This window comes from Syngnathus acus, chromosome 4 (genome assembly GCF_901709675.1).
Source record: "Syngnathus acus chromosome 4, fSynAcu1.2, whole genome shotgun sequence".
In the NCBI taxonomy this organism is placed as follows: Eukaryota; Metazoa; Chordata; class Actinopteri; order Syngnathiformes; family Syngnathidae; genus Syngnathus; species Syngnathus acus.
Window position 1 is genome coordinate 11,830,183 of NC_051090.1, and position 133,223 is coordinate 11,963,405.

Here is a 133,223-nt window from a genome sequence, read left to right on the forward strand (position 1 = left end):
CTCCGGAGCGACTTGTATATGTTTTTTTTTTCACTTTGTGAATTTTATGGCTAATGCGACGTATATTCCGGCGCAACTTTTAGTCCGAAAAATACGGTATGTTGTAATTGCAATCTTCAATCTGGTTTGAATATATTTATGTATGCTTAGCTTCTGTCGAGCGTATGCAAAAAGTGTCGTAATTGCAATCTTCAATATGGAACTTGCATTTATGACTTTCAAATGTAAAAGTGCAAAATAAAACCCAGGTTTACCATGTACATTTTCATCATTTGGATAACAACTTGTAGAACAAGCAATTTTATCAGTACCATTTTAAAATAACGTGATTGGATATGTACAACAGCCAAATTAAATTGCACCACATTCAAAGGCACAGACAAATTGCCATCTTTTTTTTTTTCAAACAGGGCAAAGTTTATCATTGGGAAATGGTTCATTTGAATCTTTAACAGCTAGGAAGTGAGTGAAACGCCCATCACAGGGAAAAGTAAGAGGTTTTTTTTGTAGGCATTAGTCATTTAAAAAGAGGTCATAGCTGCAGTAATTTGAGTATTTTATTTCTATTTCTCTACATTCTCAGAGTTTCTGAAGGTCATCATGGAGCCCCTTCTGGCAATCCATGGGCTGAGGAGCCTCAACTCTCATTCATAATGTGATGCGGAGAGTGGACGGTTGTAGAGACCTGGAGACCTTTGACTTGATGTTCAAGGAAATAAATGACAAACTGGATGCAAGAATGAATGACAGAATGATTACGCTTGGAATTGGTTAGTCAAAATTTTGGATGTTGTGATCCCCCCTTCACTCTTGATAGCTTACAAATGGAACCTGTAGGGTTCCGTTTGGTTTAATTGCTGTACTGTCAAAATTACTGACTTTTCAGTTATTTTTTGCTTGATTTACAAGAGAATAAGTCAATTCTGTCTAGTCTTAATTCCACTCTTCTGAGACATAAAGCAGTCTTGTGTTGGGAGGGGCTGATTTGAAGACTTGCATGTTTCCAAGACCATAGACAGGTATTATTAGTTTGACATCTGTACTGTAGATTAGAAAAGACAACAGTGAAGGCTTACGATGTGGTGGATGCTCTCAATGGTGACATTTCTTTCTGTTGTAGATTTTACACAAATGACAATATGCGTGGTGGTGAAACTTGTGCAAAGAGGGTGCACAAGAAGACTGCTCTGATAGCGCTGGTAAATAAAATAAAAACTTGTCTGTTCGTTCCTGTGCGATTGCTTTATGTTCGAAATGTGCGACTGACATGACATACATTAAGGAAAAACTATTTCACAGGTAGTTTTTTTTTTTTTTTTCCATATTCATATTTCTTTTACAGAGTAATCCCAAGGTCTACAATGGGTGGTGCCTAATGTCCATCGAGTTCAACTTTGTGGAAGCTGTTGGCGACACGCACAGAGGCCACGGATGATGAAACAAGGACCGCAATGGCTTAAAAATTAAAACGGGCTCCAGCGCTGAGTAGCAAAGGGGGCTATCAAAACCCCACAAGAGTGATGTTTATATTGTTTCCCCCTTGTGTTTCGCTGAGCTGGTTGTTTTGTTTATTTGATATATCCTACATAATATATGTATATATTTAGTATATTGTAACTTAGTAGTTTTGTTCTATTAAAATAGCCCCCATTTTTTAATATTGTATGTATATTTTTACATATGATTTAAAAACATTGCACATTTATATTTGTGATGGTTGAATGTTTGAAATTGTTTTTTTTTTAGGTTCAATTATCATTTTGGTTAATTTTAACATCAAAAGGTGTATTTATATATGCAGCTAACTATGACTGAAACCTATTTTTATATTAAAAAATGTAAATTTTCACACCCTGGACCATCACTAATAAAATGCATTTTCACAACATCCTGGAACTACCTACACAAAGGTAAGGATCACAGGTTAAATGTATTGAAGAAAACTTCGATAGGTGAAGACGTCTAGATGTTCAGACTCTAATAGCTATTAGCCATCATTCGAACGTCTACTAAATAAACGTCTAAAAAAACCTTCACATATAGAGGTCTATCCCGTAGACGTCTAAAATTTTTAACATATAGACGTCTATATTTATTACCCTTTTAGACCATTTTTAGACGTGTTATAGCCGAGATGTCTGGTCTATTTGATGTCAAAATGCTCGCAGGAATCTTATGTTCAGTGTTTGTTTGCTCGCGTGGCAAGCAAATGTATTGCTGCTTGTCATTTGTAGTTGTCAACTGCTCATTGTTTTTCTTTCTCATAAACAAAAAACACGCTGGCTTGGGAACGCCTTGGGATGAGCTGGACTAAGTGACTTGGGAGAGGGAAGTGTGGACTTCCCTGCTGAAGCTGCTGCCCCTGCGATCCGAGTTCGGGTAATCGGTTGAAAATGGAAAATAACACTAAACAAAAAATATGCACTTGCAAAATAAAACAAAAATATCATGTCTCTATGTGTTGAAGATTGGCGTGTGCAGACCTTCCTTGAGAGATCTGAACCAGGATGGACAGCCTTTCCTTCTGTGTTGTGAGCAGAAGAACATCCAACAGTTTGTCATTGTTGACCCATTGATGGGATGTGTTATTGTCAAGTCAATGCATTGTTGCTGTGGAAATGTTAAAATGGGAGAAATTGACTGCAGTGACTTTTTTGCTCTTTGCGTAAGTATTTACCAACTCGTTTTGAGGCTCCTGCAGAATGTGAGGCTGAACCAAGAGTGTTTAAAGAAGGAAACTTGGAAAACATGTAGGAATGCAGCCCCCGAGGACTGGAGTTTGACACCCTTGGCATATAGGTTCATTTCTCGAGGCATTATGTGCACACAAACCCTCCTGCTGGTCAACAGGAGTATGAGAGTTACCGTATTGGCCCGAATATAAGACGACCCCCTCTTCTTCAAGACTCAAGTTTGAAAAAAGACTTTTTGAACACCATATTTATTTCTTATACAGAAAATAATTACAGTACATCTGAAACAAAGGGTTATAACAATATATTCGAGAGAAAAAGCATGTTATTTTGCCTCATTCAAATCATGCAAAAACTGTATCACATCTTAATGTCTGAACATTTAAATATGTAAACTAAAGTGCAATCACATTTGTAAATGAATGGCTTCTGGTTTTTGAAATGTAAATCAACCAATCTACTGTGATAAAACAACAAAATTGCAATAACTGCATTAACCATCAAAGTGAAGTCTAACTGTGACTGTAGTCTTGAAACAAATCTGAATAAGGAAAAACATTGCAATAAAATAATGCAAACTGCTACCGCTATTGTTGGGGAGCCTGAGGACTGTATAGGGCAGGGGCGGCAAACTCTTTGAGTGGCGGGCCGAATTTGGTTATGAATTTTGACCGGGGGGCCGAACCAGGAGCAGATGGATGTAGTGTTTGTGGGAAGTAATAGAAATGACATGTAAAGGTCATTGCATAAAAGGTTTGTACTTTTAGTAGGTAGTAAAGCATGGATATTCAAAAAAAAGCTTTTTGAAAACAAATGCATTTATTAACAGCATTAAAAAAAATATTTCACCAAATACCGTGTTTTCCAAGCATAATGCGCCCCCGTGCATAATACGCACCCTAAAAATGGCATGTCTATGCTGGAAAAAAGCCGGTACCCATGTATAATACGCACCCAAATTTTGACTCTTAAGTCCATAAACGTAAAATTATTTCAGAAAAAAGATCATCTTTGGGAACAACCGGATGTTATTCTGCCGGTCAGTATCACTGCGCATGCGCTAGCAAACTCGATAGCGAAGAAATGTTTCGGATTTGTGTAGGGTACATTGTGACAGCAAACGAGCAGGTGATCGAGCAAGCGTCTGATACGAGAGCATTGTGTTCGTATGGAGCGTGTTTGAAGTGAACAGCAGAGAAGAAAGGAACAAGGCAAAGTGTTGTGAAATAAAATATTACCTGTAATACGCATTTTGTTATTTGCTGATTGAAACTGTTAATTAAACTGTGAATTGAGACTAATAGGTAGAGAACTGAACTCTCGCTCTTTATATAGCTGACGTGTCTTGCGCTTGCGCATCCGTTCTGCGCATACTGTAATGGCGGCCTCCATATGATATCCGGTCTGTGATGGAGATTAAAAAACAAACAATATTTGACAATAACACACCATCAAGGATTGCACCATCGCATCAAACGATGTGTCGTCAATTATGAATTTTACTGACTAAGTGTGTTGGGCAGGATGGCTGAATGCGATGCGCGATTGAGAACAAACAAGAAGAAAGGTGTGATTTCAAGTTTTATTTCGAGGGAGATTTTCTTCAAAAATTGTTGTATCCATGATAATGCGCACCCCAGATTTTAGGACAATAAATTAGTTAAATTTTGCGCATTATGCATGGAAAACACGGTAAATACTATCAGTGATTCTCATTAAATACGACACTGTTATTATGAATAATAGTTTCCATCACTTCAGCACTAGCAGGTCAGATTTATGAAATATGTTTATCTAATGAGGCGAAATCACATCAAACGGGAAACATTCTGACTAAATACATCATCTTGAAAAATCAGTGAAAGAATACATCTAAATAAAGTAATAAAGAAATCAATAGTATTGTTGGTCTCGCTTTTTTGCCAGTGCATCATGGTCTGGAGTAAAATTTGTTGTGGTAAGTCTTAGGATAGAGCAGAGGTGTCGGTCCGTTAACCTAGAACTGTGTCGGGCGTTGTTGATGTTCATGTGGCTTAACGTCTGCTCGCACACGGAGGTCGAGCCAAATTGTCCACTCCTTTTTTTTAAACACTCGGCACTCAGTGTCCACCTTTCTTTTCCTCGGGCCACTCATTTTAATGGAAGGATTCCAGGGAAAGGTTTGTGGGTGGCATTAGCGTAAAACTATCTGAGATCTCAGCGCGCGAATTACGAGAATGCTGACGTCACAGCCCACACTCGAAATTCGGCAATGATGGAAATCGAGCGCGGAGTGCGCCGGGTCCGTACTACTTAGTACGTACACGCACTTGTGAGTGTGCACCGAGCTGTCTGACATGGCTTCCGGGAGTAAATGCGCGGGCGGGCGCTTCCCCATCTATTGGGGAAACATAGTGATTGCAGGGAAAATGACCCAAAAAAAAGTTTAATAATACAATTTATTCAGGTTTGGCGGGCCGGATTAAACGGCCCCGTGGGCCGAATGTGGCCCACGGGCCGTAGTTTGCCCATTGCTAGTATAGGGGGTTGGCTCGGATGGCAAAAGGGTATAGGCACATGTTTGGTCGTAAGGATGTGAGAGCAGGTGTGTGTAGTGTACATGGGTGAGTCTTTGGGTGTGTGAATGTGATTCTTGTGTGTGATTATTGTATGAAAAGTGTAAAGGGTGTGTGGGGTGTGTGTGTGTGCGCGGTGTATGGTTCTGCAACAGACAGAAATACAGCACGTAAGTCAACGCTCAACTTCTGACGTCACACAACACTAGTAGACGACACATTACATAACTGCGCGTAACGGTTCCGCTATACTAAATAACCATAAATAAAATACTCTTGGCAACACACCAAACATAAGTTAAAGTTAAAGTTAAGTTAAAGTCCCAATGATCGTCACACACACACCTGGGTGTGGTGAAATTTGTCCTCTGCATTTAACCCATCCCCGTGTGATTTTAATCCATCCCCTGGGGGAGAGGGGAGCAGTGAGCAGCAGCGGTGCCGCGCTCGGGAATCAGTTGGTGATCTAACCCCCCAATTCCAACCCTTAATGCTGAGTGCCAAGCAGGGAGGCAATGGGTCCCATTTTTATAGTCTTTGGCATGACCCGGCCGGGGTTTGAACCCACAACCTTCCAGTCTCAGGGCGGACACTCTACCACTAAGCCACTGAGCTGGTAAGTCATCGAGACAACAAAATACATTTGCTGGCAACCCTTAGTCGCCATGCCGCTGCGTAATGGCTACTCGTACGATGCGAGGCAAACTTAAAGGAGTGCGCCGAAGCTATCAATCAAACGGCGCACAGACGAAACTAACCGCGGTCAGACAAACGGCACAACAGTAGACAGTCGTAACAATGAAATGTACATACTCACTTTGTGTCAAAGACGCACACGATCACAGCAACATACTCAGTCGATACCAGCAACCTTTAACTTACTGCTGTGCACAAGCTCCAACAATCGCGATAAGCTGAGGTAACTTACGCGAGACTTAAGGTGTGGTGACGTAGCTTTTTTAACATCAACATAGGAACCCTTCTAACAGCTATTTTTATTTTTATTCTTTGTGACAGGGGTTCGCTTTGGCCTGGGGAGTGTAGTGAAATTTGGATTCTACGCGTCTTTGTATGTTCCCTTAGGTGATAAACTAGCAGCAGTGAGACTACCATAAGCTATTTTTGCGGTACAGAGAAGCTCTAGTTTCAGTAATGTGTAGGTACTTAGAATATGGAAGGGCCATTCGTCCGTGACCAGGAAGACCCTTGTCCATGCCCTTTTAGGGGCATCGGAAGTAACCAATAGAGTGAGACTCGAACCGCAGCTGTCGTCTTACGAGGTACAAATAATGTGGGGACACAAGAACAGGGAGAACAGGGAGGAAGAGCGAGAGGGAGAGAAGGAAAAAGGGGGCTGCGAACATCCTTGCTTTTGGGGCCACTCGAATTTTTGGAGAGACATCACTCTGACATCGGTTGAATAAAATATTTTCCCAATCAGCCATGTGTCACTGGAGTGCTTCCTTCCCTGGGCCAGCCATCGTCCACCGAGTTTTTTTTGTAGACCAGCGAAGTAACAAAGACCATTCACCACAGGAGCTAAGTTCAGCATTTGCGTTAAAGATATCTGGCATATCTTGTGAATGGGTATAATGTCTAGACCCCGAATGTAAGACGACCCCCACTTTTTCAGTCTTATTTCAATGCAAAAAACACCGTCTTATATTCGGGCCAATACGGTACTTTCACCTTTATATTTTGGTTCATGTAGCCTGATCAAAATGAATAAAATTTCTCTCTGCATGTGCATTCATATGTAACATTGAAAGAAGTGGAATATTGTGTTTCAATATGTAAATACCATCAATGTCTATTAAGATACTAAAAGTTGACGGAACACTTTTTGTTTTGAAGGGCTGCTGTGTTTTAACAAGGAAAGACTGATGTGCTTATGGATGAAGATGACTTGTACTTGTGAACATTGAACTTGGAAAAGAATGCATTACATAAATGCACACTTCAATGAAATAGGGCAGTGGTCCCCAACCTTTTTTGCACCACGGACCGGTTACGTGTCAGAAATATTTTCGCGGACCGGCCTTTATATAAATAAATATATTTATATATTTATTATTTAAATATTTATATATATAAATAGGATGAAATAAAATGATACGACTGGCATAAAAACAAATATAAACCGCATAAAAATAAAACGTTGAATTAGTGGGAGCACCGAGCTCTTTTCTCAGAAATGAGCCGTTCCCATCTAGGTGTAATCGGAGACAATGACACCCGAAGTGGTTAAGGTTTGTCTTTAAATGCAGGATGCTTGGTCTCCATGTGCCGAAGCAGGTTTGAAGGCTTCATTGCCTCGTTAGCTAGCCTTTCGCCACATATGCGGAGTGCACTTGGCGTCAGAGTCACCTGTGGCGATAAATCCATATTTTAAGTAGGACTCCAGAAATGTTCTTTTAAATGCAGCTTTCCTTTTCTTAGAAGTCGTAGCCTCTTCTTCTTCAGTGTCCTCATTGGACGTTTTTTCCCTTTCCGAAGAAGCTTTCCAAACTTCTCTGTTTCTTGCTCATTTTTGCTTGCCTCGCGGGCTTGACTGTGGTGACATGTCACGTGACCGAGACGAGCGCCCTGTGTCAAGAGTCCTTATTTTTCAGATGCACAGACAGATGTAATTCAAGATTCAAGAGTTTTTATTCGCAATGTTTGAGCGTGCCAAACAAGGAATTTGACTTCGGTAAAACACACCCTCTGTTCAACATATAGGTGACTAACAATACTCATGTGAATAATGGCAAAAACAGTGTAGACAAATTCAAAAGGTGTGAAGAGCAGGATGTTATTGCACAGTAATGCCTCTGAGACTCTATGAGTGGAGTGAGTTCATCAGAGCAACAGCCTGGGGGAAGAAGCTGTCTCGGTGTCTGCTGGTTTTGGCGTACCGAGCTCTATAACGCCGTCCGGAGGGGAGTAGTTCAAACAGACTGCAACCTGGGTGAGAAGGGTCTGTAGAGATGTTCCTTGCACGTTTCCTGGTCCTGGACAGGTACAAGTCTTGGATAGATGGGAGGTTGATTCCAATGATCTTTTCTGCAGTCCTGATTGTCCGTTGCAGTCTGTGCTTGTCTTGTTTGGAGGCTGATCCAAACCAGACAGTGATGGAGGTGCAGAGGACAGACTGGATGATGGCAGTGTAGAAGGTCTTCAGTAGCTCTCGCGGCAGGTTGAACTTCTTGAGCTGTCTCAGGAAGTACAGCCTCTGCTGGGCCTTCTTCCGGACAGAGTCTATGTGGCCGGTCCATTTCAGGTCCCGAGAGACTGGGAGAGATTCGCCCAAATTTTTATATTTTTCAAAATCAATTCTTACTCATTTTTGCTAGCTTTGCGGGCTCGACTGGGGAAACATGTCACGTGACCGGGACGAGCGTCTTAACCTGAATGAATTGATCGTCAATGAAGAAAAAAAAAAAAAAAAATTTCTTTTTTTTTTTTTTTCCTGTGCGGCTCCGCAGCCCGGTACCAAGTGACCCACGGACCGGTACCGGTCCGCGGCCCGGTGGTTGGGGACCACTGAAATAGGGCACCTGTCAGTGTCCGGGGTGGCATACTTCCTTTGTCCACAGGGAGCAACCGTGAGCAGAGTGCAGTGCACAGGTGCGGCTCATCAGGCTCGTTAAAGGAGGGCTCTTAAGGAGCATGCTGTCAACTGCTCGTCGCCTGAGTGTCTCTTCAGTGTGATCACCTCCACGGTTGTGATCACCTCCACGGTTGTGATCACCTCCACGGTTGTGCCTCTAGCTCCTCGCTCATAGATCTCGCCTTGTTCATCAACGCCACGTTGTTCAGATCCTCTGGTCTGCAGTAAGATCACCGCCACAGCCACGTTGAATTCTCTGACCAAGTCTTGTGTATCCTGCTCGTAGATTACCTCCACCGATCACCGCCAAGATCCACCCCGTTCTGGCTGAACTCCACACGCTCCGCCACTGATGCTCCCGCTCCGTGCTCCTGGCTCCGATCATCCTGCTCTACCTCCACCGCAGCTCCTCCAATAAACAATTGTAGTGTAAATGCGTCTCTGTATGTCACCTTAGATGGCGGCCTAGCCGCAGTGAGGAGACCATAAGCTATTTTTGCTGGCCAGAGATGCTTCAGTTTCAGCAATGTATAGCAACTTAGAATATGGAATGTCGCAGCTGCTGTTATTCAGGGGAAGAGTCTTCTACATGTCCTTTTTAGGACATTTGAGAGCAACAAGTAGACTAAAATACGAACGGCAGCTGTTACTCCAAGCCATGACATCAACGGTTTGGGCAGGTATAAGATAGGCTTGTCTGTCAGGAAGGGGGGCTGCGAACATCTTTGCTTTTGGGGCCACTCGAACCTTTGGAGAGACATCACTCTGACATCGGTTGAATAAAATCTTTTCCCAATCAGCCGTGTGTCACTGGAGTGCTTCCTTCCCTGGGCCAGCCATCGTCCACCGAGTTTTTTTTGTAGACCAGCGAAGCAACAAAGACCATTCACCACACACTCCTCACTCATTCTGGACGTCTGAGTTGGTTTTTCTGCATGTAGATCAAATCAATCGCTAAAACGATGACAGCACCATACAAAAGAACACTTACCTTATTTGGGGAAATGAGATCAAAATACTCCCACACTGGTGAATGTTTCCGTTTTCTCGCAGGCTCCATGAAAACTGTTCGATTGCAAAGAATCTCGTACTGTAGCACAGAAATTTGAATTGCATGGGTAGGACACGGGACGTGTTGCCGCTTTTATGTCAGCCAATTACGGCAGCCGACGAAGTCTCGTCTGTCATCGATGACGTCACCGCTCCATAATGTGAAGGGGGCATGTTCTTTTTTTTTTTTTTTACACATTTTTAACACTGTTAGTGTTTTCTTCACGGCAGTTGTTAGCTGTGTGTCCAGATCTCAACCTGGAGAAGTGGATTGCACTCTGTCAGGCCTCTACACTAAAACCTGTCCAGCTTGGGTGTCCCACATGAAGATTAAAGCTTCTGCTGGTATTGCTCTTTGGGTCACTGAGGCACGCAAACCCCCTGACCACAATAAGGTGGCAATCTCTCAGGGGGGGGGGAACATATAATATGAATGTTATATTAACTATTATTTGAGTTGTCGTTAATCATTAGTTATATATATCACGGGTCATTACGACGAGTTTGGTGGAGTTTTTACTGCTTCTTCCAACTCCTACCACGCTGACTGTAACTTGACACTCTCTGGCTGCTTCTTGCCTCATTTGCATACTCACAGTGATTGGATGTTTACGGAGGGGCGCGGAGTGCTGACAGCAGGCTGTGTGAGGACACACACTGCACCGACATGAGAGAAGAGAGGGGGCTGATTAACGTGTGTTTCTATCAGCGGATTTTTCACTTCTAAAAGTTTGATTCGAGGGGGCAGGACATCTGTTTGAGGGGGCGTTGCCCCCTCTTGCCCTTGCGTAGAGCCGGCACTGCTAGCGATAAGCAGGGCTCCTTTGCACAGGCAAAATGTTCTTTGTTTAGTTCAAAGGAACTTCTTTCCTTTTTGTTGACTGTAGCTTTGATTCATAGATTGTTGTTGATCGGAACTGTTTTTCTTTGTGTTATATACCTATATCTAAGTGTTATATACAGTTTGAAGTAGTTGCATATGAGTTATCCCATATTTACTCAATGTTTGTTTAAGGAACTGCATACCAGTTACCCCACATTTACTTAATGTGTGTTGAAGTGTTTAGGGCTAGTTACTCATTATTATTGTGTGTTGTGTTAGTTTACCAAGAAGATAAACTTAGCAAAGGTTTAGTTGCATTGTTCCACAGGAAAGCGGCATTCAACGTGCTTCAAGTTATCTGATCACAGTCGAGGATGAGTCAGCCAACCATGGAGAAGACAGCCGGTTGAGGAAACAGGACAGACTCTGCAATTCCAGTGCTGGGGTCACGGGCCGACAATTAAATGCTGAATCACACCACACTACATTCCTTAGATAGGCAGGGCTGCTACAGTTCCAAACCCCCTCCCTTTAGTGTAGCAACGCTTCTGTAACCAGGGCAACCAAAACATTAAAAAGAGTACGCAGAGTAAGGACTCAGAATTGATGGAGATTGTAACTGAGCTACCTTTCTTTATTGTTCTCCTCGCGAATAAACCTATCCTGGTTGTCTTCTCTTTGTTACGGTACTTAGACCTGACACTTCCCCCCGATTGCCGTGACGCCAGCTTGACGCCTCGGGTGTCATGGAGACCCCCTGTCGCTCCACTCTGCCTGTCGCCCACCCAGGACCCTGTCCTTGACAGCCAGTGCTCCATGAACACTCCTCCCACCCAGCCAGGCGGGTCTGAACCTATGGAGATAGGACGCACCTCGTTCTTCCCAGAGGAGTGTTGGAGACACCTCAGAGCTCGGCTATGCCTATACTGCGGGGGGTGAGGGCCACAGGGTGGCCTCTTGCCAGAGGAGAGCCAGGAGCACCCGCCTAGCAGGGATCCGGTTGGGATCTGTTTGCTTGCCCCCTCACACCTGTCGCACACCTGTCACACCTCAGACCCGCTCTTCGCTTCCAGCCAGTCCCCTTCTCTCGGTCCTCTGCTTCATCACCCTGTAGGCTGCAGCCGCGGGCCCGGTCTCGTCGTCAGCCGCAGTCTCTGGTCCAGTCTCCTCCTCGGCTGCTGTTGCCACGTCCGCAGCCTGCCTTCACTCCGACAGGTATTGCGTTGCAGCCTGACCGGCCTCGCATTTGAAGAGGTCGTCCAATAGAGAGACATTTGGTCCCTGTGCTGGCCCTCAGGCCGGCGCCTCCTGATTCCGCGGCTGAGGATGGGGAATTGTCAGTGGTGCCACCTGATGACTGCGCTTGGGAGACGTGTTCATCAGATGACTCTAACTTGTCGGACTGGTATTGACGCGCGTCAGAGTTCCCCTTTGTCCCGGTCATTCACCGGTTCCCGGTCGGCTGCCCAGCCACACCAGCCAAGCCGGCAGTCCAGCGTTCCACTTCCCCTTTCCCCTTTTCAATAAAGATTCGTGCTGCATTTGGACGACCTGTTTCCGTTCATGACAATAACACTAAATAGTAGGGGTGTAAATCGCGGGTTTTGTCACGATACGATATCATATCGATACAAAGATCCACGATACGATATTTGCCGATATCTTAAAACCTGCTGTGATTCATTCACGATACATCACGATATAGTGCTCTACGATCGATATAGAACAATATCCTGATTTATAACCATTCATACGCAAAATCAACAAGGTACTGCAAACTCTTTATTTAAGAAATTACAAGAGTATTGTAGGATACAAAGTGCTTATTTTAACACTGAACTTTATCAAATTCCTATATTTTTTCTCATATAAGTAAGTAAAGAAAAATTGATATTCTTTCTTTTTTTGTAATACCATTAACTTTAAAGTGCATTACTGAACTATTTAATTACAAAACAAAAATAAGTTCTTTATAATGAATGTAGTAAACATTACACCTTGACCATATGTTCTAATCCAAATGCAAAAAAAAAAAAGTGCTTCCAAACGAATGACTTGAAGCCCAAAGGGGAGCGAATTTCCTCGTCTTCTTGGACACTAGCCATAGCACCAGCCCAGGAGCCGCGTAGTTGTCGGCTCCCCTTTCACGTGCCTACTCTGCTCACAACACAACACGCCGCGCACTGCTCCCGGAAAGAGGAAGCAAGCAACAATGAACTGGATTTCAAAATAAAGTCGCGTCTAATGTCCGAGGTCAAAAACGGGCGATATAGATCGATGTTTACGTTTAGCATCGATGCCAACAAATCGTAGAGCATTATATCGATTAATCGATGTGTATCGATGAATCGTTACACCCCTACTAAATAGTGTAATTTAACACTACCCACTAGTGTAATGTAAAATCAACACTGACCAGTTGTAGTGTTAAATGTCAAATACCACCCGAGTCGTTTTAACTCCCACTTAAATAACACTTTTAAAAGTTTTGTTTTTACTAGATTTAGGTAGACACTTTTGAAGTGTTAAATTCAACTCTATAGGTGTTGAAATATCCCTGATGGTTTTGCTGTGTTGTCATAAGTGTGTTGTACTTGCTGAAATAAACAAACTCAAATAAAAAAAAACGAAGCCAGGCGAGCAAGATGGAAGGAAGGAAAATCTTCGTTCTGGAAGCGAGGCGGCACAGCACAGGCGGGATGTGGCGAGGTCGCTGTTGCCAAAGCGGGGGTTGCTCGGGGTCGGGTGTTTACCCGGGATGCCGCTCCGCTCCGCAAAATGTTCCCGTGCGCGGCCGCGTGCGCGTTCCTTCTGTCGCGTCGTGTCGGTTGCGGGTCAACGACGGCGGAGAATGAATTCCAGGCTGACAGGGGCTCGCGGGTATCCGAGCGGGCGCGGCGCCAAGCCAACGCGGGCGCGGCGCCAAGCGGCGCAGTGGCCACGCGAAGGCCAACAGTCACAAGGCATCGCGGCGCGCACGCCACACCGGAGGCAGAGGAGAGGGACCGACGACGCGCTTCCAAAGCGAGAGAGACACTTTGACCTCGCCTGCCGCCGCATCAACGAGCGGTACCCACATCATTTGTGTTATCGCGTTAGCGCACCCTCCACAGTTTGGAAAGGGACTCAACTGGACCAAAGTCAACCTCCAACAACTCTCCTTTTTCCAAGCATGCAAGCAGATTGAAACTGTGGGCAAAGAAAGATTTTTTTTAGCTCAGTATGTGTTAGCTTGTGAGCATGATTTTGGACGTGACAGAAGCAGGAAGGTTTTCTTTGGTCGTGCCCAAGTTTGAAGACGACTTCTTGGCCCTTGTGGCAGTCTGCCCCTGTTCACATGTTAGCGTGGCCAATTTGCAAACTTGATTCCACCAAACAAAACTTGACAAAAACATGAGAAAAGATGAGTTGAAACAGGTTTTTCATAGCAAATGAAACCTACGTTGGCATGTTGCATGAGCATTTTTACTGCCCTCGCGTGAAGTTGGACGGGGCGGCTCCCTCCCACAATGGGGGGTGGTTAAGCCATGACAGGCAGAAATGTTTTCACGGCAATTACAGCCCTTTGTTTTTTGGAAGGTCTTTCGACACAAGTTTAGTTGACACATTCAAACACAATTCATGTTTTGAATTTGACCGAACGAGAAAGGACAAAAATGTTGCACAGTGTACGGATCCCTCCGCGTGCGTGCCTGAACTTAATTTCACATTTCGTTTGACTTGTCGAAAGGGGAAGCAGGAAGCAATTCTCCCGTCCAGGTTACAACCAAGGGTTTCACTGCCAGACACGTGCACAATCTACATTGCTACAGTACTACCTATAATACTACCATAAGAAAACAGAAATTTGACCAGGATAACATGTTTTTAATACAGCAATAACAAATGTTGGATTGTGTCCACAATTTAGGGAGCGCGCTATCTGCGCCTCACGGCAAAAGCCATAGCCAATCACCTGTTATCCAATTTACTCACCGCGTGCTCGTTTTATTTCTTCAGTTTTAGGAAAAGGCTAAGACACCGAAACAAAATTTAGACTTACACAGGTTGGTTGAGTTCAATCACAATTCTTGTTAAGAAAGCTCTGTTTTCAGGAAAGTACAATACAGCGCTGGGCCTTTCGTGCGACCATGCTCAAGAGCAGAAAGTCTCCATTCCGAAAAGGCAACGTTCAAGGTTCTTTGGTCAGCTTATATTCAGTTGCACATGCCGGTGTGGGCCGAGTTTGATGGGTGATGAGTCTTTGGGGTGGGGCAACTTCGCAGGAGATTTTGATTTCATTGGAGTGGGTGCTGGTTCGGTGAGAGCTGGTTCCGTGGGGGTGGGTGCTGATTATGGGCGATTCGGTGTGTGTGGGGGCTGTTGTCTTCCATCCCGTCTTTCGGCCTTGGCGATCATCTTTGGCCGGGTTGTTGGCTGTCTCCCTCTGGCACCTGCTGGTTTTATCTCCAAGTGACCTTCCTGTAAACATTCTGCTCCATTCTTGCACATACACCGTCGCACCTCATCCATTCGTCATTCTTTCAATTTTGTCATTTTGTACGGAATTATGTGAGCTTTTGGCTGTGACATCATCAATTTATTAATGTTCCCTGACTATGCATAGTTTGTACTCACCACTTACCATGTTTTTGTTTGTTTGTTCTTTTGATACTCCATGTACTTGCTTACGTCATCATATTCTTAGTTTAATCATGCTTCCAACCATATCTTTTCTTTGTTAGGCAAAATATTTCCCTCTGTCCAGAACGTTCAGTAGTAATCGAAAACTGGCGTCTAGCATTAGTCAAAACATAAGATACAATCAAGTACTGAACATTTTTAGACGCCCTTGGCAGTGTCCGTGATTTAGAGAATCATCAGGCATGCATTAAACAGTTCCTTAAGGGTCATTAAGCTATTCAGGCAATATATCAAAAAACATTTTTTATTTCAAAGTGCTCAGAAAAATATATCAGATCATAAAGTTATAAAAACCTTTGTCATTACCACCTATCAAAAATGTCTAGTTATGTCTTCTTTATTGATTTGGTGTGTAGGTATAATTATATGCTTAAAATATTTCTTTTATTGCTTTAATATGTGAATATACTTGTCTGCTTATGTACTTTATTCAATGAGGTTTGAGCATATCTGTTTTTGTAGCTAGGCAGGACTTTTTGTATTTCGACCCCATTCCTTCACAAATAAAGTGGAAATTTGAATATTATTTGAATACGGCAATGATTTGAATACAGCAATAACAAACAAACTGGACATTTGAATTTGATTTGAATACAGCAATAACAAATAAAATGGAAGTTTGCATAACAATTTATATCATTTTTTTAATACAGCAAGGTCAAGTTGATTTAGTTATATGTTTTAACAGTTTGAATACAACAGTGACAGTTTAATCAATTTCAAGAGAGTTGGAGTCACAATCCCGAAGGCACACCGGGCAATGTCCCCAGCAAAAGGTGGCACTTGCACCGACTGACAGCTAATCTTCTCCCATGCTGGCCTCCTGTAGCTTAACAATTTTCTTATTGAGTTCAGACATCTCAAGATGAAGCATTGTCATCATCCGGCCTCTTTGCTCTCAGCCCTCAGGTTGCTTTTCAAGGCGGGAAGTCCATTTCCAAGGGCGCCAGACTTAACTTATTTTACAGGTGCAACCCCATGAGGGTCAATGTCGAGTGGAGATAGTCTGGTCGATTACACCAGTGTTTCCCCGTGAGAGCTGTTCAGCTGTGCCGTGGGAAATTGTCCAATATTAATTACGGAGAGCATTGTAAACAGGATCGCCAAACCACTGGTTAGTTCGCGCAAAACCTGGTCAGCCACTTACTAATCGCATGTGCGTGGGGAATCGGGGAATCTTGAGATTTCATGTTGTGTGGGTCTGATTTTGCAGCATTGGCACATATTCAGCTTATTTGTGTGGTGCTGTATGCTTTTGATAGCAGTGATGCTCTGACAGCCACGCCATGCATGCATTTTGACCGGAGAACCTTGATTGTGCATTTTTCACCAACATAAAGTACACAGTCAAGTCGTGATACCTTCACTGTGATAACCACTCAGCTGCTGCCAGAACAACAGGGTGTCTTTAAACATGACTTTGTTCTTATTGTCGCAAATAGCGCTAGTCTAAAACAATAAACGCAGTCATGCTGATTCTTTTAGATTTTAATCACAATCACAATACCTTACACTGTCAAAACTGTCACTGTTATTAAAAAAAAGAAATACAATTAAAAAACAATACATTTCTTTTTTTATTCAATTAATCAGCTCTGTCTGTCCGCACGTGCGTGGGGAATCGTGGAATCTTGAGATTTCATGTTGTGTGGGTCTGATTTTGCAGCATTGGCACATATTCAGCTTATTTGTCTGCTGCTGTATGCTTTTGATAGCAGTGACGCTCCGACGGCCACGATGCATTTGCGAACTGACGGAAATCCATGCATGCATTTCGACCGGAGAACCTTGATTGTGCATTTTTCACCAATATAAATAAAGTACACAGTCTAGTCGTGATACCTTCACTATGATAACCACTCAGCTGCTGCCAGAACAGCAGGGTGTCTTTAAACATGACTTTGTTCTTATTGTCGCAAATAGGACTAGTCTAAAACAGTAAACGCAGATTTTAATCACAATCACAATACCTCACACTGTCAAAACTGTCACTGTTGTTAGAAAAAAAGAAATACAATTAAAAAACAATACATTTTTCTTTTTTTATTCAATTATTCAGCTCTGTCAGTCCGCCACCCCCTCCTGCCTTGAACAAGTAAAGCTGTTTTATGTTAAAGGACACACATCATGAAAAATTGAGTTTTCTTGCTTTTAAAATCATTTTTTTGTGTATCTGGAGTATCCGGGAGTGTAGAAAATCGTAATATATCCCTCCACGTGCTGCAGAGATACTGTTGTGATCGTTTTGCTATTTTTTACTCTGTTCAAATTTCTCCGTTTTCTATTACGTTTATTGACGTCTGTTACATCACATCCGTTGGGGTGAGACAAACCAAACAAGGTAATGGGTGTCGCCAAAGGGAATCCGAGTATAAGAAGAATCCGCCTTGTTTATTACTCGGTGAGACTTTTGCAGTCCAAACAACTCAAGGATGCCGAAATGGAGAGATCAAAATGTTCCGTTGTTGGATGAACTCGTTGTTGGCCGGGTTCTTGGTTGTTTTCCTCCTGCCGCTCTTCCTCTGGCACCTCTATTGGTTTTATCTCCAAGTGTCCTTCCTGTAAACCATTCTTGTACACACCTACATCCACTTCGCCCACTGTCGCACACCGCCCATTCATCATTCTTTCAATTTTGTCATTTTGTACGAAATTATGTGAGCTTTTGGCTGTGACAACATCAATTTATTAATGTTCCCTGACTATGCAAAGTTTGTACTCACCACTTACCATGTTTTTGTTTGTTTGTTCTTTTGATACTCCATGTATTTGCTTACGTCATCATATTCTTAGTTTAATCATGCTTCCAACCATATCTTTTCTTCGTTAGGCAAAATATTTCCCTATGTCCAGAACGTTCAGTAGTAATCGAAAACTGGCGTCTAGCATTAGTCAAAACATAAGACATAATCAAGTACTGAACATTTTTAGACGACTTTGGTAGTGTCCGTGATTTAGAAAATCATCAGGCATGCATTAAACAGTTCCTTAAGGGTCATTAAGCTATTCAGGCAATATATAAAAAAACATGTTATTTCAAAGTGCTCAGAAATACATATCAGATCATAAAGTTATAAAAACATTTGCCATTACCACCTATCAAAAATGTCTAGTTATGTCTTCTTTATTGATTTGGTGTGTAGGTATAATTATATGCTTAAAATGTTTCTTTTATTGATTTAATATGTGAATATACTTGTCTGCTTATGTACTTTAGTATTAAAGTTTTTTAGACGTCTACGATGGGTGATGAGTCAGGGGGTGTGGCAAATTCGCAGGAGAGTTTATCCCGTAGACGTCTAAACAACTTTCACATATAGACGTCTAATAGACGTCTGATAGACGTCTATCCCGTAGACGTCTAAAAAAACATTTACATATAGATGTCTATAGACGTCTAATAGACGTCTAATACACGTCTATCCCGTAGACGTCTATAGTATAGACGTCTAATAGACGTCGATCAGACGTCTATGCTATAGACGTCTACGGCATAGACGTCTATTTTTATTTCACTTTTAGACGTCTATTAGACGTCTATATGTGAAAGTTTTTTAGACGTTTATTGAGTAGACGTTCGAATGATGGCTAATAGCTATTAGCGCGATTAGCGCGAATCACGCTAATAGTTAGTGATCATTTGAACATCTAGACCAGGGGTTCTTAACCTTCGAATGATTCCAGACCCCCAATGGATTGTCCAATATGGTACCATACCCCCTTCACTTGACTGTTGAAATAATTATTAACCCTAACCCTAAAAAGAAGAGCAAGAAAGAAGAAAGAAGAGCTTTTGACCTCATATTTACTTGCCTTATTATTCCTTCTGTGTTAATATTTTCCTTAGGGGAGGATGGGTGTGTTGTGGTGTAGTGAGTGTGATGCAGGACAAAATAACTGCTGTGGTGTGGGAGTGAGGCGTGAATATGAATGTTGTGGGTGAGGGGGCGGACGGCTTTTTGACGCTACAGCGATGTTGTGGTCAATTATGCTGCTTGGGGTCCCGCCAGAGCTCAGCTGATGGCCACAACACCCACTGCCTGTGCTGTCAGTGCTGCCAACTCTATAGATTAATCGTTAGGTCTGCAGATTTTTACGTTCATTTGAGATTGTCAGATTTTAACTACTTACAAGCATAACGACAGTGAACAAGAACATAAGCATAACTAAAAAAAAATAACCTGTGAACAATAATAGGTACAAAATAGAAGAAAATAACGAGAGATACTAAAAAAATACCTGATTACGAGAGATCGAGTCCCATACCCCCAGCATTTGGGTCCCATACCCCCAAGGGGTATGGATACCCCCGGTTAAGAACCCCTGATCTAGACATTCAACATTGAGGTTCTCTTCAATACATTTAACCTGTAATCCTTACCTTTGTGTAGTTCCAGGATGTTGTGAAAATGCATTTGATTAGTGATGGTCCAGGGTGTGAAAATTTCCTTTTATTAATGTAAAAATAGGTTTCAGTAACAACTATTGATGTTAAAATTAACCAAAATGAGAATTGACCCTAAATAAAAATATTTTTTCAAACATTATCCAACCATCACAAATATAAACATGCAATGTTTTTAAATCATATGTATGTCATAAAGATACATATATACATAAAATATTAAAAAATGGGGGCTATTTTAATAGAACAAAACTACTAAGTTACAATATAAATATATACATATTTTATGTAGGACATATTGTCATGAAGTGAATGGCGCTGGGAGACCAAATGCAGCTTGGAGCTGGGAGACCAAATGCAGCTTGGACCAGGGTTTATTGAACAAACTCAAAAGACAAACTATAGATGCTCGACTCGGGACGTGAATAACTGAACAGAAGGAGAAAACAAGACGAGAACAGACAAGCAACTAGAAGAAACAAGACAGTTAACGAGAGGCAGGCGACGGCAATTACACTGATCAGAGCACAGGAGGGGAGGGGCGAGCACACAGACACACGAACCGAAACTATGACATTAAAACAAGGAAACGAACTGTGACAGATCTTGACAGTACCCTCAAGTGACGGCTCCCGACGTCCCAAAAAGAAAAAAATCTCAAACTGTCCAACAAGGGGCGGGAGGGAACGGTTAGGCGGCCGCACGTCACACGGCGCCGAAGGCAGACTGGGTTACAGCTGCTGGATCCGCGCCGCCGGAACTGGTGACGGCCGCAGCATCTGCGCCGTCAGAACTGGGTTGGGGGGCGGCCGTGCGTCTTGCACCGCTGAAAGCAGACTGGGTGACGGCCGCTGGATCCGCAGCGCCGGTGTTGTGCTTGATTTGGTTCCCCCGTGAGATTTTGTTCCCCCTGCCGCGGGAGCGCGCACGCCTTATTTGGAAAGCGAAAAACCGATGTCGTACGGCGTCGTCGGCGTCAGCACTATGTTGTTTTCAATAAAAACATGAAGAACTCACGTTTGCGTCAGTCAATTTTAATTTTTATAAAGGATTATTCTCATTTGATGTCTTTAAATTCATCCGCGTTGTGCCATTGAAGCGGGGTGCATTCAAAGACCAGTCGTACAGTCGGAACACTCATTCACTTCACCAAAACGCAACAATATAATTACGTGAGCTCTTTGCATAAACCTCAATGCAAAGAAACTCCTCTTTTTGGGTACAGGCTACAAGGAGTATATATTACAAAGGAGACTTTATACTTAATTGTGATCATCATTCATCCATCCATCCATTTTATTACTCAGGTATTTTCAAAGCAAATTAATATTGTTGCATTTATTAATTTGCTTTAACATGACAGCGCAATATAATTAAAAGCTGACACGATAGCAACGTGTTCATTTAAGAAAAAGCCACACACGTTTTGTGATCAAATCTTTCATAACGAGAATGATTTGAGTGAATTGATTTGAATGAATAATTGAGAAGAAATTTCAGTTCTGAAGGCTCCTTTTGTCCCAAGCAAAGTGACAGATGGTGGGGAGGGGGGATAAAAATTGTAACAAGAACTCTATAAAAAATGTCAAGCCGTGAGGATATGTTCCCCCCCCCCCCCCCTTATTTTGAGAACGGTGAGTGCTGGACTCCAGCTGTTTTTTTTCTGTCTTCCTGGGGATCCTTTCAGGTTGTGTGCCAAATTTGAACAGGTTCCCTCTTTCCTAGGCCAAGTTACAGGGGGGGAACATATCCTCACAGCTGCCCTGTGAGGATATGTTCCCCCCCCCTTATTTTCAGAACGGTGAGTGCTGGAGTCCAGCTGTTTTTTTTCTGTCTTCCTGGGGATCCTTTCAGGTTGTGTGGAAAATTTGAACAGGTTCCCTCTTTCCTAGGCCAAGTTACAGGGGGGGAACATATCCTCACAGCTGCCCTGTGAGGATATGTTCCCCCCCCTTATTTTCAGAACGGTGAGTGCTGGAGTCCAGCTGTTTTTTTTCTGTCTTCCTGGGGATCCTTTCAGGCTGTGTGGAAAATTTGAACAGGTTCCCTCTTTCCTAGGCCAAGTTACAGGGGGGGAACATATCCTCACAGCTGCCCTGTGAGGATATGTTTCCCCCCCTTATTTTCAGAACGGTGAGTGCTGGAGTCCAGCTGTTTTTTTTCTGTCTTCCTGGGGATCCTTTCAGGTTGTGTGGAAAATTTGAACAGGTTCCCTCTTTCCTAGGCCAAGTTACAGGGGGGGAACATATCCTCACAGCTGCCCTGTGAGGATATGTTCCCCCCCCTTATTTTCAGAACGGTGAGTGCTGGAGTCCAGCTGTTTTTTTTCTGTCTTCCTGGGGATCCTTTCAGGCTGTGTGGAAAATTTGAACAGGTTCCCTCTTTCCTAGGCCAAGTTACAGGGGGGGAACATATCCTCACAGCTGCCCTGTGAGGATATGTTCCCCCCCCTTATTTTCAGAACGGTGAGTGCTGGAGTCCAGCTGTTTTTTTTCTGTCTTCCTGGGGATCCTTTCAGGTTGTGTGCCAAATTTGAACAGGTTCCCTCTTTCCTAGGCCAAGTTACAGGGGGGGAACATATCCTCACAGCTGCCCTGTGAGGATATGTTCCCCCCCCTTATTTTCAGAACGGTGAGTGCTGGAGTCCAGCTGTTTTTTTTTCTGTCTTCCTGGGGATCCTTTCAGGCTGTGTGCCAAATTTGAACAGGTTCCCTCTTTCCTAGGCCAAGTTACAGGGGGGGAACATATCCTCACGGCTGCCCTGTGAGGATATGTTCCCCCCCCCTTATTTTGAAAACGGTGAGTGCTGGACTCCAGCTGTTTTTTTTCTGATGATTTGTGCAGTGATACCGTTATTACTGCACTTTATCAATTTCTTTGGCCTTATTTTGGTCAAACAACTTTGTTTCTTAATCATATAACATACATCAAAAATTATAACTTTAAACTTTATTAAGAAAAAAAAAAAAATGTTTTTTTTAAATAATAATAAAATAAAATGAAAAAATACAAATTTTAATTTAAAAAAAGCAAGATGGTCTTCAAGCAAGCTTTTAATTTGTACATGTTGTACAGAAAAAAGAGCCTTCGGTTGGAGGCTCCCCGACACATACAAGATGGAACCACCTGCAACACTCGTCACACTGAATCTGGTAAACAAAGAAAAAAGCAAGATCATACAATGCAGCACATTTACAATAATTTACAACGAATGTGTAATTCAATATATTTCTTAATCATCACATGCATTAGTTAACAAGACCTGACATAATTACCCATCTGTTGTCTGTGTCATGTGTAGCTTCCCCACAAACAAAGCACAAGTTAGATAAATCATCTGTGAAAACAAAGACAGAAGAATTGCTATAGTACTTCCCTGTGTAAAACTTAACTGAGTTGTATATAGCATTGATAGCACAGTCAGGACCATTCTTTGGGTGGCAATAACATCTCTTGGGTGCATATTACTTACCAGTCTCTAATAGAAGTGTGGTGGCAATTTGCAGCCTGTACCTATTTACATCATGTGCCTTTGCTGAGAAATCTATTTCTTCATTTGAAAGAAGATGTTCTGCAAACTGAAAAAGACAATGTCAGATGTTTACAGTGCATAAAGAATGCTTTAAATGTTTGCCATCTTTAGCCTATATATCATACAAAAAATTCTGCTGTCAGACAATAATTTGTTTTAGTCCTTTGTTGTATGAACTCTAAATTAGTTTTTTTTAGTTTTGAGTAATGTTTGATTAAGTTTTTGCATAATTGAGTGATATGAGTTTGGTAAATCTAGTCTAAATCAAATGCACACTTTCAAAGCAAATACACCACAAGATGTTGAATCTTGTTGCCTGGGATGGGGGACAGTGCCACAAGTCCACCTGGAAACATTGCACCCTTTCTTGCGCATGAACGCCCTGAAATATAAGAGCCAGTACATATTATCACAAATCTCAAGTTTTATCCGTCAATTACATAATTTATATTGGTAAAAACAAAAACCTAGTCCACTTTCAAAAGAAAGCGCACATCTTCAGTTAAATGTTGATATCAGAATAGTACTCTGACTTTTAGAAGCTGTGCTTACCGGGTTGATTCCAGGCATTTTTTAATGTCCATTTGAGACTCACCAAGAGGATCAACTAGTAAGGACCTTTTTTCTCCTGGCATGATTGCCTATATTTTAAACACAAAAAATGAGGTTTTATTATTCATATGCATGAATTATTAAACATTTTGCACATAACTATATATTTTTTGCTGTAATGTTACTCCTCTTGTGGCATTAAAACTTTTCTTTACCACCAGCTTCCAATGCTTATGCTCATTGACAATGCCAACAATAAGTTTGTATTCCACCGGGTTGATCTAAAAATAAACAGAAGAAAAAAATACGTCTGTCAATAATTTCAGTAAAATGCGTAAAGAACAAAATTAATGCCAATTGAGTTTTTTAATAAAATTGTTATGTCTTAATAACGTTGTTGGGCCACTAATTGGCCCGGCAACAATATTAAGACATTTAACTTCTTAACTTCATTGATAATTTTGCAAGATATAATTCAATAAACAGTACTAATACAGACACACCTTGAGTCTCTGGCTCTTTCCATTCCATAAATTTGTCATTGCAAATGAGTCTATATAGGAAACCTTTTCCACGCTGATTTGGTTGCGTTTGTTCACCAATAACAGGAGGTACGCGTTTATAACCTGTAATTGAAACGGCAAACTGTAACTTGGCCTAGGAAAGAGGGAACCTGTTCAAATTTTCCACACAGCCTGAAAGGATCCCCAGGAAGACAGAAAAAAAAACAGCTGGACTCCAGCACTCACCGTTCTGAAAATAAGGGGGGGGAACATATCCTCACAGGGCAGCTGTGAGGATATGTTCCCCCCCTGTAACTTGGCCTAGGAAAGAGGGAACCTGTTCAAATTTTCCACACAACCTGAAAGGATCCCCAGGAAGACAGAAAAAAAACAGCTGGACTCCAGCACTCACCGTTCTGAAAATAAGGGGGGGGGGAACATATCCTCACAGGGCAGCTGTGAGGATATGTTCCCCCCCTGTAACTTGGCCTAGGAAAGAGGGAACCTGTTCAAATTTGGCACACAACCTGAAAGGATCCCCAGGAAGACAGAAAAAAAACAGCTGGAGTCCAGCACTCACCGTTCTCAAAATAAGGGGGGGGGGGAACATATCCTCACGGCTTGACATTTTTTATAGAGTTCTTGTTACAATTTTTATCCCCCCTCCCCACCATCTGTCACTTTGCTTGGGACAAAAGGAGCCTTCAGAACTGAAATTTCTTCTCAATTATTCATTCAAATCAATTCACTCAAATCATTCTCGTTATGAAAGATTTGATCACAAAACGTGTGTGGCTTTTTCTTAAATGAACACGTTGCTATCGTGTCAGCTTTTAATTATATTGCGCTGTCATGTTAAAGCAAATTAATAAATGCAACAATATTAATTTGCTTTGAAAATACCTGAGTAATAAAATGGATGGATGGATGAATGATGATCACAATTAAGTATAAAGTCTCCTTTGTAATATATACTCCTTGTAGCCTGTACCCAAAAAGAGGAGTTTCTTTGCATTGAGGTTTATGCAAAGAGCTCACGTAATTATATTGTTGCGTTTTGGTGAAGTGAATGAGTGTTCCGACTGTACGACTGGTCTTTGAATGCACCCCGCTTCAATGGCACAACGCGGATGAATTTAAAGACATCAAATGAGAATAATCCTTTATAAAAATTAAAATTGACTGACGCAAACGTGAGTTCTTCATGTTTTTATTGAAAACAACATAGTGCTGACGCCGACGACGCCGTACGACATCGGTTTTTCGCTTTCCAAATAAGGCGTGCGCGCTCCCGCGGCAGGGGGAACAAAATCTCACGGGGGAACCAAATCAAGCACAACACCGGAACTGGTGGCGGCCGCAGCATCCGCGCGGTCGGGACTGGCGTGCGTGCGTCATGCGCCGCTGAAGGTCGACTGGGTGACGGGCGCTGGATCCGCACCGCCGGAACTGGTGGCGGCCGCAGCATCCGCGCCGTCGGATCTGGGTTGAGGGGCCACCGTGCATCTTGCGTGGCCGGAATTGGGTCGGGTGGCGGCCGCTCATCACACGCCGCCGAAGGCCGACTGGGTGACGGCCGCTGGAGCCGCGCCGCCGGAACTGGTGGCGGCCGCATCATCCGCGCCGGGTCGGGGAGGTGGCCGTGCGTCTTGCGCTGCTGGAGCCCAGCTCTGTGGCGACCATGGAGCAGTTGCGGGAGCCGGCAACAGTTGGTCCAAGCGCTGGTCGCTGAATTGGTCGGATTGTTCTGTTGAAGTGAGTGGAGCTGGGTGACCAAATGCAGCTTGGACCAGGGTTTATTGAACGAACTCAAAAGACAAACTATAGATGCTCGACGAGGGACATGAATAACTGAACAGAAGGACAAAACAAGACGAGAACAGACAAGCAACTAGAAGAAACAAGAAGACATAAGACGCAAACAATCCAACGGAGTGACACGCAGACAGGACTTAAATACAAAACAGTTAACGAGAGGCAGGTGACGGCAATTACACTGATCAGATCACAGGAGGGGAGGGGCGAGCACACAGACACGCGAACCCAAACTATGACATTAAAACAAGGAAACGAACTGACAGATCTTGACACATATCAAATATACAAAACAACCAGCTCGGCGAAAAACAATGGGAAAATATAAATATCACTCTCGTGGGGTTTTGATAGCCCCCTTTGCTACTCAACGCTGGAGCCCGTTTTAATTTCAAAGCCATTGCGGTCCTTGTTTCATCATCCGTGGCCTCTGTGCGTGTCGCCAACAGCTTCTACAAAGATGAACTCGATGGACATCAGGCACCACCCATTGTAGACCTTGGGATAACTGTAAAAGAAATATGAATATGGAAAAAAAAGCTACCTGTGAAATAGTTTTTCCTTGATGTATGTCATGTCAGTCGCACATTTCGAACATAAAGCAATCACACAGGAACGAGCAGACAAGTTTTTTTTTATTTACCAGCGCTATCAGAGCAGTCTTCCTGAGGGCCCTCTGCACGAGTCACACAAGCACACATATTGAACGTTGTCATTGTCATTTGTGTAGACTCTACAACAGAAAGAAATGTCACCATTGAGCGCAGCCACCACATCGTAAGCCTTCACTGTTGTCTTTTTTTAATCTACAGTACAGATGTCAAACTAATCATACCTGTCCATGGTCTTGGAAACATGCAGGTCTTCAAATCAGCAGCCTCCTCACACAAGACTGCTTTGCAATCTGTATACAACGCCGGAGCCCGTTTCTGAAGTGTCTCAGAAGAGTGGAATTAAGACAAGACAAAATTGAATTGAGGATTTTTGTTCGAGTAAATCAAGCAAAAAATAACTGTAGTCAGTAATTTTGACAGTACAGCAATTAAACCAAAGAGAACCCTACAGGTTACATTTGTAAGCTATCAAGACTTGAAGGGGGGACCACAACATACACAATTTTGACTAACCAAGCTTAATCATTCTGTCATTCAGTCTTGCATCCTGTTTGTCATATATTTCCTTGGACATCATGTCAAAGGTCTCCAGATCATTCATGGGCACCGTCCACTCTCCGCGTCACATTCTGAACGAGAGTTGAGGCTTCTCAGCCTGTCATCGTTTTAGCGATTGAGTTGACCCACATGCAGAAAAAACAACTCAGGCGTCCAGAATGAGTGAGGAGTGTTTATTGGAGGAGCTGCGGTGGAGGTAGAGCGGGATGATCGGAGCCAGGAGCACGGAGCGGGAGCAGTAATGGCGGAGTGTGTGGAGTTCAGCCAGAACGGGGTGGATCTTGGCGGTGATCGGTGGAGGTAATCTATGAGCAGAATACACAAGACTTGGTCAGAGGATTCGACGTGGCTGTGGCGGAGATCTTACTGCAGACCGGATGATCTGAAGACCGTGGCGTCAATGAGCAAGGCGAGAACTATGAGCGCTGAGCTAGAGTCACAACCGTGGAGGTGATCACACTGAAGGGACACTCAGGCGACGAGCAGTTGACAGCATGCTCCTTAAGAGCCCTCCTTTAACGAGCCTCCTGATGGGCCGCACCTGGGCCCTCTGCACTCTGCCACTCTGCTCTCGGTTGCTCCCTGTGGACAAAAGAAGTATGCCACCCTGGACCCTGACACCGCCCAGGGATTGCCAGAAGGGGCTCCATGATGACCTTCAGAAACTTTGAGAATAAAGAGAAATAGAAATAAAATACTCACTTAAATGACTGCAGCTATGACCTCTTTTTAAATGACTAATGCCTACAAAAAAAAACTCTTACTTTTCCCTGTCATGGGCGTTTCACACTCACTTCCGAGCTGTTGAAGAATGAAGCAAATGTTAGCTGCAAAATTCAAATGAACCATTCTCCAATGATAAACTGTTTGGAAGTTCCATATTGAAGATTGCAATTACGCTTTTTGCATATGCTCGACAGTAGCTAAGCATACATAAGTATATTCAAACCACCAATAACAGATCAATTTCCAAAGATAACACAAGGTAGTTGTGATTACTTCTACAATCAAGAATAAGTCAAAAATCAATCTGTACCTTGTGGAGTCCGGTCAGTTTTTAATACAGATGCTTCTCTTTTCTCCAGGCTTGGAGTCTGAAAAAGAGGGAAAGGGAAAAAGAAGATGTCTGATTTGACAATTCACCCATTAACCACTGTTAATCAGATGACACAACACAATTTTAACTTTTGAAGTGATTTGCCTTAGAATTCCGAACCCTGTTGAGCGCAAAACAAAGTTAGGTGCACATTTTAATGACATCAGAAGACAAAAACCTACCTTTTCACATGCCACTCCTTGAGCTAAATCTGGAGTCACAAATCACAACATGGGTAAAAAGGGAAATTACATCTTTGCCATGCCATCAGAAAATATCAAATTTGTGAGCTATACTTACTGTTTGATCTTGTTTTTGTTTTATAATAGCATGGCGATTTTTGAAAGCGAGCTGCTGACATCTGCAAAAGCAATGCCATTATTTACATTAGTTTTGAATTAGTGTTAAAAAATTAGTGTTATTTGTTTATTTATTATTTATTCATCGCTCTTATTATTCATTGTTTGTGCCTTCTTGTTTTTATTTTGTGTTGTTTGCTTGTATGTATGTATGTCGTGTACTATGTCTTGTCACCGTGGGATAGTGGAAACGTAATTTCGATTTCTTTGTGTGTCTTGACATGTGGAGGGATTGACAATAAAGCTGACTTTGACTTTTGACTTTGAATTCACATATGAATTGTAAATGCATACGGCATAACCTCTAGTCAAAAATAACATTTCCTTTTTAAATGTAGGCAGTTATATGCCTTATATGTACAGTTATAAACTTTCAAAAATATTTTATTCACTTGAGATTTTTTTTACTGAAGAAAACCACCACATACACTATGCATCGATATGAAACAAACTTTTTGGTATTTGAAGCAAATCCACTTCAGCTACCATCAACGTTTAGCGACCATTAACGTTTGTGTCAGCTCTTCTCGTCACAAAGCAACTAGTCACAGAGCGAAAACGAAGGACTAGCAAGCAGGCTACAACTTAAGTCCAAGCTTGAAATCGATTGATAATGAAATGGACAAACTTTGCAGAACAAAACTGTCACGTCCGTGCCAGAGCACGCTCGGCCTGCACTTCCCTCGGCCACACCCTTTTCGTTACTGTAATGTCTGTCACCTGCTTCCTCTTGTTACCCTGTGTATTTAAGCCCTGCCCGTGTGTTCCTCCTTGTCGGTGTCTACTATTCTGTTCCATCCCTCTCCGTGCCCAGTGTTCCTGTCGTCTGGTTTTCCCCCGGTCTGTCTGGAGGCTCACGGTCAGAATTTTAACCTTGCCCAAGTGGACTTCTGTCGGTCGGTCAGTCTGTTTGCTGGCCGTGAGTCTCTTTCCCGTCTGTGTCTTCGGTTCCCCACCTACCTCCCTTCCAACTCCCTTTCCCTTCAATAAATCCTGGTTCAAGCTGCATTTGGTCGCCCTGGCTCAACTCAACTCAACTGACAAAAGCAACAGCTCTTACTGAAAAACCTCGAAGACTCACCTGATACCAGCCTTCCTTTGTGTCTTTTTTAAAATGTTGTCTTTAGAAGCAACGGGCTCAAACCCATAGGCCACTTTACTTGCGCTGCACACTTCTTCTTCTTGTTGTTGTTGTTTTTTACGGTGGCGCACGTGTCTGCCCCTAGCGTTTCGAACGAAGCAATACAACATTGCAATCCTATCCAATTACAGCTGGTTTAGGGTTCAATATTTCATATTTGATGGATTTCATTTTGGCATTTATGGAATAACCTAATATAGACTTCTATATCAGGTTACAGAAATAACCACACTTCACAGGGATCATTGGTTGTTTAAAACAAAGCAATACAAATTATTTACATTATTTATACAACTTATAGCTGCTCAATGGTTTAATATTTCATATTTGATGGTGGGGACAAGCGGTATAGAAAATGGATGGATGATGGATGGATTTAATTTTGGCCTCAGGTTACAGAAATAACACTTCACACGGATCAATGGTTGTTTAAAACAAAGCAATACAACTTCTGTAGATTATTTATACAATTTACAGCTGGTTTAGGGTTTAATATTCCGTATTTAATGGATTTAATTTTTGTTCGTCTACGTATGCCCTGCGATTGGCTGGCAACCAGTTCAGGGTGTCCCACGTACTGCCCGATGACTGCTGGGATAGGCTCCAGCACGCCCGCGACCCCTGTGGGGACAAGCAGTATAGAAAATGGATGGATGGATGGATTTAATTTTGTTGTCTATTTTAGGTTATTCCATAGCCCTAATATCAGGTTACAGAAATAACCACACTTCACACGGATTAATGGTTGTTTAAAACAAAGCATCACAACTTCTGTACATAATTTATACAACTTACAATGGGTTTAATATTTTATATTTGATGGATTTAATTTTGTCGTATATTTTAGGTTATTCGGCGGCTCGGTGGCGCGCTGGGTAGCACGTCCGCCTCACAGTTCGGAGGGTGCGGGTTCGATTCCACCTCCGGCCCTCCCTGTGTGGAGTTTGCATGTTCTCCCCGGGCCCGCGTGGGTTTTCTCCGGGCACTCCGGTTTCCTCCCACGTCCCAAAAACATGCTTGATAGGCCGATTGAAGACTCCAAATTGTCCCTAGGTGTGAGTGCGAGTGCAAATGGTTGTTTGTCTCTGTGTGCCCTGCGTTTGGCTGGCAACCGGTTCAGGGTGTCCCCCGCCTACTGCCCGATGACGGCTGGGATAGGCTCCAGCACACCCGCGACCCCCGTGGGGACTAAGCGGTTCAGAAAATGGATGGATGGATGGATTTTAGGTTATTCCATAGCCCCAATGACACTTTACACCAGGGGTCTTAAACTCCAGTCCTCGGGGGCCGCATTCCTACATGTTTTCCAAGTTTCCCTCGTTAAACACACCTGATTCAATTATCAGGCTCCTGCAGAACGTGAGGATGAACTGATCATTTGAATCAGGTGTGTTTAACGAGGGAAACTTGGAAAACATGTAGGAATGCGGCCCCCGAGGACTGGAGTTTGAGACCCCTGCTTTACACGGATCAATGGTTGTTTAAAACAAAGCAACACAACTTGTTTTGGGTTTAATATGATCATATTTGATGGATTTAATTTTGTCATCTATTTTAGGTTATTCCATAGACCTAAAATCAGGTCACAGAAATAACCACAGTTCACACGGATCAATGGTTGTTTAAAATAAAGCAACACGACTTCTGTACATTACTTATATGACTTACAGAATGGTTTTGGGTTTAATATTTCATATTTGATGATTTAATTTTGTCGTCTATTTTAGGTGTATGTGTAGACCTAAAATAGACGTCTATTTTAGGTTATTCTATAGACCTAAAATAGACGTCTAAATTAGGTCTGTGTAGACCTAAAGTAGACGTCTAAATTAGGTCTACATATAGACCTAATATAGACGTCGATCAGGTTACAGAAATAACCACATTCACCCGGATCAATGGTCGTTTAAAACAAAGCAATGCAACCTCTGTTCATTATTTATACAACCTACAGCTGGTTTAAGGTTTAATATTTCATATTTAATGGATTTAAATTTGTCGTCTATTTTCGGTCGATATAAAGACCTATTTAGACGTCTATTTTAGGTCTATAAAATACACTAAAATAGACCTTTATATCAGGTTACAGAAATAACTAGCAACGGGTGGGGGTGGGGTATCACCTCCACCATTGAGTTCTTGAGGCCCGGTGGGGTGGAGCTCATCCTCAAATTATGCCGACGAGGCAAGGAATTGATGCAAAGCGAGGCCGACCGGTCACTAATGTTTGTCCAGTCGTGAAAGGCCGAGACTCCCTGCAAGAAATACCAGGAGGGGAGGGGGGGGGGCAGTCTGGCTAACAAGGGGCAGGCATGCGGGCAGACGGGGCGGCTCCCGCAGCGTTGCACATTATCATATTTCCACGTAATTACTTCTTTTTCCACTTGAAATGAGGAAGCAGCTTGACAGTGCGTTCGCCGCCTGCGGAACAACAAGGCGCACGCTCGTGAAATGCTCATCCACCGACTCGGACACGACGAACATACGCGACATCGCCACAAAAAATGGCTGCATGGAACTACACGCAACAGAAGCAAGCAAAAACAAAATTGTGGCACACGCACGCGCACACACACACACATAAACATTCACCCCGTCATATGCGGGAATTCCAACTCACGATGTCGGCACACAAGACAGGCAAGTGTACCCCTCCGCCATCAGCGACTACCGGCAGGCAAAGCTGCACTTGACGACAAATGAGGTGCGCACACAACGTCACAACGACGAGCAACAACTTGAATCCACTCAAGTACGTAATACGACCACACACAAAATACCTGTTTGGGCATCACGCTGCGCCATCGCGATTAAGGAGAGGAAACAACACGACAGCATGCAGAGGAAATGACAACGCACCGCAGCAAAACAAGACAAGATACGTTGCCGACAACAACGCGGCGTTTGCGTCGACGATGTATGTGCGTTGAGGACGGTGACACGCTTGTCCTCGCTCGTCGTCCGCTCCCGGGGCTCCTGATGACAAATTCTGCAAGCGAGCGAGGCGAGCGTGCGGCGGTCCGTAGCCGTAGCGGGCGATTAGCAGCCCCCGGCGAGAGAAGCTCTGGCGCGGGGACAACAGCCGCTTCCTGTCCGATGGCGTCGGGGTGATTATTTATTTATTTTGTTTTATTTTATTTATTTATTTATTTATTTATTTATTTATTTATTTATTTGGGTGGCACGGTGGGGCACTGGTTAGCACGTCTGCCTCACAGTTAGGAAGGTGCGGGTTCGATTCAACCTCCAACCATTCTTGTGTGGAGTTTGCATGTTCTCCCCGTGCCTGCGTGGGTTTTCTCCGGGCACTCCGGTTTCCTCCCACGTCCCAAAAACATGCATGGTTGGCTGATTGAGCACTTCAAATTGCCCCGATAGGTGTGAGTGCGACTGGGATGGTTGTTCATCTCTGTGTGCCCTGCGATTGGCTGGCAACCGGTTCAGGGTGTCCCCCGCCTCCTGCCCGATGACTGCTGGGATAGGCTACAGCACGCCCGCGAACCCCTTGGGGACAAGCGGTATGGAAACTGGATGAATGAATGGAATTGGCTGGCAACCAGTTCAGGTTGTCCCCCACCTACTGCCCGATGACTGCTGCATGGGATAGGCTCCAACAAGCCCGCGACCCCGTCGGGACAAAGCGGTACAGAAAATGGATGGGTGGATGGATGAATGGATGGATGGTTATTTATTTATTTATTTATTTATTTATTTATTTATTTATTTATCCATTTATTTATTCACTTTTTTTATTTATTTATTTATTTATTTATCTATTTATTTATTTATTAATGCGTCAGGATAGTTTGCTGACGGGTCGCTTGCGGTTTGGCCGAACTGCAATAGCGCACGCGCACATGTACGCATAATCAATCAATCAAGCAATCAATCAATCAATCAGTCAATGATTTGTGGCTGAGGGTTCGGAGGAAACTTTCTTGGCTGCACGTTTGCTTTCAGCCACGTTATGCGCAAACTGCGAAAATACAAGAAGTGTTTATCGAAAAGCGTCAGTTATTTTAGTGTACATTTCCAAATAAAATACAATCCCTTCCGCCGGGACAAAAATCGCATTTTGGTTATTTACGGTGCGCGAGTGTACGCCAGTTTGGTCGCATGTCGCTGCGTGTTTGCGTCTTTTAGTTTAAACTAGCCGTATTGTATAGAACTTTGTGCAAAATAACGCGTGTCCCTCCGCGTGTGAGAAGAGTGTGAGGGCCGCGGAGGGGCTTGTGGCCTAGCTCCAGTTCTCTGGCCGCCGCCCAGTTGCTTCATTAGACAGAGCGGTCAAATGGGCGCTTTCGCAGCCAGATGACATCAGTGTTCGTGCGTGTGCCCGTATTGGATTCTCCCTCCTGGCGGAGGTGAGGGCGTGAGGAGGTGGCAGCCAAAAGGTCGCCCCGGCGGGCTGGCGCGTCGAGCGCCTTCGCTGACCCACGCATGCATGCAGTTTGGGCTGTGAAAAGAGCGCAGGCACGCACGGCACGGCGAGGCTGCGTCGGCCAACTGTTGCATAGGAGCGTGACACCGCGGACAGCGCTCGGTGCCACATGAGGGTCAGCAAGAAAGTTGGCAAATAAGCAAATAAGTCGAGAGATGTATAGCCGACAGCATTTTGGAAGAGCAGCCGCACTGAGCCATCTAGCCGAACCGCTGTAGCGGGGCATGAGCTGAGCGCGCCCGCCTCACGCTGGGAACCCCGCACGGGCCTCCCCTGTGGAACTCCCTCCAAAATCTTTGAAGGTCGGCACCGTTCATGATCGCCGGAGCCACTAGAAGTGTCAAGATCCCGGATCGATGACATGCACCATTGATAAAGAACGGCAACAAGTCAGAGCTCACCGATAGAGGCAAAAGTCCATTAGCGGTCAGCTCGCTCACCAAACTTGGCTCCGACAAGCCCCTCCCCCTCGACCAGCTCAGCTCCGCCTTGGCACAGGGAGCCGTCTTGCTGTTTGTGTTTGCGGAACGTCTTTGCTGCTTGTTATGCAAATGAGCTGGTAAATGTCAAATTAGCATAGATTAGCGCCCTCGCACGCAGACGGTTGCTTTACATACGCCGAGACGCTGCCCGTCACCGCGGGTGACCGCCGCGGACGCCGCCGTCCCGTCGCCGCGGAGACTGATGCAACGCGACGGAGCGGATGCCGCCTTGACGGACGGACTGACAACCGGACGGATGGGTGGATGGCGGGGGCGTAGCTGAAAGGAGGAAAGCCACATTATGCTAATAAGCTCCTTCACTCAAAGGCGGCCCTCCGTGTCACCCTCGGACATCCTTCACTTGCTCCCTTTCTTATCTCATTCGGGATACGCACACATTAAACATACATGATGGGGGGGGGGGGGGGCAGGTGTTAGTGTGTCAGTCCAGATGTTGGGGATGTTCTCAGTTGAATAGTTAACTCACTTAAACACTTTTAATTTATTCATTCAATGTGCTGTGCAGTGTGCACGCGCGTTTTCTTCTCATGCAAACACACATGCACCCACACAAGTGTGTGCACGCCTACGGAAATTTGCCCCAAAGCTTTTTTCATGAAAAAACCCACTCACATTGGTATTTTGCATGATTTCAGTTTTTTTCCTCACAGATTCTTTTTGTAATGCTGAACTTTTAGAGGTGTTGAAATTTTGGCGTCAATGCTTTTTACCTTTGGTGGATCTACTCAATGATTACCTTTACAAATATATAAAGATGTGTTATATTGGGTGGTGGCTCAGTGGGGCACTGGTTAGCACGTCCGCCTCACAGTAAGAGGGTGCGGGTTCGATTCCACCTCCGGCCCTCCCTGTGTGGAGTTTGCATGTTCTCCCCGTGCCTGCGTGGGTTTTCTCCGGGCACTCCGGTTTCCTCCCACGTCCCCAAAACATGCTTGGTAGACCAATTGAGCACTCCAAATTGCCCCTAGGTGCGAGTGCGGATGGTTGTTTGTTTCTGTGTGCCCTGCGATTGGCTGGAAACCAGTTCTGTCATCTTTTTGCCTATTGGTTTGACCCACAAGCAGAAAACCAACTCAGAAGTCCAAAATGAGTGAGGAGTGTTTATTGGAGGAGATGCGGGGGAGGTAGAGCGGGAGGATCTGAGCCAGGAGCAAGGAGCGGGAGCAGCAAAGGTGGAGGGTGTGGAGTTCAACCAGACGGGGTGGATCTTGGCGGTGATCTGTGGAGGGAATCTGCAAGCGACATACACAAGACTTGGTCAGAGGATTCGACGTGGCTGTGGCGGAGATCTTACTGCAGACCGGAGGATCAGGAGAACGTGGCGTCGATGAGCAAGGCGAGAACTAGGAGCGAGATCTAGGAGCTAGAGCAGGGGTGGGCAAACTTTTTGACTCGCGGGCCGAACTGGGTTCTAAATTTGGACCGGAGGGCCGAACCAGGAGCAGATGGACGTAGTGTTTGTGTGAAGTAATATAAGCGACCTGTAAAGGTCATTGCATAAAAGATTTTGGCCTTTAGTAGGTAGTCAGTACATAGCCTCTCTAACAGCAAGCCCTATGTAGTGCCTCCACGCGGCGACACATGGTAACTGGGTACAACACGGACCCAGGCTAAACTACAAGGGACTCGGAGGAGGTTTGGCCCCTAGACGTGCGGCACGCAGGCCCACCGGTGTGTGGACACGCCCTGGTGCCCACGAACCAGCCCCCAACTATGGGTTAAATAGTACCACTGCCCAGTGGGCTCCTCGGGAGAGGAATGGGCTAAGGGAGTCAACCCCAACAGAAAATCAATTTCCCCTTTGGGTTAGCGTCAGGAAGGGCATCCGGCTGTAAAAAGTTTTGCTCCAAAAATTCTCAGTATGGCTAGAGACGGCCATATCGAGAACCCAGTCCAACCCAGCGGCGCCTGGAAAGCGGACTTTAAAACGACGATGATGATGATGATGAGTAGGTAGTAAAGCATGGATATTCCAAACAAGTTTTTTGAAAACAAATGCATTTATTAACAGCATTTAAAAAAAAAAATCACTAAAAAACTGCTATCAGTGATTCTCATAAAATACGACACTATTATTATGAATAACAGTCTCCATCACCTCAGTGCCTGCAGGTCAGATTAATGAAAAATGTTTATCTTATGAGATCACATCAAACAGCAAACATTCTGACCAAATATATCATCTTGAAGAATCGGTGAAAGCATACATCCAAATAAAGTAATCAAAACGGCAACACGGTGAGGGGTATCTGAACATCAGAGCAGAGTTTTAACTCACAAACACCTGGTAACAGAGGTGAGGAAACGGGGAACACTTCCTTAAAGTAAGCCTTAAGAACTTTACAGGTTAAGATTAGTCGCAAAAAGGTGGTGCATCAATGTCCTTGAGCATCCTGCATTGTTTGAAAATGAGAATGGTCGCCAGTTTCAATCCCTGCTATGTGTACAAATCATATTCAAAATGCATTTTTTTACAACAAACTTGAGAGCCTCCCCTTCATTTTCAGTGGGAACAGTGTTGTTGGTCTCCCTTTTTTGCTAGTGCATCATAGTCTGGAGTAAAATTTGTTGTGGCAATTCTTAGGAGAGATCCGTTTACCTCGATCTGTGACGGGTTGATGTGGCTGAACGTCACGTCGCGTACGTCGAGCCAAATTGGCCACTCTTTTAACATTCGGCACTCACTTCTTTTCTTCGGGCCACTCATTTTAATGGAAGGATTCCAGGGGAAGGTTTGTGGGTGGCTTTAGCGTAAAACTGTATCTGAAAGCTCAGCGAGCGAATTACAAGAATGCTGTCGTCACAGCACACGCTCTAAATTCGGGACTGATACAAATAGAGCGCGAGTGCGCCATGTCCGTACTACTGAGTACGTACAGTGTACGTCGTACACGCACTTGTGAGTGTGCACCGAGCTTTCTGACACGGCTTCCGGTAGTAAATGCGCAGGCGAGCGGTTCCCCATCTACTGGGGAAACGCAGTCATTGCAGGCAAAATGACAAAAAAAAAAAAAAGTTTAATAATACAATTAATTCAGGGTTGGCGGGCCGGATTAAACGGTCCCGTGGGCCGGATGTGGCCCGCGGGCCGTAGTTTGCCCACCCCTGGGTTAAATAGTACCACTGCCCAGTGGGCTCCTGGGAGAGGAATGGGCTAAGGGAGTCAACCCCAACAGAAAATCAATTTCCCCTTTGGGTTAGCGTCAGGAAGGGCATCCGGCTGTAAAAAGTTTTGCTCCAAAAATTCTCAGTATGGCTAGAGACGGCCATATCGAGAACCCAGTCCAACCCAGCGGCGCCTGGAAAGCGGACTTTAAAACGACGATGATGATGATGATGAGTAGGTAGTAAAGCATGGATATTCCAAACAAGTTTTTTGAAAACAAATGCATTTATTAACAGCATTTAAAAAAAAAAATCACTAAAAAACTGCTATCAGTGATTCTCATAAAATACGACACTATTATTATGAATAACAGTCTCCATCACCTCAGTGCCTGCAGGTCAGATTAATGAAAAATGTTTATCTTATGAGATCACATCAAACAGCAAACATTCTGACCAAATATATCATCTTGAAGAATCGGTGAAAGCATACATCCAAATAAAGTAATCAAAACGGCAACACGGTGAGGGGTATCTGAACATCAGAGCAGAGTTTTAACTCACAAACACCTGGTAACAGAGGTGAGGAAACGGGGAACACTTCCTTAAAGTAAGCCTTAAGAACTTTACAGGTTAAGATTAGTCGCAAAAAGGTGGTGCATCAATGTCCTTGAGCATCCTGCATTGTTTGAAAATGAGAATGGTCGCCAGTTTCAATCCCTGCTATGTGTACAAATCATATTCAAAATGCATTTTTTTACAACAAACTTGAGAGCCTCCCCTTCATTTTCAGTGGGAACAGTGTTGTTGGTCTCCCTTTTTTGCTAGTGCATCATAGTCTGGAGTAAAATTTGTTGTGGCAATTCTTAGGAGAGATCCGTTTACCTCGATCTGTGACGGGTTGATGTGGCTGAACGTCACGTCGCGTACGTCGAGCCAAATTGGCCACTCTTTTAACATTCGGCACTCACTTCTTTTCTTCGGGCCACTCATTTTAATGGAAGGATTCCAGGGGAAGGTTTGTGGGTGGCTTTAGCGTAAAACTGTATCTGAAAGCTCAGCGAGCGAATTACAAGAATGCTGTCGTCACAGCACACGCTCTAAATTCGGGACTGATACAAATAGAGCGCGAGTGCGCCATGTCCGTACTACTGAGTACGTACAGTGTACGTCGTACACGCACTTGTGAGTGTGCACCGAGCTTTCTGACACGGCTTCCGGTAGTAAATGCGCAGGCGAGCGGTTCCCCATCTACTGGGGAAACGCAGTCATTGCAGGCAAAATGACAAAAAAAAAAAGTTTAATAATACAATTAATTCAGGGTTGGCGGGCCGGATTAAACGGTCCCGTGGGCCGGATGTGGCCCGCGGGCCGTAGTTTGCCCACCCCTGTCATAGCCACTGCTGCCCTCCCGCCTGTAAAATATTGAAATGTTGGCTGGAGCCGAGCCACGGCGGCTGCCGCTTTGGCCCGCGGCTCCACGTGCATGGCGAGGGTGCAACATTTTCTCCAAATGCAAACGTGTAAAATGCAAATGGGACATATTGTGGCGGTTACGGGCTGGCTGAGCTTGTGCCCGCGGGCGGCAGTGGGGGTTGGGCGGGACTGCTCGGATGGACGGCCCACATTTGACCTCGACCATTCAGGAGCCATTAGTGCTTGGTTTTTGGACCCCCCCCCTCCCATGAAAATAGGTGTAATTTCATTCCTCTAAGTTTGGTTATGTGTTTTCTTTTTACGCCATGCCACCTGCTCCCTAAAGCGCAGGGGTGGGCAATTCCGGTCCTTGAGGGCCGGTGTCCTGCATGTTTTATAGGTCTCCCTGCTGCAACACACCTGATTCAAATGATCAGGATTGTTATCTAGCTTCTGCAGACCTTGCTAATTATCTGACCATTTGAATCAGGTGTGTTGCAACAGGGTGACATAGAAAACATGCAGGACACCGGCCCTCGAGGACCGGAATTGCCCACCCCTGCTATAGCGCAATATGGCCGCACCCTCACACACACTCCCGCCCGCCGTCATTGGCATGGCGCGCTAACCGTGACATGGGTGGGCAGTGGGGTTCTGATATAGATGCGCTTCACATTACTGCGTTATAGGGGTGTAAATCGCGGGTTTTGTCACGATACGATATCATATCGATACAAAGAAGCACGATACGATATTTGCCGATATCTTAAAGCCTGCTGTGATTCATTCACGATACATCACGATATAGTGCTCTACGATCGATATAGAACAATATCCTGATTTATAACAATTCATACGCAAAATCAACAAGGTACTGCAAACTCTTTATTTAGGAAATTACAAGAGTATTGTAGTATACAAAGTGCTTATTTTAACACTGAACTTTATCAAATTCTATATTTTTTCTCATATAAGTAAGTAAAGAAAAATGAATATTCTTTCTTTTTTGTAATACCATTAACTTTAAAGTGCATTACTGAACTATTTAATTACAAAACAAAAATAAGTACTTTATAATGAATGTAGTAAACATTACACCTTGACCATATGTTCTAATCCAAATGCAAAAAAAAAAAAGTGCTTCCAAACGAATGACTTGAAGCCCAAAGGGGAGCGAATTTCCTCGTCTTCTTGGACACTAGCCATAGCACCAGCCCAGGAGCCGCGTAGTTGTCGGCTCCCCTTTCACGTGCCTGCTCTGCTCACAACACAACACGCCGCGCACTGCTCCCGGAAAGAGGAAGCAAGCAACAATGAACTGGATTTCAAAATAAAGTCGCGTCTAATGTCCGAGGTCAAAAACGGGCGATATAGATCGATGTTTACGTTTAGCATCGATGCCAACAAATCGTAGAGCATTATATCGATTAATCGATGTGTATCGATGAATCGTTACACCCCTACTGCGTTAGCATTCGCCCCTGACAGATTTTAATTAGCATCGTTAGCGTCATTAACCCCAGATGAAGCCATCACTTTGTTGGTGTGTGCGCTTTGTGTTTGCGTGTTTTTGCGTGCATTTCGTCGTTTGGCAGTCGTGTGTTGAAGTGCGAGCGTTATGCATGCAGCGTCACTCGCTAGTTTTATTCTCAGTGTACAAGCAGGTGAGTTTTACAATTGCGTGCGGCCCGGGCAGCAACGAGGGAAGACGCAGGCACGCAGAATTGCATGGTCGTCCCATCCATCTTGCTTTTGCTCTTCCACTTTGCTGAACTTCCTAAAGAGAAAAAGAGCAAAACGGTTCCATCTGCAACATGGTCGATGTTCCGGGTAGCAGATTGACATGCGTGTCAGACATCTGCTGGGGTGGGGGGACGACATATGCGTCCTACGCCCCCGCCACAAGACTTTGACTTTGGAAAGGACACAAGGTCACGCCTAGCCCTTTTATTTTCTTCAATAAGCTGACAAACCCGAATGCGTGCAGGACACACGTCTGTGAGCGTGCGCCTTTGCTCGTGTGCGTGTGTGTGTTTGAACTCCTATTTTGGCTAGGTGAACTCCTATTTTGGCTAGGTGTGAAGGATTGGGATTTAATGGCAATTCTTACCATATGTAAGATTATCACGGCTAGCTAAGATGAGCGACTCTGGTGTCTGTGAGCAAGTGTGGATGTGATTGCCAATGGCAGTAATGTTGCCCACTGTGGGCCAATCACATTAATTATGTAAATGACCAGTTAAACCGTGCGTGGGGGGGGGTTTGGGGGTCGTATTGTTTGGCTATGTGAGTAAACGGGGAGGCTGGCGGCTAACCCTTTTCCTAATAGGTCAAACGCTTGTGCTAAGCTAGGCTAACTGTTTCTTGGGCTTGGAAAATGTTTGATTAGGTGTGCTAGCACTTCCCTCCTGAGAAGTGCATGCCACCCTTTTGGGTGCCACAACAAGGTACAAGTTGAATGAAAGCACACTTTGTACCATTATGGGGCCGGCCGCTCCACGTGGTTTGCCCTCCGAATAAAAGTGCGCGTCTTTTTTGGGGGGCCTCACTTGCTCCGCCCGGCAGAGGAGCTCGGCTCAAATCGAAGACTTCGCTATTCAAAGTGAAGTTTTGGACTGTTTTTGAAGCCAAAATGACCAAGAAGGCCTTTTTCCTGTTTGCCGTTTCTTCTCCGCAGTGAGATGAAGGCCAGCCGTGTCTTTTCTGTCTTTTCACTTTGGAAAGCTCCCGCAGGTGACGGCGGGCGTGCGCCGACGTAACGGAACGTAATGAGCGTGCCGCCTGGACCCGGACGAGCCGCTTGGCCGCCGCTTGGCCGCCGCTCAGCACCGCTTCAGCTGATGGTCGGCGATGGGCCGAGATGGATGCGGGCCAGCCTTTCTTGGTGGCGGCCAAGTGTCGTCCTTGCCGCCATGCACTTGGCCGCCGTCCCGGCGAGTCGGCGGCGTCCTCGGGGCCTCTCAGGGCAGCCGGCGAGTAGCTACGCCGACGCTCCCGCACGTCGTGGCGTATGAGCGGCGCCCGCTAACGCGGTGCGACACGCGCAAACACCGGGGGCCACACGCACGCACCTGTCAATGTGAGCGCACGTGCTGACTTTGTGCTCGTCACTTGACAGCCACGGCTCACATGGCATCGCCGGACGAGATTAAACTTTGCAAAGAAGCGTTTTATTAAATATTAGATCCATATTGGTCATGTTTCCATCGCAGTTCTTGACAACACGTTTGATGGAATGTATTACAAAAATGACATGCATGCGTGGTCAGCCCTTCTCACCTTGTCTTTGTCTTTTTTCATTTTTGAGGGAAAATCAAGTCCACAGCTGTAAAAAAATGACATTATTGAGTTGGCACACACGCAGCAGGCAGATGGCACACACGCACGCACACGGTCACACACACACACACACACACACACACACACACACACACACACACACACACACACACACACACATACGCAGTTGTTGAAAAATAGCTGGACGGTTCACTCGCTGACTTCTACATTTCAAGTGTGTGTGCGTGCGTGCGTGCGTGCGTGCGTGCGTGCGTGCGTGCGTGCGTGCGTGCGCGCGTGTGTTGTTGGCAGTGTGTGCGACGCAGCTGCTGCTACAGTGAACATGTCAACAACACATCAGAATTGATTAACCTTTCAACTGGGCCCTATCCTCAACCTCGTCTTCATCATCATCATGCTTCTCATCATCATCATCATCATGGTCCTCCCACAATGTTTTTTGCCCTCTTCGCATGTTCAAGCATTCCTGCTGCTGAGTGTGAGTGAGTTTTGAAGCGTGCGCATCCCAACGCGAGCGGCCATTCTAACACTTTTCGGTTCTGGCAGCCCTCGTTACTTCCACTAAACAAAATGGAAGGGAAGTGGTGTTCCTAATATTGTGACGTCATTCAGGGGCAACCTCCAAAAAAGTTTTCAAGTCCAGTAAACCACCCAAACAAAGATGCACCCCCCACACACTCACACATCACTAAATACGTGTGTGCGTCTGCATGTGTGTCTACTGTTGGGATGGGGTGGAGGGGTGTGATTAAATATGGCTGGCACACCAGTGTGCGGTCATGTGGACCAGGAGGCGGGACACAGCGCCGGGTGGGCGGATGGCCACCACGGCAGCCTCTGGCGATACCCCCCCCCCCCCTCTTCCGCCGCAATATGCCTCCCGTACAGGCAAAGACAAAACAGATGTCCACCGTGGCGTGCATGGGCATGTGCGTCAAAAGGTCGTTTGGAAGAATGTGTCACGGTTGCTCCAACATGAAGATCAGAGGCCAAGTTTCCATTTTGAAAATGTTGTTCCACCCAGATGAGACTCGCCTATGTCCAGTTATCTAAGTGGAAGACGCTCTGCTGACGCCTGACAGACACCTTGACATGCAGGAGGTCAACAAAAAAAGAAGAGTATCATGTCAGGTCGTCGTTATCACAGTTGTTTTTGTGGTCTCGGCTGCTCGCAGTTCTCAAGTTTTTGATGTGAACGACTTGCACATTCCTGCTCAGTCAGCACAATGGCACCTCTGTGTGTACCTGCGCGTGCGCGCCACGGAGGTCAGGTATTCCTGCCAGTTCCCCGGCCACGTAGGAGGCCTCTTTCCAGACGACCATCATCCATTCGACTTCATCAAGTGAACTAATTTAGCTGTAAGCAAAAGTCAACAAATAATCAAATCGGGAAGAAATTAAATGGTGGCCAAAATCTTTTGAAAACAACAAAATCCAAGATGAGCCAAATTCATCGTGAACAAAATTTGACAGCTAGGCAATAAAAAAGTGTCTCTGCACTTTGGGCTTACATTCATGTAAAGTGCAGTTGTGTATAGATATGTGTTTGTGTGTGCACATGATTTGGGAGTGTGTGTGCGTCCATGTATGTGAGGGGAGGGCGTTCGGCGGGAGGGGGCGTGTACGCGTCTCACCTTGCCCGATAACTACTTCCTGGGCTTCATGTTCCTCATCTTCCTCTTCTTCCTCTTCGTCGTCTTCTGGTCTCGTCTTCCTGGCTGGCACGTGCGTCCGTCCACCGTCTGTCCGCCTGTCAATCACTTCGTTGCTGTCAATCACTTTTTCTGCTGAGCGCGCGCACACATGAGGTTGATTGACGGCGCCATGGCGGGAAAAAGCGGCGCGGAGGCTTCCGTCAAATGGCAGCTGTGCTACGACATCTCGGCCAGGACCTGGTGGATGGTCAGTACACGCACATTTATTTATTTGCACGCACCCGCGGCTTTTCTTCTTGAAATACAAAACGAAACAAAAAGTGCCTTGGAGTTTGCATAACTGTGTGTGCAGTTGTGTATTTATGCAGGTTTTTGTGCAAGCGCGTGTGTGTGTGCATTGCGAATGTGCGGGTCCGCAGAGAAGTGCGTGACTTGTTTTATTTTTATGTAAAACAACACAAAATATAGCGACAGTAATAATGTGTGTGTGTGTGTGTGTGTGTGAGAGAGAGAGAGAGAGAGAGAGAGAGAGAGAGAGAGAGAGAGAGAGAGAGAGAGAGAGAGAGAGAGAGAGCGAATGTGTTTGTGCGTGTGTGTGTTTTATGACTAAAATAACATCGTAAACGTCGAGGTGCATCTTAGTCATGAAACGATGTTTTCATCTTAAAATAAATTTAGATTATTATACATTTATAGGGAATTGAATTTTATTGGTACTTTTATTCAGATGTTATTGTTTCTTTTTAATTTTTTTCAAAGATTTTATTATAACTTTATAGTCAATTGAATTTTATCTGTACTTTTAATCAGATGTTATTGTTTCTTAATTTAAAAAAGAAATTGAAGGTTTTATGTATTATATATGTTGCTGTTAATAGCGTCGCTTACAATGTGACATGCACAAGAGGCTATTTTGATGCATCTTGTCATGATTATAATCTATCTAATTTCATTAAGGCTCGTGCACTTTCCTTCGGTAAACTTGATTCATTTCACTGTAGAAATAAAAAATTTCAGTTTTTGCCACTTTCATGCAAATAATTTGTCTTCGTGTTTGGAATTTATCTGACTGAGATGTAGCACGTATATTTGAACGATATTTGAGCTTTTTATAAATGACATTAAATGAAACGAATGATTACACATGAGCGTTTAAATTCTCCCTCTTTTTAAAATTTTTGCAAACATCAAATATATTTAATTTATCTAAATACGAATTAATATATTTAAATACATATATATTTGCAGTTGACATTTTGTCATTTTGTTTTCAATGTTCTCACTTAAAATGTTCATGTTCTCGCCCAACATCATAATTTTAACATTGTTAATTAGCGGCAGTATTGTCATCGGAGCTCAACAGGGAAATTAATGACGTTCTCTGAAGTGACAAAATGAACATGTTGGAAACCTGTTTTGGTTTGATGTCTTGATTTTTTTCATTTTACACGGCTGTCCTTAAAAACTATGAAATTATTAAATAATAATAATAACTATGAAATAATATAAATAATAATAATAATAATAATAATAAATATCGTGACATCGGCGTGTGTTGTATGACGTTATTCAACATCGCTTTTATATTCGTCCCATTTGGAACATTTGTCCTGACCTCCGGCCAGGGAGCGTCGGAGCGCGCGCGAGGTCGCTCTACCTCATGCACATAAAAAAATCACTTTTTGTTATTCATGTTCTTTTTGACGGCATTATTATAACTACGAATATTACTTCAAGAGTGCAAAATTAAATCGGTTCAGTTTTTAACATCAAATTATTTTAGTGGAGACTAAATTGTTCATTTGTGAGCGTGCAATTATGCAGTGTGAGGTATGTGCTCTTTTGTACTTCAATGTTTGCGTGCGTGCGTGTGTACGCGCGCACCCGCTTATTGGTGAGATATTTGTTTGCTAGCTCAAAATGTCTTGAGCTCATTGGAAGGTGCGCATCAACGTCGTTGTTGGCAAGAAGGGAGCATTTGCTGCTCCATGTTAGCGTTAGTGAGATTAGACATCAGGAAATTGTGGGATTAAACCTGTCTGCTTCAACTTCCTTCACTTGCCCCCCCCCCCCCCCCCACAGGCCACCCCCCACGTTGTGTGCCTTTTGTGTCCCTTTTCTGTCACCACGACAACCACCCTCAAACACGTATTGTCACATGAATGGATCTTATTGGTGGTTCTGTTCTAAATCTGAAAGCGGGCCTAAAGGCGGTTATAATGCTAAGCTATTTCTATGACCCTTGAGTGGACTCCAGTGTCAAGATGGACAATCATGCTGCTACAATGCTAAGATAAAATGTCAATGCTTAGTTTGATTATGAGACAAAGCGAGGCTACCGTGCTATGTTGGACGTTTGTTAGCGTGCTGAACATCTCAACGAGGTGAAAGTGAGGTCATAGCGGACCATGTTTGAAAGTATGATTGACGCAATGTTTTCCCATAAAAGCTGAGCAGCTGTGGAAAAATGCAAACTGCCCCTTTAATCCTATTTAATGCTTTAATGCTTATTAAAATAATCAAACAAATGGAAACACTAAAAGCGCTACTTACCTTGCCAAAGCGACGACAGCTAGCCGCCAGATGTTCGCCTCACGTAGAATTAGCGTTAGTTCGCTTTTATTTTGGAACAGCGCCTCAGATGAGGTTGTAAATTTGGCTACAATGTTTAGCTTTGCTACGCTATATTTCGATTGCTAAGATACACGGTGACCTTCGATGCTAAGTTAGCCAGCGGTGCGAAGCTATGCTGATGATGCAAAGCTACACTGTCATCCTAATGTGCATTGTAATGCTAAATTGCACGAGAAAGCCAAGCAAAGCTGCCGGCCGTTTACCGTCATGCATCGGCATCTGCGGTGAAATCAAGATTTCCATCAGTATCTGCACTGCATTGTTTTAGGAGATTAGATCAGACATGAGATGAATAAAGGTTCTCTTAGGTCCCAGAGTTAGGCTACGCCACTACTTGGGCTAATGCACAGAGGTGTCAAATCCAGATCCAGACGGTGAAAGCCTTGCCACAGTTGGAGCTTCTACTCAATCGGCAGGTGACCGAGCTTCCGGGAGCTTGCTTACCCGCCAGCGCCGTCTACCTGCCGCTTGAGTGGAAGTGCCAACTGTGGCAAGGCTTTCACGTTCTGGATTTGACACTTATGGTAAAAGCAACATGCATGAGACAACATGTTAACAAAAGATGACCAATAAAGGTTTTTTCATCTCCCAAAAATAACACCACATGAATGCTAATGCTAATACTGATGCTAACGCATGAGGATAACATCTGGCAGATGATAAGATGTTTAAGGCGTTATGTTTCAAAATAAGACTACGCTAACGCTAATGGATTCAAACGAGGTTGTCCAAGGACTCAATTTTTTTGTTTCGTTTTGCGTTTGCCGTACATTCGTGCCTCGAAATAGCTCGCGTGCTAACAACACACGGGCTAATGACGAGTGATCACGGGAACACATGACTTACAGATGTACACTCACCTCTCGAGCACACTGACGTTGGGGGGGCGGGGCTGGTGTCAGCAGGGGCTGCTCGAATCTGGTGATCTTAATTAGCTTGACTATCTACAGTAGGGTGCTTCTAAAACAGTGCTTGGCCATGCCCACCTCGCACAAACACAAGTGACGGCGGTCGCGGGGCCAGGATGCAGATGCTCATTGCAGCTTTTTGTGGGGTCACCTTGGAGAGGCCTGTGGTGTCCAACCTGGCAAAGGACGCCTCTCACCCCCACCCACATGCGAAAGTGTGTTCCATCCACCACAGCCGCCCCCCGACGTAATCCCCCGACACGCATGAGGGAGGGGGCAGATGCGAGGGGGGGCTCTCCACGGCAACCGCCGTCGGAGCGGACGTCCCGTCTCTCATTTCATCATCTGGTTGATGTGGTTTTCTTACCAGATGTTCAATTGGCTCACAATTTAGCAGACTAGCTTGTTCCTCACCTTCCTTGCATCGCCAACTTCATCAGGCCTCGTCCAAGTCAGAGGGCTCCTTTTCTGAGCGGTTAGGTGGCAAGTTACCCTGCAAGATAGTTTCACCGTCGGGCGCTCTTGTCTGAGGTGCCGTTGGCGCAGCCGCTTTGAGTTGAACATGTGGTTGGGCTCTCATGACCTAGTCGAGACGGGACGATGACGAAAAAGAGGAGAAAGGAAGCTCGATGGAAACAATTAGGGACGCGCAGCTGTGTGACTGATTAGGATGACGACCCATCCGTTTGTGTACAACACGCACGGAATCGCCGTAACAGCGACACGCAACGAGCTCACAATTTAGCAGCAGAGTGGCTCGCCTGCTACATGCTAGCTCACAATTTAGCGAGCCAGTTTTTCGGCTCGCCCTAAAGTCGACACAAGCGAAGAGCTGACCTGTGTTACTGAGGCGCCGGGCTGACAAAACGAGAGTGGATTGACTGAGGTGGGCTGCGCAAAGGACGTCAAGGTCCGGCCGGGGATCAGGTTGAACAACCAATTCACAGGTTTGTGGTGTAAAAAAAGAAGCTGCAATTTAATGTGGAATTCATTTATATGCGATGATGGAAAAGTGACACATCAGGTTCATGTTTTGGTCATTTTTACAAAATTAAATGTGAAGATGGGGGGGGGCAATGTTGGAGTAAAAAACATTAAAATTGGTGAAATCATGTAAGATCTCTAAGAGAAGGGTGCAGTTGCTGCACGAAGCCGAACAAACCTCTTGATCCGCAGCCATACATACGTGTCCGATGATCGACGGTAGACAAACAGCCACGAAGCCTCCGCTGAGAGCCAAACAGTGACGTGGTCGAAATGGCAGGGATTGATGGTCCGCAACTTTCAACAATAGTAAACTCCCAAAAGTAAAAACGTAAAAAGCGAGGAAATACCAGAAAAGAATATACAAATGTAGGAATGTAGATCGTCTCTCTAGTGACGCTGCGGCGCTCTTCATGGCAAACCGGAAGTCAAAGTCAAACCACATCGACAGCATGTTCAAGTTTTCTACGATTTAGCGGGCTACCTTAGACGTGCCGGAACAACTCTTTGACTGTTTGGACATTCGCCACTTTCAAATAAAAAACATCAACAACACGCCATGTCGCCATGTCGGCAGGCCACTTTGCCCCGATAATGACATTGCGGTCTTTGAAGGCATCGGAGCCAAACACACGCACTCGCGTCCCACACAAACACTCGCGTCCTCCTTCTTGGTGGTGTCGGATGACGCAGTGCGGACGGTGGAAGGGATGCAATGGATACCTCCTCACATGAACCTTCTCAGACCTCCGCTGAGAGCAGCAGCCTATTGTTCTACTGCCCCCCGCCCAACACACACACACACACACACACACACACACACACACACACACACACACACACACACACACACACACACACACACACACACACACACACCTAAGCAGCCCCCACTATTCCCCACTTTGCCAGCTTCTCTCTTTTGGAGCGGACATTCATGTTAGCCTGTTAGCTCATGAGCTTGTTTTTAGGTCTCTCGTCCAAGTCGGCCTCATGGGGTTTCGCTCAGGGCTGCACTAACCCGGGGGGGCTGCAGAACTAGTTTGTCACGAGCTCCACGTTGGCTTGTTTTCTTACTAGTTAGCTCTAACCTTAGCCACCTGGTGTGTTTTGCAAATGTTCTTCTCCATCGTTCTGTTGCAGCAACGATTGTTGGCATGATGTCCGTGTTTCTACTAGCTTAAAAGCCAGCCCGTAGCTGCTTGCCAGCATGTGATTTAATTGCGAATGGTTCCGGACTCCATCAAAGACTTGCGGATGGCTGGGGCTTCTCGTTCGCTATCTCTGCTGTTGCTAATAAAAATAAAGGCGCCCGCGGGGGAAGCGGCTCAACTTCCTGCTGCGAGTGCTGCTATTTATTTATTGGAGGGTTCCTTTTCCTGCTCCCGCGCTGCCGTAAACAAAAGAAGACTTTTAGGATCTATTTGGAATTCCCACAAAGCAATGGGACTGGCCCTCCGCTCGTCAAAGTGTCGTCCATCTTGGCTCGCACTGCTGCCAAAGGGGTTAACAAGGAACATCTGCTCAGCAACCCGAGACAAAGACAGTGTCTCCGTGCAGTCGGTCGTGCCACCGCGGCATCACTGCTTGTTGGCGTGCTTGACTCAGCTAGTGGCTCAAATTGTTCGCATGTTTGTTGGACTATGTGTGGCCTGCACTCACACTCGGAGTAGGCCCACAATTCAATAATAGTTTCTTCTACCATCCTTGATCACTTTGAAGTTCTGGCAGCACCGTCCAGCACGAGATGGCAGACATTACTTGTCTTCTCCATCAGAGAAGCACAAAAGCGTGTCTTCTCGCTCACGTGGCAACCACAGTACGTATGTCGCGGAGGCGGACTTGGTTATCGAATATTGTAGCTACTAGCAGTCAGCTGTGTTAGCACATTGACTCGCATGAGCTTTTCTCATGTTAGCATTGTAACAAGTTGACCATCCTTTCTTGTGCTATGGACGTCCATTCTTTGCTTGCCAGTCATCGTTTGCTGTGCTAAAGGTTAGCATTGTTACTCGCTCATTGGTTGGCCAAGAAGTCGGAAGGGAGTGGTGCTTTCAGGAAAAAGGGGTGGACCTAAGGGGGGAGAGGGGGGCTCTGTGAATGAATCCATCTGCTTCTCATTAAACTGCGTAAATAAGTTCTGACCCACATCTTCTATTTAGGCGCGCTCACACACACACACACACACACACACACACACACACGCACACACACACACGCACACACACACGCACACACACACACACACACACACACACACTGTCCAGGATTTCTGTTTGAGCGGATGTGGGAGAGGAGACGAGACGACTTGTTGAGGTAGAAACGACTTAAGTGGCTCGAAACAAAAGACGGAGGAGGACAAGTAGGTCTGGGAAGGAGTAGGAGGAGCTGTGAGAAGGAGCAAGAGAAGGTTGTGGCCTACTGAGAAGGACGGACTTTGTGGGATGACCCGCAAGACCACTTTAAGCTCGCTAAGCATGTTCTAAAAATAGCACTGCTCACAAACTAGGGTTTTTTTTTTGCTTTAAATTTTGAATCAGAATTGCTCATTTCATTTTTAAAATCATGTTGTAAAATACATGTAAATATTTTAGGTACAACGAACTGACCCCTGGTCAAAGTTCATGTGTGCGCACTCCGCGCTTTCCTGATAGGCTGCAGCGGTGCTGAGCAGTTAGCTCACTTGTGCTTCAGCCCAGATGGAGGAAAACGGCAGAAAAGCCAAAATATACGACTGTTGGGTTGTCCGCGGAACATGGAGGCCCGTCTTTGCATGCAGTGGTGGTTCTACACAGAATTACGCCCTGGGCGAGACTACTTCCAAGCGTCAGATGTTTTTTAATAGAACGTAAGAAAGTGAAAATTGCATTTCTCAATTGAACATCTCAATTGAACAAGTTTCACTATTTTACATTTTTTAAAGTGCACAAAGACAATGGGACAATTCTGAAAATTACAGTTATCAGTGTGTATAGTATACCGTATTTTCCGCCCTAAAAGGCGCACCGGGTTATAAGGCGCACCTTCAATGAACGGCCCATTTTAAAACTTTGTCCATATATAAGGCGCACCGGCTTATAAGGCGCATAAAATAGAAGCTATACTGCATCAAACTGAGGTTGACTAGGGTTGCGGTATGCATCCACTAGCCAATAACCAACGAGCCCTCTATAAACAATCGCGTTTCTCAAACGATCTCCTATAAAATGATCAGAACTGACTAAAGTTCGATCTAACGCATTGGTACTACTTACCTATGTTTCCCTTCCATATCGATCCGTAGATTTACTCGAAACATTAACAGAGCAGCCTATTTTGACATGAAATAGCCTGGTACGTATAGCAGCTATCGCAATAGCATTAGCCATCCGCAAAGTCTCACGAGCCTCAGCGAAGTGTAAACAATCGCGTTTCTCAAACGATCTCCTATAAAATGATCGGAACTGACTAAAGTTCGATCCAACGCATTGGTACTACTTACCTATGTTTCCCTTCCATATCGATCCGTAGATTTACTCGAAACATTAACAGAGCAGCCTATTTTGACATGAAATAGCCTGGTACGTATAGCAGCTATCGCAATAGCATTAGCCATCCGCAAAGTCTCACGAGCCTCACCTCGCAATCTCCCATGAGCCTCAGCAAAGTGTAAACAATCGCGTTTCTCAAACGATCTCCTATAAAATGATCGGAACTGACTAAAGTTCGATCCAACGCATTGGTACTACTTACCTATGTTTCCCTTCCATATCGATCCGTAGATTTACTCGAAACATTAACAGAGCAGCCTATTTTGACATGAAATAGCCTGGTACGTATAGCAGCTATCGCAATAGCATTAGCCATCCGCAAAGTCTCACGAGCCTCACCTCGCAATCTCCCATGAGCCTCAGCAAAGTGTAAACAATCGCGTTTCTCAAACGATCTCCTATAAAATGATCGGAACTGACTAAAGTTCGATCTAACGCATTGGTACTACTTACCTATGTTTCCCTTCCATATCGATCCGTAGATTTACTCGAAACATTAACAGAGCAGCCTATTTTGACATGAAATAGCCTGGTACGTATAGCAGCTATCGCAATAGCATTAGCCATCCGCAAAGTCTCACGAGCCTCACCTCGCAATCTCCCATGAGCCTCAGCAAAGTGTAAACAATCGCGTTTCTCAAACGATCTCCTATAAAATGATCGGAACTGACTAAAGTTCGATCCAACGCATTTGTACTACTTACCTATGTTTCCCTTCCATATCGATCCGTAGATTTACTCGAAACATTAACAGAGCAGCCTATTTTGACATGAAATAGCCTGGTACGTATAGCAGCTATCGCAATAGCATTAGCCATCCGCAAAGTCTCACGAGCCTCAGCGAAGTGTAAACAATCGCGTTTCTCAAACGATCTCCTATAAAATGATCGGAACTGACTAAAGTTCGATCCAACGCATTTGTACTACTTACCTATGTTTCCCTTCCATATCGATCCGTAGATTTACTCGAAACATTAACAGAGCAGCCTATTTTGACATGAAATAGCCTGGTACGTATAGCAGCTATCGCAATAGCATTAGCCATCCGCAAAGTCTCACGAGCCTCACCTCGCAATCTCCCATGAGCCTCAGCAAAGTGTAAACAATCGCGTTTCTCAAACGATCTCCTATAAAATGATCGGAACTGACTAAAGTTCGATCCAACGCATTGGTACTACTTACCTATGTTTCCCTTCCATATCGATCCGTAGATTTACTCGAAACATTAACAGAGCAGCCTATTTTGACATGAAATAGCCTGGTACGTATAGCAGCTATCGCAATAGCATTAGCCATCCGCAAAGTCTCACGAGCCTCACCTCGCAATCTCCCATGAGCCTCAGCAAAGTGTAAACAATCGCGTTTCTCAAACGATCTCCTATAAAATGATCGGAACTGACTAAAGTTCGATCCAACGCATTTGTACTACTTACCTATGTTTCCCTTCCATATCGATCCGTAGATTTACTCGAAACATTAACAGAGCAGCCTATTTTGACATGAAATAGCCTGGTACGTATAGCAGCTATCGCAATAGCATTAGCCATCCGCAAAGTCTCACGAGCCTCACCTCGCAATCTCCCATGAGCCTCAGCAAAGTGTAAACAATCGCGTTTCTCAAACGATCTCCTATAAAATGATCGGAACTGACTAAAGTTCGATCTAACGCATTGGTACTACTTACCTATGTTTCCCTTCCATATCGATCCGTAGATTTACTCGAAACATTAACAGAGCAGCCTATTTTGACAGGAAATAGCCTCGCGGGTACAACAGCTATTCGGTGACGCCCCCTGACTACAGTTGCCGTAATGCTGGGAAGCGATGCGACCTTGTAATTTATTAGTCGTACTAAAACGTACTGAAACATTTTGGCAGAGCACTGTGTACAACCAGTATGGATCAACAAATTCATCAGTTGATCCATATATAAGGCGCACTGGCCTATAAGGCGCACTGTCGGGTTTTGAGAAAATTTTAGGTTTTTAGGTGCGCCTTTTAGGGCGGAAAATACGGTACATAAAATTGGCAGAGAACAGCAATACCGTATTGGCCCGAATATAAGACAGTGTTTTTTGCATTGAAATAAGACTGAAAAAGTGGGGGTCGTCTTACATTTGAGGTCTAGACCAGTGGTCCCCAACCACCGGGCCGCGGACCGGTACCGGTCCGTGGGTCACTTTGTACCGGGCCGCCAAGCCACACAGAAAAAAAAAAAAATAATTGTTTTAATCGACGATCAATTAATTCAGGTCAAGACGCTCGTCTCGGTCACGTGACGTGTTTCCCCAGTCGAGCCCGCAAAGCTAGCAAAAATGAGTAAGTATTTATTTTGAAAAATATAAAAAAATTGGCGATTCTCTCCCAATTACATCCGTCGGTTCAGGTCAAGACGCTCGTCTCGGTCACGTGACATGTCACCTCAGTTGAGCCCGCGAAGCAAGCAAAAATGAGCAAGAAACAGAGATGTTTGGAAAGCTTCTTCGGAAAGGGAAAAAAGCCCAATGAGGAGACGGAAGAAGAAGAGGCTACGACTTCTAAGAAAAGGGAAACTGCATTTAAAAGACTATGACGCGCCAAGCCCACTCTGCATAATATGTGGCGACAGGCTAGCTAACGAGGCAATGAAGCCCTCAAAACTGCTTCGGCACATGGAGACCAAGCATCCTGCATTAAAAGACAAACCTTAACCACTTCGGGTGTCATTGTCTCCGATTACGCCTAGATGGGACCGGCTCGTTTCTGAGAAACAAGCTCAGTGCTCCCACTAATTCAATGTAATGGTGAGTTTATTTTAATGTCGTTTATACTTGTTCTTATCAAAGTCAAAGTCAAAGTCAAAGTCAGCTTTATTGTCAATCCCTTCATATGTCAAGACACACAAAGAAACCGAAATTCCGTTTCCTCCATCCCACGGTGACGAGACATACAAGTAGGCGACACAAAACAAAAACAAGAAGGCACAAACCATAAATAATAAATAATAAATAAAATGAGCGATGAATAAAATAATAAAGTCTTTTTTCAAACTTGAGTCTGGAAAAAGAGGAGGTCGTCTTATAATCATGGTTGTTTTATATTCGGGCCAATACGGTAATTTAGAAAAATTAAGAATGATGCTTTGACCTTTTTCTGTTCCTCTCATTTATTTGGCATTGGATAAGAACAACAGTCGATAGTCTCATCCCCCAACATTGTCACTCACTCAGAAGTGAAGAGGAGACTAAACCAATTTCACGTAACCTGGGGGTGACGTTATAGCTTTGTATCACCCATTTGACACAATTCAGAAAATGTGCGGGAATTATAGGCCTGTATTTTTAATTTTGTACTTGACGTGTGTTTTGGGGAAAAAATGAGGTGTGATTGACTTTAGCCCACTAATAATGTTGCATTATACAGTGGATCCCACTTTTCATTACCACTTATCCTCACAGGTGAATTGTCCCCCGCGCTCCCCCTTCCCTGGCATTTTCTCTTGTCACTTAGTTTCTGTGCACGTTTTAGCAAGCATGGGCACCTGGTCTGCAGCTGAAGTGGGCGCTAAATTGCCAATTCCCCTGAAGAGGGCGCTAAATTGCCAATTCCCTACACAGTGATAAACATTGCTAAAACCGCTTTGCGGCGCAATTTTTTTGGGGAGGGCGACGGTTCGTGCCAGCCCTCACGTGACATAAAAAACAAAAAAAACGCCGCCCTGGGCAGCCCGCCCATTTTGCCCATGCCAAAAACCGCTACTGTTCGCATGCACAAGTCCGACAGCTCAACAGCAACGAACTCTGCAGCCTTTTTGTCAGTTGTAAACAGTTCGCGCGAGGGAGCAGGAGGGGAAGGCGCGTCGCTGGTCCAGGGCGTGAAGAGAAACCGAACCATTTGAATCGTGAACTGCAAGGTAAGACATTTCAAGCAAAGGGGAACATTTTTCGGTGCATTTACAGAACAAAATAAAAGCTGCACTTTCCCTCAGTGGCGTCAGTGTGAGGTGACGATGCTTGGGCACACGCGGCTTTAGATAAAGCAGGAAACAAGTCCTAATCCGAACCCGATGCACTCGAACCATGACAAATGCCTTCATGCAAGCGGACATGACCTTGGCTGCTGACGTTGCTCAGGTCGAAATCCAACTCATCCAAACGACCTTCACCTCAAAGCCCGTCCCGTCAGTTCGCGCCAAACTTTCGGCGTCTCGCGGACAAACAAAAGAAAAGCAGACGGAGCTGCACAGTCGCTATGAAAGTGGCCTGCGAGAAGCTGCAATGAGAGCAAACGACCGCTAGAGAGACACATCGGACCGACAATGCAAGTCGATGCAACGTTTTCGCCCCTCTCGCCACATTTCTTTTGACCTTCTACACTTTCCACTGATGTGTGCATGCGCGACTTGAACTGGACTGGTCGCCATCCAGCATCTGAGTGACTGACAGGTCGACACCGATCACGTACAGACCTACGAGTTGGCAATTTTCAGTGCGATTCATTTGCTGCAGAACATTCGAATCACTTTTGTTGCATCGCCATGATAGATAGATAGATAGATAGATAGATAGATAGATAGATAGATAGATAGATAGATAGATAGATAGATAGATAGATAGATAGATAGATAGATAGATAGACAGATAGACAGATAGATAGATCTTTATTGTCATTGTCACACATGTACAACGAAATTTAAAAAGTGCCAACCGATCAGCGCATGAAATAAAAAAATAAATAGAATACAAGATAAAAAAAAATACAAGCTAAAAACCCACAGAAGAACATACACAGACACAATCATTTACGTTTAGCGGCATTCAATGTGACCACCGCTGTAGGGTAAAAACTGTTGGCGAATCTGCTAGTCCTTGACCTAATTGATCTATAGCGTCTGCCTGATGGCAACAGTTCGAAAAGGGAGTGGCCAGGGTGGGAAGTGTCCTTCAGAATGTTCTGTGATTTTTTGAGACAGCGGGTTCTGTGTAGGTCTTCCAGTGTGGGGAGAGGGCAGCCAATGATCTTCTGTGCTGTGTTGATGACCCCTTGGAGCTTTTTCCTCTGAGCAGCAGTGCAGCTGGAGTACCAAACACATATACAGTACGTTAGAGTGCTTTCTATGGAGCAGCGATAGAAGGACACCAGCAGCCTTTGTGTAATACTGTGCCTCCTCAGCACCCTTAGGAAGTAGAATCTCTGCTGGGCCTTTTTTAGCAGCTCAGAGGTGTTCACGCCCCAGGTGAAGTCCTCCTCGATGTGGACTCCCAGGTAGCGGAAGGAGGACACCCTGGTGGAATGTCCGTTTTATTTTTCCTCCTAAAATCAATGACCAGTTCTCGGGTTTTAGCCGTGTTTAGGAGCAGATTGTTCTCACCGCACCACTCCGATAGCTGCACCACTTCGTCCCTGTAGGGCGTAGGCAGACTCATCCCCCTTTGAGATGAGCCCCACCACGGTGGTGTCATCCGCAAATTTCACGATGGTGTTGCTGCGGTGGGCGGACAATGCAAAGCTGATTCCACTGTGTGTGTGTGTGTGTGTGTGTGTGTGTGTGTGTGTGTGTGTGTGTGTGTGTGTGTGTGTGTGTGTGTGTGTGTGTGTGTGTGTGTGTGTGTGTGCGCGTGCGCCTGTGTTTTGCGTGTGTTTTGCCATTCAGCCATATGTGCCTTGCAAGGTGTCACTTGGAATGCTTATGCTTTTGACGTCATCACATTATTGCTGCCCTTTTGATGTCTCTAAATTGCTTGATTGGATCGTTTCTTGTTTTTTTTTCCCTTGGAAGGCATCACTTGGAATGCTTTTGTGTCCTGCTTGGGCCTGTGACGTTATCACATTATTTCTGCCCTTTTGGATGTCGTTTCTTGTTTTTTTTCCTGGTTTTTCCGCCTAACTCATGGCATTATCTGTTCTCAAATTGACGGCAAATATGACAACAGCTAATGAAGCAAAATTGAAAAATATTGAAAAATATTTTGGCAGATCAGTGGTTATTTTAATTTGTTATTTTATTACTTTTTAGTTTTAATTTTGCTACAACTGCTGAACTTTTATTCGTGATCTCATATAGGAATGACCAACCTGTTTGCTTTCAAAGTCAAACATGACAATGATGATGATGATGGCGATGACGATGATGGTGGTGGTGTGGTGGCAGCTCACACAAGCTGCTGAAGCTGCTGCTGACTGCGTGTGACTCTGTGTGTGTTTATGTGTGGACACGTGACGGGTACCGTTTTTTTCCATGTATAATGCGCAAAATTTAACTAATTTATTGTCCTAAAATCTGGGGTGCGCATTATACATGGGTACATTTTTTTTTTTTTTTTTTTAAGAAAATCATGGTACAACAATTTTTGAAGAAAATCTTGTCACGGATGGTTCTTTACAACGTCACTTTCCTCTCTTTTCATTTTAACCTAACTGATCGCGGTGGTGCCTTTCTGGGCAGTCGGAGAAATCAACGCCAACAAAAAAAATACATCCAGCCTAGTGAAGAAATCACCAGAAAGATCACCATGACAATTGTGAATAATAAATAAATAATTATTATACGTATATATTATATATATTATTATTATAATAATAAATAATTGTGATAAATAACTGGAACATCACTCAAATATTGGTGATCCCGTTGAGAGTCTCACATATTTCTTCGCTATCGAGTTTGCTACTGCATGCGCAGTGATACTGACCGGCAGAATAACATCCGGTTGTTCCCAAAGATGATCTTTTTTCTGAAATAATTTTACGTTTACGGACTTAAGTAACCCGGCCGGGTCGTACCAAAGACTATAAAAATGGGACCCATTGCCTCCCTGCTTGGCACTCAGCATTAAGGGTTGGAATTGGGGGGTTAGATCACCAAATGATTCCCGAGCGCGGCGCCGCTGCTGCTCACTGCTCCCCTCTCCCCCAGGGGATGGATCAAAATCACACGGGGATGGGTCAAATGCAGAGGACAAATTTCACCACACCCAGATGCGTGTGTGACGATCGTTGGGACTTTAAAAAAAAAAAAAAGTCAAAATTTGGGTGCGTATTATACATGGGTACAGGCTTTTTTCCAGCATCGACATGCCATTTCTAGGGTGCGTATTATACATGGGGGCGCATTATACATGGAAAAAAACGGTACTCGCTCTCTCAGGCGCACACGCACACACACACACACACACACACACACACACACACACACACACACACACACACACACACACCACACACACACACACACCTGAGTGATGGCTGCTGCTGTTAGCACGTTAGCATCAGGGCATGGGGCAGGGTTTGTGCAAGCGACGTGGGTGTTTACCTGCGGCTGTTGCGGGATGTTGAAGGCGGGGTCTCGCGGCCCCACACTAACAAATCGCTGACTAGGAGAAGTGGCAGGCGGGGCAGAGTATGCTGAGGAGCACACGGAAAACATCCAAAGTCACTTTCGGGCAAATTTTCCAATGGTTGCGACCGACGCCGAACGCAAATACTAAGGCCGAGCATCGGCCTCACACTTCACACCCAGTGTGTGTGCATGTGTGAGTGACTCACTGGGCGAGGGCGGCGAGTTACCCTCGGCCGAGGAGGTGGCGGTCGGCTTGGTGTCGACGGGCAGCGGGACGAAATTCGTTCAGGGAGGGAGGTTGTTTTCCGGCCTCTCCACCATCTGTTCAGTGCTCGTGCCGTGCAACTGCTTCCTGTTTAAGCTACACGCGCACACGCACGCATTCGCAACTACATCATGGCAGTGTGTACATTTGTGAACATGTGTTTGTTATGTTCACGAATGTAAATGTGTGTGTGTACGCACGCATGTGTATTTGTGTGCATGTGTGTGCGTCACCTTCGAAATGTGCGTGTACGTGCGTGCCCAGGGCTGATATGAAACGTGTATGCACGTATTAAGCTGATGTTTGTGCGTGTGTGCATGTTAGTGCATGTTGTGTGAAGTCTCAGCGTTTGCCGTTAGCTTCCATGCTATGTGAAGATGAGCTGGTTGTTGTGCGTTGACTTTTGGTTTCCTGCTCTATGACCTTATTTTTCCTCGTCAGCGTCTTGTCCGCTCTTGTTTCTGCTCTTTCTTTCTGTTTGCGTGTTGGCGAGGCTTCAGACCCGTTGGTCCTGTTGGCGTGGCTCCAACCTGGCAGCGTCTCAGTGGGAGCAGGTGGAGCCCCCCCCCACACACACACACTACAACCACCGCCCCTTCCTACACACACACATATACAACTATCGACACACAAGCTCACACGCAGTTTGCGTTCTTGCTCTCTTTTGGGCGAAACGTGCCAAATTCGGCGCGTTGCCTTGGCGACGCTCACGCGGACGTTCTCTATTTCCGCCCATGTCTGAAACGTGTAGTTTGTCACGTAGTTGATCCGCTTTTTGGTTGGTACAGGCGGACAATCCGACTGTTGACACTGGCGCTCTCGTGTGTGGACCTGCTGGACTTTCCTGCTGGACTTTGTCTTGACGCTGGTGTCGTTGAAACCTACAAGAGAGTTGACTCCATAAAGTTGATTGGAAAGAACGCACGGGATTGGACGGCTCACATATGACGTCACATGTCCAAGTGAACAGGAAGCGGCTCATCAGCCTGTTGTCACATTACTTTTGTTTTTTCATGAATATGAGCAACATTTGTGATGTGGAGCGCTCCGTTCCATCCTTTTTCGCTATTTTTGCAATGGAAGTGGCTCATGCTGGAGGTCAAAGTTGAAGTAAAGTACTTGTCTCGCTGTCAACACACAGCGCGCTGTCTCTGGCCCGCCCGCATGAGATCGATAAGCTGGGGCACGCGCACCTCCGCACGCACGCGCGTGTGTGAGATGGGTTGGTCGCGCGCGGAGGCTTCAGTCAGCTCGTCCGGTCGGATCGAGGTAGCGCGCAAGTCCGGGCGGGCGCCGATCCAGCTGCGTTGTCGGCGGTGCTCTTAGCGGAGCGGCTGGAGGTCGGGCAGGACTCGCTCTGCGTCCCCTCCTGCACCACCCCGACCCCAGCCGGGACCCACTGGACGGCGGGTGGATCGCAGTCTCGGCGGCCGAGCGGCAGCGCAGCGTTCCCGGCTGCTCGCTTCGGCGCTTCCCCGCATGACATGCGGCTCCTCCGCTCCCGCGTTGTCGTCGTGGACGGGACCCCTCCCTGCCACACTTTGGACTTTTGTGACGGTACTCGGGACATGTTGCTCCTCGGACGCCGAGCGCGTGTAACCCGAGGTGGGGTCAGAGTTCATCCGTGCTCGGACATGTGAGAAGACGGGGGGCGACAGGAGGGCTCCACCCCCCACCCGTGCCCGAACCCCACGACCCGCGCCCCCCGCTCGTCCGTCCGTCCGTCTGTTTCGTGTCAAGCACGCGCGCCTACTGGAGCCGGACTCGGCCACGCAGCCACGGACGCGCGCGCGCACGTGGGCCAGTCATGTACTCGCCGCTTTGCCTCACGCAGGTACGTCACGCCAACTTCGGCAAAGTCGACGAGCACACGCATGCACGCACGCATGAGTCCCCCACAAGTTGGAGGGAATTGAAAGTGAATTCATCATTGGAGCTTTTTTCTCGACGCAACACAACTGATTTCATTCGATCAACTTGTAAACCGTTGAGATCAACTTGAATTGTGAAAGCACGTGCAGGTTAATACGTGGGCACGCGAAGCCCTTTGAGACTTTTTTTGTGATTCGAAATAAATTTGAGTCGACAGAATCCGCTTGAAGGCAGATGCAGCTTTCAAACTGACAGTTTTATCGCATGTTAAGCAGCACCCAGTCAAACACACGCACGCACACACACACGTTAATTCATAAATAAAATTAGTTGGTTAAAGTCGTATCAATTGGTGATGATGTAAATTCTATCCAAATGATATCTTAATATTAAGATCAAATGAAAATAAATTGTTTATGTAAGTGGCACATGAAAGAACTAATGCACATTTCAACAAACATTTTTCAAATGATTATGAATAATCGTTTGAAAATCACGTAAAGAAGACTCAAGAATGCATCTTTGATTTCCTGATGTCGATTGATTGGCAATAATCAAAAAGTGATGTTGACGTCATCGTGACGGCGGGGGACAAATGCTGTGTGGGGTAGTGGCAAGAGCGTAAGAAATAAATAAAAAATAAAGAATTTTGTGAGAGGAGGCACCAAGACATGGAAGCAACAAGGGGGCAAAAACCACTCGTGTGTGTGCATGTGTGTGTGCGTGTGTGTATGTGTATGTATGTAGTTGTGGAGTTTGTTGTACAATTGGAGTGGCGCCGTTTGTGTGTGTTTGGAAGGCAGCATCATCTTTTATGAACGCATCAACAAATTGTCTCGTTTTTCTTTCTGCTAAATTGCTGAATCAGCAAACTCATGGCAAGCTTTTTGGAAGGCGACTCGATGCCGCTGTAGTTGAGTTGGGGACACGTGGGCGTGCACGACCAGCGGACAGATTCGAGCGCTCCCACATCGCCCATGGAGACACGACTGACGCTGTTCCTTCTTTTTTCCTTCCTTTTTTCCCTTCCTTTTTTTCTTCTTTTTTCCTTCCTTTTTTCTTTCTTTTTTCTTTCCCTATTTCCTTTTTTCCTTCCTTGCAGGATGAGTTCCACCCCTTTATCGAGGCGCTCCTGCCACAGGTGCGTGCCTTCGCCTACACGTGGTTCAACCTGCAGGCGCGCAAGCGGAAGTACTTCAAGAAGCACGAGAAGCGCATGTCCAAGGAGGAGGAGCGCGCCGTCAAGGACGAGCTGCTGGGCGAGAAGGCGGAGGTGAAGCAGAAGTGGGCCTCGCGCCTCCTGGCCAAGCTGCGCAAGGACATCCGGCCCGAGTTCCGGGAGGACTTTGTGCTAAGCGTGACAGCCAAAAAGGCGCCCTGCTGCGTGCTCTCCAACCCGGACCAGAAGGGCAAGATGCGCCGCATTGACTGCCTGCGGCAGGCCGACAAGGTCTGGCGTCTGGATCTGGTCATGGTCATCCTCTTCAAGGGTGTGCCGCTGGAGAGCACCGACGGCGAGCGGCTGGTCAAGTCGCCGCGCTGCGCCAACCCGGGCCTCTGCGTCCAGCCGCACCATATTGGCGTCTCTGTCAAGGAGCTCGACCTCTACCTGGCCTACTTTGTCCACGCCGGTCAGTTTTGTCGCGCTGGCGCCTCTTTGGCTTCGTCCACCCGCCTTTGCATCTTGAGTTTGTGGGGAGGGGGGAGTTGTTGACGGGACCGCCGTTGTCAATGCGGCAACCATGCATTCGCAGTGGCTCGGTCCAATGTGAGAAGGACGCCGAACGGGATGTTTCGCTGTCGTTGCCATAAAACCCAGCACATACGCAAAGGTCTGTCAAAGGCCTGTGTCTTTCTGTGCGTCGTTAACGCACACGTGGGCAGGAGGCGTGGCTAGAAACCCAAGTCTTGCTTTGAATTGCTACCGCTCGCTTCCTTGTTTTTGCAGTCTGGAGCCTCACTCAAGTGGAAACTAGTCTGACAGTGACGCAAAGCCGGTTAACGGCTCAGGGTTGAAACCGGGACGTGCGCTGGCCGAGGGTCAGCCGAGGTGTCGGGAGCAGCGAGGATGTCGGAGAAGAATCTCTGACCTGATGGTGCAAGTTGTCGCCTTGTGAGCTTGCAGCACCTTTTGCGTCATTGGATGCGGTGTCCGAGGGCCGCGCGGGCTCTCTCTCGTGGCAGGCCAAAGAATCACGTCCATCAAACTGGACCTTGGACTCTCTAGGTTGCGGGTGATTTCCATTCAGAGTGTTTCAAGTTGGTCTCCTCTTGCTCTTGGTGCTAAGGCTTTTTGGAGAGGCCATTGCAGTCTTTGCTGTTTGCAATTGTTGAGCAGTGTCGCCTCGTCAGATGTTAGCTCTACATGATTGGTTAGGGGGGCTGGTTGGGGGGACCTGTCCTATGTTCAAAGGTCATGCGCCCTTCACCGTAAAAGGAGGCAGAGTTATGACGGCCAATCAAGAATCCGACCCTCTTGACTGCCGCATGTGTTCGTGCGTGTGTAGGACAAGCAAGCAAGCAGACAGATGGACATGGTGCGGATGGACAGGGCTTCCACACAAGGACAGCAGGGGTCGTCCCCCGCGCACACGCACACACACACACACACACAACTCTGTCTTCCCGCTAATTAAATTGGGTCTCCGTCCATTAGACGGATGGACTGAGCGCAGCTGCTGAGTCAGCGCAGGTAAGACAGGTCCTCCTCGTCATAATGGTCCTCCTCCTCCTCCCCCTCGTAATGGTCCGCAGAGAGAGCAATTCATTTGGCCCCGCCTTCCACGTCCTCGGGTCAGCGCTGCCTTTCAAGGATGCAGCACGAATGGTGTGTGTGTGTGTGTATTAGCTAACAGTCTTCATTCTTCAAGAGCTCAACTTCTGCTCAATGGTGGCTACACTTGAACCCCCCCCCCTCACAGGAAAACCGCAGCCCCCCCAAAACAAAAGTCAAAGCAAAAAGCACCCCCACCCCCCAGGGACGAACAATTTAGGAAGTGACAGCCAGTAAACATGATGCATGGGCTGGCGGGGCAGGCAGGACTGCCGACTTCAGAGACTCCCACATTGCGTCGCTGTTGGCCGGCCAAAGGACGACAACGCTCGCCGAGGCTCACGGGAAATCGACAAGCTCGTGTCGTTCAAACGTCATTGTCTTCATCATCGCCGAAGGATGGTCAGACGACGGATCGATCGGAAACGGGATGAAGGCCGGGAAAGGAGAAGAACGCGGCATGCGAGGACGGGAGCAAGAACAAAGGGAAGAAGGACAAGTTGCGTCCGTCTGGACTTTTGGCCTAGTTAGCATCTCACGTGGCGCTCTCGGCAGGGCGGGGCTGGTTTGCCTCCTTCCCTCCTCGCTCGTCTGCTTTCCTCCTTGGGCCCTTGTCCTACCTTGCCGCATCCTCGTCAGGAACTTAAAGAACTTGCGCAATGGCCCACCGATGACCCCGCTCCCACGTGCAGCCTCCTCTTGGTCCGCTTCCTTCTCCTTAGCAGACTTTGAGTTTTGCGTTGTAATCCAACTCGCTTGTGACTTTCATTTCCATTTGTTCCCCCGCCCACGCCCCCCCCCCCCCCAAGACTGATGAAAACTGCCTTTGACACTTTCACTCATCCAATATTGACTTTCACTTTATCAAGTGCGCACACACACACGCACACCACGAGTTGTGGTGGTTCCTGTGATGACACGCAGCGACCGAGTAACCTCCAGACCGGAGAGTGTTATTTACCTCAACATCAACTCCCACCCTCGTCCCATTGCTTGCAGCAGACAGTGTGAGTTGCAAAAGTTTCCTTCCCTCTGCCAACGGCATGATGCGATTCCGCTTCATGGAGTGCCCCCCTCCCCGTTTGTGTTTGTGTGTGTGTGTGTGTGTGTGTGTGTGTGTGTTTGTTCATCATTTGGATGCAGTGGAAGAGATGCCGGTGCTCTCCATCGATTGCTTTAATTGCTCCGAAGACTCTAACGGCTAACACAGATGTCAGAGCGCCGCTGCTCGTGCGTGGTCGTGCTCGAGCTCGTTTTGTGTGTCACGGTTTTCAGTGCAGCGGGTAAGGATCATTGTTCCCGCAGCGGGTGGCCACGTTTGTGGACAGGCAGACAAAATAGTCATGGCGGGGGGGTTGTTTCCAGATCAATTGCGTATGTTTGGATGTCGCCAATTAGCAAGTGGCCCACTTTGGTCAGATGGGCGCGTGAAGGCAGCGGCAGTAGCGGCGGCAGTAGCGGCGGCGGTAGCGGCGGCGGTAGCGGCGGCGGTAGCGGCGGCGGTGGCGGCGGTGGCGGCGGTAGCAGCGGCGGCGGCGGCGGCAGCTAGTTGGCCTTCAAGGCCTTCGACCAAGTGCAATGGCTGACTGTCAGAATAGATTTGTTCCTTCTTTATTGACCTGCATGTAGTTGACGTTTCCTGGGCCGAGCCTTTTTTAAAATGAAAGCAAAACTGTGACATGAGAACGGAGAATGGATAATTTTCTTTTATTGGCAGCCAATTACAGGATGACGGAAAACATTGCTGCCTTGTTACCACCTTGCCACCTCAGAGGTCTTAAGTGCTAGGCATGGTTGATCAGACACGAGTCAGCTGTGTGCTGGCTTCCATCTTCAGGCGGCCACGATCTCCATTAGCCCGCCGGGCTGAGTCACTGCAGCACGCCAATGTCAATGAGGGCCGGCCCCGCCCACCACCTCTGACTCCCCCCCACTCCCCGCCATGCAGCTCTTATCTCATGATGCAGCACATCATCATCATCATCGACACTTTACGAGCCCCCCGACCGCTACCCCCCCAGCACTGCGACAAGAATCCCGCGTGTCCAGAATGGGGGCGGACCAACAAGGAAGCACATTGCAAGTGTGCTAACAAAGTCCAGTGACTTCTCTCATGGACAAATAACGCTCAGCGTTCCCGTATTTTATTTTTTCCGAGCGTCAGTTTGTAAATATAGCGAGATTTATGGCTGAATACACCTGGAGGTGAAGTTAAACAATACAATTAGCATCCTGTTCCAAACGCAATGGCGACATACGCACTTCGCCGTAGTCGTAATCCCACCGAACAGACGGGAAGCCGCCTTTCCAAATCCCTTCGCGATAAGGTTTAGCCTCCTTAATCCCACTAAGGTTGTTAGCAGTTGCTGCAAGAGGCACGCGAGCCACACGCGCCACTGTGGACAAATCGTTAACACATATGCACAAACGATGCATCCATCTTGACTCTCAAGTTGTTGATGTCCAAGTCAAGTCCGGCAGCCGTCGTTCGACAGTTGAATCTCACCTCTTGCTTTGCTCTCAAAGTCAACATTAACTTTGAAGAGTTTTGAAGCGGCCCTGCCGCACCAGGCCTCAGGCCGCTCCCACCGTACAGATGCCGGTCCAGGTGGGAACATCGTACCAGCCGACCCGATCTCCCGATGCATAATTATGTCATTTGTTCATCTGTCTGCATGAACTATGTATCAAGACAAGCACGTTTGTTATTGTTTTTCATTAGTGGCACTAGCAGACAGTGCTAGCAGACAATGCCAGCAGACAGCGTTAGCAGCCAGCGCTAGCGCTGCAACACTAACATGTCACATGCTGTGCTGGGTGGTGGTGGGGGGGTGTCACATACCATCTCGCGGCGCTTCACCTTGACCTCCGCATTGACGTGCGGGACAAAACGAAGGAGCGAGATGGAGGTTACGTCGGCATTTAATTTGTAGCTTTTATTAATCGGAACAAGGACGTTGGATTAACTTTGTGTTTGATGTTCACCAACCGGGCTTGCCAGAGACAATGTCCGTGCGTGTATTGGAGGACCTGTGTCGGCATGTGTGTGCGTGACCACGCTTTTCATTTTTTTTTTTTTTTGCGGCCGCCCACCAAATAAAAGCAATGACGCCTCGGCCGCCGACTTTATGCGGTTCTCCGACCCCTTGTCAGGTGGCGACTTCGCGTGATCATTGAGCACCCACTTTCGGTTTGAAACCAACAAGGCGCATCTTAGGGGCAATCATGCAAGTACGTGCAACCGCAGCAATGGGGAGGGAAAGGCCGAGGACGGGAGGGAAGGGTGCGCACTCGCCCCATTAGGGAGTGGCTATAATTATGGAAAGTGAAGCGGCGAGCGATCGATGCGCACGTTCATCAATTGGGCTCCGCCCACCGGACGCGCGCTTGTCTCCCGTCCTCACGCGCGCCCGCTCGGATCCCGTGTCAGCGTCTTCCCACTGCATCTCTCAACTTTGCTTGTTCTACAGGCCAAAAAAAATCCATGACGTAGACATGAGGATTCTTTTGCTCCCGTCTTTGCACACCACCATTCAGACCTAGCTCAATTGCGAATGGCTTATGTCTTCTCCAAATTTGACTGGATGGCCGAAATGCCGTTCACGTGGCTAGCTGGCTGTGCTCGGATGGTCCGTCGCGTCACGGTCTCTCTTCTGGCTCGTTTCACCCCCGAGAAGTTGTACATTCGTTGTCGCAATTTGTTCCAAATTGCAGCCGTGAGTCGTTCGTCTTTCGGGAGTCTCGATGCTAGTTTCACATTTATTTCCACATCTGTCTCGGTCAAGAACGAAGCATCTTAGCGTGCGGTTGGGTGGGCTCTTTGGGGTCAACTCCAGCCGATCAATGGCTATTTGCTCATTTGCACTTGACTCCTTGTTGGGCGGACTCCTCGTTAGCAATCACCAGTGGCGGGAAAGTCACGGCTCCCCAACTTTCTCGCCATCCTTGGCCGCTCACTCCTACGGGGACTCCCGTGTGTGTGCATCTTTTGTTCTGGCAGAAGGTGCAAGATGGCAACCGCTTAAAGGAAACAGGCACAATCTTCAAAACGGTTGCCAATGATTTAAGATGGCTGCCAGTCTGCTGAAAGAGGCCGCAGTAATGCTCTCTCTTTCTCCCCACACACACACACACACACACATACAAGCGAGTGTTCAGAATCCAACGTGGTTTGGCACACAAATGTCGTTTGACTGTGTGCGTGAACTGTAACTAAAAAAGCTGTGATTTATTTTTAGGGGATGTTGTGTCTTGCACAAATGCCGAGGATCAAGATGATGCTTTGCGTGAGTGAGAAATGTGCCGACTCTTCCTTTGGCGCTGTTGCAAGGCCTCGTCTCCACTGGCAAAGTCAAAGGCGACGATTGGCGCGACCTGCGTGGAAGGCGTCCCAAAAAGTTCTCATCCGAGCGCAAGCGGACTTTTGGCGACTGGCACATCTCGATCTCCTCCCCGCTTTGACTTGGTCTCCTATGTGTGACGTGTGTTCGGGACATTTCCCCCCATGACGCGATAGCGGCTCTTCCGCCGTCTCCGCAAGCGTTTCTGCAAATATAAATTTGCTCACGCGAAGTCGGCGAGCAGGAGGAGGCGGGGCACCCATTCTGATCGACGGCCGTGTTGAGCGCGCTACCGCGGCCTGATTTGTGCGCTCCACGTGCTCATTTGATTAAAAGCCGCCTGCGGTGGGGATCGATAGCAGGCAGGCGGGAGGGGTTGCATTTGTTTTCACACTCACTCTGTGCTGCGACCGGCCGGCCGGTTACGCGGGAACTTCTGGGAAAGGAAGTCTGACAGGAAGAAAAATAAAAACTGTCCAACAAAATCCTTGTCAAGACCTCACTCCATTTATTTCCCTCTTGGCTTGTTGATGCACACACACACACGCACACACGCACAAATACACCTCATTCTGTTGTCATCGGTCTTCTGATGATTTTTGTTTTCGGTCGCTCCTGACTAACACGTGCGTGTGTGCTTGTCGTGCTTGCAGAGGGCGGCCAGTCAGAGAGCCCAAACCGGGTCGGCGAGTCCGACATCAAAGAGCAGACGGAGAACGGTGAGTGGCTGCCAGCACGTGTGTCCGTGGCGTCCCGCAGGACACGTGGGAAAGGCGAGCGACCCGACTCGCGTGACCTGAGCCGGCTCCTCGTCCGACTTAGAAATTTGCTCAGCGAAAACTCGGACAAGACGCAAGTCGACTTTGAGGAGACGGCCCGGCCCGATCCGCCGCCAGAGAGGAGAGCCAAAGACAAAAAGATGCGGCCGAAGCTTGAGCTGGAGTGACTAGCACACTGTGAAACAGCGACAGAGAAGAGCTGCGACATCCGCCACGTTGACTTGCATTGCGAAGCTAAGCTAGATGGCGCTGACGCTGCTACTTGGTGCTCGTGAATCGGTCCTCCAAATTTGGCGGCGGTCTTCAAAGCGACCGACTCCCCTTTGGCCGTGTCGACCTGCAACCAGTTTTTGAAATGTGCCGCTTCCGTATATTGCGATTGACCGAGCAATGTTTTGTGTGCTTTTTCTTTTCTTTTTTTGGTTTTTTTTTTCCTTCCCACATACCTTGAGACATGAACGTGTTAGCACACAAAACGTACTAATCGGCTAGTCGCACGATGAAGCCGTGCCACCTTTCGGCGATCAACTGGACCAATATAACCGCTGGAATCGTTGTCACGTGTGTGTTTCAGGTCATCTGGGTTTCCAGGAGAGTTTTGTCACCCCGGGAGTGTTTACTGTTTCCGAACTTGTGCGAGTCTCTCAAAGTAAGGCAAACACTGCTGCTCGCTCTCTGTCTCTCTCTCTCTCACCCTCTTTCTCGTTTCTGAGCACTAACGACGTCAGAAAGGTTACACCCAAGTTGTCATAGCAACCGCTGTTATAGGTTGGCGTTTTGTGACACAACTTTGGTGCGAGCGCCCATGTGTGACATAGGGTGTATTCAGATCAGAAAAGTCCTATAGTCCGCTCATTTGGTCCGGACCAAAAGCGGACTCATATTTTTTTGTTTGGTGCGGTTCCTATTCAGGATTGGCTGGCAACCAGTTCAGGGTGTCCCCCGCCTACTGCCCGATGACGGCTGAGATAGGCTCCAGCACGCCCGCAACCCTGGTAGGGACAGAGCGGTACAGAAAATCGATGGATGGTTCCTATTCAGACTGTCCATTTTGCAAGCAAAGTATATTTTGTAAACACACCCACGCTCTGTGCTCCCATTGGACAGCAATGACCAGGGCGGCACACAGAGCACAGACCCAAAAATGGAGGAAAACATGCGAGTCCTACACGCTGCTCTGCATATTTGTGCTGTTGGTTCAGATCTACGCTGTTTGTATTCACACCTGAAAAAGTGGGTCTCGGTCCGTTTCTTTAATCCGCACCAGGATTCATTTGCGTGTATTCACACCTGCACAAAAGATCCGTTGGTCCGTTTAAAGTGGACCAAACAGTCAGGTCTGAATACACACTGAGTGACGGCACTCTTTAGGCGTCCACAAATTCAGACAACCCACACAGCGCCCCGTACGTGTGCACAAGAGAGTGAGCGTGCCGCACGGGTCAGCACGTTTGCAGAGATGCGGCTGCAGGGAAATCGCTTCTCGATCCCCGTGGAGGGAAGCATATACGGGCCGTTCGTATACAGGCTGTGTGTGTGCGCAGGCACAGTCAAGGGAGAGAAGAAGCCGACGTGGCTTTTGGCCAAACGGCGGCCGGACAACCAAGAGCGAGCGTCAGGTGACCTTGGCCTCGCTTGGCCATGACGCAATCCGTCAGCGGGCCGCCCCAATGAGTGTGCGTGTGGATCAATATTCTATTAAAGAGGCGCAGAGGGGGTGGGGGCGGGGCCAGTGATGTAGTCTACTTAGTGTGATTGGTCACTTGAGTGACTGGGCGCGCCACCTTGACTTCCGCGTCGTCATGCGGAGGCAACTTCCTGCGTAGTCATCGACAAACGTGTGTTGTGGAGAGGAGAGGAGAGAAGAACTGGAGCATCGACACAAAGCAACTGGCTGAGCGGGAATTCATATCTGATTAGAGAACAGCACTTAAGTTGACATCAAGGAAAACACACTCGAACGCAAGTCACCAAGTTGGCGCTTTCGACTGCCTCATGTCGAGTTCATCCCCACATGACACAGACAAACTCTTTCCTTCCTTCCTTCCTTCCTTCCTTCCTTCCTTCCTTCCTTCCTTCCTTCCTTCCTTCCTTCCTTCCTTCCTTCCTTCCTTCCTTCCTTCCTTCCTTCCACAAAGATAACTTCTCTTTTTGCAGAGCAACCTCGGTCATGCTCGCATGCACGTTCTGCACAGAAGCAGACTTCCACTTTGACATTTATTCTCATACAAAGCCAACAATTCACACACGCACATCAAACTGCCAAGCGAGCACGTGCGTGTGTGTGCGTGCGCGTGATCGATGGACAGTGCTGAGGTGTGCAGAAAAGTGTTGCGTAGCCAGCAGGTCTTGTCAGGACTCCTCCTTCCTTTCATCACACTGCCCTGCTCTCTGTCAATAAAGCGGACCGGGGGTGGGGGTAGTCTAGAGGTTTGGGTCCGGACGGATATCGAGGTTTCAACCACATTGTTGTTTCTCTTTAGCAGCTTTGCTATGAAACAACCTTATTTATTTCCTCTATAGTTGTCTGAAGCTAAACAGCGTGTGTGTTTGTGTGTGCGTGTGTGCGTGCACGTTTGTGTGTGTCAGCTCCCATCGCCGCCGGCCCGGGTCCAAACTTCTCGCTGGCCGACCTGGACAGCTCGTCCTACTACAGCGTGAGTCCCGGTGCCATGAGGAGGCCCCTCCCCAGCACCTCCTCCTCGTCCAGGTACGGCTCGTCAGAGCGTTCTTATGCGTAGCATTGTTGGGTATCACGCAAGCTACCAAAACAACACAGAGATTCGGCAAAAACATGCCTGTCATGGATCGGAATGGAGCAGGGCGACCAAATGCAGCTTGGACCAGGGTTTATTGAAGGGAACTCAAAAGGCAAACTGACATGACTTAACAAAACAATAACTTGACTGACTGACCGGGACGTGAAACAAGAAGACAGCAGGACATGACGACAGCAAGACCGTACAACAACAGGAACCAAAAAGACATCAAGACAACAATGATCCGACGGGGCGTGAGGGGCAGACTGGACTTATATACACGACAGGTAACAATAGGCAGGTGAGAATAATCAAACTAATCATGGGCACAGAGGAGGGGAGGGGCGAGCACACAGACAGAAACCATGACAACAGACATATAGTGGAACGGCTGGGGACGAGACGTGACAGTACCCCCCCCCCACAAGGGACTGCTCCCAACGTCCCAAAAACCGAAACCCCCACGCGGCGAACGGGGGGGCGGGGGTGAATCGCACCAGTCCAAATGGCCTCGCCGGCCATGGCAAAGTCCTAACCGCGGCCGGCGGCAACTCGGGAGACATGAACCGCAATCGGCAGCAACTCTGGGGACATGAACCGCAATCGGCAGCAACTCTGGGGACACGAACCACAATCGGCGGCAACTCTAGGGAAACAAACCGCAATCGGCGGCAACTCTGGGGACACGAACCGCAATCGGCGGCAACTCTGGGGACACGCACCGCAATCGGCGGCAACTCTGGGGACACGCACCGCAATCGGCGGCAACTCTGGGGACACGCACCGCAATCGGCGGCAACTCTAGGGACACGAACCGCAATCGGCGGCAACTCTAGGGACACGAACCGCAATCGGCGGCAACTCTAGGGACACGCACCGCAATCGGCGGCAACTCTAGGGACACGAACCGCAATCGGCGGCAACTCTAGGGACACGAACCGCAATCGGCGGCAACTCTAGGGACACGAACCGCAATCGGCGGCAACTCTAGGGACACGAACCGCAATCAACGGCAACTCTGGAACACGAACCGCAATCGGCTGCAACTCTGGAACACGAACCGCAATCGGCGGCAACTCTGGAACACGAACCGCAATCGGCGGCAACTCTGGATCACGAACCGCAATCGGCGGCAACTCTGGAACACGAACCGCAATCGGCAGCAACTCTGGAACACGAACCACAATCGGCGGCAACTCTGGAACACGAACCGCAATCGGCGGCAACTCTGGAACACGAACCGCAATCGGCGGCATACAAAAAGTCAGAGCCGCAATCGGAAGCGTTTGGAAGTCCAAACCGCGATCAGCGGCATTCGGAAGGCGGAGCAGTGGGCAGCGGCAAGAGCCACCACGCGCCGCAGCAGTGGGAGCGGGGCCAGGGACAATCACGGGTCCAGCGCAGCTGGCTTGAAGTCTGGCGACGCCCGCGGGTCCTGCGACGCTGGGGTGGAGCCCGATGGCGGCCGCGAGTCTGATGGCGCCGGGAGGCACTCCGATGGCGGCCGCGGGTCCAGCGTCGCTGGAGCGAAGTCGCGGCCGCGGAGCCGCTGGCGCCAGAAGCACTCTGATGGCGGTCGAGGGTCCGGCGTCGCGGGAGCGAAGTCCGATGGTGGCCGCGGAGCCCATGGCGCTGGAACACGCCTGGACGACGGACGTGGATCGGGCATCGCAGCGGGAGCTGATGGTGGAAGGTTGGCCCGGGCGCTGGTCGCTGAAGTGGTCGGATCATTCTGTCACGGATCGGAATGGAGCAGGGCGACCAAATGCAGCTTGGACCAGGGTTTATTGGAAAACTCAAAAGGCAAACTGACACGAATTAACAAAACAATAACTTGAGTGACTGACCGGGACGTAAAACAAGAAGACAGCAGGACATGACGACAGCAAGACCGTACGACAACAGGAACCAAAAAGACATCAAGACAACAATGATCCGACGGGGCGTGAGGGGCAGACAGGACTTGTATACACGACAGGTAACAAGAAGCAGGTGAGAATAATCAAAACAATCATGAGCACACAGGAGGGGAGGGGCGAGCACACAGACAGAAACCATGACAACAGACACATAGTGGAACGGCTGGGGACGAGACGTGACAATGCCTTGTCTTCACCCAAACTCATTTTCTGGCCCCAAAGTGTGCTCCTTTTGAAAACGACCAGGGCACCTGCCGGGATACAAGTGCAATGACATAATAGCGGCCTGTGTGTGTTTGCGTGTGTGTGTGTGCGTATGTGTGTATGCGTGGGTGTGTATGCGTGGGTGTGATTCCGTGCGTGCACGCATGTTTCTGCGTTCAGCTCGGCTAAGCGTATCAAGTGCATGGAGGAGGAGGCCGACAGTCCCGGCGAGGACTCGTACTATCCCGCTCAGGGCCGCTCGCCGGGCAGCGCCAGCCAGGCTGGCAGCTGGCACGAGGAGCAAGGTAGCGTCACCGTGGCGACAAGCACACGCCCCTGCCAACTTGCGTAACGTGTTGTTGAGGGGAATGTTCACGCTGCTTCTCCTCTCGTCTTCCTCTCCTTCTTCTTCATGTGCTTTTGGTTTGCTCACGCAGGATATAAGCTACGCGGCTCTCTAGCTAGCTCCTTCATCTCCCGACAAGGTAAAAGGGCGCCGCCATCTGCGCCCTCACGCGCTTCGCGTTTCTTCTTGCTTCCCTGCTGCTTCCCTGCCCCTCCCTCCCTTCTTTCCTTTCTTTCCCCCACTCCCTCCTTCCTCACCGCAAAGCTCCTCAACCCGCCCTGCCCCGTCGGAAGGATGCAAATGACGTTGTGGTCGGGCGGCCGCGTACGTGTTTGCATCATGCGAGGCTCGTCTTCTTTTTTTCTCTCGTCGGTCACTTGCCTGCGTGGGTGGGGCCAAAGCTGGCCATCTGACCTTGGGCGTTTGGGCCAATAGACGCGGAAGTCAGCGAGGTAACGGGAAGTGGCAAAGGAAGTGGTGAGGGGCTTCCTGCCAATGCTCCTCTTTGCTTCTTGGCCACTTTGCGCCCAACGCTCAGAGAGTAGGAGGAGCCAGTGAAGCCATTCATGTGCAAAGCGGAGTGAATCCTGATGACCTCCCTCCCCCCCAAAAACCCGAGCGCGGTGACTTGCCACGCCTGCCCTGACATTGCACTGACATCTGTCCGTCTGTCACCGTGTCTGCAGCCAGCCCGCACGCGCCGCCCTCCGCCCTGCACTTCTCGTCGTCACCCATCCTGCAGCAGCCCGCCTCATACTTCTCGCACGCCGCCATCAGGTACCACCCGCAGGACCCCCTCAAGGACTTTGTGCAGCTGGTGTGTCCCGACTCGGCTCAGGCGGCCGGACAGGTGGGCTTGCTCAATGTAAGGCGCGGCGCACACACACACAAACAGACTTGCCCCTAATGAAACGCACACACACACGTGCGTGTGCGCCACTTTTTCCGCACGAGGGCGGATTGCTGGTGTCCGTGTGCGTGTCTCGACAGCCAATCAATATACTCAGGCACAGCAGCGTGAGTGACTTGTTATTTATGACCCGAGTCATGACTATGATTAACCCCTCCCCTGCCCCGCCCCTTCTCTCCCCTCTCAGCCTAATGGTAGCTCCCAGGGAAAAGTCCACAATCCCTTCCTGCCCACGCCCATGTTGCCCCCCCCTCCACCGCCACCCATGGCCCGGCCCGTCCCGCTGCCCGTCGACGCCAAGCCGCCCGCCACCTCTTCGGCCGAGGACGGGGGTAACTCGCCGCCGTCGCCCAGTGAGTCACTCACACTCACACACATATGCACACACACGCACGCACACACACACTCGATGTGAAATGTGAGGCCGATGGTCGGCCATAGTCTTTGCATTCGGCGTCGGTCGCATCCATTGGAAAGTCGCCTGAAAGTGACTTTGGATGTTTTCTGTGTGCTCCTCAGCATACTCTGCCCCGCCCACCAGTTCTACTGCTCAGCGATTTGTTAGCGTGGGGCCGCGAGACCCCGCCTTCAACATCCCGCAACAGCCGCAGGTGAATGCCCACGTCACTCGCACAAACCCTGACCCCTGCCCTGATGCTAACGTGCTAACAGCAGCAGCCATCACTCACGTGTGTGTTTGTGTGTGTGCGTGCGTGTGTGTATCTGGTTTAGCATTTGTGTCTTAGGGTTAAATAGAGTTTGTTAGCAAGTTTGTGCGTGTTTGGGGGAAGATGGGCCCCTACTTTGTGTGGGAGCGGGTAGGTTGTCAGGGCTGACCACAGCGCCTGCTCACCAGGACAAAGATGGAGGGAGGAGGGGGTGCACTCAATCGAGCCAACAAACCCACACAAAGGCGCTCAGGCGCATGATGACGTTCCGAACGGGCAGATGCCACTGCTCTCACATTGCAAAAGATTTGAAAAAAATTCACATTTGGCAAAAGAAACCAATCTGGCTTGCTGTTGCCTGCAACTTAGCCTGAGTTAAGGGTCCTGTGCGTGTGTTGAAAGCTATGGCATCCATGTTGAATGACATCATGCCAAAGACATGTCTCGTGTGTGTGTGTGTGTGTGTGTGTGTGTGTGTGTGTGTGTGTGTGTGTGTGTGTGTGTGCGTGTGTGCGTGCGTGTGTGTGTGCATGCGTGCGTGCGTGGGCGTGTGTGTGAGAGTGTGTGTGTGTGTGTTTCAAGTACCGTGTTTTTCCATGCATAATGCGCCCCGTGCATAATACGCACCCTAAAAATGGCATGTCGATGCTGGAAAAAAGCCTGTACCCATGTATAATACGCACCCAAATTTTGACTCTTACTTAAGTCCGTAAACGTAAAATTATTTCAGAAAAAAGATCATCTTTGGGAACAACCGGATGTTATTCTGCCGGTCAGTATCACTGCGCATGCGCTAGCAAACTCGATAGCGAAGAAATGTTTCGGATTTGTGTCGGGTACATTGTGACAGCAAACGAGCAGGTGATCGAGCAAGCGTCTGATGCGAGAGCATTGTGTTCGTATGGAGCGTGTTTGAAGTGAACAGCAGAGAAGAAAGGAACAAGGCAAAGTGTTGTGAAATAAAATATTTCCTGTAATACGCATTTAGGTAGAAAACTGAACTCTCGCTCTTTATATAGCTGACGTGTCTTGCGCATCCGTTCTGCGCATCTGTAATGGCGGCCTCCGTATGATATCCGGTTTGCGATGGAGATTAAAAAACTAACAATATTTGACAATAACACACCATCAAGGATTGCACCATCGCATCAAACGATGTCAATTATGAATTTTACTGACTAAGTGTGTTGGGCAGGATGGCTGAACGCGATGCGCGATTGACAACAAACAAGAAGAAAGGTGTGATTTCAAGTTTTATTTCGAGGGAGATTTTCTTCAAAAACTGTTGTACCCATGCATAATGCGCACCCCAGATTTTAGGACAATAAATTAGTTACATTTTGCGCATTATGCATGGAAAAACACGGTACACGTCTGCAAAGTGTGTGTGAGTGCGTGTGTGTCTGTGTTTGCGTGCGGGCGTGAGACATGCTGCTGACACAACTGAGCACTGGGCGAGTCATAGATAAACATACAGAGAGGGAGAGAGAGTTGAATGGGAAGACCCAACATCCTCTTGGGCATGTTTGCATGTCGGACGCATTACACACGCGTGTAGGACGCATTACACACGCGCACACACACATACACACAATAATGCGCTTTCCATTGGCTTGCTATTTTAATGAAAAAAGGGTCACAAAGCTCCTTCATGTCGTCATCTTGACTTGTTAGCATGAGCATCCTCAACTCCCCACTATGGCTACGCACAGACTCACACACGCTCGCTCACACACGCACACTCAGGGGGAGTGTGTTTTCAGGACACTCTGCAGTGCAGAGCGAGGAAGAAAAGTCCCAACGTCAGCAAGTTGTATTGATTAAAAACTAACCTTCCACTCTTCTTCTCCTCTGTCGCGCACGCCCACGCACACACACACAGTCAATCACTAGCCGTGTGCAGACAAAGCCTGCAACACACACGCCCTTTATTACAAACTTTTACTTGCACTTTTTTCCAGAATGCATTTTCTAAATGACGTGTGTATATGTGCGTATGTGTGTATGTGTGTGTGTGTGTGTGTGTGTGTGTGTGTGTGTGTGTGCGCGTGTATGTTTGCGAGCGTGTGATGAATGTCAAGAAAAGGGGATGCAGGGTGGGGGTGGTGATACGGTTGCCTTGGCGATGGTGCTCACGTCCTGGGCCGTCTGGTCGCCCCCAGCGACCAGACATCATCGAGACAAACTTGGCGGAATGCGTGTTGATCAATACACAAGCATGCGCATGCACGACCACGTCTGCGATTCAGATGGCTCTAAAAGTGATGAGTCGCTGGCTGGCAACAAATGTGAGACAACTCGAAAAAAGGCAAAGGTTTGGTCACTCCAGGATGACTCCAAAGTAATTTGAATGCAACTCCGGGTCGACTGGAATGGGGCAAGAAAGGGACAAGTGTGACGACTCGAAAACGGAGTCGTTCGTGGGGACATGACGCTGACCACGTGACGCTGACCACGTGTGTTTTGTTATTTTCAGTGGTACCTGGGATAAAGACTCCGTAGGCTCCGCCTGGTCCCGCCCCTGGACCCGTCCGCCTTGATGTGCCCCCGCCCTTCCGTGCCTAACTCCGCCCACTAGCGCCTGACTGTCGGTGTGGCTAGGGGCGGGGCCGAGGATCACGGCCCCGCCCCCAACGCCTTGAGAGGTTCCGTCTGTCCCATCCATTTGTGGTCCCTCCTTTTCCTCCGCCTCCTCCTCACGCCAGATGTGGGAAGAGCATCACTGAGGGGAGGGGTCTTATCACCAGCTAACGCCCCTTATGTCCCGCAATAGACTCCGCCCCCTCGAGGGTCAACTTTCTGGTAGGAGCCGAGACTGGATGGGGCTTGTTGACTCGCTGGTGCTCGATGCACACATGACTCTGCCCAAGGGGGGGGGGCTATTTCCTGGAAGGAGCTGAGAGTGGGCGGGGCTTGTTGACTCATTGCAGGTTTTCACGTGACTTCGCCTCTTCCTCCTCCTCTTTTTCAATATGAAATATTTGGAATATGAAATCTCCTTTTATTGGAAGAATGAGGAGATGAGGGGAAAAATGCAATGTTTGGGAGCTCCAAACTGTTTTTTTTGTTTTGTTTTTTCTCCAGTAAGTCCGCTGGCACCATTGGACTCTAAAACAGGATGTGCAAAGACAAAAGGGACTATTATTATTATTATTGTTATTATTATTGGGGGATAATGATGACGAGTACTTGTTGATGGTGTTGATCCCTTTAAAATTTCTGCTTGGTTGGACTTTCACAAAGTCATTTGCCAAACAAGCACATCTTTCACTTTTCCAAACATCTTTTGGAATATCAACTTTTAGCCTCCAGTCAGCCCTCGCTATTCACAGTATCTTGCCAACCAGAGTACCTTGATGGAGTACTTGAGTACATAAGTACATCATTAACAAAAAATAGCTCACTTGTGCAACTTTTTTACGTTACAGCAACATACAGCTTATTTTTCAAAAATCCAAATTTTCCTTTTGTCCACGTTTTACAGGAAATGCGTTCATGGAAATGTCCCCAAAAATCTTTTGTCCAAAATTTGGACATGGGAATTATTTTTGAAGCATCATCAGGTCCTTTGGAAAGCGCTGTATGAATCAAAGCAATTATGATTACAATAATATTCATGCTTTAATGTATTAATGTAAAAAATTAAGATTTTGGGGGGGAATCTACAGTTTGCCAGTTCTATGTGTTTGGCTGCCAAGAGCGAGGGCTGACTGTATTTTTAAAACCATGTTTTTATTGATATGTATTTACATATTTTATTTCACCTAGGTGATTTTTAGCATAGTTTTAAAAACATGTTTTGTTTGTTTTTTTACATATTTGATTTGACGTTGGGATTTTTTAGAGTATTTTCTTGTTGGTGTTTGCCAGATAATCTTGAAGGGGCATGGCCCTCCGTCATTGGCCGCTCTCAAAGAGGCGCGGTCCTATACGAGCACTTAGAATCAGGGGGCGTGGCTTGCCTGGAGATGTGTAGATATGAACATATACATACGTACATAAGTATACAGTACGATAGACGTGCATGTCGTAGTATTAGTGATAATGTAGGTCACATAACATGGCCACTTCATTTTATGTAAGCTCCACCTCGTCACTTCTCACCATTGGTTAACTCCTCCTCCCCCTCCTCCACGGCCCGCTCCTGGCCAGCAACATGGCTAACAGTTGGTGCGAGCAGAGTCATCCGATTGGCCGGCTAGCACCGTCCTTTATCGTTCGAGTTAGCAGATGAGCTAAAGATGAAGGCTTAACGAGCTAGCGCTGTACCGTATTGTTCGGTTTAGCTGATGCGACTAACGTGGCCATCAAGACAGTTGTCATTGACAAACAATACATTTTGTGCCTACACTAAAAGGAATATTTGAACGACTGAAAAGGGCCTTTTGACCTTATGAAAACACGTTTATACCTGTGAGCTTCCTTCCTGTCATTGTTTCGGAATGTCCTTCACAATGGAAGGAGAGAAAAAGGACTTCCCGGAATTGTGCCCGGTGCCTCCAAGTACTCCGTGTTGGTAATATGGCATTTGAAACAGCCGAAGGGTCCCATTATTCTCCAAAGCGCTGATTTTCTTCTCTGCTAACTCGAATGACATGGCACTGTGCTAGCTGTACTATGACGTCAACTCTTCCCCATGGCCACGAGGAAGCTAACACCCACTTGAATTTATGTGAAATGAGCAACTTGGCTCAAGGTTTGTTCAAGCAGCTCAGAGTGGACGTGGTCCCCTTAGTTAGCTAGCGGTGTAACGTATCGCCTGATTTGGCAGATGAGCTAACAGCTAACGTTGCCTATAAAGATGGCTCGACAAACAATCAATTTAGTGCCTCAAAGTGGGAACCGTATGCAGCTCATGAATTCAATTGTCCTAAAAATGTGAACAAACGTTTACTGAAAGGCAAGCAACGTTGATGACAATCAGCCGTTGGAGGAAAGTGAAACAATTGACCGAAAAGAAGAAGAAATGCGTTGCTTATTTCACTGAGTATGTCGCTGCCATCTTGGTGTATTCGGGGCGCCGCCCTCGTCACGTGACGCAGAAGCGTTGTTGTGAACGCCACACCACGGGAGCTCTCGGCGGGATGCGTACTGCTGCAATATGATTGGCTGCAGTTTAACAGGGAAACAGCCGCTACTGTCACGGATCGAAATGGAGCAGGGCGACCAAATGCAGCTTGGACCAGGGTTTATTGAACAAACTCAAAAGACAAACTATAGATGCTCGACTAGGGACGTGAATAACTGAACAGAAAGAAAACAAGACGAGAACAGACAGGCAACTAGAAGAAACAAGAAGACATAAGACGCAAACAATCCAACAGGGAGTGACACACAGACAGGACTCAAATACAAGACAGTTAACGAGAGGCAGGTGACGGCAATTACACTGATCAGAGCACAGGAGGGCGAGGAGCGAGCACACAGACACGCGAACCGAAACTATGACATTAAAACAAGGAAACGAACTGTGACAGATCTTGACAGTTACACGGCAGATATTTCTTGTGGCACGCCTACTGGAAGCAGTGAGATGTGCTCCAATAATATTGCAGTGACTGGGCTTAACATGTTGCCAATCCAGAGCTCCGGTGGGATTCCTAATAACGAGATGCAGACCGTTGTCTTCCTGGCTCCCGTTGTGCTATTCTAGCTCATTTCTGAGACCAACCAAGACAAAGTTTATTATGCAAAAACTTGCACTTCCTGTCAACCAAAGTTAGCTCGTGACCGGCACGGCCTTCTAGGTGTTGGTCCCTGAAAACAAATGAAAAAAAGAAAACCACACAAGCCCTGTCGTAACAATGGTCTTGCCAAGCTGTAACGCGGGGTGACGTCACTTCTTGTTTTCATGACGTGGTCACAAAGCAGCTTAAGCAGCCACGACATCACTGTTTGCCGCATCGACCACGACCCCTAAAATATGTTTACAATCCGTGTTCCCTGCTTCTTCCCTTGCGTCGTCACGTGATCGTTCTGTAGTCGACTTCTTCCTGCTCATGTGCGCCATGGAGAAGCACGTTAGCGTCCAAAGTTAACTTCTGAAGTGAACTTTATTACCTCTATTCTTTGAGCTAGGGAAGACCAACGCCGGGTAGCGCCGTTAGGTTCTTATGTTAGCTTCTGAAAGTAACTTTCTATGTTGTCTCTAATGTTAGCGTCCAGCGTTAACTTCCAGTCTTAGCGTCTGAAGTCAACCCCGAAAGGTATGGTTCCAATGTGAGCATCCAACGTTACCTCCCATGTTAGCTTTCGGTTTTAGCTTCCAAAGTCAACTTTCAACTTTGACATTTCATTGTTACCATTGGTTGGCTTCCAATGTCACCATTTAAAATTAGTTCTAAACTGTTAGCTTCTGAGTAAGCTGTCGAAGATGAGGTCAAAGGTTATCTTCCCAAGCTTCTTAGCTTAATTCCAATGTTAATTTATCAAATTAGCATCAGGCCCTTGCTAGCGTAGCACTTCTTCCTCTTTGTGTTGTTGTATAACGGGTGACATTGGACTCGTCCAAAGAGATTTGGACGCCTTTGCTTTTTCTTCGTCTTCATCATTCCATGCAAATAAAGCGCTTGTTTATGTAACATTGAATGTTTTTTTCCCCATCTTTCTTTTTGTCCCAAAACGGCATTTGTTCCCAAGGCGAATGATCCGCGTCATCCACGTGTCTTTCCGCCACTTTACGAATGACGACGTCACGCGATCAGCCACTCGAGCCTTCCGATTGAACAGCGCTAAGATGCACAACGTGATCTGTTTGATAACAACCGGATGACCGCGCCCACGTGTCGAAAAAAAAAGTAGGCTTCTTATTTCATTGACAACCGCATGCTAATGGTTGCCACAATGACGCGTCACAAGAAGTACTCACATGGGGCAAAATGTCAACTTGATACATACGACAAAGGAAATCGTTTTGCCAACTAAGCAATACAACAGCGGTCGGCTGGTAATCAGCAATAATGATGAATGCGCACAAAACGTTTTGGTTTTGTCGTGCCAGCTACGATAATGTGTCAAAGTGACGCATTCCCGACGCTTTGCTCACTGCGCTAGCCGACTCACGATAAACACTCAACTGGCTAATGATGGCAGCATCTTGCTAGCTGGACTCGACAACGAATTTCTTTGTTGGTCAGCGTGGTCGTCGTCTCCCAGCCGGACACGTGAACGTGACGTGTTTGCACAGAGAAAAGGCCACTTCCTCCAACTAACAAAACACTTGTACTCTATTCGTGGCCAATTTGTTTTTCCTTTCAGTTGATATCTAAGCTCCACCTCCAGTTGCATCCTTGCAGAGGTTTTATGTGAGTTGTTCCATAAATCCCTCTTGTTGCCCCCTAATTGCGGTGTTGCAGTGTCCATCGACCTGATAAGCCCACTCCTGCCCCCCCGCCACCTTTTGCTGCTGTCCTGCAGGAGAGATCAATGTTGTGTTTGTGCTGAGCTCAGCATTAACCTGGACAGACACTTTGCACCCCGACACACACACACACACACACACACACACACACACACACACACACACACACACACACACACACACACACACACACACACACACACACACACACACTCGGGTCTATCTGTATTGCCACAGCAGAACTTCAAAAGATTGGTCCTAACCACCCCCCCAAACCCATGGCTCCCGTCACGTCGATGCCGCTTTGATTGGTCGACCATTTTTCCAACGGCGCTTCAAGGCCAGAAAGTTTGGACTCAAAGTTTGATGAAGGCTGTCAACTACCCCCCCCCTTACACACCACCACACACACACACACACATACATACACAAATGCGCTTTCCATTGGCTTACTATTTTAATGACAAAGAGTCATTAAGCTCCTTCATGTCGTCACACACGGACGCACGCACACATACACGCACGCACGCACGCACGCACACGCACACATACATACACGCACACACACACACACACACACACACACACACACACACACACACACACACACACACACACACACACACACACACACACACACACACACACACAAACAACGCCCCCCCTCTCCCACCCCAACCACCACCAAAAGCCCCAAAGCATGCTTGGAGGCTTTGGTTTTATAACCCCACCTGAACTTATTGCCATTTTGAGCAGCACTAATACTTGATGACATCATCATTTTCATCATCATCGTCATGGTGGATGTGTTGGGAAGCCTCGCCAGTCCAGCGAGGAATGCCCAACAACCACCAGTGACATGCATGCACTCACTCACTTCTTCTTCCTCTTGGACTAAAACGTGTGCCTCTTGATGGCAGTGGTGGCGCCTCCTCCTTGCCACTTGTGTGCACCGTGGCTACTTCCGTCCTTCGGTCCCTTAGTGACTTCCTGTCCTGACAGGAAGCGTCTCTATGCAACACAAAGACAACACAATAAAGTTGCTAACACTACACATGCGACTCTTTTTCTTTTGTCGTGAAAGGTCTGCTGTGCATTACGGTCCGAGACGATATGTAGGACGGTTGGAGGGGGGTTGCTGATAATGTAGTACACTCACCTGTCTTGTGTGCAGGTACCATGAGTTCGATTTCAGCATATGACGTTGTACGTGTGCGTGCGACCAAAAATAAATAAATAAATAAATAAAGTCGGTTGGAGGGAGAGGAGACGGGAAACGCCCACTTCTTCCTGGATCAAACAGATCGCTCTGATACCAACTGATGAGCTCTCGTTAATTACGTGATTGGAACAAGATTGCCGACACTCGGAAGGACTTTGACGCCATCAAGTGTCTTAGAACAACTCCGCGTCATGATGGGTATTTGTCTCACGACAGCAAAGGTATGTCGCTTTTGCTTTACACTGATTAGCAGATTGGTGTGGTCAGAATGGCAAATAAGTCAACATGATCAACATGCATATTTTTTCGTTTATGAATGATAATCACATAAATCAAAAATGTTAAAAGTAGATGTATAATCCCTTATTTTCTCTTTTGGTCAAAAGATGACGATGTAGTGACTCAGCGAGGCAAACACGTTTGAGTTGAACATATTTCGGGGAAAATGCCACTGCCAAGTGGCTAAGGAGACGCTGGTCTTTGTCGGCTTCTCACTGTGAGGAATCTGACCCGCCCCCGGCGAATGAGCGATGTCATGGCATGCGTTGCAAATCGTGACACCTCTGAACACGGCGCGCCTCAGGCTAATTTTTTCCCAGGATCGTATCAAAATGCGCGGCCGTCGGCGGCCAGCCGAGACGTTGCTCGGTTCTGGCGTGAGCCCTTCTCGCCACCGATAGACTGGACTTGGACGTCTTTCCGACAAAACAACTTTATTGACAGACTTGACAACGACAATGTACTTGTGTCATGGGTCCAACGTGGCATCCTTCTGTTGTCAATGGCGATGCTTCAAGCACCTTCCTTGTGCGGCGAAAATTTCAACGCTGCCATGCAAGCTAAGAAAAAACAAACGCGCCGACTGCGTTGGTCGTCACGCTGTCATTCGTCAGAGTGGTCGCCGTGGAGAATGGATGTAGCGCTGCGATGTCACACGCCGAGCAGCCAGATGAAGCAAAAAGGGCATGAAGAGCGCAGAGCCGACGCGCCCGCCGATGCTGCTGCAAACACTGCAGTTGCGGCTCACTTTGGCGTCACGGGGCCAGGTGCGGCTTCCTGTACGTGTGCTCGCTGATGGCCAGGCGGCTGAGGCGGGCCCCGTAGTAGTCCACGATGTAGTCGGAGCCGTCCGCCGGCCCCACTATCTGAATGGCAACGCACGGCACACACGAGTCAGCGTGCTAACGTCCGCGCAGCTGTTAGCATGTGAAGCGAACATAGTGGGCGAAGGTGCGGGCCGGCCTCCACTGACCTGCACGGCGATGAGGATGAAGTCCACCAGCGTGCCGATACCGCAGAAACCCACTGTGCAGAACTTGAGCACGCCTGAGGCAAATGCAACAAAGCGTTTCACACGGCGCTGCATTTTTTCATGCGCGGACCGATTCGGCGTGGCGAGTGGGACTCGTGCAAGCGCGTCGCTCCTGCCGCCCGACAATGAATGGAATTGCAATTGACACTGCAAAAACCCAAAAGCTTTGTCACGCACAAGCAGCTTTTTTTGATACGATGTTTTTGGATTTATTTCTACCGTGTCAGCCCGCACGTTTCCGTAAGATTGTTTTATGAAGCATGAAAAGTTGAAGCGATCAAGCCGCACGTTTGTCGGCAATCGGATTTGCGACTTGAGCGCTCGCATGGCAGAAAAAGAGACTGCAAACCCAAGTGGCGAGTAATTCATCAATTACAATGGCAGTCATCAATAAACCGTCTTGCCTTGGAAGTCATGCTTTAGTTGCCTCTGTTTTTTTTTAAAGAAAAGAATAACCAAAAAGCCCAAAAAATAGAATGAGGATTTTGGGGAAATAAATCATATGAAATCAAGATCAAAATATGTGCCCGATGCGTCAGGCCAAGTGTGCGTACCGAGTGCGGGATAGCCCAGGTAGAAGCGGTCGGCACCCAGCCAGCCCAGGAAAAGTGACAAGGCCACAGCCACTTTGTACGAGTAGCCGCTCCTGAAAGCACGAAAGTCGCGTTGGCTCGAGTCTTCCGACCGCTTGCGCTTGGCCTCTTGTGTGTGCGTGTACTCACACGTTCCTACAGGGAATGGTTTTATTAAAGCCCACCTCCTCCCCGCTGAAGCGAAATTGCGTCCCGTTGGAAAGTCGGCAGGTGACGTTTGGAGCTGGAAGACACTCCACTACACACACACACACACACACACACACACACACACACACACACACACACACACACACACACACACACACACACACACACACACACACACACACACACACACACACACACACACACACACACACACACACACACACACACACGCTCTCGTTAGAAAGTCGGGAGTGCGCGACCTCTCGGGCGCGCTCTGCAGCAACGAGGCGTCCCGTAAAAAATGGCGAGCGTGTGCGGGCGCCACCGACCCCAGGTGCTGGCATCATGACAGTTTTGCGGCTCCTGAGTGACCTCGTCGATCTTGGGATCTATACACAAATATGTCTGCGCAGTCAAGGAACATTTTTCAGGACTTTACAGCCCATGATATCAAAAATTAAAATCATCGTTACACAGCTTGCTCGGTGGCATAACATGAACTGGACCTTCTGAGAGAGGCACCACAATTCATCGATTACTCGACAACTAATCGTCAGAGACCTAGTTTAAATTTAAAATGTCTAAATACTGGCAAGGCTGATTTCTGTCGTCCTCTATGAAAACAGATTGATTAGTTTTTTGCTGTTTGCCAATTTTCTGATGAATTTTATGAATCAAAACAGAACTTGAATCATCTTTGATGTATGCTGTGGATTTTCATTATTTATTACAGCTCAGGCAGACCCAAAGAAAATCAACACTCAGCCAGACCGATGCTTGTATCCTAGCCTTTTGATGACATCGACCAGGACCGAGCTTTTCCATCTACTGCACAGTCTTCTGTGATCTCATTTTTGTCGTCGTCTTCCCAAATTCAAACTTCACTGGTAGAGGAAAAAGGCCACTGTTTTAAGTCAACCCAATTTAAATGCCATATTTATTGACATGCTTTTTTTCTTTTTGTTCGTTGACATTCGTTTCTTACTCGGAAATGACGCGTGATGTCACAGCGAAGGGTATTGAAAGTTTCCAGCACAGAATGCAAACATGATGTCACATCACAATGAATGGCACTCCTATCCTTTTAGATCAGATAAACAGGTTTGATACTTCCAGATTGTTGATCACCTTCCATTCCTTCTATACTATTATTACGCTCATCAGTTGACGCCCAGTCACACTAAAGCACCGCGACATTTTTTGTTTTCTTTTTGTCTATTTTTGTCTGCTTACAACCGGCAGCGAAGTGATCTAGTGATCTGCTCGCCCTTAGCAATAGCTTCACATCCAGACGAGGAGCGCGAGTCAAGGCAAGGATATTGACCGAGTCTCAGGTTGTGGCAGCTGCCCGCCTCCTCCGCCGTCGCGACAATCGTCCGCCGAAAAGACGCACAGCACAAGAAAAACAACAAAATTGTCCACAAGCCTGAGCACAAACACCGCGACATGGCGGCTGTGATGTCACCAAGCGCCGCCTTCAAGGCTACGAGGGAAAAAAGCCTTTTCCCTCTTCACGGGCAACATTTCAAAACATTTCAAACTAACAAGTGACCAAATGTCTCTGAAAGTTCGAGCCAAATGATAATGTTTCCCATTATTATACAAATTGGGGGGGGGGGGGGGGGGGGGGAATCAACGCGTGTCATGGCGTTGTTGTGGATTTGGAAAGGTTGCGGTGTTTCCCACAGCAGTTGAATGCAGCATTTAAAGTGATATTGTCGTCCAAGTGAAGCCGCTTCAAGTAAGTTTCACATCATTTCCAAATCTAAATATTCTGAAATGACTCGTCGTTTCTCTTCAATGTTGTCTGAATGGCCAGGTAGCGCGAGTGCCTACAGAGAAAAACACGAAACGAGTCGGAGAATTTTGGGGGGTGGGGGCCGGTGCGTCGAGAGAGGGCTTGAGAGAGTTCGCATGCTAGCGGCTTGCTTACGTAGTTGGGAGACGACACTAACTTCGCTTTCTTTCCTTTCCACCTTTCACACCAGTGAACACATTGCCCGAATTGATAACTTTGTTTGTTCGCGTTGTGTTTTCTTGTGAATTTAGTCCATGTCGTGGGGGCTTTTTTTGCACCTGCTGATTTGTAGTGACCCCGCCCATCTAAAAAAAAAAAAGAAGAAAATAAACATAAAAGACGATACAGTAAATGCAATCAATACAGTCGAGTATAAACTATGCACTACAGTGGACTTTTGATGATGACGAGCACTATGAAGTTAAATCTTTTGGCCACTCAGCCCTGCTTGCCACCAGTCGACCTTCCCAGTTTTCACTTCCGTGATGGTGAACCTGGGCGGCGTGCGCGCTTTCTTTGTTGAAAAGTGCACGTCATTGTTTGGGCGAAAGCACATTGCTATCAAACTCGCAAAAAAAACCGTTCTGAATCATAGAATGTTAGTGTTAATTTAGGGTGACCAGATTTGGGTTTCTGAAAAAGAGGGGGCGGGGTCATTATGTTTTTTTTGGGGGGGGGGGGGGTCATTTGTATCATGTTATGACACAAATCACATGGTGTCTGTATAGCAATTGCATTTATTGGCCCGAATAACAGAAAACAACTATATACCAGTGGCGTAGCCAAGCCGGGGCGAGCCGGGGCGGCGCCCCGGTTAGGACTCCCTGCGCCCCGGTTGAAAAAAATCGAGCTTTTTCGATTCTTCATTTTCATGCCGTTTTTTTCTTTCGGTCTTGCGCGAATGTGCTTGCGATATTCTATGTGCGCGATGTTATCCATTCACCGTTTGCCTCCCGGACCCGGATGTTGTTTTAGCGATCAGCGAACGGCGTGGGTGATGTTCGATTTTTTTTCCTGTGGGCACGCGCCCCTACTGGAAAGATTCCTGGCTACGCCACTGATATATACAATAGCAAAAACATATTTACACTAACAAAAACATATGTATGTGTACACTGACATTTTGTTAGATTTATAGCGGTACATCCATCCATTTTCTGTACCGCTGTATCCCCACGGGGGTCGCAGGCTTGCTGGAGCCTATCCCAGCTGTCATCGGGCAGTAGGCGGGGGACACCAGCCAATCGCAGGGCACACAGAGACGAACAACCATCCGCACACGCACTCACACCTAGGGGCAATTTGGAGCGCTCAATCAGCCTACCAAGCATGTTTTTGGGGATGTGGGAGGAAACCGGAGGGCCCGGAGAAAACCCACACGGACACGGGGAGAACATGCAAACTCCACACAGGGAGGGCCGGAGGTGGAATCGAACCCGCACCCTCCGTACTGTGAGGCGGATGTGCTAGCCAGTGCGCCACCGAGCCGCCTTTATAGTGGTACACTAAGAAAAAAAAGATAAAAGAAATGCGGCCATCGGTGCAGCATTTGAAGAAGAAAAAAGGGCTCCTCTTCAGTCCTCTTGCGGGTTGCGTTGGCACCTTTATTTGCCAACGACACGTAAGTGCCTGCCTTGCATGTCAAGCACTCAGCTTCACAAGGATCAATACCCTGGCGAAAGCACGGGAATTTTTATTTTCAACACCTCCGTGAATGTGCGTTTTCGTTTCAACATTGCTTGTAAACATTTGGTGTAGACTGGCCAGCCCACCCTACTTCGCAGCAAAGTGACTAGATTTGAGGAGAAGGGCGTGACTTATTTGCGAACGATACAAAAAAAAACCTGGAACTGAGTGAAATGGAACGGAGTGGGAATTCTATTGACAATGTACTGTAGATATGTATTATGTTTGAGGCAGTCCAACAAAACCCAGACAATTTTGAAAATCCCCCGGACATTTTTTTAGGCCTCAAAAGTAGGACATGTCCGGAAAAAAGAGGACGCCTGGTCACCCTATGTTAATTTCAAGTTTTCTCTCAGGGCGGCGCGGAATGCCGGACGAGGCCGGCCCGAGTCAAGTCCGGCCGACGTTCCAACCGATGTCGCCCGGCGAGCGTCGGCGGGCGTCGGCAGCCCTGGAGCGTCTGCGGGCCAAGCTGGCCCAGAAGGATGAGTGGCGGCGACACCTGGGCCGCGTGGCGGCACTCCAGGACACGCTGGACAGTCCGCTCTTTGTGCACGTGCTCGCTCTGCAGCGCGCCGTCGCCCACCTCAAGGAGCAGGTGCGTACCCGCACCCATCGATGACACCACACTGACCACACTGTGTGTGTGCGTTACTACGCTTGTTTAGCATTGTTAGCATGGAGCGTCTTATGAAAGCAACCCAAAGTTGTTGAGTCGAAGTGGGTTCGCCGCCATCCTTCACGGACAATGCACGTGTCTCAATTTCTTACTCGCAAATCAAGGCAAAACAAAAAAGAAAATAGATGGCACATGCCTCCTAAAACTCCAAAGTCGGATCATTCGTACATCAGGGCCGTTACGTGGCGTGGCGATTCCACACGACGAGCGCCCACGTTGTGTGACGTCACTTTGCCACGTTGCCAAGGGGCGTCTAAGCGTATCGGGCGCGGGCCCATAAACAAGGGCGCGTCCAAATTAAGATAATGGCGGGCGGGCTGGCAAGCGGGCTTCATATTGTAAGTGGCGCCAAGGTCGCGACGAGTGTCAGCCACTCGACGTACCGTAAGTCTATGAAGGCGTCGGCGGCGTTTTATTTATGGTCGGCCTCCCCGGCGCCGATCAATCACACTTTAATATCCACCGTCCCGCTTTGACAAACGGCCCGCCCGCCCGACGACGCAAAGTGAGAGGAAAGGTCATTCATACATTAGCTGTAAGCGAGGCATTGATTTTTACACGCGCTTGTGACTGCAACTGCCACACGCACACTGTGATTGTGTGTGCATGCGTGCGTGCGTGCGTGCGTGCGTGCGTGCGTGTGTCTGTGTGCGTGTGTCTGTGCGTGCGCGAATGCGCACAAGTGTCTGTGCGTGCGCGAATGCGCACAAGTGTCTGTTAATGCGTGTTTGTGTAATCTGAACCCTTGCTGCACTGCAAGATAATGCAAACATTGACTGCAACAACATTCAGCCCTTCTTGGGGCTATAGTGGTGTGGATTCTTTATCCTCTGTGAGGCGCGAGCGACTCTCCATGGATCATTGATAAAAGGCGATTTGAATCGTGACCACCTGCCCTTGTGGTGTAACGCCTTCCTTCCTTCCTTCCTTCCTTCCTTCCTTCCTTCCTTCCTTCCTTCCTTCCTTCCTTCCTTCCTTCCTTCCTTCCTTCCTTCCTTCCTTCCTTCCTTCCTTCCTTTTGCACTGTCCAGTTGAGTACGCCACCGGAGGAGAGCGGCCGCAGCGTCAGCCTTTCCCCTGCCCCACACGCCCTGGAGGCCCCGCTTGCCCTTGGTGCCCCGCCCTCGCCCGACAGCCTGCACCGGTGGATCGTGGCTGCCGCTGCGGTGAGTAGGCGACCACGCAAACTCTCAACCTGGGTGTGTGACAAAAACAAATCAACTTGTGGGTGCGATTGTGTGTTTGTTTGTGCGTGCTTGTGTGTGTCGGGTCCCAACGTCAGGGTCGGCCCAGTGAGCGCGTGAGTCTGACGCGTCCGGCCGCGGGGGGTTTGGGTTTCAGCGTGACAGGCCTCCACCCAGGAAGTGGCCGTCCCGACGCCTTCGTCAAGCACATCCAGCCCGGGAGCGTCGCTGACAGGTGACGTTCAGCCTTCCATTCAAGTAGTCGCAGCGTCACGTCTCAAAAACAGAAGGGTAGGCAGCACGTCTCGGGACACGCACGTGATTAACAGCATTGCATGCGCTGCATGCGGGTCAGCAGGGACGGGCGGCTGCGTGATCAGATATTGGTGATAAACGGCCGCCCCTTGGAGGTGGGCGTGAGTCAGCATCAGGCGCTGGCTTTGCTGCAGCTGCCCGGCCGCACGGTGGACTTGACGGTCGCCAGGGACCACCCCCCAACGGACATGCTGCCACTGGCGTCATTGTCGCCACCGGCCACCGCTAACGACGTAAACGCCGTAATACGCGCCGTCGTCGCATAACACCCGATCGCCGTGATCTCTCTTATGACAAACGGACGTGACCCCCTCCAAGGCTGAGAGGGCCGAGGTGGAGGAGATCCAGCTGCTCAACGACGGTTCGGGTTTGGGCTTCGGTATTGTGGGCGGGAAGACCGGCGGCGTGGTGGTCCGGACGCTCGTCGAGGGCGGTGCCGCTGACAGGGTACGTCCGCAGCGCTCTCTTCTGCGCTCATCCTCTTCTAGCCCCCACTCTTCCCGTCACTCAGGACGGGCGTCTACGCACGGGCGACCGCATCCTTCGCGTCGGGGCCACGCCCACCAACGGGCTTGGCAGCGATGAGGTGGTCCAGGTGCTGCAGGGATGCGGGAGTCACGTGAGCTTGCGAGTTGCCAGGGACCGGGGCGCTCGGAGAACCAAAGCCCCGCCGCCGCCTGACTCTGCCCCTGTGTCGGTTGCTCCCATGCGGCTTCTTCAGTGCCGGAGCAGCGGTATGGTAAGCGGGCGCTGCTTCCTACTTCTTGACTCCTCATTCTTACTCGGCAAGCTCGGTCGTTCCTTCTCTTGCTTCCCATTTGTGCGTTTCAGCCCAACCTGGATGGCTACGAGATCCATGAGGTTGCGCTCACCAAGAAAGACGGACAAAGCCTCGGAATCTCCATCATCGGACACAACCCCCTCAGCAGTCAAGGTAAAAAAAACTTTGAAAAAGCTGACCTCACACGAGGCGTCGGTAACATTAGCGTCCGGGTCCATCTCTTCCTGACAGATGCGGTGGGCGTGTTCATCAAGCACGTGGTTCCGGGCAGCGCCGCCCATCACAGCGGGAACATAAGGGTTCAAGACCGACTCATTGCTGTAAGAAGAGCTCCGCCGGCACATCATCGTCGTTTGGGAAGTGCCGCCCTCATGGCCGTGTGGTGGCGCCTCGTAACAGCTTGTTGCGGGACCGCCTCAAAACGGCCGCACGATGACGCATGCAAACGGAATTCAACTTGTGCCCGTTCAGTTGGATGGCGTCAGCCTCCACGGTCTGACCAACAGGGAAGTTGTGGAGGTCATGAAGCGGACGGGCCGCACCGTGCTCCTCACGCTGGTCCGCAAGAACAACACCGCCGCCTTCCAAAGGTCCCCCAACGCAGGTCTCTCATTGCCCGCTGTTTCCTTAACCTTGCTTTGTGTCATTGCCAATGTGTGTGTTTTTTACTTGTGTGTTTTGAACTTTGTGTGAGGCTCATTTGTTTGTGTTATCCCTCTACATTTGTTTACAGAATGTGTGTGTGCGTGTGTTCTTAGTATATTGGTGTCTAAATGTCATTTCTGATGTGTGTGTCTCAGTGGAATCTTCTTGTGGGTCACTGCCCAGGTCACTGGAGTTCAAGACTCACACTACGCATTTGGATACACACAGTACGAGCAGCGGTGAGCAAACGCACACGCATCATATGCTAACACGCACGCAAAATAAAACAAACACACACAAGAATGTTTGGCAGTCGGTCCGCTTTCTTTGTTCTGACACCTGTCCCTCCCAAAAGCCAGGCGAAAGTAGCAAAGCACTACTTTTGTCTCAATAAAACTCCTCAGTCTTCTCTGGCACTATGGTGGCCAAGTCCAGAGGTGCGCCACCTAGAGACTCACTACACATTGCAGCAGCGCAACAAAATATGCTGACTCACGAGCGAGAGATTCCATTTCAGTTTGTTGCCGGCAGAAGGCTTGTGTGTATTTCTATCCCTAGTTTGGCGTGAGCTAGCTAGCCATTAGTGCGTGGCTCGGTGCAGATGTACGAGCATTTTTATTCTTCTCAACGCCAAAGATTAATGACAGCCTGGCCGCGTTTAGCAATGCTAATTTAATCTAAAGCGCTGCCATCTCTTTTTATTTTCTTGCGGTGAGCTCAGCAGTCGACAGACACCAGCTTGACACCCAAGTTCCCATAGCAACCGCCACTCACCTTAAAGTAAAAAAAAAAAGTCCCAATGACCGTCACACACACATCTGGGTGTGGTGAAATTTGTCCTCTGCTTTTAACCAACCCCGTGTGATTTTCATCCATCCCCTAGGGGAGAGGGGAGCAGTGAGCAGCAGCGGTGCCGCGCTCGGGAATCATTTGGTGATATAACCCCCCAATTCCACCCCTTCATGCTTAGTGCCAAGCAGGGAGGAAATGGGTCCCATTTTTATAGTCTTTGGTATGACCCGGCTGGGGTTTGAACCCACAACCTTCCAGTCTCAGGGCGGACACACTACCACTAGGCCACTGAGACGACGCTTGATACGACACCCAAAAATGTGCATGCGTGTTTTATTTGCCAATTTGTATGTGGTTTTGCATGTGTGTTTGTGCAGCTGCTGAGCTGACTCTGAAGACCAAGTGGCAGCGGAATCTGGGTCCAAACTATCAAGTACTGGTGAGACAAAGCAGCTGTGTTTTTTTCTTTTCACGGGCATAATTTTGGACATATGATGGAAATTTTTTTTTCCAAATGCTTGACTGCAAAATAATGTGTGCAGTTGTCTTTGATGGCCGTAGCGGCATGAGACACTTCTGCAAACTGGTGCCACGGATACTCCGGCTGAACAATTGCAAATGCCTAAACTGGGCCAATTTTCTAGCTGTGACCAGTGTGGCTCTTATTTATTAATTAATTAATTTATTTGTTTGTCTGTTTATTTATTTATTTATTTGTTTGTTTGTTTGTTTGTTTGTCTCTTTGTTTGTCTGTTTGTTTGTCTGTTTGTTTTATTGATTGACTATTTGGTTATTTATTTCTTTAATGCGCTCTGTCTGTCATGTGCCATAAACCCGTTTCGGAGCTTGAAATTTACAAGCAGAGTGGCACCAGATTCTCCCCATTAAAAAACATTGCCAAGTATATTGGTCAATGGTGCTCCAGGCGACAATCGTTGAGCTGTGGATTCTATGATCTATGCACACCAGTTGAGACTTGGATGTGTGTGGGCGCACTTCTTCAGGTGATCAAGTTGCATCCTGTGATTGAGGACGACGTCCAGCTGCAGAGCTCCTCCAAGGTGACGAGCGCACATCGTCTGATTTCCTCCCGCCGGCAGCGTGACGTGACGCGTCGCGTTTACGTGCAGCTCCATCCCGTACACACGCTTCGCCTGGGCGTGGAGTTGGACTCATTCGAAGGCCATCATTATGTCTCCTGCGTGCTGCCCGGAGGCCCCATGGACAAAGTCGGCGTTCTGAGACCCGAAGATGAGCTCCTCCAGGTGAGCCACACCATCTAGCCACCTTACAGGTTGCTGTAGCTACCCTGGAGGCTTGCCAAGTGTGCAGCGCCACGGACAGTCGAGACGAATTTGTGTGTTTGGACTGAGATGCTACATCCCGTTCAAATTGAACACGGAATCCGGTCTCGCAAAAATGGGATTTCATGCGCGTTCTGACCGTCGGGACGACACGCGAGCCTTCTGCTTTTAATCTCAAGATGGCAGCCTCTGTTGCACCTGTGCTAATGTTAACGTTGCAGGTGAACGACACGCAGCTTTGCGGAAAGTCTCGTCGGGAGGTGGTCTCCTTCCTCAAAGAGGTGCCCCCACCTTTCACGCTGGTCTGCTGCCGACGGCCGCCTTTGTCCGAATGCGAAGGAGAAAAAGAGTCGGAAGGACACGGATGCGGCCTGAAAAATGTACGTCAACGTTTTTCTTGGCTATCATTTGAAATTAGTGCCCGGGCCACCAACCATTTTCAATTTAGCTTGTTTGGGGCAAGCCAAAGTTGTTTGGAACAATGTCCTTGCCGTTTGCTTTTTCCTGTGCTCCAAAAAAATCTATTCATATCAGTGTCACATTTTGGCGGATGATCATGCGATGTGCCGGAAGGTGTCAGCCGTGCTGTCCGAGCTCAGGAAGGAGCAGGAGCCAGGTGAAGTCACTGACCAAGAGAAGGAACGTGTCGAGCTGGCCCTGTGGTCTTCTGAGGTGGAGGTGTTGGAGCTCCACAAAGAGGCCGCAGGAGGCCTGGGCTTCAGCATTCTGGACTATCAGGTAAGTGCGCCGCCACTCAACATCACTATGCACTCCCACGATACCCCCCCGACCGCACATTCTCAGCTCTTTGTCTTGAGGCATTGTTTCACCTCCGAGACCCCGCCACTCCTCCTCCACCCTCCTTCCCCAAACTAAGGGGGCGGAGCGAACTCCAGGTGAAGTCCCGGGTGGTCTTTGTGCACCGCCCGCCTGGGGGGCTTCCTGATCGAGATCGAAACGTCAGCGGAGACTTTCATACGCTCTGTGTCCTCTTTTCCTTTTAGTTATCAAATTGAAGATCCATCAATGGTTTAGAGACCCTGTTGGGCTCCAAATATTCCAAATCAAATATTTTTTACAAATGACAGAGCAGTGATTGATGACCCGCCACATGTTGCCAATGTTTGTGTCGTGCAGTGCCCCGTCAACGTTGGCCGCACACATCTGTGCATGGACGCGTGTTTTAGGAGCAGGCTAAGAACAAGTGCGTTTGCGTGCAAAACAAAGCCCCAGTCCACATAGCTTGGAATAGTTTTGGCGTGCAAAAGCTCTTGCAGAAAGTTGCCTTCCCAAAATGATGAAGAAGCTCCAGTAGGCGGAGCGTCATCACCTGTGGCCATCTCGCCGCCTCCAAAAATACAAAAAGCTTGCACGCCGAGCCAAGCGCAGCCCGGCCAGCGTCGTGTGCGTGCGTGATGCCCGCCGTCTGCCTTGACCTTCGATTCCACGTTGCCCTTTCACCCTGCCGAAAGTTTGGCGCCGGCTGGCTCCGCTCGCTGCCTCCACCTTATACTTGGCCGCCAAACTTGTGAGTGCCCGCGAGACAAAGCGGTTGTCGGATATTTACCTTTGAAGCAAACGGTCTCTTTTGATTCGTTCCCTCTTGAGGTGACAGAGTGAACGGACTCTTCTCTGGAAGCAATCGCTTCATTTTGCTTTGCCCAGTGCTGAAGTGGAAATCTTCCCTGGTTAACTTTCATTCTCCTCATAAATGTCGCGCATTAACGCCTCAATCTCCACAACATGATAATATGATCCCCAAGCGACCACGGCCAATTTCTCTTGTTGTTTCGCAGAAAACGGGGATGGCGCTACGACGCGGCCGAGGGGCTACGGCCCCTGTCAAAAATCCACGTTGCCCTAGTTGGGCCCTGCCTGCACGTTCTGTTATTTGATATTCCAAAATATCTTTTGACAGTAATTTCTCAAGACATGCTATTTATCGGATGGGTCCCCAGTTAAAATCGCAGCGCTGTTCCTGAGGAAAATAAAAGCATTTGTTGTCGAGCTGTTTTTGACACTTTGTCATAAGGAGAAGCGGCCAAGAGGTGACGGGCCACTCAGGCCGCCGCCCAAAGCCGGCAAGCATTTGGTCTGCCACAACATTAACAGAGTCTTCCCGTGACACGTATGGCAATATGAAGGAGAGTAGCGCCTTTCGACTCACTCTTGGCATTCAACGTTTTGTACGTGAGAGAGACCCTTGATGATTTCCTCTCTGAAGCGGGCTGATGTTGAACGGTCTCTGTCTCCCCCTGTTGGTCTTGTGCCACCGCCTTTGCAGTGTTCAATGCGGTGGGAGCCCGTCGTCGGCTTTGATCTTGAGGAGTGGCAGCCGGTTTTCCAGCTCGACCTGGGCTCGGACCGCTCGTGGGATGGAAGCTCTGCGCCCTCACGGCTGTTGTCTTTGCAGGATCCTTTGGACCCAGGCGGCTGCGTGATGGTGATCCGCTCACTGGCGGAGGGCGGTGTGGCCCAGCGCGCCGGCGCACTGCTTCCCGGCGACCAGCTGGTCTCCGTCAACGGCGTCCGTCTGGAGGGCTTGAGCCTGGAGCAAGCCGTGCGCGTCCTCAAGGGAGCGCCCCCTGGCGCCGTGCGGCTAGGCGTGTGCAAACCCCTCGCGGTGAGCCGTTCGGGCTTCGGCGTCCATCTCCTTCCTCCTCTTCCTCTTCCATTCCCAAGATGCTCTTTTTGTTTTGCTGTTCCCCGCTTGACTATTCTTCCCCTTTTGTCCTCCTTTCCTTTTTTTCTCCGTCCTGCTTTCTTTTACTTTGCTTCCTTCCTCGTTTAATCCTTCTTTTTCTGTCCCACTTTTCCTTTTCCAACTTCCGTTTTAGTTTGATATTTTCATTCCTTCTGCACGATCCTTTTTTCCTTTTCTTTCCTCCCTTTTGGTCCTCCTTTTTTCTTGTCCTTTCTTCCCTTTTCCAGCTCTCCTTCTTTGCTCCTTGTTGCATTTTTTCTTCCTCCTATACTGACTTCATTTCACTTCCTTATTGCTTTCCTTTTTTCTTCGCGCTTTCATTTCTGTCCTTCGCCGTCGTCTTTCGAACCTCACCATTGAGGTTCCGATCCTGAAGTGGTCCTCGCCCATTCCTGTGTCCTTGTCACCTTCCGTCAAACTGCCTTTTTCTTTTTTTCTCCCTCCTCCTCTTCTTGGTCTTCATCCCCCTCGTCTGTCCTCCTTGTCCTCTGCGCGCTGTTGCCGAGTCAGCGAGATGTCGGGACGCGGCAGAGTGCTCCATCAGCTCTACGACATTGCGGCGTTCTTAAGTGGGGTGTTGGGGCTATGTGCTTGCTATCCTGGTCCATGACTACCGCAGTATTAGGTCATTGCAGGAAGTGGTTGTGTAGCATGACGTTTGTTAGCTTCCTTCACATGTTGCACAGCAATGCTGCAAGATTCCACAAAAAGTGTGACGGTGTGAGGTCGGATCGGTCACTTCCACACACATGTGGCTCTAACCAAGCTCCAACAAACCTTTTGGACAAATTAAAAATGATCAAAGTTGCTCTCCAAACCACCGTGAAAGCCACCGACGAGGGTGGCGTTGGCACCATAGAGAGCCATGAGTGTTATTAAGGCGTGCGCGGGAACAAACGGCCCTAACAGCAAGCGTGCGCGTCTGCCTTCCGGCTGGCTGCCTTCAACGTTGCTCACATGACCTCCCCGCAGGTTTCGGCCCACAACTTTGGCCAAGCGCGAGTGGAGGAGCGGGTAGACCTTGGCGGGACTGCTGGCCATCCGCCAACTCTGACCTCTGACCCAGAGGAGGAGGGCAGAGAGATGGCGGTGGACGAAGATGAGGCAGTGACCGAGACGGCGTCGTCATCGTCAGCCGCCGCTCAGCAGGCCAGTGGCAACATTTCACACATGCTCACTTGGCAGCCTACCGCACCTTTGCTCTTATTTCCTTCCATCTATCACACAAATGAGACTTTTCTTTCCTGACTTTGGTCTTGCCGTATGTCTTTGTTTAGATCTTTTCTTCTGTTTCTTCCCTGAGTTTTATTTTCTTCTCCTCCATCTGTTATTTTGCATTGCGAGTTTGCGAGCAGCTAGCTAGCGCAGCGGTCACTCGAGTGCAGGGCAGGCAAGGAAAAGGGCAGAGCGCAGATTTCGGCCGCAAAAGTCACGCCGCCGCCTTACGCTAACTCTAACCGCAGCTGCGAGGTTTCCTCAGCAGGCCACCCAAGTGCCAAAAAAATCAGCCGGTGAAAGGCAAGCCGCAAAACGGACGCCACCGTCCAGCACACGATTCTGTCGTCGTCCCAATTAATGGGCCGCTTGTGTTTCCTTTTCAGACTCAGACAGAAGACGGGCAACTTCTCGGTGACGCGCTTGATCCTTCTTTCACTTTGATACATTGCCCTCGCGCGCAAACTCAATGTGCGACTCGCCTGCGTGTGTGCCAGGCCAGCACGACGACACAGAGGCGGAAGCAGACTCGGAAGTCAACTCGATGGACGCCGAGTGAGTCTTCCTCCTTGCCGTCGGCTTTAGCAAGTGCCCGCCCATCGTCACTCGTGATTGTCCTCGCAGGTCTCGTGGGATGATTGACATGGAGAAGCGGAGGAGGCGGAGTTACAGAGGATTTTCCATCACCAGAAGAGTGCGCAGGTGACTCACGCCGGGAGTCTCGCCGTGACCGCGTGTCATGTTGCTCAGTGCCTGCGTGCCCGCGTGCGTGTATGCGTCCATGCCTGCGTTTGTAGGGGGCTTCCGGAGCGCGAAGAGGGCGAGGGTGAGGAAACTCCTCGGCTCAGTCACTGGGACCCCCCCCGCAGGTGAAGGCTGCCCCCTCTTTCTTGTCCCACGTTGGATGTGGCTTTGGGTGACGCAGGTAATGTGCGTGCGAGCACGTAGGGTGGAGGTGTGCGCCAAGGAGGGCGAGTTGCTGGGCCTGAGCATCGTGGGCGGCCATCACGTTATCAAGCAACTGAGGAACGGAGAAGAACTGAAGGGAATCTTCATCAAGCAGGTCCTGCGTGGAAGCCCCGCCCACGCCACGCGCGCCCTCAAGACTGGAGACAAGATCCTGCAGGTACCAAACCGCACACAGCCGCTCCGCTGCCTCGCTTTCCTTTTGCTGTCTACTTTAGTCTTTTTTTCTTGAGTGTTCTTCATCTCTCTTTTTCTCTCACCTTTAGCCTTTTTCTTCTCTTCCTTCCCTGCGCCACGACAGCCGCCGAGCAACCAACACAATCCGACCCAATCCGACCCTCAGGCCGCTCTATCTCTTGGTCGGACATCCCACCAGGCTTGCTCTAACAGCTGCTTAACGTGCGGGCAGGTCTCGGGTTTGGATCTCCGAAGCGCCACGCACCAAGAGGCGGTCGACGCCATCAAATCAGCCACCAGTCCCGTGGTCTTCATCGTCCAGAGTCTGTCGGCGAAGCCGCGGGTACGTGCGTGTGGCCATAAGGTCGCAAGTCAGCTCTGGAAGGATGGCACTGATCCAGATTGCCAGGTCTGCATGCATCCGTGAACACAAAGGTCAACTCTGTGCTTTTTGTTTGTGTGTGTGCACAGATAGCGAGAGACGCCCCGCCTCCTCTGCGGGAGCCGCCCCCTTACAGGCCCCCCGGCCTATTGGAGCAGGAGCCACTGCCGGCCCCCCGAGGTCAGCCAACTTTCAAATGCATGAACTGAATGAAGGTCAGACGGCGTTGTTCAATGCACTTTTCAGGAGATTGATTCTTTTTCTTGCATCGCTTGCAATGATTTCAATCATCGAACCCGAGTAAGGACGAGCGAGCACCAATCATGATTGAATGACGTGAATAACAGGAAGAAAAAGCAAACCCTCCCAGCGTCCCCGTCAAAGAGCGGAAGCCATTTCCAATACTTGAGATTGCGCAACCCTTTGGGAAAATAATTGGGCGACGAAATCGGCTAACCAAATTCGGGCCCCTTTTCACTGTTTGCAAAACAAAAGTCATTAAGATAATGACTAAGATAAGTCGAAATTGTGAATTGTGTTGTTTTGACAGGTGAAACAAAAAAATTAGTTGGCTTTTTGGGGGGAGCGCCAGCCGTCCAAGTGTTCAAAATGTTTTTTTCTCTCTTTGCAGGCCTCATATGAAAGCCCCACCCCCGTGTGCCCCCTTTGCAAAGTGGACCGATCGAGCAATCGGACGATGACGTGCTCAATCTTGTTCTTTTGGGGCGGCTTTGGGGGTGGGGCTCGCAAAGGCTCCACTTGCGGTCGGTTGAATTGCGGCACTTATGAGGGAGCGGGTGCTGTCGCTTGAGCCTTATCGCTGTCGTAGGCGTTTCAATCGTCACGTGACCTTTGAGGAGCAATAAAAGAATGTCAGCCACCGTTCTTGGGTCTTCATGCGTACTTTGGCAAAGGAGGAGCAGACTGTTGATGCGCCTGACAGCCCGAACGCAAGCCAACTAAATGAGGCTCACTTTGTTCTCTTCTTTACTCCACTCCTCCCTCCCTCCCTTCCTCCCTCATTCCTCCCTCCCTGCTTCCTCCCTCATTCCTCCCTCCCTCCCTCCCTCCCTGCCTGCCTGCCTGCCTGCCTGCCTGCCTGCCGGCCGGCCGGCCGCCCGCCCGCCCGCCCGCCTCCCTCCCTCCCTCCCTCCCTCCCTCCCTCCCTCCCTCCCTCCCTCCGTGCCTGCCTTCCTTCCTTCCTTACTTTCTTTTTCCTCTTCCTTCCTTCTTTGCGTCCTCCCTCCCTCTCTTCCTTCCTTTTCCTTCCTTCCCTCCCTCAGGCTTGTTTTCTATTTTGCTTCCTTCCATTCGTGCTTCCATTTCTCACTGCCCTCCTGTGTTCCAAGTTTCATCTTTCAAATTCAGTCGTTGGTCAAATTGGACATGTAAAGCGAAGGCGCCGGGCCTGGGACCCACCTTGGGCCCGGGACCCTTTGGCCCAGCCCGTCTGCGCCTTCCTTTTCTTCTTCCTTTTCTCGTGTTGTGGCTGTGTGCTGCAGTCAGCTGGGGCTGCTGCTGAGCTACACTGGTGTGATTGGCGGGTGGGTAAGGGATGTGTGTGTGTGTGTGGGGGGGGGGGGGTTACAGAGACATTGCTCCCTCTGTGCCACGCACGCAGTCTTAGGTGGACGTAAAGCTAGACTGGAGCATGGAGCGTGCCGATGGCAGGTCAGTGCAAGTGGCGTGTGCAAGTGGCATGTGCAACTGGCAAGTCATGTTTGCGATGTTCATCGACACGCGGGCTGTAGTGTTTTCGACAGTGCGTTTCTGCTCCAAGTCAGGACAATCAAACTCGCAGTCCGTGGGCCACAAGCGGGCCATCAAACCCTCCGACGTGGCCCGGTTTTTCAAAAAATTAAAATTTTATGCTGTAAGCTGTGTGCTGTCCAGTGGAGGGCCGATGTGGCCGCCTGAACTTGGCGCACTCGCAATGGCCTAAAGGCCCGAAAGAGGCCGACTCGCTAGCAGATGTTGCCGGGTCGCCTCACGGGAGACCAGAGACCGCCTGCAGAAAGATTTACTGTGCGGCTGTTAGCGTGCGGGCACTTTGCATGCGTGCAGAGTCTTGCCGTGATTGCTTCGGCGACCTGCGGGGGCAGCTGCTGCGCGTGGAGCTGGACAAGGAAGCGGGCAGCGTTCTGGGGCTCAGCCTCACCGGGAACCGAGACCGCGCCACTCTCAGCGTCTTTGTGGTGGGACTCCGCCCGGGTAGGGTGGCCGCCACCCACGGCTGCGTGTGCGTAGGCCACCAGCTGCTCCAGGTGACACGCTTTGGTCAGGTGATGCGTACTTTTAGTCTCTGAGCTTTTTGATCTCAGACGGAAGTGGCAGAGGTTGCATCATGCTGTCATCAAAGTAAGGATTCCTCCCAAATGTGTCAGGTAAATAAGAACCTCTGGGATGAAAGACCCACGAGACAGAAGATTGTGTGTTTCGTATTTTGTGCGTATTCGTGTGTCTGTGTATATTGTGTTTGAGAAACTGAGTGTGTGCGTGTTTTAGGGCAGTGATCCCCAACCTTTTTTGCGCCACGGACCGGTTACGTGTCAGAAATATTTTCGCGGACCGGCCTTTATATAAATAAATAATACATTTATATAACTAAATAATACATTTATATAAATAAATAATACATTTATAATAAATATATGAATACGATGAAACAAAATGATACGACTGGCATAAAAACAAGTATAAACGACATTAAAATAAAACTCACCATTACATTGAATTAGTGGGAGCACTGAGCTTGTTTCTCAGAAACGAGCCGGTCCCATCTAGGCGTAATCGGAGACAATGACACCCGAAGTGGTTAAGGTTTGTCTTTTAATGCAGGATGCTTGGTCTCCATGTGCCGAAGCAGTTTTGAGGGCTTCATTGCCTCGTTAGCTAGCCTGTCGCCACATATTATGCAGAGTGGGCTTGGCGCGTCATAGTCTTTTAAATGCAGCTTTCCTTTTCTTAGAAGTCGTAGCCTCTTCTTCTTCCGTCTCCTCATTGGGCTTTTTTCCCTTTCCGAAGGAGCTTTCCAAACATCTCTGTTTCTTGCTCATTTTTGCTTGCTTCGCGGGCTCAACTGAGGTGACATGTCACGTGACCGAGACGAGCGTCTTGACCTGAACCGACGGATGTAATTGGGAGAGAATCGCCAATTTTTTTATATTTTTCAAAATAAATACTGACTCATTTTTGCTAGCTTTGCGGGCTCGACTGGGGAAACATGTCACGTGACCGGGACGAGCGTCTTGACCTGAATTAATTGATCGTCGATTAAAACTTTTTTTTTTTGTTTTTTCTGTGTGGCTTGGCGGCCCGGTACCAAGTGACCCACGGACCGGTACCGGTCCGCGGCCCGGTGGTTGGGGACCACTGTTTTAGGGCATGCAAGCATGTGTTGACGAGTGTCGTTGTGTGTGTGCGCCTGCACGTACACACAATTGATGGCTTTCTCTCGGCAGCAGGTCAACGATCACGTTCTTTATGGGTGAAGCCATCAGAGCGCCTCGGCCCACATCAAGAGCTCCGCTTCCAAAGTCAAGCTGGTTCTGCTCAGGTAACAAGCGCCTTTTGGCGGTCAGTCGTCCTCGCTGTGACATTGATGACATCACCCCGCGTTGCAGAAGCCGAGACGGCGTCCAGCAGATGGCAGTCCCGCCCTTCCCGCCAACCCCCAAGGTAAAACCATCGCCACCCAACGGAACGTGGCGACAGCAACCGCTACGCTTAAGTGTCGTTTCCATCAGAGCATCTCGCCAACGTCTTCAGGAGACTCCCTGGGCCCTGCGGAATGGCTGCACCCCCTGACTCACTCCGCCTGCCTTAGGAAGAAGACAATATCAGAGACGGTCATTTTGGAGTTGAAGGCGTTTCAATTTGGGGGCTGTCTGACGCAATGAGATGCAACTTAGCTCCTCTCACATTGCCCACATTAGGACGACAGCGAGGTTATCCGCAAGAGAAACGGCTGGGATCCCGGCAATGCGCCGGAGCTGCGGGTAACGACGACATTGCCACGGCAACGTACACGCATGCGCCCCAATAGTGCGGCTGACGGTTTGGTTGTCGATGATTGAAAAGGCAACGTGGCTTCTGCGGCAGCGATGACATCATCACACCTGTCATGGTGAGCAGGCTGGCTTTGCCAACAGGAAGCCCCGCCTCCTGGAGCACCTCCACCTGCCCTGACCTCCCGGGCCAAGAGAGCACCTTGGAGATCTACAAAGGCGGTTCACTTTATTAGTAGTGTAAAGGGGAAGGCCTTCACACTTATGTTATTCTACATCTACACCATTTACATTATTATTGTGCACTTTTGACGTATTCCAAATATTCACGTGATGAGTGCTTGCATTTTCTTCATTCCAAAAACATTCACTTTTCGCAAATTTCCGGCAATTTTTTCCCCATTCATTCTTAATGGCACATTCAACTTTTCACATTTACATCATTCCAGTTTGAAATTCTCATCATTCAGCACATTTAAATCACATTGGGGAGGATTTACGACAATCCCAAAATTGTCACGTTTCAAATATTTCACATTTTTACGTTTAGAATTTGCGCAAATTTTCATTTTTCCCTTCTAATTTCTACATTTTTCAACCGATTCAACAAGTTCTAACTTTCAACTGTTCATCTTTTGCCTACCAATTCCAAAACTTCCCAGTTACCAAAAATTCAAAATTTTCAATTTTTAAATTCATGCCAAATTTTACAAAATTTCATTTACCCTTCTAATTCCTACATTATTTGACCGATTCAACCCGTTCCAACTTTAAACTGTTTACCTTATGCTTACCATATTCACCCCCACCCCCACTTCTACTATTCTTACCCAATTCACCCCTTAACCCCCACTTCCACAGTGTGGCGACCATCGTGGAGTGACCCAAAAGTGCCCCTGAATGAACACGAAGTGAACCGGAAGTGCCCCGAAACAAACAGGAAGTGCCCCAAAATGAACAGAAAGTGCCTGTTGCCTGGCTATCAGATTCTGGAGGTACGGGTACGCACGCTTCAGGACTTGAGGACGAAGACCGTGAACATGACGACAGTGAGGACCGCAGGACGACCATCGACGGACATCTCACGAGGAAGCCATCGCGGCATTGACACGTCCGTGTTCCAAAGTGGCCATGAAGGTTCTCCAGGATGGAGCCCGCCACCGCCGTGGCAAGCCAATAGACAGCTTGGGCCGTTCGCAGACGCAGCTCGACGTGGTCACCGTGGAGTAATATTCTTTGATTTCTCCAGCGCTTTTAACACCATCCAGTCGTCACTGCTCAGGGTGAAGATGGAGAAGGCAGGAGTGGACCAACGCCTGGCTACATGAACTACAGACTTCCTCACCAACAGGCCGCAGTACGTGAGGTTGCATCGCTATGAGTCTGACGTGGTGCTCTGCAGCACAGGTGTCCCCCAGGGTACGGTGCTCTCTCCTTTCCTTCACCCTGTACACTTCGGACTTCACCCACGACACCACACACTGCCACATCCAGAAGTTCTCCGACGACACAGCCATTGTTGGATATGTTTCTGAGGGGAACGATCTGGAATACAGGACGGTGGAATCAAGGACTTTGTCAGCTGGTGTGAGCTCAACCAGCTTCAGCTGAACACCAGCAAGACGAAGGAGATGATTGTGAACTTCGGGAGGACAGCACCACACTCCGATAAACATCCAGGGATCGGACATTGAGGTAGTGGAGAACTACATATTCCTGGGTGTTCGCCTTAACAACAAACTGGACTGGACTGATCACACCCACGCCCTGTACAAGAAGGGCCAGAGTCGCCTTCACCTGCTGAGGAGACTGAGGTCCTTCGGCTCTTCTCAGGACCTTCTATGACTCTGTGGTGGCCTCAGCCATCCTCTGTGCCAGCGGTGGCCAACCCGCGGCTCGCGAGCCGCATGCGGCTCTTTGGCTAGTTTCATGCGGCTCTTTTACGTTCATATCAACATTTGTGTTTATTTTTCGTGCGTATTTGCTTCGCTTGAGTTCAATATGGTATTTTGGTCAAACGCGCATGCGCGTGAGGTGAAATCCCGCAAAGGAGGAGGGACAAACAGAGCGATTGGTTTTGCCCGCTTTTTTTATGAATGGCGACTGTGACTACGGGGGCCCATTAGGTCCAGAAAGGCTGACAAGACGCTTGCCAAAATGGCAAGGAAAAAATGCACAGCTAAACGAATATATGACGATGAACACAGGACGTTTTTAACAGAGTTAAAGTTGTTTTTTGTTGAACGCTATGGCAAGCCATTCTGCCTGATATGTCGGACGTCATTGGCGCATTTAAAAGCTTCAAATGGTCAGCGCCACTTCAGCTCACTTCATGCCAATATCGATAAGGACTTTGCAAAAGGGACTGAATTTCGCAAGCACAAGTTTGGAGACTTTGAAAAGTCAGGCAGAAAAATAGGTACAGTTTTTCAAAAAAATTACGAAGCACTCAGAGACTGTCACACTTGCATTGTTTCAACTGGCTTGGAACATTGCACGGGCTAAAAAGCCATACAATGAAGTGGAGTTCGTTAAAATATGCCTCAGTGACTTTATTGAAATCTTGTCTCCTGAAAACGACGAACTCAAACGAATGGTCTGTCCCGCCACACATAGTAAGTGAAAAAACTTATGTTTTTGTTTGTGGAATTTGTTGAACTGAGAGTTTGTCTGTGTGAGACAATGCACACAATGTTCATAGTTGAAAATGTGGTCTTTGGTCTGTGGTTTTAGTACTGTAGGAGTCAATTTGTCATTATCATGTTGGTGCGTGACATAATAATGTCACACAATAAATTTGGCTGAGCAGAGGGGTGTGTGTGTGTGTGTGTGTGTGTGTGTTTGTGTGTGTGTGGGGGGGGGGGGTGTTCATGTGTGCTCATGTGTATGATGTGGCTCTTTGCGATGACACAGTAAAAAATGTGGCTCTTAGTCTCTGACTGGTTGGCCACCCCTGCTCTATGCTGTGGTCTGCTGGAGAGGGGGCAGTACGGACCAGGACAGAGGGAGACTGAATAAAATGGTCAGGAGAGCGAGCTGATTTATAACAATTCATACGCAAAATCAACAATGTACTGCAAACTCTTTATTTAGGAAATTACAAGAGTATTGTAGTATACAAAGTGCTTATTTTAACACTGAACTTTATCAAATTCCTATATTTTTTTCTCATATAAGTAAAGAAAAATGAATATTCTTTCTGTTTTTGTAATACCATTAACTTTAAAGTGCATTACTGAACTATTTATTTACAATAATTTTAATTGTCCGTTGAGCCATCTTTTCTTTGGAATCCAAAGTGCTTCCAAACGAATGACTTGAAGCCCAAAGGGGAGCGAATTTCCTCGTCTTCTTGGACACTAGCCATAGCACCAGCCCAGGAGCCGCGTAGTTGGCGGCTCCCCTTTCACGTGCCTGCTCTGCTCACAACACAACACGCCGCGTACTGCTCCCGGAAAGAGGAAGCAAGCAACAATGAACTGGATTTCAAAATAAAGTCGCGTCGAATGTCCGAGGTCAAACACGGCGATATAAATCGATGTTTACGTTTAGCATCGATGCCAATAAATCGTAGAGCATTATATCGATTAATCGATGTGTATCGATGAATCGTTACACCCCTAGTTAGCACGTTTTGTCTGATAGTGTCTCTTTAGGTTGAAATCCTTAAACAAGACAACCGTCTTTTTACAAATTAGACACACAATTGCCTTGATTTTCAGTGAAGAAGTATTGTAATTACCATATATCTTGAAAGCGACGGCCCTCAATGTCAACTTTCCTCGTTTGATTTGCAGTCGCCATCGCAGAAATGAGTGGAGAGGGGTGGTGCTGCCACCCTTTGGTAATAGGAGGAATTACAGTTTCGAGTTTCATGATTTTTTTTATTCAGTTTGACATTGCAGGCGGGCCATAAATAAAAGACCGAAGCTGCGGGCCATATGAAATCTGACCGGGGGCCGGATTGGGCCCGCGGGCTGGACTATGGACATGGTGGTGATGTAGGGGTACACTTGCTTGTCTTGTGTGCCGACAACGTGAGTGCGATTCCCATTTATGACGGTGTGAATGTGTGTGAGTGACGGTGTGAATGTGTGTGTGAGTGACCAAAAAATAAATAAAAAATGGCGAGGAAGCCGTCGCCGCCATTCTGAAGGTCACGCACGTGCTCTCACTCGCACCATCCGGCAAACGTGATTCACACTTTGACGTGTTTTACGACCCCGCAGCGCGTCGGAGGTCACGTCTTGCTGGAGGTCGGCCGACCCGCCGCCGCTTCCCGCAAACACGCGTACGTTAGTGATGTGCATTCCAGTTCTTTTAGGTGAACTGAATCTTTAGAATAATCACTCAAAAGATTCGTTCAACGAATCGTCCCCCCCACGCACACACACACACACTGATCCGTTTTTGTTTTATTTTTTTTATTTTTATTTTTTTACACAACATCCCGTGGAAACAACCCATACACATCAAACAATACAACCAGAACTCCAGTGGCGTAGCCAAGAATTTTTCCAGTAGGGCGCGCGCCCACAGGAAAAAAAATCGAACATCACCCACGCCGTTCGCTGATCGCTAAAACAACATCCGGGTCCGGGAGGCAAACGGTGAATGGATAACATCGCGCACATAGAATAGCGCAAGCACATTCGCGCAAGACCGAAAGAAAAAAACGGCATGAAAATGAAGAATCGAAAAAGCTCGATTTTTTTCAACCGAGGCGCAGGGAGTCCTAACCGGGGCGCCGCCCCGGCTCGCCCCGGCTTGGCTACGCCACTGCAGAACTCCCCCCCCCCCCCCCCCCCCCCCAAAATTATTATTATTATATAATAATAATTGGCTCAGGTAATTAATTAATTTCTTTCTATGATACAACACCTACACACTGATCCGTTGGCAACAGTCTCTCACCCGGTCGTGAACGGGATGTTGCGTCACTGATTCGTAAAGTCCCGCCTCCATCTATCACTCGCTGCTGAATGGTCGTTCGCGAAGATTAACGAATGAGTGACAGACAGCATTGCCACTATGCCATTGCCAGCCGACACACGTTATGCCGACACTGATGTTTTAATTTTGTATTTGTTGGCTTGTAGTTGATGGTGTTATTATATCGAATGTGTTTGTGTTTGAATAAAAGGTTGAATAAAAACGTTATGCCGACATTTGTTAATTTTGGGGACACCAACTCAGAACGTAAAACACATATCCATATTGTCTTATAAAGCAGTTAAACCAAATGTCTGATTTTTATGTTTTGATTGGCGAATATAAAAACAAGGAATAAAACACCAGACAAGTTTTAACATAAATGTTTATTAAAGTAATAATAATAATAATAATATAATAATAAAAGTACATCTTGAAGAGAGAGCAACAGCAATTTGCTGACGACACCACTCTTATCGGACTGATCCAGGACGGTGATGAGACTGCGTACAGACAGGAGGTGGAGCGGCTGGTTCACTGGTGCAGCCAAAACCACCTGGAGCTGAACCCGCTCAAGACCGTGGAGATGACAGTGGACTTCAGGCGAGACCCTTCACCACCTTTACCCCTCACTATCCGCAGTAATACTATTCTCTCCACAGACACCTTCAAGTTCCTGGGAACCACAATCTCTCGGGACCTGAAATGGACCGGCCACATAGACTCTGTCCGGAAGAAGGCCCAGCAGAGGCTGTATTTCCTGAGACAGCTCAAGAAGTTCAACCTGCCGCGAGAGCTTCTGAAGACCTTCTACACTGCCATCATCCAGTCTGTCCTCTGCACCTCCATCACTGTCTGGTTTGGATCGGCCTCCAAACAAGTCAAGCACAGACTGCAACGGACAATCAGGACTGCAGAAAAGATAATTGGAATCAACCTCCCATCTATCCAAGACTTGTACCTCTCCAGGACCAGGAAACGTGCAAGGAACATCTCTACAGACCCTTCTCACCCAGGTTGCAGTCTGTTTGAACTACTCCCCTCCGGACGGCGTTATAGAGCTCGATACGCCAAAACCAGCAGACACAGAGACAGCTTCTTCCCCCAGGCTGTTGCTCTGATGAACTCACATCACTCTTAGAGTCTCAGAGTCATTACTGTGCAATAACATCCTGCTCTCCACACCTTTTTTGAATTTGTCTACACTGTTTGTACTATGTGTCCTCTCTGCATCCATTGCAGCCTGGTCATCCTGGATAAGGGACCTTCCCATCTGTGGTCTCTTCTCAAGGTTTCTCAGTTCCCCTAGCTGGAGTTTTGAGTTCTTCCTTGCCCTCTTGGGAGTTTAAGATCAGGGGATGTTTGAGAATATTTGCCATTTTTCACATGTCCTGAGTGTTGTTAGTCACCTAAATGTTGAACAGAGGCTGTGATTTACCGAAGTCAAATTCCTTGTTTGGCACGGTCAAACATGGCGAATAAAAACTCTTGAATCTTGAATTTGTACGTGTTCTGTTAGGTTAAACAATCTCATGTACGTTTAGAAGCTCATATCTGTACAATTCTCTTTATTAGTTTATATAGACATAACTGCTCAATCAGAACATGAATACAACACACATAACTGTATGGACACATACACATAGGAACACACACACACACACACACACACACACACACACACACACACACACACACACACACACACACACACACACACACACACACACACACACACACACACACACACAGGGGGGTGACGCCCCCCACACTCGGGTATCAAATGGTCATGTGACAAGTTCCCGCCTTTCCGGGCAGTATAAAAGAAGCTGACCTGGAGTAGGAAGCTGTTGTTTCTCATCTGCTGCCTTGCCTCGTGCATTGGCCGCCATTAAACAACCCAAGATCTTGCCAATAAAGAACCAACTCTATTCTCCACATCTTTGTTGTTCCTGCCTCAACATCGGACATCCCGCACAACACGCAACAACCTCAAACCACCAATCTAATGTGAAACTGCAGTTGATATATTGGATAACAATATTTAGGCATATATATAGTACAGGAGTGGCCAACCAGTCAGAGACTAAGAGCCACATTTTTTACTGTGTCATCGCAAAGAGCCACATCATACACATAAGCACACATGAACACCCCCCCCACACACACACGCACACAAACACGCACGCGCACGCACGCGCACACGCACACGCACACACACACACACACACACACACACACACACACACACACACACACACCCCTCTGCTCAGCCAAATTTATTGTGTGACATTATTATGTCACGCACCAACATGATAATGACAAATTGACTCCTACAGTACTAAAACCACAGACCAAAGACCACATTTTCAACAATGAACATTGTGTGCATTGTCTCACACAGACAAACTCTCAGTTCAACAAATTCCACAAACAAAAACATAAGTTTTTTCACTTACTATGTGTGGCGGGACAGACCATTCGTTTGAGTTCGTCGTTTTCAGGAGACAAGATTTCAATAACGTCACTGAGGCATATTTTAACGAACTCCACTTCATTGTATGGCTTTTTAGCCCGTGCAATGTTCCAAGCCAGTTGAAACAATGCAAGTGTGACAGTCTCTGAGTGCTTCGTAATTTTTTTGAAAAACTGTACCTATTTTTCTGCCTGACTTTTCAAAGTCTCCAAACTTGTGCTTGCGAAATTCAGTCCCTTTTGCAAAGTCCTTATCGATATTGGCATGAAGTGAGCTGAAGTGGCGCTGACCATTGGAAGCTTTTAAATGCGCCGATGACGTCCGACATATCAGGCAGAATGGCTTGCCATAGCGTTCAACAAAAAACAACTTTAACTCTGTTAAAAACGTCCTGTGTTCATCGTCATATATTCGTTTAGCTGTGCATTTTTTCCTTGCCATTTTGGCAAGCGTCTTGTCAGCTTTTCTGGACCTAATGGGCCCCCGTAGTCACAGTCGCCATTCATAAAAAAAGCGGGCAAAACCAATCGCTCTGTTTGTCCCTCCTCCTTTGCGGGATTTCACCTCACGCGCATGCGCGTTTGACCAAAATACCATATTGAACTCAAGCGAAGCAAATACGCACGAAAAATAAACACAAATGTTGATATGAACGTAAAAGAGCCGCATGAAACTAGCCAAAGAGCCGCATGCGGCTCGCGAGCCGCGGGTTGGCCACCACTGATATAGTATATGCATACACGTTATTTAAAACCTACTATAAGTAAATCGTAAATCTACATTCTGGCTTACATAGTTCACGCCAGGAGACGCAATACGTTCACTGACTGATCCGTTGATGCACGGGAAGGCAGTTCACTCATTGACTGGTTCGCGAAGGAGAAAGTCAGGATTCGTTCCCTCACTGATCCGTTCTCACGATGAACTGAAAATGCGAATCACTCACTCACTGATTCGTTCACTCACAGATTCGTTCGTTGGTGAACGGGAAATGCAATTCACAACTCATTCGTGAACACACGTTATGCCGACATTGATGTTTTAATTTTGTATTTGTTGGCTTGTAGTTGATGGTGTTAATATACCGAATGTGTTTGTATTTGAATAAAAGGTTGAAAAAAAACCCGTTATGCCGACATTTGTTGTTTTGGGGGGGTACCAACTCATATAACAACCTAAAACACATATGCATATTGTCATATAAAGTAGTTAACCAAATGTCAGATTTGTATGTTTTGATTGGCGAATATAAAAACAAGGAATAAAACACCAGACAAGTTATAATATAAATGTTTATTAAAATAATAATAATAATAATAAGAACAATAATAATAATAATAATAATAATAATAATAAAAGGTCGCTGGTGCCTGTCGTGGCGGCAATCCCCGAACCCGCTGGTGGACACCGGCGGTAAGGGATGCCGTCAAGCTGAAGAAGGAGTCCTATCGGGCCGTTTTGGCCTGCGGGACTCCGGAGGCAGCTGACCGGATGGTCAAGCGGAACGCGGCTTCGGCGGTTACTGAGGCAAACAGTAACCGTAAGTTTGGCGAGGCCATGGAGAATGACTTCTGGACGGCTTCGAGGAAATTCTGGTCCACCATCCGGCGTCTCAGGAGGGGGAAGCAGTGCAACGTCAACACTGTTTACAGTGGGGATGGCGTGCTGCTGACCTCGACTCGGGACGTCGTGAGTCGGTGGGGAGAATACTTCGAAGACCTCCTCAATTCCACCTACACGCCTTCCATTGTGGAAGCAGGGCCTGGAGACTCTGAGGCAGACTCTCCAATCTCTGGGGTCGAAGTCACTGAGGTAGTTAAAAAACTCCTCGGTGGCAAGGCCCCGGGGGTGGATGAGATCCGCCCGGAGTTCTTAAAGGCTCTGGATGTTGTGGGGCTGTCGCTGACACGCCTCTACAACATTGCATGGACATCGGGGACAGTGCCTCTGGATTGGCAGACTGGGGTGGTGGTTCCCCTCTTTAAGAAGGGGGACCGGAGGGTGTGTTCCAATTACAGGGGAATCACACTCCTCAGCTTCCCTGGTAAGGTCTATTCAGGAGTGCTGGAGAGGAGGGTCCGTCGGGAGGTCGAACCTCGGATTCAGGAGGAGCAGTGTGGCTTTCGTCCTGGCCGTGGAACAGTGGACCAGCTCGACACCCTCGGCAGGATCCTCGAGGGTGCATGGGAGTTCGCCCAACCAGTCCACGTGTTTTGTGGACGTGGAGAAGGCGTTCGACCGTGTCCCTCGGGAGGTTCTGTGGAGGGTGCTTCGGGAGTACGGGGTGCCGATAAGGGGAGTTCGGTCCTTGTATCAACGATGCCAGAGTTTGGTCCGCATTTCCGGCAGTAAGTCGGATTCGTTCCCAGTGAGGGTTGGACTCCGCCAAGGCTGCCCTTTGTCACCGATTCTGTTCATAATATTTATGGACAGAATTTCTAGGCGCAGCCGAGGCGTTGAGGTGGTCCGATTTGGGGACCTCAGCATCGCGTCTCTGCTTTTTGCAGACGACGCGGTGCTGTTGGCTTCTTCAGGCCGTGATCTCCAGCTCTCACTGGAGCGGTTCGCAACCGAGTGTGAAGCGGTCGGGATGAGGGTCAGCACCTCCAAATCCGAGTCCATGATCCTCGGTCGGAAAAGGGTGGAATGCCCTCTCCGGATCGGGGATGAGATCCTGCCCCAAGTGGAGGAGTTCAAGTATCTTGGGGTCTTGTTCACGTGTGAGGGGAGGATGGAGCGCGAGATCGACAGGCGGATCGGTGCAGCGTCAGCAGACTCTGTACCCGTCCGTCGTGGTAAAGAGAGAGCTGAGCCAAAAGGCAAAGCTCTCAATTTACCGGTCGATTTACGCTCCTACCCTCACCTATACGAGCTATGGGTCGTGACCGAAAGAACGAGATCCCGGATACAAGCGGCCGAAATGAGTTTTCTCCGCAGGGTGTCCGGGCTCTCCCTTAGAGATAAGGTGAGAAGCTCGGTCATCCGGGAGAGACTCGGAATAGAGCCGCTGCTCCTCCACGTTGAGAGGAGCCAGATGAGGTGGCTCGGCCATCTCATCAGGATGCCTCCTGGACGCCTCCTTGGGGAGGTGTTCCGGGCATGTCCCACCGGTAGGAGACCCCGGGGACGACCCAGGACGCGCTGGAGAGACTGTGTCTCTCAGCTGGCCTGGGAACGCCTTGGGTTCCCCCGGGATGAGCTGGATGAAGTGGCTGGGGAGAGAGAAGTCTGGGAGTCCCTCCTAAAGCTGCTGCCCCGTGACCCGACCCCGGATAAGCGGAAGAAGATGGATGGATGGATGGATGGATGGATGGATGGATGGATGGATGGATGGATGGATGGATGGATGGATGGATGGATGGATGGATGGATAATAAAAGTACATCTCAAACCAGCAATCTAATGTGAAACTGCAGTCGATATATTGGATAACAATATTTAGGTATATATATGCATACACGTTATTTAAAACCTAGTATAAGTAAATCGTAAATCTACATTCTGGCTTACATAGTTCACGCTAGGAGACGCAACACGTTCACTGACTGATCCGTTGATGCACGGAAAGGCAGTTCACCCGATGACTCGTTCGCGAACGGGAAAGTCAGGATTCGTTCCCTCACTGATCCGTTCTCGCGATGAACTGGAAATGTGAATCACTCACTCACTGATTCGTTCACTCACATTCGTTCATTGGTGAACGGGAAATTGACCCCTTCCAGTTTGCGTACCGAGCCAAACGGTCCTCTGAGGATGCTATCTGCTCTGCCCTCCACTCGGCCCTCACCCACCTGGAGGGGAGGGACTCGTATGTGAGGTTGCTGTTTGTGGACTTCAGTTCTGCCTTCAACACCATTGTGCCACAGCGTCTCATCAGCAAACTTGACAAGCTGGGCCTCAGTACCTGCCTCTGCAACTGGCTACTGGACTTCCTCTGTCAGAGGCCACAGGTGGTACGTGTTGGCGACAAAATCTCCGCCAGCATCACGCTGAGCACAGGGGCCCCCCAAGGCTGCGTGCTCAGTCCACTGCTCTTCGCCCTCCTGACGCATGACTGCGCTGCCACCTGCAGCGGCAACCGCATAGTGAAGTTTGCTGACGACACGACTCTGGTGGGTCTCATCACCAAGGGAGACGAGACTCAATACAGGCTGGAGGTTGACCTTCTGACCGCGTGGTGCAGGGACAACAACCTCCTGCTGAACGTCGACAAGACCAAGGAGATTGTTGTTGACTTCCGGAAGGGTCACGCCCAACACCTGCCGCTGACCATCGACGGTGCTGTGGTGGAGAGAGTGAGCAGCGCCAGGTTCCTGGGGGTGCACATCAGTGAGGATCTCTCCTGGTCCACCAACACCGCATCGCTGGCGAAGAAGGCCCAGCGCCGCCTGTACTTCCTTCGGAAACTCAGGCGAGCGGGGGCTCCTCCGGCCGTCATGACTACATTTTACCGCGGCACCATTGAGAGCGTCCTCTCCAGCTGTATTGCTGTTTGGGGTGGCAGCTGCACTGACTACGACTTGAAGGCCCTGCAGCGCATAGTGAAAACGAAAGACTATTGGTGCTTCTCTCCCCTCCTTGAAGGACATTTACACCTCCCATCTCACCCGCAAGGCGACCAAGATTGTGAGTGATGTGAGTCACCCCGCTCACTCTTTGTTTGATCTTCTGCCCTCTGGGAGGCGGTACAGGAGCCTGCGCTCCCGCACCACCAGACTCTCCAACAGCTTCGTACTCCAGGCTGTTAGGATCCTGAACTCGCTCCCCCTTTCAGCGTAGCGTCCTGTTCTTGCTGTCTGCTGTATGCACACTGGCTCGGTTTTGCTCCTCTTATTTATTGGGTTATTGGTTTATTATTTATTCATCGCTCATTTTATTTATTATTTATTATTTATTATTTATGGTTTGTGCCTTCTTGTTTTTGTTTTGTGTCGCCTACTTGTATGTCTCGTCACCGTGGGATGGAGGAAACGGAATTTCGGTTTATTTGTGTGTCTTGACATATGAAGGGATTGACAATAAAGCTGACTTTGACTTTGACTTTGACTTTGAAATGCAATTCACGACTCATTCGTGAACGGGAAGTTACGTCACTGACTTGAAGAGATGGGACCAAGTCACACATGTGCAAGTCTCAAGTAAGTCTCAAGTCTTAACCTTCAAGTCTCAAGTAAGTCCCAAGTCATTTTTTTCTTGGGCAAGTCAAGTCAAGTCAAGTCCTTAAGAAGGTCAAGTCCAAGTCAAGTCACCTTATTATTGCAATTTTACCCGCAGAATCTGATCTTAGGAGTGAAAAGTTCCTACCGTGTTATCGATATTATTTTTTTAAATGTATTATTAATTTTATATTCAAACTGGAAACATAAACTAAATAACACTGAAGTCATTCAAGTCATCGTGTCTCAAGTCAAGTCAAGTCCCGAGTCTTTAACTTCCAAGTCCAAGTCGAGTCTCAAGTTTTTTCTCTTTTTGTCAAGTCAAGTCACAAGTCATCAAAACAGCGACTCGAGTCGACTCGAGTCCAAGTCACAGTGACTCGAGTCCCCATCTCTGCTGACTCGTAAAGTCCCTCCTCCATCTTACGCTCGCTGGCGCTGCGGATTGGTCGTTCACGAAGATTCACGAGTGAGTGAGTGAGTGACAGACAGGATTGCTGCTATGCCATTGCCAGCCGCCACACGTTATGCCGACATTGATGTTTTAATTTTGTATTTGTTGGCTTGTAGTTGATGGTGTTAATATACCGAATGTGTTTGTGTTTGACTAAAAGGTTGAAAAACAAACGTTATGCCGACATTTGTTATTTTGGGGGGCACCAACTCATATAACAACGTAAACACATATACTACATATTGTCATATAAAGCAGTTAACCAAATGTCAGATTTTTATGTTTTGATTTGCGAATATAAAAACAAGAAATAAAACACCTGACAAGTTATAACATAAATGTTTATTAAAATAATAATAATAATAATAATAATAATAATAATAATAATAATAATAATAATAATAATAATAATAATAGCGGCTCGGTGGGGCACTGGGTAGCACGTCCGCCTCACAGTTAGGAGGGTGCGGGTTCGATTCCACCTCCGGCCCTCCCTGTGTGGAGTTTGCATGTTCTCCCCGGGCCCGCGTGGGTTTTCTCCGGGCACTCCGGTTTCCTCCCACATCCCAAAAACATGCTTGGTAGGCCGATTGAAGACTCCAAATTGTCCCTAGGTGTGAGTGCGAGTGCAAATGGTTGTTTGTCTCTGTGTGCCCTGCGATTGGCTGGCAACCGGTTCAGGGTGTCCCCCGCCTACTGCCCGATGACGGCTGGGATAGGCTCCAGCACACCCGCGACCCCCCGTGGGGATTAAGCGGTTCAGAAAATGGATGGATAATAATAATAATAAAAGAACATCTCAAACCAGCAATCTAATGTGAAACTGCAGTTGAGATATTGGATAACAATATATAGGCATATATATGCATACACGTTATTTAAAACCTACTATAAGTAAATAGTAAATCTACATTCTGGCGTACATAGTTCACGCCAGGAGACCCAACATGTTCACTGACTGATCCGTTGATGCACGGGAAGGCAGTTCACCCATTGACTCGTTCGCGAACGAGAAAGTCAGGATTCGTTCCCTCACTGATCCGTTCTCACGATGAACTGGAAATGCGAATCACTCACTCACTGATTCGTTCACTCACAGATTCGTTCGTTGGTGAACGGGAAATGCAATTCACGACTCGTTCGCGAACGGGAAGGTACGTCATTTTCTTCTTCGTTTTGTTTTACGTCGAGGTGGCACCAGCTTCAATGGGCATTACCGACACCTACTGGTTGAAGTAATATGAACTGTAATATGAACATCTCGTTCACTGAAACGATTCGTTTTTTTAAAGGAATCGTTCACCCACGAGTCAACACTAGCGTAATAATAACCGCTTCCGATGATATGACACCTTTCTGAAACGCACTCACGTTACCCTGAGAGCATTTTGACGTCTAATAGACGTCTATTAGACGTCTATTAGACGTCTATATGCTACCCAGACGTCTCGGCTAAAACACGTCTAAAAAAGGTCTAAAAGTGAACCCTGCAAGCATTTTGACCTCTAATAGACGTCTATTAGACGTCTAAATGCTACCAGACGTCTCAGCTAAAACACGTCTAAAAAAGGTCTAAATGTGAAATAAAAATAGACGTCTATGCTGTAGACGTCTATAGCAAAGACGTCTAATAGACGTCTAATAATGGGAGGGGGGCACTGCTATAGAGGCTTTGCAGCTGACGTCATCAAGCTACCCACATTAGCTTGGCGGCCATCTTGGCCAATCAACTTTTCAGTGCCGGTCAACGACTCACACACACGCTTTCTTGTTGTTTCTTGTTTCTTGCTGCTATTTGAGCTTAAAAATGCCGGATACCTGCTGTGCTGTTGGATGTAACAATAGACGAGGCGATAAACAAAATCTTAGCTTCTATAGATTTCCGGCGAACATGAAAAAACGTGATAAATGGATCGCGGCGATTCGTCGTGAACAATGGAAACCTACGATTTACACGAGGATATGCAATGAGCACTTCATATCAGGTATGTAAACAAACTATTCACCCCTGACAGCTTAATCCACTAGATGTTGAGGGCACCAGAGGATTAGCTGCTGTCCGTATCCATGTAGAGAGAGTTATTGGACTCGCAAGACAAAAGTATACTATGATGGAAAATATCATACCCATCTCTTTGTTGTCATCTGATGACAGTGGTTTCACTACATTAGATAAAATTGTACAAGTGTCATGCGCACTTATAAATTTATCCGACCCAATTGTACCATTTGAGTAATGATGTTGCATCCATATTTTTTCTGTAATAAATACCAGGAAAGAAACAACTTTTTCTGTTTTACTTCCAACTTCTTACTCTTTATTGTCATCTGATGACAGTTAGGGCAAAACCATCGTTGTGGGACTCGTTTTATGCCAAGACATTTCATGTGGAATGCTTTGATGCTGCAGTTCTCGGATTTATTTCTTGTTTGGAATCTGCCATATCAGCCCATCATGCACAAAACCTGCTGTAAAATACTTGTAGGCATCCAGACTCTTGTATGCCTTAAGGTCCTTTCCAGTGTACGGAGATGGTGAATCGACGAGGTAATTATAAATATCTGGATATGAGAGTTCAGGCAGGTCGGCTGTTGCAAAATGCTCAGGCGATTTTAGCATGCTTCTCGGTAAAAGATACGGATCCGTTGTGCCAACAAGGTTCAACTTCTCTCTGTAACGTTTCTTGGATTCTTCATCCAAATGCCCAACTTCGTTGGATAGCAAATCAGCCATAATTCGGATGAAATCGGTGAAAACGTAGCGCAGAAATCAGACAATCTATACAAACACGTAGGAACGAGCTGACGAGTTGACCGCCAAGATGGCGGCATAACACAAAATCACGTGATAAAACCACGTGACTGCAAAGCCTCTATTGGTTTGTGGAGAGTCCGTTTATTAAGGATTAAAATTTAATACTGAATATAAAACATACATTTGTATTTCATCAAACTTTTTATAACTAATTCTCAAGACAATCAGGCTTACTGTTTTTTTTTTTTTTTTAATACCGGTATATATTTTTGTAAAATCTCGCGTACCCCCTGGAGTACCTCCACGTTCAACATTGAGGTTCTCTTCAACACATTTAACCTGTGATCCTTACCTTTGTGTAGTTCCAGGATGTTGTGAAAATTGATTAGTGATGGTCCAGGGTGTGAAAATTTACATTTTTTAACATAAAAATAGGTTTCAGTAACAGTCATACTTATGTTAGCTGCAGATATAAATACACCTTTTGAAGTTAAAATTAACCAAAACGATAATTGAACCTAAATAAAAAACATTTTTTCAAACATTATCCAACCATCACAAATATAAATGTGCAAAGTTTTTAAGTCATATGTATAGAAATGTAAAAATATACAAACAATATTAAAAAATGCGGGCTATCTTAATAGAACAAGATAAGATAAGATAATCCTTTATTATTCCCTCAATGGGGAAACTCCTATGTTAGCAGCAGTACACTTAACATATACACACACACACGCATGCGGGGAAGGGGTAAAAGATTTGAAAAAGTAGAAGGTATATATAATTAAAAAAAAAGTATGGACAGTATATACAAAATACACAATATACAGTGGAGATAAAAAAAATATTAGATAAAAAAATAGTGCAAAGGAAGAAAAAAAAAACCAGTGCAAAAAAAAGCAGGTAAAAAGAGTGTGAGGTAGACAGATATTGCACGTAGTATGATTGCACATATGGTTATTGCACGTTATTGCATGTTATTTTGTCCGTTAGCTACAGTGATCGGCCTGGTTGTACAGTCTGATGCCAGCAGGGAGGAAGTTTTTACAGGAACTTGTAAGAGTCCACAATCTCTATGTCCGTTCCCTGGATGTTCACCGGCGAGGGGGGGACTTTGCGCCGGCGGAAGTCCACCACCAGCTCCTTTGTTTTTCCAGAGTTAATCTGGAGGCGGTTCCGCCGGCACCAGTCCACGAATCTGTGATTCAGTTCTCGGTACTCTGTCTCGTCTCCGTTGTTAACGAGACCGACGATGGCGGAGTCGTCCGAGAACTTCTGGAGGTGGCAGGTTGATGTGTGGTGGGTGAAGTCAGCTGTGTAGATGGTGAAGAGGAGGGGGGCCAGGACGGTCCCCTGTGGAGCTCCTGTGCTGCCGACCACCGTGTCAGACACACGGCCTCCTGTCCTCACAAACTGTGGTCTGTTTGTGAGGAAGTCCAGGACCCATGATGTCAGCTGCTGGCAGGCTCCAGCATGGTGCAGTTTGTTCCCCAGCAGTTCTGGCTGGATGGTGTTGAAGGCACTGGAGAAATCATAAAACATGATCCTCACAGTGCTTCCAGCCCGCTCCAGGTGGGCCAGGGACCTCTGCATGAGGAAGATGACGGCGTCCTCAACCCCGATGCTCGGCCGGTAGGCGAACTGCAGGGGGTCGGCGGAGGAGCTCACCAGGGGGCGCAGGTAGTGGAGGACCAGCCTCTCCAGGGTCTTCGCCAGGTGGGATGTCAGGGCCACCGGCCGGTAGTGGTTGAAGTCGCTGGGGCGAGATGACTTGGGCACCGGTACCACGCAGGACGTCTTCCACAGCTGTGGCACCCTGTGCAGCCTCAGGCTCATGTTGAATATGTGCTCCACGATCCTGCACAGTTGCCCGGAGCAGGATCTGAGCAGCCTGGAGGTGATGCCATCTGGACCCGTCGCCTTCTTCACCTTGAGCCTGGCCAGTCCTCTCTCCACCTGGGCTGTGGAGAGCACCATGCTGGGTGGGGGGGTGGGGGGTGGGGTGGGGTGGGTTGCAGGGGGGGTGGTTGGTGGGTTCGGTGGAGTTGAGAGTGGGCTGGGGGGTTTTGGAGGGGAAGTAGCACGGGGCGTGGTTGAGGTGAGAGTCCTCGGAGCAGAAGAGGCTCCAGTCGGGGGAAGTTGCAGCAGGGCTACTAAGTTACAATATAAATATATACATATTTTATGTAGGACATATCAAATAAACAAAACAACCAGCTCGACGAAACACAAGGGGGAAACAATATAAACATCACTCTCTTGTGGGGTTTTGCTACTCAGCGCTGGAGCCCGTTTTAATTTTAAAGCCATTGCGGTCTTTGTTTCATCATCCGTGGCCTCTGTGCGTGTCGCCAACAGCTTCGACAAAGATGAACTCGATGGACATCAGGCACCACCCACTGTAGACCTTGGGATTACTCTGTAAAAGAAATATGAATATGGGGAAAAAAACCAGACTACCTGTAAAATAGTTTTTCCTTGATGCATCTCATGTCAGTCGCACATTTCGAACATGAAGCAATCGCACAGGAACAAGCAGACAGGGTTTTTTTATAAATTTACCAGCGCGATCAGAGCAGTCTTCCTGAGGGCCCTCTGCACGAGTCACACGAGGATGCATATTGAACGTTGTCATTGTCATTTGTGTAGAGTCTACGACAGAAGAAAAATGTCAACATTGAGCGCAGCCACCACATCGTAAGCCTTCACTGTTGTCTTTTTTTAATCTACAGTACAGATGTCAAACTAATCATACCGGTCCATGGTCTTGGAAACATGCAGGTCTTCAAATCAGCGGCCTCCTAACACAAGACTGCTTTGCAATCGTATACAAGGAATTATGAACAGTGTCTCAGAAGAGTGGAATTAAGAGTAGACAAAACGAAAAGTCAGTAACTTTGACAGTACAGCAATTAAACCAAACAGAACCGTACAGGTTCCATTTGTAAGCTATCAAGAGTGAGACGGGGACATCCAAAATTTTGACTAACCAATTCCAAGCTTAATCATTCTGTCATTCAGTCTTGCATCCTGTTTGTCATTTATTTCCTTGGACATCATGTCAAAGGTCTCCAGATCAGTCATGGGCACCGTCCACTCTCCGCGTCACATTCTGAACGAGAGTTGAGGCTCCTCAGTCCAGGGATATCCAGAAGGGGCTCTACGATGACCTTCAGAAACTCTGAGAATAAAGAGAAATAGAAATAAAATACTCACTTAAATTACTGCAGCTATGACCTCTCTTTAAATGACTAATGCCTACAAAAAAAACCTCTTACTTTTCCCTGTCACGGGCGTTTCACTCACTTCCTAGCTGTTGAAGAATGAAGCTAATGTTAGCTGCAAGATTCAAATGAACCATTCTCCAATGATAAACTTTGCCTTGTTTAAAAAAAATAAAAATGATGACATTCTGTCTGTGGCTTTGAATGTGGTGCAAATTAATTTGGCTGTTGTACATATCCAATTTTATTATTTTAAAATAGTACTGATCAAATTGCTTGTTCTACAAGTTGTTATCCAATTGATGAAAATGTACATGGTAAACCTGGGTTTTATTTTGCAATTTGACATCCGCCTCCGTTTCCGGAGTGTGAAAGTCAAGGCAATGACATGTCATTAATGCAAGTTTCATATTGAAGATTGCAATTACACTTTTTGCATATGCTCGACAGTAGCTAAGCATACATAAGTATATTCAAACCACCAATAACAGATCAATTTCCAAAGATAACGCAAGGCAGTTGTGATTACTGAAGAAATGGGGTCGAAATACAAAAAGTCCTGCCTAGCTACAAAAACAGATATGCTCAAACCTCATTAAATAAAGTACATAAGCAGACAAGTATATTCACATATGAAATCAATAAAAGAAACATTTTAAGCATATACCGTTTTTTTCCATGTATAGGGTGTTTCATAAAGTACGCAGTTTTTTAATTGCGCGGGATTTTTTTGTTTGAAGATTGTCAGCACTGTTCCTATCATTTTCGTTATCTGTTATCACTCCGATTAGAAGACCATTTGTCGTTTTTCCATTTTGTAGCCATGGAGCAGTTCAGTATCGAGCAACGCATTCTTATTGTGAAAACTCATTACAAAAACGGGGAGTGCTACGCAGAGACTGTCCGTAAACTTCGCGCGATCTTTGGACGTGAAAATGCCCCGACCGCAACAACAGTTTCGAGGTTGGTACAGAAATTCGAAGAATCTGGGTCAGTTGCAACCAGAAAATCGCCCGGTCGAAACCGTAATTCCCTGAGCGTCTGATCTCACTTCGCGGCGGCGACCAAGAATGGCCTCCGAGGTCATGTGACCTCACACCTTGTGACTTCTTTTTATGGGGATATGTGAAGTCACAGGTTTACGTGAACAAACCTCAAACGATTACCGAACTGAAGATGGAAATTCAACGGGTAATCGGCGAAATCGACAGGGACGTCTGCAAAAGAGTTATCGTTAATTTCAACGATCGGATGACTGCCTGCAGAGAAAGTGGAGGTGGACATATGCTCGATATCATTTTTCATTATTAAATTGAAGTATATGTTGAATGAAATTAAATAAAAATTTTGAATTTTGCATCGATTTTGGCTGATTTATTGCATTTTTAAAAACTGCGTACTTTATGAAACACCCTATATAATGCGCAAAATTTAACTAGTAATTTATTGTCCTAAAATCTTGGGTGCGTATTATACATGGGTACAACAATTTTTGAAGAAAATCTCCCTCGAAATAAAACTTGAAATCACCTTTCTTCTTGTTTGTTGTCAATCGCGCATCGCATTCAGCCATCCTGCCCAACACACTTAGTCAGTAAAATTCATAATTGACGACACATCGTTTGATGCGATGATGCAATCCTTGATGGTGTGTTATTGTCAATATTGTTTGTTTTTTTAATCTCCATCGCAAACCGGATATCATACGGAGGCCGCCATTACAGATGCGCAGAACAGATGCGCAAGACACGTCAGCTATATAAAGAGCGAGAGTTCAGTTCACTACCTAAATGCGTATTACAGGTAATATTTTATTTCACAACACTTTGCCTTGTTCCTTTCTTCTCTGCTGTTCACTTCAAACACGCTCCATACGAACACAATGCTCTCATATCAGACGCTTGATCGATCACCTGCTCGTTTGCTGTCACAATGTAACCTACACAAATCCGAAACATTTCTCCGCTATCGAGTTTGCTAGCGCATGCGCAGTGATGCTGACCGGCAGAATAACATTCAAGATTCAAGATTCAAGAGTTTTTTATTCGCCATGTTTGAGCGTGCCAAACAAGGAATTTGACTTCGGTAAATCACACCCTCTGTTCAACATTTAGGTGACTAACAACACTCAGGACACGTGAAAAATGGCAAATATTCTCAAACATCCCCTGATCTTAAACTCCCAAAAGGGCAAGGAAAAACTCAAAACTCCAGCTAGGGGAAATGAGAAAGAGACCACAGATGGGAAGGTCCCTCTTCCAGGATGACCAGGCTGCAATGGATGCAGAGAGGACACATAGTACAAACATCCATCCATCCATCCATCCATCCATCCATCTTCTTCCGCTTATCCGGGGTCGGGTCGCGGGGGCAGCAGCTTCAGGAGGGACTCCCAGACTTCCCTCTCCCCAGCCACTTCATCTAGCTCATCCCGGGGGATCCCAAGGCGTTCCCAGGCCAGCCGAGAGACATAGTCTCTCCAGCGCGTCCTGGGTCGTCCCCGGGGTCTCCTACCGGTGGGACATGCCCGGAACACCTCCCCAGGGAGGCGTCCAGGAGGCATCCTGATGAGATGCCCGAGCCACCTCATCTGGCTCCTCTCAACGTGGAGGAGTAGCGACTCTACTCCGAGTCTCTCCCGGATGACCGAACTTCTCACCCTATCTCTAAGGGAGAGCCCGGACATCCTGCGGAGAAAACTCATTTCGGCCGCTTGTATCCGGGATCTCGTTCTTTCGGTCACGACCCATAGCTCGTGACCATAGGTGAGGGTAGGAGCGTAAATCGACCGGTAAATTGAGAGCTTTGCCTTTTGGCTCAGCTCTCTCTTTACCACGACGGACCGGTACAGAGTCCGCATTACTGCCGACGCTGCACCGATCCGCCTGTCGATCTCGCGCTCCATCCTCCCCTCACTCGTGAACAAGACCCCAAGATACTTAAACTCCTCCACTTGGGGCAGGATCTCATCCCCGATCCGGAGAGGGCATTCCACCCTTTTCCGATCGAGGACCATGGACTCGGATTTGGAGGTGCTGACCCTCATCCCGACCGCTTCACACTCGGCTGCGAACCGCTCCAGTGAGAGCTGGAGATCACGGCCTGAAGAAGCCAACAGCACAACGTCGTCTGCAAAAAGCAGAGACGCGATGCTGAGGTACCCAAACCGGACACCCTCAACGCCTCGGCTGCGGCTAGAAATTCTGTCCATAAAAATTATGAACAGAATCGGTGACAAAGGGCAGCCTTGGCGGAGTCCAACCCTCACTGGGAACGAATCCGACTTACTGCCGGAAATGCGGACCAAACTCTGGCATCGGTGATACAGGGACCGAACCGCCCTTATCAGTTGGCTCGGTACCCCGTACTCCCGAAGCACCCCCCACAGAACCTCCCGAGGGACACGGTCGAACGCCTTCTCCAAGTCCACAAAACACATGTGGACTGGTTGGGCGAACTCCCATGCACCCTCGAGGATCCTGTTGAGGGTGAAGAGCTGGTCCACTGTTCCACGGCCAGGACGAAAGCCACACTGTTCCTCCTGAATCCGAGGTTCGACCTCCCGACGGACCCTCCTCTCCAGCACCCCTGAATAGACCTTACCAGGGAGGCTGAGGAGTGTAATTCCCCTATAATTGGAACACACCCTCCGGTCCCCCTTCTTAAAGAGGGGAACCACCACCCCAGTCTGCCAATCCAGAGGCACTGTCCCCGATGTCCACGCGATGCTGTAGAGACGTGTCAGCCATGACAGCCCCACAACATCCAGAGCCCTTAAGAAATCCGGGCGGATCTCATCCACCCCCGGGGCCTTGCCACCGAGGAGTTTTTTAACTACCTCAGTGACTTCAACCCCAGAGATTGGAGAGTCCGCCTCAGAGTCCCCAGGCCCTGCTTCCACAATGGAAGGCGTGTCGGTGGAATTGAGGAGGTCTTCGAAGTATTCTCCCCACCGACACACGACGTCCCGAGTCGAGGTCAGCAGCACGCCATCTCCACTGTAAACAGTGTTGACGTTGCACTGCTTCCCCCTCCTGAGACGCCGGATGGTGGACCAGAATTTCCTCGAAGCCGTCCGGAAGTCATTCTCCATGGCCTCGCCAAACTCCTCCCACGCCCGGGTTTTTGCCTCAGCAACCGCCGAAGCCGCGTTCCGCTTGGCCATCCGGTACCTGTCAGCTGCCTCCGGAGTCCCGCAGGCCAAAACGGCCCGATAGGACTCCTTCTTCAGCTTGACGGCATCCCTTACCGCCGGTGTCCACCAGCGGGTTCGGGGATTGCCGCCACGACAGGCACCAATGACCTTACGCCCACAGCTCCGGTCGGCCGCCTCAACAATGGAGGCGCGGAACAAGGTCCACTCGGACTCAATGTCCCCCGCCTCCCCCGGGACGTGGGAAAAGCTCTGCCGGAGGTGGGAGTTGAAGCTCTTCCTGACAGGGGATTCCGCCAGACGTTCCCAGCAGACCCTCACAGAACGTTTGGGTCTGCCAGGTCGGACCGGCATCTTCCCCCACCATCGGAGCCAACCCACCACCAGGTGGTGATCAGTTGACAGCTCCGCCCCTCTCTTCGCCCGAGTGTCCAAAACATGCGGCCGCAAATCCGATGACACGACTACAAAGTCGATCATCGAACTGCGGCCTAGGGTGTCCTGGTGCCAAGTGCACACATGGACACCCTTATGTTTGAACATGGTGTTCATTATAGAAAATCCGTGTCGAGCACAGAAGTCCAATAATAGAACACCGCTCGGGTTCAGATCGGGGGGGCCGTTCCTCCCAATCACGCCCTTCCAGGTCTCACTGTCATTGCCCACGTGAGCATTGAAGTCACCCAGTAGGACGATGGAGTCCCCAGAAGGAGCGCCCTCCAGCACTTCCTCCAGGGACTCCAAAAAGGGTGGGTACTCTGAGCTGCCGTTTGGTGCATAGACACAAACAACAGTCAGGACCCGTCCCCCCACCCGAAGGCGGAGGGAGGCTACCCTCTCGTTCACCGGGGTGAACCCCAATGTGCAGGCGCCCAGCCGGGGGGCAATAAGTATACCCACACCTGCTCGACGCCTCTCACCGTGGGCAACTCCAGAGTGGAAGAGAGTCCAGCCCCTCTCGAGAGGGCTTGTACCGGAACCCAAACTGTGCGTGGAGGCAAGTCCGACTATATCTAGTCGGAACTTTTCTGCCTCGCACACCAGCTCGGGCTCCTTTCCAGCCAGAGAGGTGACATTCCATGTCCCAAGAGCCAGCTTCTGCAGCCGGGGATCAGACCGCCAAGGTCCCTGCCTTTGGCCGCCGCCCAGTTTGCAATGCACCCGACCCCTTTGGCCCCTCCCACAGGTGGTGAGCCCATGGGAAGGGGGACCCACGTTTCCTTTTCGGGCTGAGCCCGGCCGGGCCCCATGGGCGAAGGCCCGGCCACCAGACGCTCGCCTTCGAGCCCCGCCTCCAGGCCTGGCTCCAGAGGGGGGCCCCGGTGACCCGCGTCCGGGCGAGGGAAAACGTGATCCATTAATTTTTTTCATCATAAGGGGCTGATGAGCCGTGCTTTGTCTGGCCCCTCACCTAGGACCCGTTTGCCATGGGTGACCCTACCAGGGGCATGAAGCCCCAGACAACATGGCTCCTAGGATCATAGGGGCACGCAAACCCCTCCACCACGATAAGATGACGACTCACGGAGGGGTACAAACAGTGTAGACAAATTCAAAAAAGGTGTGGAGAGCAGGATGTTATTGCACAGTAATGACTCTGAGACTCTAAGAGTGGTGTGAGTTCATCAGAGCAACAGCCTGGGGGAAGAAGCTGTCTCTGTGTCTGCTGGTTTTGGCGTACCGAGCTCTATAACGCCGTCCGGACGGGAGTAGTTCAAACAGACTGCAACCTGGGTGAGAAGGGTCTGTAGAGATGTTCCTTGCACGTTTCCTGGTCCTGGACAGGTACAAGTCTTGGATAGATGGGAGGTTGATTCCAATGATTTTTTCAGCAGTCCTGATTGTCCGTTGCAGTCTGTGCTTGTCTTGTTTGGAGGCCGATCCAAACCAGACAGTGATGGAGGTGCAGAGGACAGACTGGATGATGGCAGTGTAGAAGGTCTTCAGAAGCTCTCGCGGCAGGTTGAACTTCTTGAGCTGTCTCAGGAAGTACAGCCTCTGCTGGGGCTTCTTCCGGACAGAGTCTATGTGGCCAGTCCATTTCAGGTCCCGAGAGATTGTGGTTCCGAGGAACTTGAAGGTGTCTGTGGAGAGAATAGTATTACTGCGGATAGTGAGGGGTAAAAGTGGTGAAGGGTCTCGCCTGAAGTCCACTGTCATCTCCACGGTCTTGAGCGGGTTCAGCTCCAGGTGGTTTTGGCTGCACCAGTGGACCAGCCACTCCACCTCCTGTCTGTACGCAGTCTCATCACCGTCCTGGATCAGTCCGATGAGAGTGGTGTCGTCTGCATACTTCAGGAGCTTCACAGGAGAGTCACCTGAGGAGAAATCATTGGTGTAGAGAGAGAAGAGCAGTGGGGAGATGACGCACTCCTGAGGGGCTCCAGTATTGGTGGTCCGGGTGTCAGATGTGATGCCCCCCAGCCTCACACGCTGTCTCCTGTTGGTCAGGAAGCTGGTGATCCACTGACAGGTGGAGGCAGGCACCGCAAGCTGGATGAGCTTCTGTTGGAGGATGTCAGGAGCGATGGTGTTGAACGCCGAGCTGAAGTCCACGAACAGGATCCTGGCGTACGTTCCTGGGGTGTCCAGGTGGTGCAGGATGTAGTGCAGTCCCATGTTGACCGCATCATCCACTGACCTGTTTGCCCGGTAGGCAAACTGGAGGGGGTCAAGCAGGGGGCCCATGACATCCTTCAGGTGGTTCAGCACTAATGACCACAGATGTCAGTGCGACAGGTCTATAGTCATTCAAACCTGTGATGGCGGGCTTCTTGGCCACTGGAACGATGGTGGAGCTCTTGAAGCACGAGGGCACCTCACACAGCTCCAGAGAACGGTTGAAGATCCGTGCAAAGGTGGGCGCCAGCTGCTCAGCGCAGACTTTCAAACAGGAAGGTGACACGCCGTCTGGGCCCGGTGCCTTCCTGGTCTTTTGTCTCCGGAACATCTGGCGCACTTCCTCCTCGCGGATCTGGAGTGCGGGCGCGGCCTCTGCAAGAGAGAGAGTGGGTGACAACGATGATAGAGGTGTGGACAGAGCAGTTGTGGGGAGAGGTGAGTATGTAGATTGTGCTGCAGGAAGTCCCGTTGTGTGGGTGGACCGATCAAACCTGCAGTAGAACCGGTTTAGCTGGTTAGCAAGCCTTGGGCTCTCCACAGGACTGGGGGTTCGTTTCTTGTAGCCCGTGATGCTCTGCAGACCTTTCCACACTGTTGAGGGATCAGGATTGGCAGAGAGGTGTCTCTTCAGTTTCTCCCCGTAACACCTCCTGGCTTTCCTGACCTCTCGGTTCAGTGTGTTTCTGGTCTGCTTGAACAGGTCGCGGTCGCCGCTCCTGTAGGCCTCCTCCTTGACTTTGCGCAGCCTCCTGAGGTTCGGTGTAAACCAAGGTTTGTCGTTGTTGTACGTGCAGAAGGTCTTAGTCTGCACACACAGATCCTCACAAAAACTGATGTATAATGTGACAGTGTCAGTGAGTTCATGCAAGTCTGAAGTTGCAGCTTCGAAAGCTCCCCAATCGGTGCAGTCAAAGCAGGCTTAGACTTAGACTTAGACTTAGACAGAACTTTATTGTCATTTTGTCAACGGTGTGTACAAAACGAAATTTCGTTGCATACGGCTTTCAGCAATGTAGAGGTATTTCGGCTGGTTATAAAAAAAAGTGACATTCTATATAAAAATATGAAAGTACAAAGTGCAGCAGTGATAAAGTATGTGAACAGTGCAGGAGACAAAAAGCAGTATTTACAAGTGTGCAGAGGAATGCTACGTTTGAATGTTCAGCAGTCTGACGACAGCAGGGAAAAAACTATTGCAGAACCTGGTGGACCTGCAGCGGATGCTGCGAAACCTCTTCCCAGAGGGCAGCAGGGAGAACAGTCCATGGTGGGGGTGTGATGGGTCACTGATAATATTTCGGGCTCGGGACACGCAGCGCTGGGATGACAAGTCCTGAATGGAGGGAAGAGGAGCCCCGATGATCCTCTCTGCTGTCCTCACCACTCTCCTCAGGTTCTTCCAATCGGAGGCGCTGCAACCTCCACACCACACCGAGAGACAGCTTGTCAGAATGCTCTCTATGGTGCTTCGGTAGAACGTCCTCATGATGGGTGGGGGCAGGTGGGCTCTCCTCATCCTCCGCAGGAAGTACAAGCGCTTCTGTGCCCTCTTGACCAGTGTTGTGGTGTTCACAGT

General features: G+C 47.9%; 3 protein-coding genes and 6 long non-coding RNA genes across 19 annotated transcripts in view; 4 read left to right on the plus strand and 5 right to left on the minus strand.

Annotated features, from left to right (window-relative positions):
• LOC119121732 overlaps nucleotides 1-22,769 on the minus strand; it is a 76,414-nt gene extending 53,645 nt beyond the window's left edge. The window contains exons 1-2 of the long non-coding RNA XR_005097748.1: nucleotides 22,700-22,769; nucleotides 9,087-9,096 (exon numbers count right to left, since the gene is read on the minus strand). This is a non-coding gene — a long non-coding RNA (uncharacterized LOC119121732). The remainder of the gene's footprint in view (nucleotides 1-9,086; nucleotides 9,097-22,699) is intronic.
• Nucleotides 957-1,391, plus strand: LOC119121731. The gene is made up of 3 exons (XR_005097747.1): nucleotides 957-1,019; nucleotides 1,121-1,199; nucleotides 1,343-1,391. It is a non-coding gene; the product is annotated as an uncharacterized LOC119121731 (long non-coding RNA).
• An 89-nt stretch (nucleotides 22,770-22,858) lies between the features above and the next one.
• LOC119121715 lies at nucleotides 22,859-24,083 on the minus strand. The gene is made up of 4 exons (XR_005097729.1): nucleotides 23,886-24,083; nucleotides 23,610-23,715; nucleotides 23,274-23,379; nucleotides 22,859-23,138 (listed from the first exon to the last, which is right to left on the minus strand). It is a non-coding gene; the product is annotated as an uncharacterized LOC119121715 (long non-coding RNA).
• Nucleotides 24,084-26,596: 2,513 nt separating this feature from the next.
• On the minus strand, nucleotides 26,597-30,009 carry LOC119121716. 3 transcript variants are annotated; one of them, XR_005097732.1, is made up of 10 exons: nucleotides 29,912-30,009; nucleotides 28,772-28,832; nucleotides 28,654-28,682; nucleotides 28,412-28,469; nucleotides 28,140-28,176; nucleotides 27,917-28,040; nucleotides 27,505-27,680; nucleotides 27,039-27,107; nucleotides 26,847-26,936; nucleotides 26,597-26,701 (listed from the first exon to the last, which is right to left on the minus strand). It is a non-coding gene; the product is annotated as an uncharacterized LOC119121716 (long non-coding RNA). The 3 variants fall into 3 exon arrangements; XR_005097731.1 differs by lacking the exons at nucleotides 28,654-28,682; nucleotides 28,772-28,832; XR_005097730.1 differs by lacking the exons at nucleotides 28,654-28,682; nucleotides 28,772-28,832 and having other exon boundaries at nucleotides 28,140-28,469.
• Nucleotides 30,010-44,381: 14,372 nt separating this feature from the next.
• Nucleotides 44,382-83,188, plus strand: nfia (nuclear factor I/A). 6 transcript variants are annotated; one of them, XM_037249427.1, is made up of 12 exons: nucleotides 44,382-44,638; nucleotides 63,005-63,533; nucleotides 69,669-69,734; nucleotides 70,369-70,443; nucleotides 72,384-72,504; nucleotides 74,857-74,981; nucleotides 75,114-75,161; nucleotides 75,709-75,887; nucleotides 75,977-76,039; nucleotides 76,120-76,285; nucleotides 76,452-76,543; nucleotides 79,077-83,188. In XM_037249427.1, exons 1-12 carry the CDS (start codon nucleotides 44,540-44,542, stop codon nucleotides 79,089-79,091), a joined length of 1,578 nt encoding a protein of 525 aa, XP_037105322.1. In that variant the 5' UTR covers nucleotides 44,382-44,539; the 3' UTR covers nucleotides 79,092-83,188. The 6 variants fall into 6 exon arrangements, with proteins under 6 accessions (XP_037105322.1, XP_037105324.1, XP_037105323.1 ...); XM_037249430.1 differs by lacking the exon at nucleotides 44,382-44,638 and adding an exon at nucleotides 60,906-61,864; XM_037249429.1 differs by lacking the exon at nucleotides 75,977-76,039 and having other exon boundaries at nucleotides 44,383-44,638.
• A 2,688-nt stretch (nucleotides 83,189-85,876) lies between these two features.
• Nucleotides 85,877-88,733, minus strand: tm2d1 (TM2 domain containing 1). Its single transcript, XM_037249578.1, has 6 exons — nucleotides 88,558-88,733; nucleotides 87,567-87,640; nucleotides 87,217-87,325; nucleotides 87,049-87,140; nucleotides 86,435-86,508; nucleotides 85,877-86,327 (listed from the first exon to the last, which is right to left on the minus strand). Exons 1-6 carry the CDS (start codon nucleotides 88,683-88,685, stop codon nucleotides 86,217-86,219), a joined length of 588 nt encoding a protein of 195 aa, XP_037105473.1. The 5' UTR covers nucleotides 88,686-88,733; the 3' UTR covers nucleotides 85,877-86,216.
• A 132-nt stretch (nucleotides 88,734-88,865) lies between these two features.
• On the plus strand, nucleotides 88,866-102,750 carry patj (PATJ crumbs cell polarity complex component). 3 transcript variants are annotated; one of them, XM_037249300.1, is made up of 26 exons: nucleotides 88,867-88,978; nucleotides 91,078-91,319; nucleotides 92,432-92,566; nucleotides 92,683-92,819; nucleotides 92,943-93,141; nucleotides 93,218-93,346; nucleotides 93,411-93,638; nucleotides 93,731-93,833; nucleotides 93,912-94,000; nucleotides 94,152-94,284; nucleotides 94,481-94,564; nucleotides 95,495-95,556; nucleotides 96,122-96,178; nucleotides 96,248-96,382; nucleotides 96,643-96,801; nucleotides 96,956-97,159; nucleotides 98,835-99,044; nucleotides 100,098-100,274; nucleotides 100,727-100,754; nucleotides 100,838-100,895; nucleotides 100,965-101,042; nucleotides 101,138-101,209; nucleotides 101,289-101,466; nucleotides 101,716-101,826; nucleotides 101,955-102,080; nucleotides 102,497-102,750. In XM_037249300.1, the coding sequence occupies exons 2-25, from the start codon at nucleotides 91,089-91,091 to the stop codon at nucleotides 102,072-102,074; spliced, it is 3,117 nt and encodes a 1,038-aa protein (XP_037105195.1). In that variant the 5' UTR covers nucleotides 88,867-88,978; nucleotides 91,078-91,088; the 3' UTR covers nucleotides 102,075-102,080; nucleotides 102,497-102,750. The 3 variants fall into 3 exon arrangements, with proteins under 3 accessions (XP_037105193.1, XP_037105194.1, XP_037105195.1); XM_037249298.1 differs by lacking the exon at nucleotides 92,683-92,819 and having other exon boundaries at nucleotides 88,866-88,978; nucleotides 93,034-93,141; nucleotides 94,080-94,284; nucleotides 101,608-101,826; XM_037249299.1 differs by lacking the exon at nucleotides 92,683-92,819 and having other exon boundaries at nucleotides 88,866-88,978; nucleotides 93,034-93,132; nucleotides 94,080-94,284; nucleotides 101,608-101,826.
• Nucleotides 102,751-103,599: 849 nt separating this feature from the next.
• On the plus strand, nucleotides 103,600-105,798 carry LOC119121714. 2 transcript variants are annotated; one of them, XR_005097727.1, is made up of 3 exons: nucleotides 103,600-104,249; nucleotides 105,327-105,421; nucleotides 105,489-105,798. It is a non-coding gene; the product is annotated as an uncharacterized LOC119121714 (long non-coding RNA). The 2 variants fall into 2 exon arrangements; XR_005097728.1 differs by having other exon boundaries at nucleotides 105,330-105,421.
• An 18,104-nt stretch (nucleotides 105,799-123,902) lies between these two features.
• On the minus strand, nucleotides 123,903-124,480 carry LOC119121718. The gene is made up of 3 exons (XR_005097733.1): nucleotides 124,404-124,480; nucleotides 124,211-124,300; nucleotides 123,903-124,067 (listed from the first exon to the last, which is right to left on the minus strand). It is a non-coding gene; the product is annotated as an uncharacterized LOC119121718 (long non-coding RNA).
• Nucleotides 124,481-133,223: the final 8,743 nt, after the last annotated feature.

What these genes read in the sequence shown, in the direction of transcription:
- nfia (XM_037249427.1), top strand. Translation starts at nt 44,540, where the DNA reads ATGAGGTTGATTGACGGCGCCATGGCGGGAAAAAGCGGCGCGGAGGCT. An exon ending in AGCACCTCCTCCTCGTCCAG is followed by an intron (nt 72,505 to 74,856) that starts GTACGGCTCGTC and finishes TTCTGCGTTCAG; the next exon opens with CTCGGCTAAGCGTATCAAGT. An exon ending in TAACTCGCCGCCGTCGCCCA is followed by an intron (nt 76,286 to 76,451) that starts GTGAGTCACTCA and finishes TGTGCTCCTCAG; the next exon opens with CATACTCTGCCCCGCCCACC.
- tm2d1 (XM_037249578.1), bottom strand. Translation starts at nt 88,685, where the DNA reads ATGTCGCGGTGTTTGTGCTCAGGCTTGTGGACAATTTTGTTGTTTTTC. An exon ending in CCTGGGCTATCCCGCACTCG is followed by an intron (nt 86,509 to 87,048) that starts GTACGCACACTT and finishes CATTTGCCTCAG; the next exon opens with GCGTGCTCAAGTTCTGCACA. An exon ending in TCATCCTCATCGCCGTGCAG is followed by an intron (nt 86,328 to 86,434) that starts GTCAGTGGAGGC and finishes GTTGCCATTCAG; the next exon opens with ATAGTGGGGCCGGCGGACGG.
- patj (XM_037249300.1), top strand. Translation starts at nt 91,089, where the DNA reads ATGCCGGACGAGGCCGGCCCGAGTCAAGTCCGGCCGACGTTCCAACCG. An exon ending in GTCAACTCGATGGACGCCGA is followed by an intron (nt 100,896 to 100,964) that starts GTGAGTCTTCCT and finishes TTGTCCTCGCAG; the next exon opens with GTCTCGTGGGATGATTGACA. An exon ending in CTGGAGACAAGATCCTGCAG is followed by an intron (nt 101,467 to 101,715) that starts GTACCAAACCGC and finishes ACGTGCGGGCAG; the next exon opens with GTCTCGGGTTTGGATCTCCG.